The sequence below is a fragment of the Pan troglodytes genome, chromosome X, assembly GCF_028858775.2.
Source record: "Pan troglodytes isolate AG18354 chromosome X, NHGRI_mPanTro3-v2.0_pri, whole genome shotgun sequence".
Lineage (NCBI taxonomy): Eukaryota > Metazoa > Chordata > Mammalia > Primates > Hominidae > Pan > Pan troglodytes.
Genome location: NC_072421.2, coordinates 3,135,804 through 3,279,982, shown reverse-complemented (window position 1 = coordinate 3,279,982; position 144,179 = coordinate 3,135,804). Strand labels below are relative to the sequence as shown.

General features: G+C 44.8%; 2 protein-coding genes and 1 long non-coding RNA gene across 16 annotated transcripts; 1 reads left to right on the top strand and 2 right to left on the bottom strand.

The window, feature by feature from the left end:
- Positions 1-9,242: 9,242 nt before the first annotated feature.
- Positions 9,243-62,568, bottom strand: GYG2 (glycogenin 2). 9 transcript variants are annotated; one of them, XM_024352977.3, is made up of 11 exons: positions 62,411-62,514; positions 61,191-61,325; positions 48,036-48,177; positions 37,958-38,132; positions 36,963-37,125; positions 35,211-35,337; positions 31,814-32,036; positions 30,172-30,372; positions 16,021-16,125; positions 14,633-14,737; positions 9,243-10,868 (listed from the first exon to the last, which is right to left on the bottom strand). In XM_024352977.3, exons 2-11 carry the CDS (start codon positions 61,195-61,197, stop codon positions 10,707-10,709), a joined length of 1,410 nt encoding a protein of 469 aa, XP_024208745.1. In that variant the 5' UTR covers positions 61,198-61,325; positions 62,411-62,514; the 3' UTR covers positions 9,243-10,706. The 9 variants fall into 9 exon arrangements, with proteins under 9 accessions (XP_024208745.1, XP_063660832.1, XP_024208748.1 ...); XM_063804762.1 differs by having other exon boundaries at positions 14,633-14,740; positions 62,411-62,472; XM_024352980.3 differs by having other exon boundaries at positions 14,633-14,740; positions 36,963-37,023; positions 62,411-62,438.
- A 4,477-nt stretch (positions 62,569-67,045) lies between these two features.
- Positions 67,046-75,618, top strand: LOC129138884 (uncharacterized). Its single transcript, XR_008542126.1, has 3 exons — positions 67,046-67,251; positions 71,987-72,087; positions 75,543-75,618. It is a non-coding gene; the product is annotated as an uncharacterized LOC129138884 (long non-coding RNA).
- XG (Xg glycoprotein) lies at positions 74,786-140,183 on the bottom strand. Of its 6 annotated transcripts, none has more exons than XM_054677126.2 (11): positions 137,942-140,181; positions 120,023-120,064; positions 116,538-116,561; positions 109,146-109,208; positions 101,328-101,393; positions 96,426-96,494; positions 93,672-93,722; positions 84,509-84,553; positions 83,040-83,075; positions 79,817-79,933; positions 74,786-76,918 (listed from the first exon to the last, which is right to left on the bottom strand). In XM_054677126.2, exons 1-11 carry the CDS (start codon positions 138,000-138,002, stop codon positions 76,902-76,904), a joined length of 591 nt encoding a protein of 196 aa, XP_054533101.1. In that variant the 5' UTR covers positions 138,003-140,181; the 3' UTR covers positions 74,786-76,901. The 6 variants fall into 6 exon arrangements, with proteins under 6 accessions (XP_054533101.1, XP_024208809.1, XP_016798948.2 ...); XM_024353041.3 differs by having other exon boundaries at positions 101,331-101,393; positions 137,942-139,122; XM_016943459.4 differs by lacking the exon at positions 84,509-84,553 and having other exon boundaries at positions 137,942-140,183.
- Between the last annotated feature and the right edge of the window lie 3,996 nt (positions 140,184-144,179).

Below are 144,179 nucleotides of genomic sequence, written 5' to 3'. Positions count from 1 at the left end.
GGAAATCACCCTGATGCTAGCTGTCAAGATACTTATCAGTTTTTCTGCCCTGATTGGACATGTGTAACTTTAGCCACCTACTCTGGGGCATCAACCAGATCTTCATTCCATAACTCGTGCTTCTCGTCCTAAATTATGTACTAGAAAAAATTGTAATCCTCTTACTATAACTGTCCATGACCCTAATTCAACTCAATAATATTATGGCATGTCATGGAGATTAAGATTTTATATCCCAGGATTTGATGTTGGGACTATGTTCACCATCCAAAAAAAAAAAAAAAAAATCCTGGTCTCATGGAGCCCACCCAAGCCAATCGGGCCTTTAACTGCTCTAGATGACCCTATGTTCCAGAAACCCCCTGACAAAGTTGATTTAACTGTTCCTCCACCATTCTTAGTCATAAAAGATACACTCCAAAAGTTCAAGAAAATCTAGATAGGCACCAACAGGAACAAGAAAATAACATCCCCTGGTATCAAAACATGTTCAACTAGAACCCCTGGCTAACTAATCACTGGGTTAGCTGGACCTCTCCTCATCATACTATTAAGTTTAATTTTGGGGCCTGATATATTAAATTGGTTTCTTAATTTTATAAAACAATGCATAGCTTCTGTCAAACTTATGTATCTTAAGACTCAATATAACCCCTTTGTTATAACTGAGGAATCAACGATTCGATTCCCCAAAAACACAAGTGGGGAATGTAATGCCCAACCTGGTTTTTACTAACTCCCTTTTCCTTTACTCACCTAGCCTGGTTTCCACCTGAATGGACTCTCCCTTAGCTAAGAGAGCCAGCCAGACTCCATCTTGGCTCTTTCACTGGCAGCCCCTTCCTCAAGGACTGAACTCGTGCAAGCTGACTCCCAGCACATGCAAGAATGCAATTAACTGATAAGATACTGTGGCGAGCAATATCCGCAGTTCCCGGGAATTCGTCTGATTAGTAACGCCCAAAGCCCCACATCTATCACCTTGTAATGGTCTTAAAGCCCCTGCACCTGGAACTGTTTACTTTCCTGTAACCATTTATCCTTTTAACTTTTTGCCTACTTTATTTCTGTAAAATTGTTTTCACTAGACCCCCCGCCCTCCCCTTCCTAAACCAAGATATAAAAGTTAATCAAGCCCCTTCCTTGGGGCCGAGAGAATTTTGAGTGTTAGCCGTCTCTCAGTCGCCGGCTAATAAAGGACTCTTAATTCGTCTCAAAGTGTGGCGTTTTTCTAACTCGCTCGGGTACAACACAAGAACCCTCTCTTGGAATCTAGATAGGGACCCGTTTCCAGTAACATTGCCATTTTAATTTTTCACCCCTGGGTTTTGTCCCATCAGGGTCCATCCACTGGGTTATAAAATCTTTACAAGGAGAAATTCCTGTAAAGTCATTTTCCTGCAGAGCCGAGAGTTAGGGCACTGTGAGAAGTGCAGCAGGCCCTGGAGAGCATTCGTGGGAGAAGGGAAACAGCAAGTGGTGCAGGAGGAGAAGGAGAGGAAAGGAAGAACCGCGAATGCGCCTGATTGGTAAGAACAAGATTTGGGGGTGCTTCTCCCATGGGGAAGACTTCTTGGTTTTAGCTTTCAAGAGCTCCTCATTGGAATTGGACAAGATGATGCCGATAAAGAGTAAAACTCTAAAATAGTTGAAGAGATTTATTCTGAGCCAAATGTGAGTGAGCATGGCCTGTGACACTATCAGAGGCACTGGAGGCAGAGCCACTCCATCTTGAATAGGGGCTGGGTAACATGAGGCTGAGACCTGCTGGGCTGCATTCCCAGGAGGTGTGTGAGGCATTCGTAGTCACAGGATGAGACAGACAGGAGGTCCGCACAAAGCCCCCGGTGATAAAACAGGTTGCAGTACAGAAACCGGCGCGATCCCACCCAAACCAAGATGGTGACAAGAGTGACCTCTGGTGGTCTTCACTGCTACACTCCCACCAGCGCTGTGACAGTTTACAAATGCCATGGGAATGTCAGGAAGTCTCCCTATATGGTCTAAAAAGGGAAAGAATGAATAATCCACCCCTTGTTTAGCATATCATCAAGAAATAACCATAAAAATGGGAAAGCAGGAGACCTCGGGGCTGCTCTGTCTATGGAAGAGCCATTCGTGTATTCCTTTTCTTTCTTAAAAAACTTGCTTTCACTTTATGAACTCACTCAGAATTCCTTCCTGCTCGAGCTCCAAAAACCCTCTCTTGGGGTCTGGACCTGGACTCCTTTCCAGTAACACAGCTTTTAACATTAAAGTGTTAATTGACTGCAAATGCCAGGGAAAAGAGATGAAATGGTGAAGTACGAAGTATGACCTTCCGGGAGCCTCCACCAGAAAAGGAAGAAAGTCTCAGACCGGCATTCGCACAATCCCTAAACACACTGCACATGCTCACTTTCCAAGGGTAAGGAGGGCACTGCTTATGTGGGCAGCCCACCCCGAGGGAAGAATCATGGGTAAGAAAGAGGCCAGCATGTAAACTCCCAGGATCAAGGTTAGACTCCCTCGCTCTCGCTCTCTTTGACCTTCAGGCATGCACTTGCATCTCTTCCAGGAGTACCTTCCTTTCCTCCTGTTCTAAGGCTTTTTAAAATAAACTTCCACTCCTGCTTTGAAACTTGCCTTGGTCTCTTTTTCTGCCTTACGCCCTCAGTCAAATTCTTTCTTCCAAGGAGGCAAGTATTGAAATTGCTGCAGACCCCTACAGATTCGCCACTGGTAACTCGGGGTAACTTGGATCTCCCCACTGCTATCAGGCACAGAGTTTCAGTTTTGCAAGATGAAAAAGTTTTGGACACCCATGCACAGCAATGTGATTAGACTTAACTCTACTGAACTCTTAACTCTACTCCCCCCCTTTTTTAAATTTTGGTATTTTTTTGTAGAGACGAGGTTTCATCATGTTGCACAGGCTCATCTCCATCTCCTGAGCTCAAGAGATCCACTCACCGTGGCCTCCCAAAGTGCTGAGATTACAGGCATGAGCCACCGCAGCTGGCCTGAACTGTACTCTTGAAAATGGTTAAGATAATAAATGTAATGTTTTGTGTTTGCACTACAATAAAACATAGAGAGACTCCAGTTTATGTTGCTTCAACTCTTGCCTCCTTTTCCTATATTTTTCTCTTCCGTTTTCTCCTCTCCTCCCTTTTTGTTACCCCCACTTTCCCCTGAACCTTGACATATTGCAAAGCCTTGCAAAATAAACTGTCCTGAGAGTTGCTGAAAAGGGATTGCTCCCATAATACCATGAAAGAGGTATTTAAACCACAGCAACAACAGTCTCCAATGGACACGATGCCAGGTTTTGCAACAGCTGAAGATGAAGAAAAGTGTAATTTGTTTTTTGTTTTTTGTTTTTTTTTTTGAAACAGAGTCTTGCTCTGTTGCGCAGGCTGGAGTGCAGTGGCACGATCTCGGCTTACTGCAACCTCCGCCTCCAAGGTTCAAGCGATTCTCCTGCCTCAGCCTCCTAAATAGCTGGGATTACAGGAGCACACCACCACGCCTGGCTAGGTTTCATATTTTTAGTAGAGATGAGGTTTTGCCATGTTGTCAGGTTGGTCTCGAACTCCTGACCTGAAGTGATCTACCCGCCTCGGCCTTTCAAAGTGCTGGGATTACCAGCGAGAACCACTGCGCCTGGCCAGAAAAGTGAAATTTGGGCCAGTCCTCAAAAACATGTACCCCTCTCTCCTCATCTTACAAAACTCAGATCCTGCTATGCCACAGTGAATCAATTATCTGTGCACAGGGGCCGTCTGGTGAGGATCTGCTGAATAAAAGCCCTTAGCTGTATTCAAGTCATTTCTTTTCCTTGACCACCTGTTCAAGCAGAATTAATGAACAGGCGTCTACCATGTTTACTAATATTTCTAAGTTTTTTTTTTTTTTGAGACAGGGTCTTGCTCTGTTGCTCAGGCTGGACAGTACGTGGTGCCATCACGGCTTGCTGCAGCCTTAACTTCCCGGGCTCAAGCGATCCTCCCACCTCAGCCTCCCAGGTAGCTGGGACTAAAGGCATGCACCACCATGCCTGGCTATATTTATGTATTTTTATAGAGCTGGGGTCTTGCTATGTTGCCCAGGGTGTTCTCAAACTCCTGGGCACAAGTGATCCTCCCACCTCAGCCACCCGAGTAGCTGGGACTACAGGCACATACCACCACACCCGCACACCCGGCTAATTATTTTTGTTGTTGTTGTAGAGACAGGGTCTTGCTATGTTGCGTAGGCTGGCTAAATTTGTAAACATCATACACAGTCATAAACATTTTTTATCTTAATGGTAATTTCTTTTTCTTCTTCTTCTTTTTTTGAGACATAGTCTCGCTGTATCACCCAAGCTGGAGTGCAGTGGCGTGATCTTGGCTCACTGCAGCCTCCACCTCCTGGGCTCAAGCAATATAATTTTTAAAACCCAAGTTATTGGCAGTATCTCTAAAGATCTCAATAAGGCCAGGGACGATGGCTCACACCTGTAATCCCAGCACTTTGGGAGGTAGAGGTGGGCAGATCGCTTGAGTCCAGGAGTTCGAGACCAGCCTGGGCAACATGGCGAAATCTGTCTCTACTGAAAAAAAAAAAAAAAAAATTACCTGCGCATGGTGGTGCAAGTCTGTCGTCCCAGGTACTAGGGGGGCTGAGGCAAGAGGATGACTTGAGCCCGGGAGGTCAAGACTGCTGTGAGCCCTGACGGTGCCGCTGCACTCCAGCCTAAGCAACACGGTAAGACCCTGTCTCAAAAACAAGATTTCAATCAGATGTTGACAATGAGAGCAGCAGCTCATGCTTTCATGCTTAATTGTTCCCACAGACTGTGCTAAGAGCTTTATGTTTATTGTCTCGTTTTATCCTCAGAAAATTCCCATGAGCATGTGGTATTGTAATCCCTCTTTTATAGATAAGGAGAGAAGATGTGGGGCTTAGCGTTCATTTGTTACAAAGATGTTTTTAAACTACTGGCTGCGTTTCCCTGAGGAGGTGTGAAGTCAATTTAGAACATAAAAATTGGCTTGTTCTTAAAAATAAGACCTTGGAGAAATGTCTGGCCCCAGCTGTGAGGGGAGAAAATCTATGATGGTTCTGGAGAATCTCATTTTGCCAGGAAGCAAGGAAGTGATCAAAGACTAATGGGGGCCAGGTGCGGTGGCTCACACCTGGAATCCCAGCACTCTGGGAGGCCAAGGCAGGCAGATCACTTGAGGCCAAGAGTTGGAGACCAGCCTGACCAACATGGCGAAACCCCGTCTCTACTAAAAATACAAAAATCAGCCAGGTGTGGTGGCACGTGCCTATAATCCCAGCTACTCGGGAGGCTGAGGCAGGAGAATCACTTGAACCCGGGAGGTGGAGGTTGCAGTGAGTTGAGATCGTGCCACTGCACTCCAGCCTGGGTGACAGAGCGAGACTCTGTCTCAAACAAAAATAAATAAAAATAAAAAAAGACTAATGGGATCAGTTCATAGACTTAAGAATCCATCTAAAGTGAGGAGAGTCCCACTGGTAAATCTGGTACAATTTGAGCCAGACATGGTGGCTCTTGCCTGTAGTCCCAGCCACCTGGGAGGCTGAGATGGGAGGATCAGTTGAACCCAGGAGGTTGAGACAGCAGTGAGCTATATGATCATGCCACTGCACTCCAGCCTGGGCAACAGAGTAAGACCCTGTGTTGTTTAAAAAAAAAAAAAAGGAACAGTTTAAACATTAAAAAAATAATAAATTGGACTGTTTTACACGTTGAACAATCAAAACATAGTAGTGATAGTCAAGAGGAGTGTGCTAGGGAGGGAAAGAGAAACAGAAAAGCTCTTTTGTGCAGCTGAGTGTTGGGCCATGAATGCTGCAATAATAACAGACTCACAGAGCATCAGCATTTAGCAACTATGCAATGGAATCCAGACAAGCATCCTCAAGGCATGCTACAATCCCGTGTAAAGTATATTCTTGCACAGTACATGTCACATACTAGGTATAGCTGGATTTGCACGAATGTGCTTCCAACAGATATTGTCTGTGCCAATAAAAACTTCATTTTGTTTCTTAGGATGATGGATAGAGCAGGGATAGAAGACATCAAGTTTGTAAACCTATGCAACTCATTTGATCTATTAAAAAAATGGGGGCCAGGCACAGTGGTTCATGCCTGTAATCCTCAGTACTTTGGGAGGCCAAAGCAGGAGGATTGCTTGAGGCCAGGAGTTGGAGACCAGCCTGGGCCACATAGTGAGACTCCTATGAGACCCTGCCTCTACAAAGTTTAAAAAAATTAGCTGGGTGTGGTGGCACATGCCTGTAATCCCAGTTACTTGAGAGGCTGAGGTGGGAGGATCACCTGAGCCCTGGAGTTGGAGGCTGCAGGAAGCGGTGATCGGGCCACTGCACTCCAGCTTGGACAAGAGTGAGACTCCGTGTCAAAAAAATAAAAATAAAAAATAATAAAATAATTAAAATAGATTATTTAATTATTTTATTTTTCTTTCTTTTTTTTTTTTTTCAGACAGAGTCTCACTCTGTTGTCTAGGCTGGAGTGCAGCGGTGTGATCTCAGCTCACTGCAACCTCCACCTCCTGGGTTCAAGTGATTCTCCTGCCTCAGCCTCCTGAGTAGCGGGGATTACAGGCATGCACAACCATGCCTGACGAATTTTTGTATTCTTGGTAGAGACGGGGTTTCACCATGTTGGCCAGGCTGGTCTTGAACTCCTGACCTCAGGCGATCTGCCCGCCTTGGCCTCCCAAAGTACCAGGTACAGGTGTGAGTCACTGTAATCGGCCAAAGATACATAAATAAATAATTTTTAAAATGGTACTGTACACTAAAGAGCAGAGGCCTATGAAACCAGAAAGAATTGCTCTGCTTTTCCTAATTCAAGGGTGGTGGTCAGAAAGAAACCCCTTTCTGCTTCAAACTACAGTTCCACCCCAAAATGCTTTAACACTAGGACCTGTTTCGTGCTTCCAAGCATCAGCCAAAGGTTTTGGCAGGATTCGACCAAGTGGCTTTGAGGAACAAAAATACTATAACTTATTCCTGTGGATCTATAGGCATCAATCCACCCTGCCAATTCGACAGATCTAGAAATCCTTTCCTTCCCACATCATTTCCACTTGCCACAAGATAATAATCTCATAATATTTATTTATTTATTTTTAAATAATTTCAACTTTTATGTTAGGTCTAAGGGGTACACGTGCCGGTTTGTCACTAGGGTATTTTCTTTGGTAGTGAGGTATGGGGTATGCATGAACCCCCCACCCACGTACTCAGCACTGTACCTGTGAACCCTGAAAATCTTGAGACAGGTCTCAGTTAGTTTAGAAAGTTTCTTTTGCCAAGGTTGAGGACACACACCCGCGACACGGCCTCGGGAGGTCCTGGCGACATGTGCCCAAGGTGGCCAGAGCACAGTTTGGTTTTATATATTCTAGGGAGACATGAGACGTCAATCAACATGCCCATTTTTAACGACACTCTCGGTGGCCCCTGACAGCCGCCCAGTGAGATACACAGCATATTGTGCCCATTGAATGAAGATACTTCTGACAATGAGGATTTCTCGTGGAAAAAAGTGTATATTCCCAAACTTATGGTGTATTGATTTGTCCCATGTCACACAGCTGGGTATAAAGAGAGCACTCAATAAGCATATGATGAATGAATGAATGAAACTGACAAAGCAAAGTTCAGAAAATGGGTACCTTTCCTAGAGATCCTGCAAGATTGCAAAGGGTTAGAAGTAAACAGTTCTATGCATTTTACTGTGACCAGCAATTCTGAAAAATCCATCTGATAATTTAAATTTATTGTTGGAACTGACTCCTCCTATCTAGCTGTAATTTTGTACCCTTTAACAAATCTCTCCCCATCACCCCTTCTCCCTACCCTTCCTGACCTCTGGTATCCTCTGTTCTAGTTCTTACTTCTATGAGATCCAGTTTTGGGGTTTTTTTTTTTAAGGTAGTTCTAGTGTTCTATAGCAGTGCTGGTCTATGGCCTATTAGGAACTGGGCCGCACAGCAGGAGGTGAGTAGCGGGCGAGTGAGCAAAGCTTCATCTGTATTGATAGCCGCTCGCCATCGCTCCCATTACCACCCGAGCTCTGCCTCCTGCAGATCGGCGGCAGCGTTAGATTCCCATAGCAGTGCAAACCTTACCGTGAACTGTGCATGTGAGGGATCTAGGTTGCGTGCTCCTTATGAGAATCGAATGCCTGATGATCTGTCTCCTGTCACCCCTGGATGGGACTGTCCAGTTGCAGGAAAACAAGCTCAGGGCTCCCACTGATTCTACATGATGCTGAGTTGTATAATTATTTCATTGCATGTTACAATGTAATCATAACAGAAATAAAGTGCACAATAAGTGTCATGCACCTGAATCATCCCAAAACCATCCCCCCAGCCTGGTTTCTGGAAAAATTGTCTTCCATGAAACTGGTCCCTGGTGCCAAAAAGGTTGGGGATCACTGGTATATAGCACTATAGGATGACTACAGCTCAAAATCATATATTATATAGTTTCAAATATATATATAGAAGGAGAATACTGAATGTTCCCAACACAAAAAATGGTACAGGTTGGAGATGATGGATATGCTAATTCCCGTGACCTGATCAGTAGACATGACGTGTACTGCAACTTTACTACATGCCCCATAAATATGTACAATTATTACATGACAGTTAAAAAACATTTTAAATCAAAAATAAAATAAAGTATGTTTATTGTTTACTTTTAAAATTTTACCTTGCAATTCCAGCTCAAATAATGCTTATTATTATTATTATTATATTTTATTTATTTATTTTTTTGAGACAGATCCTCACTCTGTCGCCCTGGCTGGAGTATGGTGGTGTGATCTCAGCTCTCTGCAACCTCTGCCTCCCCAGCTCAAGCAACTCTTGTGCCTCAGCCTCCCCAGTAGCTGGGACTGCAGACGTGTGCCACCATGCCCGGCTAATATTTTTGTGTTTTTGGTAGAGACGGGGTCTCACCATGTTGCCCAGGCTGGTCTTGAACTCCTGGCCTCACGTGATCCACCTGTTTCAGCCTCCCAAAGTGCTGGCATTACAGGAGTGAGCCACCACGCCCAGCCCGATGCTTACTATTTTAAAAAGCAAAATACAATAGAAAAGGCCGAAAATAAAATAGAAAGGCCCTACCCTTGGTTTAATATAAAATATAAGCCTGATATCGCAGGAAATAGGCAAACACACACTGGAAGGAGGCCACATGGCTGTTTTTTAACATTTTAATTTCAACGTGCCAGCATTTGTCCAAATGAGATGATACAGGCTAGAATGCACGGCGGAATTCCAGACTGGACTCACTCCATAAGCCAACTCATCACTGCCCGTGAACATGAATTCTGGTCCTCAGAGAAGCTGACATTTTTTCCCTGAACATTCCCGTGGTCTCCGTCTGAAAGCCGATGACCATCCAACCCTGACTCACCTGAGACTGTATCCATATGGCTATTTTAAATTAAGCCCTGAAATATCCTACGAGCATCGCCCTCTGAGACTGACGATTATTAACCACCCACACGGAAAAAGAAACAGCCCCTGCATCACCCACATCTTGTACACAAAAAAATGCCACCACTAATGCCCTAAATTCAGGCAGGTTCCTCTATCCAAAGGCTAAACTGCTTCAGGTGACCTAAAAAGTGGCCACGCCTCTCCACGTAAACACAGCTACCTGGTGAGATACACAGCATATTGTGCCCATTGAATGAAGATACTTCTGACAACGAGGCTTTCTCGTGAAATAAAGTTTCCCGTCTCATAAAACTGAGAATTCTCTGGAAAGAGGTGAGTGGAAATGGCTTTGAGGAGGGCAGTGATTCACTAAGTTATTGAGAACGGAGGTAGTGGGGGTAGAGACCAAGCCAAGAGCAGTCAAGGGCGGACCGACTGCACCCTGACTTTTGTTGTCAAGCAGAGAGCATCTCTAGATCCTGTTATCCTGAGCAAACTGTTGCTCTAAATCGTTTAGGGCCAAGCCCTGGATGCTTCTCAACCAGGAAGTGAATCGGTTTAGATCCTCTAAGCCACCCACATTCCCCAAGCCACCTACAATCTTTCTTCCCAACGTCCACGAGTAGAATTTCTGTCAACGCTCTAGGAAGTCCTGTTAGGATTTAAAGCAGAGAGACCACAGCCGAGGTGTTTCTCAGATACGCTTCGCCTAGTCCAAATGAAAGTCAGTCACCACGTCTAAATGTTTCCTTAGCCCTACAGAAATGGGTCTCCATGGCAAAGCCTCAGAGGTGCTAAATACGTATATTAGTGTTGTTAGCTTCGTGATGGGAGGAAATTGGCAGTGAGGTTTCATTCTAAATAGGGTAGGTCTCACAGCACCTGTACAACACAGCTCCAGCGTACTTCAGAGGTCCGTCGGGCAAGAGCGGAGACCACCATCAAGGGTCTACTAGAATGTTATTGCTGCTCGCTTTTGCCGACAGCTTCAAGGGTAGAAGTGACCTCTGAAGGCATTGGTGGAGAAGTTGGGGCGAGGGGCTTTAAGGTGGATTTCTATACTCTACGTTTTTTGTGTGAGGCACTCAAATGGATTAAGCATAAATAGAGGCACAAGGTTCAACAGCGTTTCCCTTTGAAAGGACCAGAGGAGATCTCCACGCAACAGGACCACCCAACAGGACATTGTCTAACTACACACAACGCCCACCAGCTGCCGGATTACTGCAGGAACCGGTCCAGCTTCTCCTGGATGCGAGCAAACGCGTCCTTCCCCATGTAGTCGATACGGCCTTCCTCCCACTTCCTCCTCTCTTCCTCGGGGCTCAATTCCTTCACCTTCTCTTCGATGGAGATCTGGGAAACAGAGACGGCCAGGTCGACCTAGGGAAGACAGTCAGTGGGAGATGGTTTTTGCAGCTGTCCATTATCGAGGGAAAGACTGCTAAAACCCATCCAGTGTAGGGTCCCGCAGAAAGATGCATCTCAGTTCTCAAAAAGAGATTGCGAATCACTAGCGCTTTGTTTTTAATGAGACAGGGTCTCTGTCGTCCAGGCTGGAGTGCAGTGGTGCAGTCACAGCTCACTGCAGCCTTGACCTCCTGGGCTCAAGAGATCCTCCCACCTCTGCCTCCTCAATAGCTGGGACTACAGTGCACATCACCATGCCCAGCTAATTTTTGTATTTTTTGCACAGATGGGGTCTCATTATGTTGCCCAGTGTGGTCTTGAATTCCCGGGCTCAAGCAATCCTCTTGCCTTGGCCTCCCAGTGAGCTGGGATTGCAGGTGTGAGCCTCCACGCCCAGCAGCACTTTTCTTTTGAGCTAAATATACACTAGATTTAGTATAATATGCTTAGAAGATAATTGTTTTTGCTTAAGTGTTTTGAAATTTTATAAAATGTAATTGTATATGTTCTCTTTTTCTGAAGAATTGTTTTCATTTCTAGCCACTAAACCATTTTAAACACACACATGCACACATGCGCATGTGCGCGCGCACACACACACACACACACACTAATTTAATCCTCTCACCCACCAAAACTTCTGTTTTGTATGACAGTGAATAACCAAACTATGTTAAATGAAAAAACAACTCACCTCATGTAAGTAAAGCCTATAAGAATTTGGACTGCTTGGCAAAGGAATTTAAATAATAATTCAGACAGTTTTTTTCAATGGCAGAGTTCCTGCCTTCTTAAGGGTCATATGAAAAAACAGATGAAAATGCAAGTGTGTAACAACACACACACACACACACACACACTTTTGTTTGGCATTCAGATGAGTCAACAAAAAGAATAAATACATTTGCTTTAAACACTTCTTACCAAGAACTAGAAAAAGACTCTTAAAAATTTAAAGATGGTAACAATAATAGACACACACACATCTTTCTATCTATCTATCTTTCTATCTATCATCTATTTATCATCTATCTCATCTACCAACCATCTATTATCTATCATCTATCTCATCTATCTACCTATGTTCTATCTATCCACTCATCCATCCATCCATCCATCCATCCGTCCATCCATTCTATTTATCAATAAATCATCTGTCATCTATCACTCCATCATCTATCTACCTATTTATCTATCTATGATCTCTACCTACCTATCTACTTTCTATCAATCTATCTATCCATTTATCCATCCATCCATCCATCTATCCGTTCTATCACTCTATCATTTATCTATTTATCTAAAATATCTCTCTACCTCTCTACCTATCTATCATCTATCACTCTATCATTCATTTATCTATCATCTCTATCTACTACCTATGTTTTATCTCTTCTATATCTATGTATCTATTATCTAGATGTGAGGATGAATGGATATATAGATGAGATAGATGATAGAAAATAGATAGATAGCCGGGTGTGGTGGTTTATGCCTGTAATCCCACTTTGGGAGGCCGAGGCAGGTGGATCACTTGAGGTCGGGAGTTCGAGACCAGCCCGGCCAACATGGTGAAACCCCATCTCTACTAAAAATACAAAAATTAGCCGGGCTTGGTCGTGGGTGACTGTAGTCCCAGCTACCCGGGAGGCTGAGTCAGGAGAATCACTTGAACCCGGGAGGCGGAGGTTGCAGTGAGCCGAGATCACGCCACTGCACTCCAGACTGGGTGACAGAGTGAGACTCCATCAAAAAAAAAAAAAAGAAAATAGATAAGAGGTAGATAGATAGATACATGATATGTATAGAGATAGATATATAGAAAGATAAATTTGAGTTTTTACACCATAGGCATATACTACTTTCTTCTCTAATTACTTGCCGCAGTGTTTTTAGAAGGTTTTTACATATAAGATTCTGCCTTCTACCCTCATTCTCATATATTATATTTTATTTAAAGACAGCCATCCTATTGATTAAGGTGATAGCAAGAGTTAACAAATAAATTAAAAAGTCCACTTCAGGATACTGCAGCATTTCTCCCCTCTAAGAGCACTTGCATTTAGATCCATTCAGTTCCTGAGAATGAAATGTTTCTGGAATTAACAGGACCTACAGCACCCAACCTTATACTAGTTTTCAAGACAAAACAGCACAGTGATTGTGACATTTCTGCTAACAAGAGATGAGTATCCAAGAAAACAACAAGCTGCTCCAATGTTATGAATTAGGGTATTATACAAGATACTAAATAAAGTTCCCCTAGAGGACAGTGTGGACACACAGGAGGTCAAAGTGCCCCGGTTTAGCAAATCAATGACCGAAATCTTCCTCATCTTTATGAGCCAAGCACTAACTAGGGCTTTCCCTATACCACTCTCCTTTTTATTACCCCTCCTTCCAATTCTGTGAGGTGGGCAACCCAGTCTCCACCTCATGAACACTGAAGCAAAGTAATGAACTCAAGCTGGGCGTGGTGGCTCATGCCTGTAATCCCAGCATTTCAAGAGGCCAAAAAAGGAGGATCACTTGAGGCCAGGTGTTCGAGACCAGCCTGGACAGCATAGTGAAACCCCAACTCCACAAAAAATAAAAATAAAAAATTAGCTGGTTGCAGTGGCCCATGCCTGTAGTTCCATTTCCTTGGAAGGCTGAGGCAGGAAGACTGCTTAGCTATGATCATGCCACTGCACTCCAGCCTGGGCTACACAGCAAGACCCTGTCTCTAAATAATAATAATAATAATAATTTTTAAAAAGAAAAAGTAATGAACTCATCCAGGATCCCAAACCTACCACATGGCTGAGCTGTCCAACGTAGGTCTACCCAACCTCACACTGATGCCCTGTCATTCACTAATAACTACAGATTCAATTCATAGAGCCTCAAATGATGACCACAAGGATGGAACATGCTGAAGGGATACATTCACATGTTTATAAGAAACCTGGACCTCAACCAACAGCTCTAGAAATTAAGTTCAAAATGCTGCATTTGAACATTAACCAAGTAAGAATGAGAAAAACAAGTTCACATTTTCTCCAAGGGTGACTGTCCAGGGAAGGCATTTAGCCAACGGAAACATTTGTGACACAGTAGGTCACACTCTAAACATGCGTTCAATACCAACTTTCAGTCTAGACCTAAACCTAGCTCTAGAGCTGTATTGATTGTTACTTAAAGACCAAATGGCATTATTAGAGCATGCTTAAAGTGCAAGAGAAAACGTTAGCAATTGCTTTCATTAAATGCATCAATGGAGAGAATGTAGTTGAAGATGAACACATCTCTAAGAGGAAGGAACAGAAAGCATGCATCTCTCATTTCATCCTGAAAGAAGAAATTATTTGCATGCCCCATTTGGATTCGAACATTAGCATGCCCCACTCCCTCCAATTTTCAGCTTTTAATCTCTTCATTTCAGAAAATGGATTGCTATGCATTAATTTCCACAGTCCCTCAACTTCCCTCCTGATCCCTTCTGCAGAACAGCTTTTAAAGAGAGAAAAGCGTGATGATCAGACTTGGAGATGGCAAAAGAGAGTCAGCCGATCACCCCAGGCAAATGCCAGAGAGAAGACAGAAGAATCAGAGGCAGGGGAAGAGGGAAGCCGATTCTTATTTTTTGTTAAATGAGGCTGAAAAATTAACAGCTGTTGTGTGCATGCAGTTGACCTCAGTGACGGTGGATGGCCCCCACCGGGAGCCTTGGGCAAGGGGAAGAATTTGGATACCACCTCCAGTGCATCCTGCAGACTGGGGTCCCTGACAGCCTCAGCAGGGAGTTCCTGGCTTGGTTCGAAGGTTTCCTCGGATGAGACACTTTCGACTTTATTTGCTGGCTGCTAAAACATAACCATTCCATCATTAGTCTGCGGTGGACTGCAGGGAACTGTAGCCCTAACCTAAATGATGGAGAACTCTTTATCCTGGGGTAAAATAAAATCAAATTATTGGGTTGAGGCCAGGCGCGGTGGCTCATGCCTGTAATCCCAGCATTTTAGGAGGCCAACGCAGGAGGATTGCCTGAGCCCAGGAGTTCGAGACCAGCCTCGGCAAAATAGCAACACCTCATCTTTATTATAACTTTTTTTTTTGAGACGGAGTCTCACTCTGTCGCCCAGGCTGGAGTGCAGTGACGTGATCTCGGCTCACTGCAAGCTCCACCTCCCGGGTTCACGCCATTCTCCTGCCTCAGCCTCCGGAGTAGCTGGGACTACAGGCGCCCATCACCAGGCCCAGCTAATTTTTTGTATTTTTAGTAGAGACGGGGTTTCACCGTGTTAGCCAGGATGGTCTCGATCTCCTGACCTCATGATCCGCCCGCCTCGGCCTCCCAAAGTGCTGGGATTACAGGCGTGAGCCACCGCGTCCGGCACTATAATTAACTTTTTTAAAAAAACTGATGGACTGTACTCGATCTTCTTTTCTGGGAATGCTAAAAATAGCTCAGCTTCTCTCCCCTCACTTTTTCTGAGCCATCCACCAAGTCTCAGACAAGAGGAGATGCTACAAGTTCTTATGCAATTCATGAAAGTTAAATTTTCAGAGAGAGATTTGACTTGTTTATACCAAATGCCTACAGAAGCATTTTACTAAGATAGTCTCTTTGAGAGTTTAAAAAAAGGGGGGTGTCCATAAAGCCAGTTTTCTGATGATATGTGGCAATAAAAGCCCAGATTCATAAGGGTAAATTTAGAGAAAAAAAGAATTAAAATAAAATCCATAGTCATGGAATATTGATTTTAGACATGGTGCAAGTCCTATCAAAAGTTTAAAAAAATTAATGGAGACATAGATGCTATATAGACGCTGTATCTTTTTCTTATTAATTTTTTTAAGCAAAGTGGAAGAGAATAACAAAATGACGAAAAAGAAAACCCCACAATAAGTTCGAACAGACAGCCAGATTCCTTATCCACCTGGATAATAGAGAAATAGACTAATTATAACACAACTTGTTCCAGGTGGGAGAAACCACTCAAAAAAAAAAAAAAAAAAAAAAAGGGAGGAATTTTTAAAAGCATATGGCGCCCCCACTGGTATGTAATGGGGATAGACACTGTGAGAAAATAACAAGCAATAAGAGAGCTGGCCATGTGTAGGTCATATAGATGAGGAATACCAAGGTGGTTTCAGTCTCTGTGAAGTCTGCAGGCTGAGGGGAAGGCTGGGACAGTGGGTCACACGTTATCACGGCAGGAGTCTCAATTTCAGGACAAGCTATCATCTGTTATAAAGAAAGAGCAAAGGCAAGTTAAGTCAAACCTTCATGCAAATAAATGCAACTTAATTGAAAATACCCACTCCATTTTTTTCTGCCTCTATGGTGCAAATACAACTTGATATGGGATAGGACTGGGGCAAGGTGATATGCTCACCAATACCTGTGTTTGTTTCTTCTTCTTCTCGGGCTAATGTCTAAGTGCATTTTGTGACCTCCTTGCACCTGGACAGGACCATGGAAGTGATTCCCACAAGCAGATTGAGTGAATGTGAGGAGGTGATGTGAGTCACCTCTGGGCTGGGCAACGAGAGGAATAAGATATTCCTATCCTCTCTTCTACCACCAGCCAGGTGAAAAACAAGATCCCTCCACCCTCTCTGAACTGGGCCTCCATAAGAAAATAAAACCAAACAGAGAACAAATCAGGTGACTCTTTTCTCAACTCTCCCAAGGATGGTCCATATCTAACACCATGCTAGATGGGGAGGAGATTACTTAATGCATTACGTACAGTGGCTGCGTTCAGCAACAGCGCCTAATCCTCCCAAGGAGTCTCACTTGAGAAGAGCTGCCCTAGAAGGTGGTGCACAACAATAGGAGCATCCTGGATCCCTGAAAGGCTGCATGGGGTAGAGCATACCTTGGCCACCCCAGCTGGCTGTGATACAAATGAGAAATAAACTTTTACTTATTTGGGGGCTGTTTGTTATAGCAGCTAGCCTACCTTGACAAATACAGGGTCAAGAAGCAAACCTGTGTCCAAACACTGGGGCCCCCATCAGGTCAGGTCACAAAGCAGTTAGCTTAATGAGTGTGAGCAACAGAGATAAGAGAACACTGACATCCTCACTGAAAACACACTGTGGAATTCTTGGGGGTGGATGGGGTTGAGCCTCAACATGAGCCCCTCTTGCCTGCACCAGGCCAACTTCAGAGAATTGTAATCCTTCAAATGCAGACCCGCAGGCCATGATCCCAGAGATTTTGAGTGATGTCAGCTGGGGTGGAGATCAGTCACTCGGATACTCAGCTCCCAAATTTCTGATCCTAGCATTCCCTTTTAGGAGAATGTCCAGTTCATTTTCCTAATCGAGGCATGCACGTATGCATTTCACAGGTGTTTATGGAGAGGTAGGTAGTGAAGATTAAACAGTGGCCTACACAGATATGATCTGCACCTTCATGAAGCTTACTGTCAAAGAAGACAGAAAATCAACAAATAACAAATACAAAATGGCAAGCCATGAGAAATTCTAGGAAAGAAAGTGGTTATCAATTCTAGGAAAGAAAATGTTATCAAGAGACCTCACCTGGTCTAAAGGGGGAGACACTCCTAGGGAAGTAATATCTAAAATGAAGCCTGAAGGCTGAGTAGAAGCCAATGATGTAGAACGACTGGAAATGAAGTAAGAAGAAGAACATGCTGAAAAATGCACGTGAAAGCAGATCAGCATGTGCAATGCCCTAAGGCAGAGGAACAGGAGCACAGAAAGAAATAGAAAAAAGGTATCTATAAAAACTGAACACCCCCAAAAGTCATTATTAGTGAGATTTACTGAAACTTTAAGATGTAAAAGAGAACACTGTAATCATGAACCTTTTTTTAAATTTGACTATTCTAACTCATAATCACGAAAGTGCAATTTATTTTATTTATTTATTTATTTATTTTATTTTATTTTTGAGACAGAGTCACCCAGGCTGGAGTGCAGTGGCATGATCTCGGCTCACTGAACCTTCTGCCTCCTGGGTTCAACTGATTCTCCTATCTCAGCCTCTTGAGTAGCTGGGATTACAGGCATGCATCACCAAACCCAGCTAATTTTTTGTGTGTATTTTTCGTAGAGATGGGGTTTCACCATCTTGGCCAGGCTGGTCTTGAACTCCTGACCTCAAGTGATCTGCCTGCCTCAGCCTCCCAAAGTACTGGGATTACAGGTGAGTCACCATGCCCAGCCTACGAAAGTGCACTTTAAATAACTCACAGAAGAATAGAGTGGAACAGTAGTTGCCAGGGGCTGGGGGCGGAGTGCTTAGAATGAAGACATGTTGGTGAAGGAATGAATATGAAGTTTTAGTTACACAAGATAAATAAGTTCTGGGGATCTAACATACAGCATGGTGACCACAGTTAACAATATAGGATTGTGTACTTAAAATTTGCTATGAGAGTAGATCTTATGTGTTCTCATTACCAAGAACAGCAGCAGGAGGAGGAGAAAGAGGAGGAAGAGGCGGAGGAGGAGGAGAAAACAGCATTTATGCGAGGTGATGAAAATGTTAATTACCTTGATACAATGATTGTTTCACAATGTATACATACAGCAAAGCATCAAATTGTACTCCTTAAATACATACCAATTTTTATTTGTCAGTGGTACCTCAATACAGCTGGAGAGAAATTTTTAAAAATTAACATTAAATAAAATATGGGCTTCTTCTTTCGGATCTCAGCTATGTATGTAAAATCCAAACATAAAATTAAGTTCTAAGAATTATGGTGTAACACAAAATTATAAGTTGTCAAAGACATCAGACAACCATGATAACAGGACTCCTTTTTTAGTAGCTGCTCATGGCTGGCTGCTGAGTGACACTCATAAACTTCTCAGCCCTGATTCCTTTTAATCCCGACAGCCCTATGAGGCAGACAGGTTGAGCCTTCCCTCTTACTGTTGCAAAGTTTAATCTGCAGACAGAGATACTGCCCAACATACGAGAGCTAGCAAGTGAGAGAGCGGGATTTGGGTATGCGCCTCTGTGTCTGCCAAGCCTTGCCCTTGGGCTGTATGCAATGTACATGATTTTCCAGGGTCTGCAAAACACCAAAATGAGTCTTGGGAAAAAATGACGAATGCAATAACTGCATTATCATAAACCATATGAATCCCATAAAAATGAATAATTTCCTTCTTCAACCAGGGCTGGTAGAGGGATGTCCTGGATTTGAATACTGACACATCAAGGAAAAGGACCTGGAGAAATGACTCTCTGAGTCATGGGGCTTTCAGTGAGATGTCACACAGACACTTATTGTGATGGATAAATGAAGCAGCCAGACAGGCAAAGAATAAGTGCTCAAAAAACCATTCCTGGAATTGGATTAGGGAAAATGTCAATCTGTTTCTGTCATCTAATTTCTCCCAACGACAAACACATAAATAAGTTCCACGGGGCCGATCATGAAGTATAATCCTTCCTTGGAAGGGATTTAACTCGGGGTTATATGTTTGATTACAAAGGATGAAATAATGATGCACGTTTTCAGCTTGCCCTCTGCAGATGTGTTAATCTTACGAATTTAAACGACGAAGAGAAGTTCAGTCAGCCCTTGCTAATGTTTCTAATCAAGACCCAGAGGCTTACTTAACAAGTAATATTAACAGCCGAAACATAAACCAACTTTTATGAATAAATATGGCCATTATTTTTACTAGTAACAAGTAGACACTTCCCCCTTGCATATCATGCAGAGAGAAATTTTAAGATGAGAATGCAGCAAGCAATCTCAAAGTCCGCTCTTAAGAACATTTTTGGCAAGCTTGTGAATGCATGAATATAAAATGTGACTTTCACAAATTGCATTTCTTTTTATCCTTAGGTAATAACTATTCTACTGATGTATCCCCTAAAAGCCTGACTGAAGATGGGGTCGCCTTGAAAGAAGGGACTCTGAAACTGGATGCAGGCCAGAGAAGAATTCTCAGGTCATTGGAGAGAGGCTGAGATATGCAGAGATGCTTAGACAGCAGACACAGAATGTTCCAGTACACAATCCAAGGAGATAACATTTACAGCAAAAAAGGAAGCCCTCCTTTGCATTATGGGCTATAAATTTGTGAAAGTTATTACTGCTGGAGGTGGTAAATGCTAAAAATACAAATATATATGTATCAGCTCAGGAACTGAAACGAGATTTTTTCCACTTTCGGCAAATGGTGAAGCTGTTGTTTCACACTAAGTCTTCTGCCAAAAATACCTAAAAAGGCTGCACAAATAATGTATATAGAATTTTATTTACTTATTTATTTATTTATTTGAGATGGAGTCTCGTTCTGTTGCCCAGGCTGGAGTGCAGTGGCGCCATCTCGGCTCACTGCAACATCTCCCTCCCAGGTTCAAGTGATTCTCCTGCCTCAGCCTCCCGAGTAGCTGGGATTACAGGCACGTGCCACCATGCCTAGCTAGTTTTTGTATTTTTAGTAGAGATGGGGGTCTCACCATGTTGGCCAGGCTGGTCTCAAACTCCTGACCTCAGGTGATCTGCCTGCCTTGGCCTCACAAAGTGCTGGCATTACAGGTGTGAGCCACCACACCTGGCCTAGAATTTTTTTTTTTTTTTAAGTACATCAGAGAGCTACTAAGACAGCACAAAATTAAGAGTGAAGATACCAGAGACAAACAGAAGAGGTAAATGTCACATTTGGTACCTTACTTCCACTCAGGGCAAATAAGAGGCTGGGAAGCTGAGAAACTGAGTAGAGTTGCCAGCAGTGCTAGGAGGCTGAGGGGTCCATAAATATTAATAATCAGGACCAATGAGGGACCCTGGTACACACCACAAGCTTTCTTTTGTGACCTCACTGAGAGGAGAACCAGAAATAGACTGGTCATCACAAACACTGAAGCCCAATTTCCCTCCAGCTCAGCCCCAGATAGGGTCTGGGCAAACTACCTCAGGGTATGGACAAATCACATCAAATCACATGAATTAAAAAAAAAAAATCCTCTTTGGGTTATGATAATATGATTCAGAGCTACAAATTGTCTTTGCAATTCTTTTTCATTTACCATGTCTGGCTGTCAATTAAAAAATTAACTATCATACAACAAGAAAAGACCAAATGAGTGAAAATCAAGAGCAAGCAAAATTAAACAACAAAACCAAACCCACCTGAAACCCAGATATGTAATTTATCAGACATGGACTATAATTAAATGTGAGAAATACTTTAAATAAGATGGGGAAAAAGATAAAAATTTTCAAGGAAGTATTGAAACTACATTGATGTTATTTGAACTAAAAATCTGATGTTAATTTGAACTAAAAACATAATAACTGAAACTAGAATGTGGGTTTAACAACAGATTAGACATAGCCAAAGAGATCAGTTAACTAGAAAATAGGTCAGTAGACTGAAGTATGGGGAGAAAGATTGACAGAAAATGCAGATAACTGTGTCATAGATATATGGGACACAGTCAACGGTTCTACTAATGTTAGTAGAGGCCGGGCGTGGTGGCTCATGCCTGTAATGCCAGCACTTTGGGAGGCTGAGGCAGGTGGATCACCTGAGGTCAGGAGTTCGAGACCAGCCTGGCCAACATGCTGAAAACCCGGCTCTACTATAAATACAAAAAATTAGCCAGGTGTAGTGGCGGATGCCTGTAGTCCCAGCTAGTTGGGAGGCTGAGGCAGGAGAATCGCTTGAACCCAGGAGGCGGAGGCTTCAGTGAGCCGAGATCGCACCAGTGCACTCTAGCCTGGACGACAGAGCAAGTCTCTGTCTCAAAAAAATAAATAAATAAATAAAAAAGTAAGACATACTTCAACAAAAAGGTGTATTATAAATAAAATAAGATGCACTACAAAAAGAGTAAAAAAACTTGATAGCTTAAAAAAAAAAAAACTGAAGGACATCTGTAATCTTTTAATTAACTACATTTCCCTACCCCAAATACTAGAAGACAAAACGCTGGAGAAGATACTAATTGCAACTTTTTCCTTAATACATTAATGTATGTGGAAAAAATTAATATTCAGCTTTACTTTAAAAAACACAGATCTGGGGCAGGCACGGTGGCTCACGCCTGTAATTTCAACACTTTGGGAGGCCAAGATGAGCAGATCGCTAGAGCCCAGGAATTCAAGACTAGCCTGGGCAACATGGTGAAACCCATCTCTACAAAAAATACAAAATATCAGCCAGGTGTGGTGGCACCTCCTGTAGTCCCAGCTACCTGGGAGGAGGTGGGAGGATCACTTGAGTCCAGGAGGTCAAGGCTGCAGTGAGCCAAGATTGTGCCACTGCACTCCAGCCTGGGCAACAGAGCGAGACCCTGTCTCAAAAACAACAACAACAACAAAACCAAAACACGTCAACCTTGCCATCATTATATATACCAAAGTAGCTACTGGACTAAAGAGCCCCAGACGCACACTCAGCTTTTATGACATTATTGCGATTTATGAAAATAAACTTTTTTTTAAAATCTGTGTTTCAGCTCCCCTAAATAAAAACCCCAGAGTAACTCAGTAAATGGACAGCAGGTGACAGTGATGTTGCACGACTCATTTCAAAGACCACCGGGAGTATGAATTAATGAAATGGAATTTCTCCTGATATCCATGGAGGATTGGTTCCAGGACCTCCTGGTTATACCAAAATCCACGGATGCTCAAGTCTCTGATACAAGATGGAATTGTGTTTGCATATAAGCAATGCACATCCTCCCATAGACTTTAAACCATCTCTAGGTTAATTACCATACCTATTACAATGCACATGCTATGTTGATACTTGCTATGTCGTATTGTTTAGGGAATAATAATAAGTGAAAAAAGTCTGTGTATGTTCAGTGCAGATGCAATTTTGTTTCCCCAATATTTTCAATCCAAGGTTGGTTGAATCCACAGATATGGAACCCATAGATGCGGAGGGTGAGCTATATATCAGATACCGTATGGACAGCATCCCTCTCTTTTTTTTTTAAGATGTTCAGAAATATTTATTGATTTATCCAAAGTCACATAACTAGTATACAAAACAGCTCAAATTTTCAACTCCTTGTTCAGTGTTATCAAATATTATCTTGGAAAATGTGACCGTAATATAATAATCTCCAAACAATCAACATACCTTTTGTTAAAAAGAGTTTTGTTTTGTTTTGTTTTTACTTTAAATTCTGGGATACATGTGCAGGATGTGCAGGTTTGTTACATGGGTATACGTGTGCCATGGTGGTTTGCTGCACCTACCAACCCGTCACCTAGCTTTTAAGCCCCGCATGCATTAGCTATTTGTCCTGATGCTCTCTCTCCCCTCGCCCCCCAGTCCCTTCCTTTTAAAAGCCTGAAGACTTCATTGCTTTTAGAAAAATACCCTCATCAGAAAATATATAGACCATAACAAATTTTTTTAGGTCAATTTCCCCGACCCACTATTCACCTACATTAGGATGGAGAGGTGGGGAGAATAGGGGGTGAGATCGAAGGATGAAATTATGTGGACACAGGAACTCCAAAATACCTTCTTTTTTTTTTTTTTTTTTTTTTTTTTGAGACGGAGTCTCACTCTATTGCCCAGGCTGGAACGCACTGGCACGATCTCAGCTCACTGCAACCTCCACCTCCCGGGTTCAAGCGATTTCCGGCTAATTTTTGTATTTTTAGCAGAGACAGGGTTTCACCGTGTTGGCCAGGCTGGTCTCAAACTCCTGAGCTCAAGTGAACTGCCTGCCTCAGCCTACCAACATGCTAGGATTACAGGTGTGAGCCACAGTGCCCGGCCCAAAATACCTTTTTGGTTAGAATTCTTTTTATTCTGTCAGGGTTTTTCGTATCTGTGTTGCAGTCAGCCAACATAACGCTCCCCAGTTATTTAAGGTTATGCTTATATTTCTTTTTCTTTTTTTGGGACTGAGTTTTGCTCTGTCACCCAGGCTGGAGTGCAGTGGTGTGATCTCAGCTCACTGCAACCTCCGCCTCCCAGGTTCAAGCCATTTTCCTGCTTCGGCCTCCCGAGTAGCTGGGATTACAGGCGCCCGCCACCAAGCCTGGCTAACTTTTGTATTTTTAGTAGAGACGGGGTTTCATCATGTTGGTCAGGCTGGTCTCGAACTCCTGAGCTCAAGTGATCTGCCAACACTTGGCCTCCCAAAGTGTTGGGATTACAGACGTGAGCCACTGCACCTGGTCTAAATGCATTTTTGACTTAAGATATTTCAGTTTACGATGGGTTTGTTGGGATGTAAACCAATTGTAAATCGAAGAGCATCTGTATTTAAACAGCTTTGATTTCACCTCCATCCCTTTCTCCCATTCCTGAATCTCTCTATTTGAATTTCTCTTCCTTTCTGCTAAATATTTAAGCAGGTCTCGCAGTCGTCTACACGGTGGGTCTCCAATGCCTGGGTGTCCCCTCCTTTCCCTAGGACCTATGCAGGCGTCCCCCCTCCTGCTGTAACTAAACATTTCAGCGTCCAAGTCTGAGGCCAGCATGACCTCTCCCTGCCTCCCCTTCATGCTGTGCCTGGGGCCGCTTGCAGGGCTGACAGATCCCTTCTTCACTTTATCACTTTCCTTCAGATCAAATCCCATCTGAGCTGGATCTGTCTGTTTTCATCTCCCTTGCCGCCCCCTCTGTGATGTGCAGTTTATTCATGTAAGGGCCTGCAGTTGGGCACTGCACTATCATCTTCCATTGATGTTTTTGAAGCCTAAGCGTGGGCATGACAGTGGGGTGGAGGGAGGGGTGAGGCTGGGCAGAGTCCCTGAGATGGGAGATACAGGTTCTGCAATCACTTTTGAGAACTACTTAAATACCCTAAACAAAGTACGCTCAGCCCAGCTGGGGGTCATTTCCCCTCATCTTACCCTTGGCCTTGAGCTCATGCTCAAACAGACAGCAGAAGGGCCACCTACTGTCCCCAGCACTACCCAGACAGGGACAGCTTCTACCTGCAAGGGTGATCTTCATCTCCTCCTGGGTCTTGTTCTGGGCCCTGGAAACCAGCGATTCTCCAATTCTTGAGATTTTTTTCCCACCCTCCTCCTTTCTGCAATATTGCCCCTTGAGGATGGGGTGGGGATTTGGAGCCATGCCAAAAATATCCAAAGGGCACTGCAATCTCTTGCTGTGGATGAAACCAGCTGATGATCCTCTCGTGGCTGCTGGCTGTTGAACATACTTTTTTTAAAAAAAAAAATTTACTTTTTAAAAATTGACACATAATAATTGTACATATTCATGGGGTACACAGGGATGGTTCAATACCTACAATATTCAGTGATCCGGTCAGGGTAATTAGCATATCCATCATGTCAAATATGTACCATTTCTTTCTTTTGGGAACATACAATATCCTCCTTCCAGCTATTTGAAACTATAGATTACTGTTGGCTACAGTCATCCTACAGGGCTATAGAACATGACAACATATTCCTCTTGTCTAGCTGTAATTTTGTATCCTTTAACAAATCTCTCCCTATCTTCTCCTTCCCCCACCTTTCCTAGTCTCTAGTACACTCTCTTCTACTGAGACAGGGTCTTGTTCTGCTGCCCAGGCTGGAGTGCAGCAGCGTGATCTCAGCTCACCGCAGCCTCGACCTCCCAGGTTCAAGCGATCCTCCCACCTCAGCCTTGCGAGTAGCTGGGACCACCGGCAAGTACCGCACACCCAGCTAATTTTTGTATTTTTTTGCAGAGACAGGGTTTTGCTATGTTGCTCAGGCTGGTCTCAAACTCCTGATCTCAAGCAATCATCCTGCCTCAGCCTCCCAAAGTGCAGGGATTACAGGAGTGAGCCACTGTGCCTGGCCTTACTTTTCACTTCTGTGAGATTGAATTTCTTTAGCTTCCACAGATGAGTGAGAACATGTGGTGTTTAACTTTCTGTTTCTGGCTTATTTCACCTACCATAATGTCCTCTATTTCCATCCATGTTGCTGCAAATGATGAATTTCCTTCTTTTTCATGGTTGAATAGTATTCCATGGTATATCTATACATGGCATTTTCTTTATCCATTCATCCTTTGGCAAACACTTGGGTTGAATCTGTATCTTGCCTGTTGTGAATAAACTGCAAAAACATGGACGGGGAGCAGATGTCCCTTCAATATACTAATTTCCTCTCCTTTGGATAAATGCCCAGTGGTGTGATGGCTGGATCATGTGGTAGTTCTATTTGTAGTTTTTTGAGGAACCTTCATACTCTTCTCCATCCTGGCTGTGCTTATTTTTAATCCCCATCAACAGTGGAAAAGAGTTCCCCTTTCTCCACATCTTCACCAGCAGTGGATATTTTTTGTCTTTTTGATAACAGACACCACCTAACTGGGGTGAAATGAACGTGCTTTTGTGTCCTTGCTTATCTCCTTGGGCATCAAGGCAGGATGATCCTCAATTCTGTCATCACGATTCTCTCCATGAGCTTTCCTCAGAAGCCCCAACCCCTCCACGAGAAAGTCTCTCCTAGGTTTGGCTTGACTGGCTCTGATTGAAAGGTGGCTCACGGACGGACAAACACGAAGCTACATATCTATTGTTTAAGTTGCCACCTCATCGACAATTATGAATCCAAAGCAAAAGTAGAAGTGACTTATGTCAAGAAAAATCCACGGCAACAATTCCATCGAGATTAATATGAATTAAACATGACGGGCGCTGTTTTAGAGAAACCAGAGTGCTAAGTGCTGTCACTCTGGAAATGGTTCTGTTTTTGCAGAGATTGGTGTGGCTACAACTTGGGCTGGAGCTGGGACTGGAGCGTCCTGACTGTTTTCCCTTTTGGAGTCTCTGGAAAACCACTGTTTGCCCTGGGAAGCTTGTTTTCAGGGGCTGTGACAATCCGTGGAAATCCCTCCAGGGGCTGAAGGGTGGACAATACACACTTGCTTCTGAAAGAGGGTGGCTGCCCTTACGAATGAGGGAGTGCTCACTGTGGTTCAGAATAAACTGTTAAGAATGCTTTTAATAGCCAGGCATGGTGGCTCACACTTGTAATCCCAGAACTTTGGGAGGCTGAGGCAGGTGGATCACTTGAAGCCAGGAGTTCAAGAACAGCCTGGCCAACATGGTGAAACCCGGTCTTTACTAAAAATACAAAAATTAGCCAGGTGTGGTGGCTCATGCCTGTCCACCTACTCAGGAGGCTGAGGCAGGAGAATTGCTTGGACTCGGGCGGTGGAGGTTGCAGTGAGCTGCTGAGATCACGCCATTGCACTTCAGCCTGAGCGATCGAGTGAGACTCCATCTCAAAAAAAAAAAAAAAAAAAAAAAAGAAAGAAAGAAAAAGAAGAATGCTTTTAAGATCATCTGCAAAAACACAATCCTTTAAAATGATCCTTATTCAGAGAGACCTCAGGCCATAGTTTGCAAAACCACTAATGTACAAGATTCAGTGACGGAATAAGATTAAAATTACACAACCGGAAATCAGAAAGATGGTTTGAAAACCGTTTTCTGAGGACCCAGTAGAGTCTTGTGAAGAAAGTAAATCTTGGAACCCCAATATCAGTAAGCAGGGAAAAGTCCAGCTGGGAGCGGAGCTGCTTAGGGCCTCTGCCTCCCATTCTATTCAGTCCCCCCTCTGCTCACTGAGATAAATGCATATCTGATTGCCTCCTTTGGAAAGGCCAATCAGAAACTAAAAAAAAAAAAAATGCAACCATTTGCCTGTATCTACTTATGACCTGGAAGCCCGTGCCCCACTTTGAGTTGTCCCGCCTTGCCGGACTGAACCAATGTACTTCTTACGCATATTGATACCTCATGCCTCTCTAAAATGTATAAAAGCAAGCTGTGCCCCGACCACCGTGGGCACATGTCGTCAGGACCTCCTGAGGCTGTGTCACGGGTGTGTCCTTAACCTTGGCAAAATACACTTCCTAAATTAATTTTTTCAAAGCATTCGATAATATTTCTTTTTTAGGCTAGGAGTTTGAGCATTCAATTATTTTCAATACACATCAACAGGGGATCGGAGTTCCCCTTTATTGGCCTTAAGGTGCTGTAATGCACATAAAAGCATGAGCCTTGAATGCCACAGCATTCTTGGATACTCTTTGGTTTACAGTCTAAACTTGGTTGCCTACTAAACATTTAATGTAAATGCGATTTTTCCTTAGACATCCTGAAACGAGCATGGCTCAGCACAATTGCAGCCGTTTTGCACATCATGTAAGAGCTCCACCGATGGAATTCTTCACATTCCAGCAGGAACAAGCAGAGGCTCTTGACTTTACTCGCATGAGGCACGTCCTGGGGCCAGACCCAGGCTATGGCATGCTCAGGGCACACCATGAGGAATGAAAAACCAGAAAAGCGCATTTTACACCTCCTCAGTCTTCACCATCTGAACCTAAACATCTTTTCAATGTGTTTGGGTCAATGTGAAATCACCACTCCAACATTCTTCATGCATAAAGTTGCCAGAGCATAATTTACGCCAGAGTACACTGAAGCGTGTGGTGTCTTCCAGAGCAATGTGTGCAAAATCTAAAGGTCACTTGTTTATAAGCAACAAGAAACGGCTCTCCCGGAGCTATCTGAAATATACAGAAAAGAATCACTTTCCTTCAGCCCAGTCCCCAGATCCTTCCCTAAGTATGATCTCAAAATAATTCTGTTGAGAAACTTGTTAGGATGAGTGGTAAAGATTTAAAACAAGAAATCTTGCCGGGCGTGGTGGCTCACGCCTGTCATCCCAGCACTTTGGGAGGCCGAAGCAGGCGGATCACAAGGTCAGGAGTTCGAGACCATCCTGGCTGACACAGTGAAACCCCGTCTCTACTAAAAATACAAAAAATTAGCCGGGCGCGGTGGCAGGCACCTGCAGTCCCAGCTACTCGGGAGGCTGAGGCAGGAGAATGGCGTGAACCCGGGAGGCAGAGCTTGCAGTGAGCCAAGATTGGGCTACTGCATTCCAGCCTGGGCAACAGAGAGAGACTCTGCCTCAAAAAAAAAAAGATTTCTTTTTTTTTTTCTTTGAGACAGTGTCTCGCTCTGTCACCCAGGCGGGAGTGCAGTGGTGAGATTATAGCTCACTACAGCCTTGACCTCCAAGGCTCAAGCATTCCTCCTGCCTCAGCCTCCCAAGTAGCTGGGACTACAGGTGCACACATCCATGCCTGGCTAATTTCTTGACTTTTTTTTGTAGAGATGAGGTCTCAGTGTGTTGCCGGCTGGTCTCGTACTCCTGGGCTCAAGCAATCCTCCCACCTCAGCCTTCCAAAGTGTTAGGATTACAGGTGTTGAGTCACCGTGCCTGGCCCCAGGAAACCTTTAAACACAAGATATTATTCCAAAGTATTCGCCTAGAAATTGGAGCTGGAGAAATGACGGCCTCCATTATTTGTTTTGCAAGTAAGGTGTATTTTCATTTTTCTTCGATGGGGACAAAGTGCTGCAGACTCGGCCTCAGTAGACACCACTGTGCAGGTCAACATTCATTTGAACATTGACCCCCGGCAGGAATTCATCTTCACCTGAACCACTGTTCAAGTCAGGGGTTCGGCTGAAACCTCTCAGGATGCACGGCCAGGCAGTTGGGTTGAAGGGGCACTGACGGAAGCCTCCCTTTTTGAACCTGAAAGAGCTCTGGCTCCCCCAGAATCTGTAAACTGCGAGAGACTGAGCATCTGTCTCCATGTGGCATCAGTTTTTTGAGGCTGCTATACAAGAAACGGCCACAAACTGGGTGGTTTACACCAAGGCAGACTGACCATCTGATAGTTCTGGGGGCCAGAAGTCCAGTGGATTAAAATCAAGGTGTCGGCAGGGTTGGTTCCTTCTTGGGGACCTAGGGGAGAATCCATTTCCTGCCTTCTCCGGCTTCTGGAGGCCACCATATTCCCTGGCTCGTGGCCTCCTCTTCCATCTTCAAAGCCAGCAGCCCAGCGTCTTCCAATCCCCTCTCTCTCTGGCCTCTGCTTCCAGCTTCACACTCCTTCTCTGACCTTCACACTTCCACCTTCTTCTTTGAAGGGAGGTTTGTGATGACTAAGAGCCCACTCCCATAATCCAAGACCATACCTCCCCAGCTCAGGGTCCCTCATTTAATCACAACTGCAAACGCCCTTTTGCCACACAAGGTGACATTCACAGGTCCTAGGGATTGGGGCATAGACATCTTTCTGCAGGTGACCTTGATTCGGTGTGCCATAATGCAAATAAATGCAGAGCCTTGAATGCCACAGCAAGCCAAAGACCAGCCCTTCCCCTCCATCTCCCCTCCCCAGAGAGCCAGGGAAGCCGGCTCTCTCTGCTCTCTCACTGCGAGCCAGCGTCTGACTCTCTATCACACCTGTGAGGAATGCAGGTACTTACATCTTCTGAACGGCGTCCTTCAGGTAGGGACAGGGTCTCATCCACTATCTGGGTCGGCTCCGGAAGGCCCTGAGCAGGCTGGTTAGAACCCAGTGGTGAATTTGCACACGGCACGCCGGCACTGGGTGTTGAATTTTCACACGGCTCTCCAACACCAGAGGCTGAATCCGCACACGGCCCCCCCACATCACTGCGGCAAAGCTGCACAAAAACACACACGTGGAGTGAGTCTTCCCTATGTCTCCTCAATTCACCTGCGGTCCTGGGGGGCGGGTGGGGCCCTGTGTAGCCAGGGCTCCCAGCTCCCATCTGCCAATCATTAAATAATTGTCCTAAATGTTTTCTTTCTCAGGACCGTTTGACACTAAGCCTTAAAATTCCCTCCTATGCAATCCAGTACTTAGTAATCCAGTACTTAGTAATCCAGTACTTAGCAAAACGCCCAGCAGGAAATATGTGACAAGTCAATGTTTGTGAAGTGAATACAAATAAACGTCCATTGCTAGTGTCACTCGGTGAGAGAAATTTTCAGCAGTCATTAAAAAGCAGCCTAGATCCACCCAAATAAAAAACCATACTAAAAATTAAAATAGGGATTCTTTTCAATTTCCCAGGCAATGCATGTGCTGATAGCAGACTCTGTTGCACTAGCAAATGCTCTAGTTAAAAAAAAAAAAAGGCCGGGCTTGGTGGCTCACGCCTGTAATCCCAGCACTTTGGGAGGCTGAGGCGGGTGGATGACTTGAGGTCAGAGCTTCAAGACCAGCCTGGCCAACGTGGCAAAACCTCGTCTCCACTAAAAGCACAAAAATTAGCTGGGCGTGGTGGTAGGCACCTGTAATCCCAGCTCCTTGGGAGGCTGAGGCAGGAGAATTGCTTGAACCCAGAAGGCGGAGGTTGTAGTGAGCCGAGATCACGTCACTGCACTCCAGCCTGGGTAACAGAGTGAGACTCTGTCTCAAAAAACAAACAAACAAACAAAACTCTAGTTTTCTTTACTCCAGTTAAAAAATACTCTGGTACTCTAGCACAAATGCTCTAGTTAAAAAAAAAAAAAAAAAAAAGCTCAAGTTTTTTTTACTTTAGTGAAAAAAGCCATTAGGAATAAGAAGTTTCCTGAGTCCTGATTGCAAGAGGTCTTCTGCAAGGCAGATGCAGCCCACATTCAGCACACTGCAGATACTCCACCATCTAGCACACCTAGGGGCTGTCATTATATTCTTTGCAATCAAATTGGTGTCAATCAAAACTTTACAAAATCCTCTTCAGACACTTCCTCCAACTGCTATCTCAAATGATGGTTTCAAGTGGAAAATGTTGACCCGAATGACGTCGTAATCAGTCATTGTGAACCACTTGTCCATGAGTGTCTCTTACTCTGATGAGGATGGCTAATTTCAATAACCTATTTCTGCACCAGGCCTATACATCAAAACAGGATCTCCAGTCATTAGGCATTCTCTATTTTGAGCTAAAACTTAAAAATTTTTTTAACAGGTGCTTGCTTCTCAGTATTCTTTTCCATGAAATACAGTATTTAGACAAAAAAGGGGCATTTCAAAAAAAAAACCACGCCAGACCTTGGTGACAAGGACGTTCTCCTCGTCCTCAGCTACGGGTTTTAAGGGAATCCCCCACTTACTGTGTGACCAGGAGACGCGCGTGCTTCCCCCGCTTGGACGCTTTTATAAAGGGGCAGCACGTTGTTCTGGTAGACCGTCCACCAGAGATGAAGGAATGCCGCCTGGTGCTGGCTGCTGGACGCTGAGCCTTGCTCCAACACCGAGCCACTCTGTGGATTGTACTTGTAGTTCCAAGGTTTCATGGACCCCAAAAAGTGGACGACCTTTGCACTGGAACCGAATCTGAGAAGGAAACAGAAGGGATTCTGATTTCCACTCAGATGTGATAAAAGACACCCAGAAAGCATCCACCTACCATGCGGCTCCTCAAAGACAGCCTCTGAAGGACTTGTCCCAATGGGTTTCCATTATTGATTATTATTACTGATGATACTACTACTATCAGCATAGTAACCAATATATAATCAATAATAATACACTACTACTTCCAATGCAGTAATCAATATATGACCCATAATAAGCTTACTACTATCAACATAGTCATCAATATATAATCAATAATAATACACTACTACTATCAATGCATGTAATCAATATATGATCAATAACAATATATTACTATCAATGTAGTAATCCTTATGTAATCAATACTATGCTACTATTATCAACATAGTACTCAATATATAATCAATAATAATCTACCACTATCAATGTAGTAATCAATATATAGTCAACAATATACTACTACTAGCATAGTAATCAATATATAACCAATAGTAACATACTACTACTATCAATTCAGTAATCAATATGTGATCAATAATAACAAAATACTATCACTATAGTAATCAATATATAATCAATAATAATATACTAGTACTATCAATGCAGTAATCAATATATGAGCAATACTAGCATACCACTACTATCAAGATAGTAATCAATATATCATCAATAATACTACTCCACTGCTATCAGCATAGTAGTAGTAGTTTCATTTGCAGTTATTTTGCATAAAGATATATTTTTTAAATCACAGTTTTTGCAGTGATTTTATTTTCTATATATCAAAAAACATAATCGTAATCCATTGACATTTTTTCCCAAAACGGGAAAAATAAATCCGTTTTGTAAAAACGTGAAGTACAGCAGCCCAAATCATCATATCCTTAAAACGACAGGGGCAAAAAAAATAGCTTTTACAGTAGCTAATGCAAGCGGCAAGGCAATTGGCTTTTTTTCTCTTTTACAGGATTCTAAATTTTCCCCTTGCCAACTTTTTTGTTGTTCATCATCACCATCCTCCAGGAGCCTTTTTAAACTTTTTTTTCGTGGATCACCTCCTCATGAAATATGAACACAAAAGTCACATGACATATCTATGTTCTGTACATTGCATCTGTGATTATACAGTAAAAAATAACAAGATTTCACTCCCAAGAATCAATTTCTCTTCCTTAGGGACACCGTGTCCTCTGTAGAGAATGCAGACTCTAGAATTATTCATTCCCAAGGTGATTCTCAGATTCTCTATTTTCATTTATAGCCATATCTTCTGGAGCAGTGAATTTCACAGCCTCTGGTCCCCTCACCCTTGACCCTTTTAGGAACCCAAAGAGCTTTGTCCGTGTGGATTCTTTCTTTTTTTTTTCTCCTGAGCTGAGGCTTGCTCTGTTACCCAGGCTGGAGTGCAGTGGCACGATCTCGGCTCACTGCAAACTCCACTTCCCAGGTTCAAGTGAGCCTCCCTCCGCAGCCTCCCGAGTAGCTGAGACTAGCGGTGTGCGACACCACATTCGGCTAATGTTTTGTTTTATTTTTTCGTAGAGACAGGGTTTCGTCATGTTGCGCAGGCTGGTCTCAAACTCCTGAGCTCAAGTGATCCGCCCGCCTCGGCCCCCAAAGGGCTGGAATGACAGGCGTGAGCCACTGTGCCCGGCCATGTCCCTGTGGATTCTCTCTCTCCATATTTAGAATAATCGATATTAAAACTGAGAAATTAGAAAGCGTATTTATCAATCCCTTTAAAAAAAAAATCAAACCATTATGCAGTAACATAAATTTCATAATTTTTCATTAAAAAAATTTCTATATTAAAAAAAATCATTGTGAGAAGAGTGCCATCCATTTTCCCAAGAGGCGACAGCTGGTTCTTCCTAGCTCCATCTGTGTTCAGGGTATTACCTTATCACATGCCATGTAGTGTCTGTAAACTCTCAGCATAGATGCATGAGAAAATGGCAGCAAAAAGGGAAAAAAATCACATCTTCAAATTCTTTTTTTAAAGTAGTTATGACTTTCAAGACACTTGAAAGAGTTGTGGGGTCAGGGTTCCTTGGGCCACACTTTGGGGATCATCGTCGTAGAGCCTTGGCTAGCTATCATTTACAGCAACAAGCAAGCAGGAAACGAGATGGGTGTGTGTGTTTCTGTGTGTATATATACATATATAAAGACGTATATAGATAGATCTATGTATTAATATATAGATAGATGTCTAGATCTACATAGATGGATAGATGCCTATATAGATAGAGATCTAGATCTAGATACATAGATCTATATAGAGAGAGATCTAGATCTAGATACATAGAGAGATATCTAGATCCATGTATATACATAGATATCTAGATAGATCTAGATAGATATACAGATATAGATATATAGATCTATGTATATAGATAGATATCTGGATCTAGATAGATAGATATAGATAGATATCTATATGGATGAAGATCTAAATCTAGATGGATATCTAGATACATAGATATCTAGTTCTAGATAGATAGATATAGGTATCTATATAGTGATGTAGATCTAGATAGATAGATAGATAGATGTTTATAGATAGATATCCAGATCTATCTGAATAGATACATATGATAGATGATAGATTAGACAGATAGATAGATATCTAGGTCTAGATAGATAGATAAATATCTACATAGATATAGAGATTAGATAGATCAATGTATATAGATATCTAGATCTAGATCTAGATACATATATAGATATAGATATATAGATCTATGGATACAGATAGATATCCAGATCTAAATAGATAGATATGGATAGATAGATAGATAGATAGACAGATGTCTAGGCCTATATAGATAGATAACTATATAGACAGATATATATCTATATAGATAGACATAGAGATCTAGATACACAGACACATAGACATAGGTATCTATCTATACAGATAAATAGATATTTAGATCTACCTAGATAGAGGTGATAGATAGATAGATGATAGATAGATAGATAGATGATAGATAGATAGATAGATAGATAGATGATAGATAGATAGATAGATAGATAGATAGATAGATAGATAGATAGATGATAGCTAGATAGAGTTTTTAAATATGCCGACAGCTGGTATGTCTTCCAGGAGGGAAGGTGGATCGGTAGTGGCAGATCTGGCAGGATTCGCCAGGGTGGAGAACTTACTGCTTGAAGGCAGGGCTGTAAGTGTACATCGTGTTACTACTCAAGTTATAGATGAACGGCAGGTGCTTGTGGATGTCTGTGGTCGACCAGTTCCTGAAGAAACTATTCAGTAAGCCTTGGTCTGCCCCTACATAATGAGCAAACACAAAAGCAGGTTAGCAAAGTATGGCTTGGTTCACTCCAAGAACGCGAGATGTGCCTGAAGCTCTCAACATAAACACTTGCCTTCAGGGTTGCTAATTCCATTTCTTCTGTCTGCCAGCTCACACATTCTCTTGGTTCTCAGAAAAGACTGATAACCCAAGCCATTGATAAAAATAAGTGCATATTCCCTCCAAAATTCTCCACCAGGAGTCCCCAGAATGAATGCTAAAATTGCATATGGAGTCCAAAGCACTCCACTGGTCCCCTAATGAATTCTCCCTGGTAGTGACAATGCTTTTCCCATCATTTTTGCCAGTTTCATTAACTTCCCCTTTACCTAGAGGCAATTCTTCACTGCTCCAGTATTTTCTTTTACTTTACAAAAATTTCAGCACATTTCCTCTCTACTGACGCCCATTTCAACAAATACTCGGCTTCAGGTTGCCTCCTTTTAATTCTCCCTATATTCTACCACGAGTCAAGCAACTACACACTGTGCATGTTTTTATAAATAAAGTTTTATTGGAACACAGCCATGCTCTTTTCTTTTTCTCTGAGACAGGGTCTCACTCTGTCACCCTGACTGGAGTGCAGTGGTGCAATCATAGCTCACTGCAGGCTTGAGCTCCTGAGCTCAGCTGCTGCTCCCAACTCAGCCTCCCAGGGCTTGGGGACTACAGGTGCCAGCATCACATCCAGCTTATTTTTGTATTTTTTGTAGAGATGGGGTCTTGCCACGTTGCCTAGGCTGGTCTTGAACTCCTGGTCTCAAGCCATCTGCCCACCCCGGTCTTGAACTCCACGCCTCAAGCAATCTGTCCGCCCTGGCCTCCCAAAGTGCTGGGATTACAGGCATGAGCCACCACGGCCAGCCCATGTTCAATGCCAAGTACAGTCATGCAACACATAAAAGTGCTTCGGTCAAAGACAGACCATACATCTGACGGTGGTCCCATAAGATTTTATACTGTATTTTCACTGGACCTTTGTGATGTTTAGATATGTTTAGAACACAGATACCTCCCATTATGTTACAGTTGCCTACAACATTCAGTGCAGTCCCATGCTATATGGGTTTGCAGCCTAGAAGGAATAGGCTGTACCCTCCAGCCTAGGTATACAGTAGGCTACATCATCCAGGTGTGTGTAGATACACTCTGGGACGTTCATACAATGACAAAATCACTTAACAACACATTTCTCAGACCGCATCCCTGTCGCTGAGCGAGGTGTGACTGTATGGTCAACGGCTGACTTCGTGTTACATCTGCAGAGTTGAGTGTGTGCAACAGAGACCACAAGGCGTGCAACTCTGCAAATGTTACTATCCAGCCCTTTAGAGAACGATTTGCTCACCTATCTCATATGACTGGATTGTCGAACCGTTCTTTCTACTCAGCAAGGATATTTCCAATGGTTCTCTCAACTGCATATTTCCTTATGAGCATCCTGACCTCTTCCTACACCCCTGACTGGCCATATTCTTCAATTCCCACCTCAGTTTTCAAGTGGCCATTCCCAGATATGGGGAAACGGGGTGAGGCTGCGATGCGGGTCCAGGCAGCAGTCCCGTTCTCTTCCCTAAGCGTCCGGGCTGCCCTGACTTACCATCAAAGCTGCCGTGTTCCATGGCGTGCTGCAGCAGGAGTTTATGCGTGTGGAGAGAAGGCTGGAAGACAAATACCCCGCTATTGAAGCAATCTGGCCATCCGGGGTCCGGGGCCGCAGAAAACTCTCCCCTGTCGAACAGCTCATCGACATTGGACAGCACCTGGTGAAGCAAAACACGCAGAACCCGCCGCAATGCTTCTTTTACCAATGCTTCTGTTTTTGAGACAGAGTCTTGCTCTGTCACCCAGGCTGGAGTGCAGTGGTTCAGTCTCGGCTCACTGCGGCCTCCGCCTCCCGGGCTCAAGCGATCCCCCCACGTCAGCCTCTTGAGTAGCTGGGATCACAGGCACCTGTTACCATGCCTGGCTAATTTTTGTATTTTTAGTAAAAACGGTTTCACCATGTTGGCCAGGCTGGTCTCGAACTCCTGGCCTCAAGTGATCCACCCATCTCAGGCTCCCAAAGTGCTGAGATTACAGGCATGAGCCACTGTGCCCAGCCACAAGTTTTTTCCCTCATGATTCTATTTTGTGTGTGTAAAATACTGCGGTTATAATTCATTCCTGGGGTAGGAACATGTCTTCCAATCCCCCGTTCTCTTCAGCAGGGTCTAGCACAATGCTCGGGGGTATGTTATGTCTGATTATAACAGACTGAACATCTGTGTTAGAAATAGAAATGCACATGACCTCACAGGAATCTACCAGTAAGAGGTGACAGCCCGGCCAGCATGGCGAAACCCAGTCTGTACAGAAATACAAAAATTAACCGGGCATGAAGGCGGGTGCCTGTAATCGCAGCCACTCGGGAGGCTGAGGTGGGAGAATCACTTGAACTCAGGAGGCGGAGGTTGCAGTGAGCCGAGATCGTGCCATTGCACTCCAGCTTGGGTGACAGAGCGACTGTGTCACACACACACAAAAGTTGACAGCCTGCTTAAGGCTAGAGATGTGGTCTTGGAGGGTGTCCTATCAAGCAGAGTCTTCACTCACCAGAGTGTCCGCATCCAGGAAGACACACTTGCTGTAGTGAGTGAGAGTCCAACAGTGAAGCTTGGTGAGGGTGAGCCCGAGCTCAGGTCTCTTCAGAAAGGCCAGGTGGATGTAGTCGGCACTATCGATTAGATTCACTTCAATGACTTCATCGAACACCTTCGAGAGGATGACCCTGGAACAGACATGTGCCAAATAGTGGGACAGCGGGTGAATATTCAGCATAGAACTACCTCCTCCTTCAAGAGGGTGCTGTTTTGCTGCTCACAAACATGGAATGCAAAGAGAATCCCCACAGCCCTCACTGCGGTCTCCATGTTCAGAGCACATTTCCACGGATGGCTTAGAGCTGTGCACACCGTCCACTTGTGCCCAAAAGCCTCTGCATGCTTGAATGCAAATGCCAATGGTGTGAAACCCCACTGTACCGGTAGAATTAATATATTACTTTAGTAATGTACCTGAGCTAAATGACGGAAGCTTTAGAGGTGCATAGAAACCACCACAATTTGTATGACATTTTGAAGTGAATTAAGTATCTTTGAACATGCTTCTTTGATAGCCATTGTTATATTTTTCAATCAACACAAAGCACAATGATTACTCTAAGTTCAATATTTTCATATTCATATATTTAAAGTCATGCAAGGCCTGGCGCGGTGGCTTATGCCTGCAATCCCAGCACTTTGGGAAGCCGAGGCAGCCGGATCACTTGAGGTCAGGAGTTCAAGATCAGCCTGGCCAGCATGGCGAAACCCCTTCTCTACTAAAAATACAAAAATTAGCCAGGTGTGGTGGCACCTGTAGTCCCAGCTACTCAGGAGGCCGAAGCAGGAGAATTGCTTGAACCCGGGAGGCGGAGATTGCACTGACCTGAGATCGCACCACTGCACTCCAACCTGGGCGACAGAGCGAGACTCTATCTCAAAACAAACAAACAAAAAAACAAAAACAAACAAACAAAAAACTTAAATTAGCCAGGCGTGGTGGTGGGCACCTGTAATTCCTGCTACTCAAGAGGCTGAGGTAGGAGAATCGCTTGAACCCAGGAGGCAGAGGTTGCAGTGAGCCGAGATGGCACCACTGCCCTCCAGCCTGGGCGACAGAGTGGGACTCTGTCTCAAAAAACAAACAAAAAAATAAAGTCATGCAAGCTGCAACTTCCCTGTCAAAATTACTGGCTGCCAAATTTATACCTGTTTCTTCAGCTGTACCTTTTGTTATTTAGAATTTTTAAATTTCTGTGAAGTAGATTTTGTAGAATGTAATGTGTTCACTGCCTTTGTGAAGCGATATATAATTGCATAATTTCTGTGTGTAAACTGAATGCTTGGGCTTTCAATCTAGTATTCATATATAGTAATAAATATTAATATTATGAAAAAGAAATGCATGCATACTTGAAAAATGTGACAAATTGAACAGAACTGTCTTAAGATGCATGCACTTGGGCCATCTCTTAGGAAGACAGTTTCCCTCTGTAAGCTGCAGAGGCAGAGAAATGTAAATGCTGAGCTGGTAGAAACTAACAGATGTCCATAACAATCTCTATCAATTTTTACTTTCTGTATTCAAAGCTTACATTGTTAGTTGCGTACAAGTTTGAGACTCGAAGCTTGAAAGACTGTCCATTTTATCAACGTGAAATTTGCTCTGTTCCATTTATTTATTTATTTTTGCTTAAATCCCACTTCATCATAGTCTGGAACATATTGGGATGACAGAAAAATTAAGCAAGTGCTAGAAAAGGATGGGGGCATATTGAAAGAATACAGGGGGCCAGCTAGGGGAAGCACCCAATTGCCAAAGCTGAAATAATGTAATCAATAACAAAAAACAACAAGCCCAAAATATGAAATAAATATTCATGAGCCTACACTAATATAAGTTTTCTTTTTGATACAGGGTCTCACTCTGTCACCCAGGCTAGAGTTCAGTGGTGCAATCATAGCTCATTGCAGCCTCAAACTCCTGGGCTCAAGTGGTCCGCCTGCCTCAGCCTCCCAAGTAACTGGGACTACAAGTGCACGCCACCATGCCCGGCTAATTTTTTGTATTTTTTGGTAGAAATGGGGTTTCACAATGTTTACGAAGCTTGTCTCGAACTTCTGGGCTCAAGCAATCTGCCTGCCTCAGTCTCACAAAGTGCTGGGATTACAGGCATGAGCCACCACGCCTGACCTAATATAACTATTGAATAAACAAATATGTGAGAAAGAAAGGGCAGGTTTAATTTAGAAGATAATTCCAAGTAATTGAAATAGAAGGAATGAGGGAAGTAGAAAACCACGATTAGGCAAACACTATAGTAACAACTGTTGCAGACAAGACTCACTGATTTTTAGAGAAGAAATAGGCTGTTTGTATAATGTCTATGCCAAGATATTTTCCATTACTAAAAGAAAAACATAATAATTTCACAGTGGAGAATTCCGACACCACTTAATCCAGGTGATGAAATTTAACATCACCAGGACAGGACATACAGACATCATGCACTCCATAACATGACACACTGAAAACTTACATCAATTCTGATGATTTTTTTGCCAAAAATGCATAACCTCAGTCTAATCATGAGAAAACACTGGACAAAACCAAACTGAAGGCTGGGCACAGGGGCTCATGCCTGTAATTCCAGCACTTTGGGAGGCCTAGGCAGGTGGATCACCTGACATCAGGAGTTCAAGACCAGCCTGGCCAACAAGGTGAAACCCCGTCTCTACTAAAAATACAAAAACTAGCCAGGTGCGGTGGCGGGAAACTAATCCCAGCTACTCTGGAGGCTGAGGCATGAGAATTGCTTGAACCTGGGAGGCAGAGGTTGCAATGAGCTGAGATCGCGCCACTGCACTCCAGCCTGGGCGACAGAGCGAGGCTCTGTCTCAAAACAAAAACAACAACAACAACAACAACAACAAACAACTGAAAAGCAATCTATAAAACAATTGACCATTACTTAGATTGGATAGTGGAACAGAATCATATCACATGCATCCATTTATTTTCAACATTTTGTTTGTTTTTAATTAAGCTGCCTCCTACACTACTGTATGTCTGGATTTTATGTTTATTTTCCCATTCAGAAAGCCTATCTTTTTTTAAAGGAATTTTAATCCATCCATGTTTATTATGATCACGGTTATATTTGGATTGAGTCCTGCAGTTTCACTTTATATTATTTTCCCTTTTTTACATATATCAGATTTTCTATTTCTTCAGTTTTCACTCGCGTCCGTGTGAAGAGACCACCAAACAGGCTTTGTGTGAGCAACAAGGCTGTTTATTTCACCTGGGTGCAGGCGGGCTGAGTCCGAAAAGAGAGTCAGCAAAGGGAGATAGGGGTGGGGCCGTTTTATAAGATTTGGGTAGGTCAAGGAAAATTACAGTCAAAGGGGGTTGTTCTCTGGAGGGCAGAAGTGGGGGTCAAAAGGTGCTCAGTAGGGGAGCTTCTGAGCCAGGATGAGCCAGGAGAAGAAATTTCACAAGATAATGTCATTAGTTAAGGCAGGAACAGGCCATTTTCACTTCTTTTGTGGTGGAATGTCATCAGTTAAGGCAGGAACTGGCCATCTGGATGTGTACATGCAGGTCACAGGGGATATGACGGCTTAGCTTGGGCTCAGAGGCCTGACATCAGTGTAATTCTTTCCCACCCACCTCTGATTGCATGAATCAGGTTTTCTTCAATCCACGCATTTCCCATTAAGGCTCTGAAACTTGTACACATCTTTTCTAGTTTTCTGGTGGTAACCACCTTTCAACTGTCAGCACACGTATTTAAGCTTATATTTTCTATCAAATATAAAGATAATCACTACCTATGTCTTCTTCCCAGACGAAACAAAAACATGAACATATGCTCATTCTCTCTTCTTCTCTGCTCTTTCAATTACCTCCCATGTGAAATGTTAATTCCAGATTATTTTCACAACTGTGCACTAACACATTCAGACTTTGTTTTATACATTTATTTATTCAGCACTGCTTCCTGTGTGCTCTCTTCTATTTATTATTATCATTATCATTATTATTATCATTATTATTATTATTATTATTTTGAGACAGGGTCTTGCTCTGTCACCCAGGCTGGAGTGCAGTGGTGTAATCATAGCTCACTGCAGCTTCAATGTCCTAGGCTCCAGTGATCCTCCCGCCTCAGCCTCCTGAGTAACTGGGACTACAGGTATGTGCCACTGCACTCAGCAATTTTTAAAAATTTTTTAGTAGAGATGAGACCCCACTATGTTGTCCAGGCTGGTCTTGAACTCCTGGACTCAAGCGATCCTCCCACTTCAGCCTCCCAAAATGCTGTGGTTACAGGCATGAGCCACTGCGCTTGGCTACTCTCGCCTTTCTTGGATTACATTCCATTTTGCGGGAGTCAATCAACTAACTTTTTCCTCAAAGGTCTTTGAGGGATAACATTTTTAACGTTTGCAAATTTGAAAAGTCTTTGTTTTGCTTTCAAATTACGGTACTAAAGCTGAATACAGAACTTTCATTTCAAAGTTATCTTGCACCAGAATTTTGAGACATCAATTGTCACAACCAGATTGATACAGAAAGGCATTTAGGATTTTTCTTCATTTTTGCTGCTCTGAAATTTTACCACTTGGTGTCTACATTTGAGCTTTCTTCATCCACTCTGCTCAATATCTGGAACACTTTCAATCTAAACTTTTTCTCAGAGCTGAAATATAATAGGAGTTACTTCTTTCTTTCTTTCTTTTTCTTTCTCTCCTATTTGACAGATATTGAAGCTCTCGGACCTTTTCTGTCTCTTAGCATTTCTCTTGGACTCGACATTTATTTGTAAGATTTCACTGCTCTGTATTTAAGGTAACTATTTCTCTGAAAAAGTACCCTTCCTTCAGCAAATCTCCCTCTGCTTTTGGCCCAGTTATTTATGGAATTTATGGCATCTTCACAGTTGCGTAAAGATCCGGGCTGGGGGGAGGGCAAGAGAAACAGCACTCCACCTCACTACAAATGGCACTGCCATTTATGTCCTTACATCTTTTTGTTCAGCTCTGCTCATTTCCCTAAAATAAACTCCTGGAAGCAGAATTATGTTTCATGAATACAATTAGTTTAAAGCAGGTTTCCCTGCAAGATCACTCCATAACACGCTTGTACCACACAGCCTGGGGGAGGGGCGATCTCCCACCACCCACACCCCTGGTCATTTACGGTCATTGCTCACTGCTCGTCTTCCACTGCCCTGACCACCGCAGAGCGCCATCCCTCAATTCTCCCCATGACTACGAAACATATAATAAAAGGTCCCACAAAACCTCAACCCAACTTGCAACACTGAACCTTCCCACGATTTCTGCCATGTTGTTTCTGAATATTTTAAAGTTCCTCTTGAGTAAACCTTAAGTCTACTTTGACACAGGCAGGAATAAGTAATAATCACATGATGGAAAATGCAGTATCCATCCCCTCAAGCATTTATCCTTTGTGTTACAAGCAACTCAATTACACTCTTTAACAGCATTTTTCTACCCCCTCGCCCCCGCCTGCTTTTAAAATAAAACAGGGAACCTGCTGGATGTGCTATGTGTACCTTTCCACTCACTGGTGCATTTTTGGACCTTAATATAGTCAGGCTTTTTTTTTCCCTTCTTTTTTGACAGAGTCTCGCTCTGTCACCAGGCTGGAGGGCAGTGGCGCGATCTGGGCTCACTGCAACCTCTGCCTCCCAGGTTCAAGCGATTCTCCTCCCTCAGCCTCCCAAGTAGCTGGAATTACAGGCGCCACCACGCCTGGTTAATGTTTTTTGTATTTTTAGTAAAGACGGGGTTTCACCATGTTGGTCAGGCTGGTCTCGAACTCCTGACCTCAAGTGATCCACCCACCTCAGTCTCCCAAAGTGCTGGGATTACAGTCGTGAGGCACCACACCCAGCCAGTTGCTCGTGTTTAATACCTATTTTTGTATTTGTCTGTCTATCTTTGCTTCTGGCGTGCTAGAGACGAGCCCGTGCAAACCCCTAAAGTGTTTTCAGAGTTCTTTGTATGTGATGGACAATAAGAACCTCTCCATTATAATATTTTAAATGTGGCCCTCAGTTTGTCTTATCTTTAACACATAATATCTCTGACACACAGCAGTTCTGGTGTCTCTTCCATCTTGTTTAATTTACAACAGCATTTCCAGCTTTCAGATGAACAAAACATCCACCTTCATCAATATGTGGAGATATTTTTAGTTGTCACAACTGCCAACTCCTGCCGGCATCTGGTGGGCGGAGCCCAGGGACGCTGCTCAACACCCTGCAGTACACAGGACACCCCACCACATGGAATCCTCCAGTCCCAGATAGCAGCAGTGCTGAGAAACTTTCATCTACTTTCTTCTAAGATTTCTCTATGTTTTAAATGTTTACCTCTATATTTATAATCTATGTGGATTTTTATTTATTTATTTATTTATTTTGACAGAGTCCTGCTCTGTCACCCAGGCTGGAGCACAGTGGTGCCATCTCGGCTCATTGCAACCTTAACCTCCCGGGCTCAAGTGATTCTCCTGCCTCAGCCTCACCGAGTAGCTGGGATTACAGGTGCCTGTCACCACACCCAGCTAATTTTTTTTTTTTTTTGAACTTTTAGTAGAGACAGGGTTCACCATGTTGGCCAGGCTGGTCTCGAACTCCTGACCTCAAGTGATCCACCTGCTTCAGCCTCCCAAAGTGTTGGGATTACAGGCATGAGCCACCGTGGCCAGTCTGGAATTCTTTTTGTTATATGTTTAGTTTTTATTTTAAAAGGATCTTATCATTGACTTTCTCTAACATATTAATGTGATGAATGACATTAATAGGTTTTAAAATAATAACCTATCTTTGGTTTCTTAGGGTAAGCACTATTTATTTCTTTACTACAGGGCTAGAGTTGCCTTATTAACATCCTGTATTTGAGGGCTTTCTCAATCCAAATGTAAACACAATCAAACCTGTAAATCAAGTTTGGGTGTCAAGATTATAACAGTTTCTTAAAATAAGTGAACATATTCATCTTTTGCTAGGCTCTGTGACAGTTTATGCAGCAGGGAAGTTAATTCATCATGAGCAATTTAACAGAACTTCCCTTAAAATTGCCCAAAACAGGGACTTTCTACAAGATAAGCCTTTGGTAACATTTTCAGTTTTTCTCATAGTTATTGTCAAACAAAAGGTTTCTATTTCTTCTGATGACAACAACCAACATCTCACCGATTTCCCCAGAAGGATCAAGCGCTTCTTCAATACTCCCAGTGTCACTACTGTAAAGGGTTCTATATAGTATTCGCTTTGAAAACCGCCTCCAAATGACTTCTTTCTAATTTCAATTTTGTACATTTATGTTTTCTCGAATAAAAGATTCAATTTTATTTGTTATTTTTATTTTTAGAGAGAGGAGCTCACTCTGTTGCCCAGTCTGGAGTGCAGTGGTGTGATCATAACTCACTACAGCCTCGAACCTCTGGGCTCAAACAATCCTCCCATCTCAGCCTCCTGAGTAGCTGGGACTACAGGTGCGCACCACCACACCTGGCTAACTCTTTTTATTTTTTGTAGAGATAGGGTCTTGCTATGTCACCCAGGCTGTCTTGTCAAACTCCTGGCCTCATGCAATCCTCCCACCTTGGCCTCCCTGAAGATTTGTTAATCTAATCCTTGAATTTGTTTCTTGTTCTCAATTATTAGTTTTGTCATTTTATCTTTATGAATTTTTTACTGCTGTTTGCTTTTTTAATATTATTATTTTAAAAATATTTGGGGTTGGGCACGGTGAGTCACACCTGTAATCCCGGCACTTTGGGAGGCCGAGGCGGGCAGATCACTTGAGGTCAGGCGTTCGAGACCAGCCTGGGCAAAGTGGTGAAACCTTGTCTTTACTAAAATACAAAAATTAGCTGGGCGTGATGTTGGATGCCTGTAATCCCAGCTACTCGGAAGGCTGAGGCAGGAGAATCACTGGAACCCAGGAGATGGAGGTTGCACTGAGCCAAGATCGTGCCATTGCACTCCAGCTTGGACGACAGAGTGAGACTCTGTCTCAAAAAGAAAAAAAATATATATATATATATGTGTATATATATGTGTGCGTGTATATATATGTATATATATACATATATGTATATATTTTTTTAAATTTAAATCAGTGAAGAAATTATCCAAGTCAAATATATATATGAAATATATATATTTGAAATTATCCAGTTCAAATATATGTGTGTATATATATATTTTAAATTTAAATCAGTGAAATTAACCAGTTCAAATATATATATTTTATATGTATATACATATACATTTGAACATATATATACACATACACATGTATAAATATATATACATACACATGTATAAATATATATACATACACATGCATAAATAAATATACATACACATGCATAAATAAATATACATACACATGCATAAATAAATATATGTACATACACATGCATAAATAAATGTATGTACATACACATGCATATATAAATGTATGTACATACACATGCGTATATAAATATATGTACATACACATGTGTATATATACACATGTGTATAAGCACATACACATGTGTATAAGCACATACACATGTGTATATATACACATGTGTATATAAATATGCATACACATGTGTATATATACATTTGAACATATACATGCATGTATATAAAATATATACATGCATGTATATAAAAATAATAGTTGAACATATATACATACATGTATACATACATGTATATAAATATAAACACATACGTGTATATACACATACATGTACATATAAATATATACACATACATGGATATATACACATACGTATATATAAATATATACACATACATGTATATATATGCATACGTGTACATATACACATACGTGTGCGTATACACATATATACGCATGCGTGTGCGTATACACATATATACGCATGTGTGTGCGTATACACATATATACGCATGCGTGTGTGTATATACATATATATATTTGAACTGGATAATTTCTTCACTGATTTAAATTTTCTGTCTTGTACCACTGTAGTTGCTGTCTTTGCTTTGTATAGGTAGCACTCATATTGCAGTGATTTTCTGAAATAGTACATAATTCAAGCTCTCATTTGTACCCGGATTGAGTTATTTCGTTTAAAACTTCCAGTTTAAAACGTCTGAAGACACACTGGTTGGTTTTTTATTTGTTCTCTTTTTAGTTTAGCTATTAATGTCTGGATTTATTATTTCATTGTCAAAGAATATGACATTCAATTCCTGCTACATCTACCATATTAAATGCCTCCTCGTCCCATTCGTATAAAATCAATTTTTCTAAGTGGTCCATGGTTGATGAAAGAAAAAGATTATTGCTTACATAATGTATGACATTTAAGAGAAGCCTTATGCTTTATTCATTAGACGCATTTATTTAAGTATTTGCTTTATTTGAGAATTAAAGACAAAGAGAATTATAAAAGGAAATTATAAGAAAAGACTCCTTGGCTGGATGCCATGGTTCATGCCTGTAATCCCAGCACTTTGGGAGGCCAACCTGGGTGGACTGAGTGAGTCCAGGAGTTCAAGATCAGCCTAGGCAACGTGGCGAAACCCTGTCTCTACCAAAAATACAAAAAATAAAAATAAAAATAGCCGAGCATGGGGGCACATACTTGTGGTCCCAGCTACTTAGAAGGCTGAGGAGGGAAGATCGCTTGAGCCCGGGAGGGAGAGGTTGCGGTGAGCCAAGATGGTACCACCGCACTCCAGCCTGGGCAACAGAGCGAGACCCTGTCTCAAAAAACAAACAAACAAAAAAGAATTGAATTTTCAGTTTCCATGGTTGGGAGAATGAACTGTAACCAAACCCAGTATTGTTTTTTAAAGTATTGTGAAGCCGATCACACGCCTATATTTTCACATGATTCGAAGGTTCCTTACAAACGTCAGATGCCCATCATGACTGCCGGCCATCCAGGCCTATGAAGAAGGGCGGTCAGTCGTCAGAATAACTCCTAGGACCTCTTAGGGGAGAGGTGACCCTCCTTCTATAGGACCCAGCTGGGCACAAGCCGCATCTCTGAGCCTTACCTGAGCAGGCTGGACACCTGAGGAGTGATCAACACCACCAGCTTCCTCGTCAGCCTGTGTCTCCTCAGTGACTGCCCCAGGACCAGGGCGCCCTGACAGTAGATGTCATTGGTGGCCAGTGTGACAAAAGCCTGATCAGTCACTGTGAAAATCAACAGAAACACCAGAGTTACACTCCTGAGGGACAGCAGGGGTGACGGGGCCATAGTCACCTCCTCTCCTCTCCCAAGATTCATGGCTTGGGCCAGACGTGATGGTTCACACCTGTCATTCCAGCACTTTGGGAGGCTGAGGTGGGTGAATTGCTTGACCTCAGGGGCTCGAGACCAGCCTGGGCAACATGGTGAAACTCTGTCTCTACGAAAAATACAAAAATTAGCTGGGCGTGGTGGCAGGCCTGCAGTTACAGCTACTCGGGGAGGCTGAGGTGGGAGGATACTTGAGCCTGGGAGTTTGAGGCTGCAGTGAGCCGTGATTGCACCACTGTACTCCAGCCTGGGTGACAGAGTGAGACCCTGTCTCAAAAAAAAAAAAAATCACGACTTGCAGTGAATATTCAGTATTCTAATTCGCATACATGCTTCCTTTCATTCTAAACAACACAAAACACAGGAGGAGTATGAAGGAACCTTAAACAAGGGACAAAGTCAACCCAACTGCTATGCCCATTTCCTGATGCTCCAATGCCATGGAAACTCATAGCTACTATCCCTTATTTTATGTTGTGTTTGACTCTTGAAAACTCACCCAAAGTGTTTAGATCTTAGGTGAAAACAAAAGGCAAAAAGTGGAAGTGATGGCTTGATGACCTGAGTTACAGCAAAGATGTAACCCAACTCACTCAAAAGAACTGTGCTTTGGGCTAGGTGCAGTGGCTCATGCCTGTAATCCCAGTGCTAGGGTCGAAGAAGGGGGATCATTTGAGCCCAGGAGTTTGAAACCAGCCTGGGAAGCACAGCAAGACCTCATCTGTACTGGAAAAAAAAAAATTAGCCAGGCGAGGTGGTGCATGCCCGTAGTCCTAGCTACTTGAGAGACTGAGGCAGGAGGATCGCTTGAGCACAGGAGGTCAAGGCTGCAAAGAGCCATGATCACACCACTGAACTCCAGCCTGGGCAACAGAGTGAGTCCCTGTCTCTGAAAAAAAGAAAAAAGAAAAAAGAAAGAAAGGAAAGAAAAGAATCGTGCTCCATAAAGAAGCAGCCAAACATGTTATTTAAATTCTGGACAGACCATTTCTTACAAAGACTTCAAGTTCAACTCAGGGATGTATGAGGTGGTAGAGACAACATAAGGAAAAGTATATTGTTTCATTAGGTAGAATGGATTCAGTTTCCTAATGCCTCAGTATGAGAGGAAGGAACTCTCACAGCAGATATAATTTACAGCAGTTTTAATTCTCTGTGCACAAGACTGATGTGAACTTTGGTAATGACTTTTAAACCACTTGATTCTTGGGCACCCAAGCCCCTGTTGCCAGGAGAAAGACAACAGTCAGGAGGGCAGCCAGCAACGCCGAGAAGTCTCATGCAGTGTGCAGCCCAGTGTACTGTCTATGGAAATTAAAATGCTCAGCATGTAGGCGACCACAGTGCCTTTCCCGGAAGCAGCACTCCAAGCAAAGCCAACCCACAATTCGCACTAAATATAACAAACACAAGCGTCCCAGACGTGTGGCACAGGGCTGCCTCCTTGACCTTTACATTCCAATGGGGTAAATTCCAAAATGTGCCTGTTACAGCTGCTCCTGTAGACTCCTCCTCCCCACCCTTGAACGAAGAAAGAACGAGAATTCCTGACATCTCCATTGGGAGTGAGAATTACAGACAGCAAACTTTACAACTTAATTTTGTAGAACAAAAGATACCTTTCATCAGTCCATATCTATCCATCTACCCATCATCCATCCATCCGTCCATCCATCCATTCATCTATTTATCTATCATCTATCTATCCATCCATCCATCTATCATCTATCATTGGATAATATCTATATTATCCATCTACCTATCATCTATCTATCCATCCATTCATCCATCCATCTACCTATCTATGATCTACCAATTCTCTGCACATCTATTATTTATTATCTTACTATCATCTATCTCTATCTATCCATCCATCCATCTATCCATCTATCTGTCATATATCCATCCATCTATTGTCTATCTATCTATCCCTATCTATCTATCATCTATACATCCATCCATCTATCATCTATCTATCCATCTATTCATCCATCCATCCATCATCTACCAATTCTCTGTACATCTATTATCTATCTTACTATAATCTATCTATCTTTATCATCTATCTATCCATCCTTCTATCTATCTATATCATCTATTCATCTATCTATCATATATCTATCTATCCATCCATCATCTATCTATCCACCTATCATCTATCTATCCGTCCATCTATCCACCTGTCATCTACCAATCCTCTTCACATCTATTATTTATTATCTATCTTACTATCATGTATCTCTATTATCTATCTAGCTATCTAATCCATGTATCTCTATCATCTATTTATCATATATCATCTATATCTATTTATCTATCATCTATATATCTATCATCTATCATCCATCTATCTCCATCATCTCTCTACCTATCATCTTTCTATTAGCCATCCATCTATACCTACCATCTACCTATCATATATGTGTCCTCTATGTATCTACTTATTTATATCTATCAATCTTTCAATCATCTACCTGTCTACCTACAGTCTATAGATTATAAATGATCTCTACCACCATTATCTATAATCTATCTATAGTTTTCTTAGTTACTAGCTTTAAAATGATAATAATGGTGATTACTACTTCTTTAGACATTTCCAAAGGCCTGAGCTCTGATCAAAATTACTTCCCAAGAACAGGCGTAGCTGTCATGGACCCATTCAGCTGTCTGTAAGGCTCTTTTGTCTCTAAGCAGAGGACAGAGTTGGGAGAGGAAGCAGGCATTCGGGACTGGCATCTGCAAAGCCCAGAGCTGGCCAAGGTAAAGGTACTGTGTGAGCTTCACCCACAGACCTCGAAAATCACACAATGCCCAAAACAGAGCCAGAGATCCAATCCCCTACCCCGTCCTCACCAGGGTTTCTCTGACCCATATCTTGAAAGAGTGTGGAAGCAGAAAGAATTACCAAGTAGAACCCCCAGTGCTGAGCCCTAAGTGTGAACATATTTCTAAGCAGCATAATGGGTATCCCCACACCTAAACATACGACCTGCTTAGAGCTTCACCTTTCCATGCAAACTCTCAAAAAATTAACGGGAAATTAACATAACATAAAACAAACCATTTTAAAGTGCACAAGTGACTCGCATTTAGTCCATGCGCAATGTTGTGCAACCACTAACTCCAGGCAATCCAAGGACATTCTCATCACTCCAAAAGGAGGCCCTGTACCCATTACGCAGTCACTCCCCATTCTGGCAACCATGAGTCCGCTTTCTGTCTCTACAATCCTATTTTGGATATTTCCTATAAATGGAATCAAACACTGTGTAGCCTTTTGAAAATGGAATAATTTCATATTTCCTTTTTATTTATCACAGTAAATTTCACATGACATAAAATTCGCCGTTGTAAAGAACACAATTCATCACAATGTTGTACACCCACCACCTCTATCTAATCCTGGGACATTTCATCACCCCATAAAGAGACCCTGCACTCATTAAGGAGTATCTCCCCTTTCTCCCTTCCCTAGCTTGTGACAACCACCAATCACTTTTTATCTCTGTGGATTTGCCTGTTCTGCATATTTCATGTAAATGGAATCAAGCATCATATGGCCTTTTGTGTCCGACTTCTTTCCATCAGCATGATGTTTTCAAGGTCCATCCATTTTTGTCAATTCAATCACGTAATTAAAAGTGTAAACCAGGAACCTTCCAAGCAAAGATGGTGGATGCGGAGCTCCTAGTTTCTCTTCCTTCTTTCTGAGATAAAAGGAGAACAAACTAAAAAGTGTGCTAAGGAAGGCAAGTGTGAACCCCAAGCCAACAAAGAGGCAGGAGAAAACCGTCAGCCAATAAGAGAAACTGGAGAAGTTACTGAAATTCTGCAGAATTCTCAGAGGCCAAATATACCCATCACCAGGGGCAAAATCAGATGATAGGATCTACTCTAAAGGAAACAAAAAGCCCAAGAAAAAAATAATTACCATCACACAGAAGTGGAATTCCCAACCTATAGCATAAGCTTGACAAATTCAGACGAGTCGGCAAGTGGGTACAGCTCAACCGACATTCCTCATTTTTATACATGTACATATAAACCATTACCAGATATTTGAAAAACACCTTCACCACAAAAGAGAAAACTGAAAAGTTATGGAGTGGAATGGGAAGAACCCCAGAAATACCAGACATTTCATGGAATAGAAGTTCAAGGAACAGACAGGCAGACATAAAAATTCTGACTGCACCAATTAGTATTCTTTCAAAAGATCAGGGGGAGAGGGATACATCTATAAACCAAGAATCAAATGCTATAGAAAAGATCACTCCAAGGATAAGAAATAGTTATTAGAAGTTAAAAATATGATTTGCTGAAATGAAAACGAAATAACAGAAGGTTTGGAAAACATCATTGAGGAAATCTCTCAGAAAGTAGAATAAAGGGACAAATGGAAAATTTCAGAAAGCTAGAAGCCTACAGGAGTGATTCAGAAGGTTCACCAACATGAGTTTCAGAATAAGAGAATAGAAAAAAAAAATAGAGAGAAGAAAAGTTTTCAAAGAAATTAAACAGGAAATGTTCTCAACAGCAGAAAGTCAGTCTTTAGATTTAAAAAGCCCAGAGAGTATGCAACAAAAGAGAAAGAAAAAGAAAAAAGAAAGAAAGAGAGAGAGGAAGGGAGGGAAGGAGGAAGGGAGGGGAGGGGAGGGGAGAGGAGAGGAGGGGAGAGAGAGAAAGAAAGAAAGAAAATCAGCAGTCCTTTTCCTGACAATATGTTCCTGGAATTTAAAAACACCAAGGCTAAGGAGAACATTGTGAAAATGCCAAGAAAATGAAAGTAAAATAAAAATACAGGTCAATCCTATTAAGGATGAGACTGAGACTTCTTATCATGAATAGTGGACACTAAAACAAACCACCATATCTAAACTCTGAGTGCAATGGTCCTCAACCTAAAATTGTATACCCAGACCAAATAGCTAAATTTCTATACCCAGGCCAATTAGCACATCTGCTGCACATTTATCTACCACGTACCATTTCTCAGGCAGTTACTTCAGTATGTGTTTCATACTGAGAATGGACTTGTATTCATTTAATTTAAATTTTTTTTTTTTTTTTTTTGCACATGCCTGTAGTCCCAGCTACTTGGGAAGCTGAGATGGCAGGCTTGTTTGACCCAGAAGTTGGAGGCTGCAGTGAGATATAATTGTGCCACTGCACTCCAGCTTGGGTTACAGAGCAGAGCCCTGTCTTTAAAAAGAAAATGTGCGTGTGTGTGTATGTGTGTGTGTGTGTGTGTGTGTGTATTTAATTGCAAAGCAGATGGCAAAGTAAAAAGTAAGGTAAATCAAATCATATATATTATGAAAAGAATCACCAGCAAAGTAATGTCAAACTGAAAACAAAGTGCCATTTACAATTTTTAGCCTTTCATTGGCAATATTAAGATTTCTTCGTGATCTCCAATGTATAGATTATTGAAATCTGAGGAACCATGTTTAAGGACCCTGTGAGTTAAAGAATAGAAAGGAAAAGGAGTGCATCCTTTAGGAACTACGATGACAAAGGTAAGAGAACTCCCGAGGAGGGGCGTTGTTTTGAGATTTCCTCCTGAGCTGACTGTTCTGTCCACCTTCGAGATGCTCAGAGGGATTGGCTCCCCTCTGAACTTCACCACTGACTCTGAGAATGAGGGCTAAATCACACTCCAAAGGCAATGCTTTGGGATTTTCCTCCAGAAACAGATGACTGAGGTTAGACCTTACTATTTAGATGCTTGGTCCTGCAAGAGCAAGCTTTGCAGAATATTTAGCGTGCCAACTCCTACACCCCAGTAAGGAAGAGTCCACTGTTTCCAACCCCACTTACTGACCTGCGCTCTTAAGGAGCAGAGAAGAAGAACAGAGAATGTATAAAATGAAACTTGGCATCATCTGACCTGGGTCATGAGCTCCACCGTGTAGATTCAGATCCCTATTACCCACCTCCTAGGTCTCCCCAAGAGTCCCAGAAGCCTCGTCTGTGCAGAGCATTTATGACATGAATTCTGGGGTAAGGAGAAGTCCACTTGCCTCCAATCCCACATTCTACTCTTGCATAACTAACCTGAGATCTTAACCGAGAGGCACAACAGAAAATGTTGGGGTTGTTCATTACGTTGTGGTGGTGGTGGTTTTTGAGAGAAGGTCTCCATCTGTTGCTCAGGCTGGAGCGCAGTGATATGATTTCAGCTCACTGCAGCCTCGACTTCCTGAGAGCAAGCAATCCTCCCACCTCAGCCTCCTGAGTAGCTGGGACTGCAAGTGCACACCACTACATCCAGCTATTTTTTATATTTTTGGTAGAGACAGGTTATGTTGCCCAAGCTGGTCTCGAACTCCTGGGCTCAGGCGATCTACCCGCCTCAGCCTCCCAAAGTGCTGGGACTACAGGTGTCCTTCTGTGCCTGGCTTTTTTTTTTTTTTTTTGACAGGGTCTTGCTCTGTCTGCCACCAGGGCTGGAGTGCAGCAGCAGCATCACAGCTCACTGAAGCCCGGAACTCCTGGGCTCAAGCTATCCTCCTGCCTTGGCCTCCTGAGTAGCTGGGACTACAGATGCTCACCACCACACCTGGCTAATTTATTTTTAACTTTTCTGTAGAGATGGGGTCTCTTGCTCTGTCACCCAGGCTGGTCTCAAACTCCTGGCCTCAAGCAATCCTCCCATCCTGGCCTCCCAAAGTGCTAGGATTACAGGTGTGAGCCAGCCACCGCACCAGACTAGAAAACATTTAAAATGGGTCTCTGCATCAACCACCCTGAGCCACAGCTTCCCTCCTTTGCATTCTCTGCTCCACCCTGTAGATTCTGGTCCCTGTTATCTGTCTCCTCAGTCCTTAAAAACCACATTTTCTCCCCCAACACACAGTGAAAGCCATCAGCTGCCCTGAAAGCCAACCCAACGCCAGTGGTTTTCTCATTGCCTGCAAATGTAAGCTGGGTCCAGGCTGCTGGTCATCTCATCCCCCACACTCAGTCCCCACGTCCAGCTCAACCCCTCTGGGTCTTCAAGCACATCCTATGATGTGTGCTACTACCATGGGGCTACTACCACTCCCTTAACTCACCTGGAACTCACTCTCCTCCCGGCACATGGTGGCCATGGAAAAAACCACCCATCCCTCAGAGATCTTCCTGCAAACCCTGCTCCCCAAGACGACCCTTCTCATCACAGTCCCTCACCTCCTATGACACAGGACCCTTCATCTCTTGTGCCATCTTATCTGCTGTGCTCATTTTGCTTACTGGTGGGCTCATCGCTGACTCCTTTCCCTAGCAAACCCATGAATGAGCTTCCTGGGGCTGCTGCGAGAAAGTACCACACGCTGGGAGACTTAAACAACACACATTTACTCTCTTGCAGTTCTGAAGGCCAGGATTCCAAAACCAAACTCTAGAGAAGGGTCCTTCCTGCCTCTTCCAGCTCCTGGTGGCTCCAGATGTCCCTGGGCTTGTGGCCACATTACTCCAATCTCTGCCTCCAACTCCACATGGCCTCCTCTGTGTCTGTGTCTCTTCTTCTATCTCTTAGAAGGACACCTGCCATTGGATTTAGGGCCCACCCAAATATTCCAGGATAATCTTATCTTGAGATGCTTAACTAATTACATCTGCAAAGACCCTATTTCCCAATAAGGTCTGTAAACCTAAACTAAAATTCTAGGCCTCGCAACTACCTAATTGGCCAAGGGCATTCCAAAGTTAACCTGAAAAACGAGTTCAGGCCATAATGAGGAGAGGGTCAGACATGCCTCATCATACCCTCCTCCATTTTGGAATTCAGGAAAAGCTGACCACCATAAACATCCACACAGACCTCAAGTCTGATGAGAAACCTTTACAATCTATTCTCTCTGAAGCCTGCTACCTGGAAGCTTCATCTGCGTGATAAAACCTTGGTCTCTACAAACTCTTATCATAACCCAGACATTCTCTTCTATTGATAATAACTCTTTTGACTAATCAGAACATTTAAAAATCTACCTATGACCTGGCACCACCCCCCACAACCCCCTTGCTTCAAGTAGTCTCACCCTTTCAGATCAAAGCAATGTGTATCTTACATGTATTGACTGATGTCTCATGTCTCTGAAATGTGTAAAAGCAAGCTGTACCCCGACCACCTTTGGCCCATGTTGTCGGGACCTCCTGAAGCTGTGTCACGGGCATGTCCTTAACCTTGGCGAAATAAACTTTCTAAATGGATTGAGACCTGTCTCAGATACTTTTGGGTTCACAGGTCCCATTCACAGTTTCTGGGGGGACATGAGTTTTATGGGGGACACTGCTTATCCCAGTCCACAGTGCTATGCCATAAGCTGCACACATAAGGGCATCTGCTTAGAGAAAGAGTGAAGGATTGAAGCTGGAGGCAGAAGACAAAGAAGGTGAAGGGGCAGAAGATGTCTGTGTGGGCCTAATGACGTGCTCTCAGTGCATTACACATTCACTGTGGGTTCACGTCCCAGGCAATTCCCAGGCACGAGAATCTGCTAGGTGCTGGGCCCAGCAGCTAACAAGGTACAAGCTCTGTCCTCAGACACCCACAGCTCCATGAGAAACATTAGCCCTAAGAAATGGGTGTTTCGATACTGCAAGGCAAGTCCTATGGCTGGCAGCAGTTTTTGAAAGGGCACCATCCAAGCTCAGGGATAAATGGCCAGGAAGAACTTATCCATCAAGAAATCAGTGGAGCAACAAACAAGAATGAATATGGCTCCCATTCCTCCAGGAGTGTGTAGATAGGGCATACCTCTGCGCTCTCATTAATTCCCTTTCCAACACAGACATGTGCTTCAAAAACAAGTAAACCGGGGCTTCAACGAGTAATTAAATGTCCGAGGTCACCTCTGACTCCAACACCAACAAAAGCCCTCAAAATAGCTACTGTCTCCTGCCTCCAATAAGAAACTGAACCAAAAATAATAAGGCAAAGAAGGAAGAGGCAGAAAAAATCCACCAGCCAAGGCCAGAGGTGGAGATGATAGGTTGCATGCTGCATCCTGCATTCCTCACAGCGTAGCAACAGCAGCTGGAGAACAAGGACCCACAGGAAGAGATGGGGTCAGAGGGCCCGGATTACAAAGGTGATATGCAGCCTTTTCTATTATCCTGAGGCTTATGAGGAGCTATTTGAGGGTTCCAAAACCTGTAAGAAGGTCTCATCTCCATTGCCAGGGAGGGCCCTCTGGCTGTCTAGAGAAAAGGATGATACAAGTGAATTGGCCCAAAGCAAGGTGCAGAGGACAACACACAGGAATGGCAAAGTGATCAGTGATTGATCGCCACCTGTGCTGGTTTTATAGTTCTTCACGAGGGCATCAGTGACAACTAAGAGAAATGGCAAAGCGATCAGTGACTGATAACCACAGGCTCTGGTTTTTTACCCCTTCATGAGGATCTCAGTGACAACTGAAAGAAATGACAGAGTGATCAATGATTGATAACCATGTGCATGGCCTTTTTCTCTCTTCATCAGGACGTGAGTGACAACTATGCGAACTGGCAAAGTGATCAATGATTGATAACGATGTGCGCTGCTTTTTTTAATCTCTTCATGAGGATCTCAGTGACAACTAAGAGAAATGGCAGAGTGATCATTGATTGATAACCACGTGTGCTGGCTTTATAGCTCTTCATGGGGACCTCAGGGAAAACATGAGGATTAATGGGTGTTATAGACGGATGATAACCCATCCTGAAACGCCTAGGATGAAACCCTACCCCACAGAACCTCTGAATGTGTCTGCATTTGAAGATGGGGTCTTTAAAGAGGTGATTATGGTAAAATGAGGTCACTAGGGTGGGTCCTAATACCGTAGCACTGCTGGCCTCACTACAAGAGGAGATGAGGACACAGACACACACACACAGAAGGATGACCTTGTGGAGATACAGAGAAAGACAACATCTACAAGCCAAGGAGAGAGGCGTCAGGAGGAACCAGCCCTGCCCACACCCAGATCTCAGATTTCCAGCCTCCAGGACTGTGGGAGAGTAAATGTCTGTTGTTTAAGCCGCCCAGTCTGTGGGACTTTGTTATGGCAGCCCCAGCAGAAAAACACAGTAGTATTCAAATAAATGAGTTATCCTATTATGGGCTGAATTGTGCACCTCCAAAATTCATATATGAATATCATAACCTGCAGGACCTCAGAATGTGACTGTATTTGGAGATGGGGTCTTTAAAGAAGAGATTAAGATAAAATTAAGTCACTAGGGTGGGCTCTGATCCAATAGGATTGGTGTCCTTATAAGAAAGGAGATTAGGCCAAGCGTGGTGGCTCACGCCTGTAATCCCAACACTTTGGGAGGCCAAGGCAGGTGGATCACCTGAGGTCAGGAGTTCAAAACCAGCCTGACCAACATGGAGAAACCCCATCTGTACTAAAAATACAAAAATGAGCCGGGCATGGGGGCGGGCACCTGTAATCCCAGCTACTCAGGAGGCTGAGGCAGGAGAATCGCTTGAACCCAAGAGGCGGAAGCTGCAGTGAGCCGAGATTGCACCATTGCACTCCAGCCTGGGTGACAAGAGCAAAATTCCATCTCAAAAAAAAAAAGAGGCGATTAGGACACAGACACACACAAAGGGAAGACCCTGTGAGGACCAAGCCCAGGAGAGAGGCCTCAGGAGGAACCAGCCCTGCCCACACCTACCTTGATCTCAAACACAAAAGAGAATGCAGACAGGGCTGCATTTAGAGTGAGAGTTTTATGGAACTACTGGATACCCTGTTTCTCTCTTTGGTTTAGAGTGGAGGGAATACTGACCACAGTCACACAATGACAAGACAACACCAGTTGGCACACGAGCTCTCTCCAGCAACAAGGGATCCGAGACTCAGACTTTTGCTTTGGAACAAAAATGTGCACCTCCTGAAGGTTAGCCGCTTCCCATCCAGGACACTGTAAAACCCATCTAAAGTGCAAAGACAGACCAGCAGATTGAAATAGAACAGAAGATGAAACATTGATTGACAGGGCTTAGCTTCCACATCGCCTTGCCTTGAAGAAACAACTGGTGATCAAGTCCTGGTGCGGCGCCAGACGCCAGAGAACATCCACAATTATCCAATGCTACTGCATTCAAAGAGGGAGTTTCCACTCCAAGTGCCACTGCGGCGGACACTTTCAGCAACGGCATGGAGTGGAAAAACAGCAAGAAAACCTGTAACTGCACTACAGCCCACAAAAAGGAGACATTGTCACAAAATCAAGTCCAGTCTGGAGATTACAGTGGCTGAGAATTTTATGAATCTGTGACAACAGTTTCTTTCTACCCCTTGCCTGCCCCCCTGCACTCAAGGAATCTTCTGATCACCCCCCAAAATAACCTTAGCAGCTTCCTTCTCAGCCCTTTTCTACTCAAAGGTGGTTTTTGTTTTCTGCAAAGAGTTGAGTCTTCTCTTCTGGCACGAGGCTGACCAAGATGTATGCGAATGTCCGTCTTGAATGCTGCTATTATACAGACCCTAGCAGGCTTGGGGAAATGTGTGGCTTTCACTTTAGAGAGCTCCAAACGCGTCCCTAGAACAGAGAATCTTTTCTGCCATTCCTTGGAACAGACTCTTTCAGTACACCTCATGAAAACAGCCCTTAAGATCCCTGCCCCGACAATTTTCGTCTCTAAGTCCAGAGTGGGAAAAAACAGGAGAGAAGCAGCTCTGTGATTTACCAAATCTCTCCTCTGAATAAAAAAGTCATCTGTTCTGTTTGTGTGTTTTAAATTGCACTCATGGCCAGGCGTGGTGGCTCGTGCCTGTAATCCCAGCACTTTGAGAGGCCAAAGGAGGAGGACTGCTTGAGCCTAGAAGTTCAAGACCAGCCTGGGCAACATAGCAAGACCCTGTCTCTACAAAATTTAAAAAATATACATTTAAAAATAAATACATAAAATGCACTCATAGAATGATCCAGTGTGGTCTGGTACAAGAAGGAGGTGTCTTAACGATTTAATGATAGAAAATAGAACCAGCATCTTTCTTATGGGAAGAGGTTACACTCTGTGTTCACATATCTAGGCCTCTTAAGTCAACCAGTCTATCTGATGGCCACAAAACCCAAGGGCAGGGAGATGGGGCTCACCGGTCCTTGGGGGGGGGGCAGGCCTTTCCTGCCATTCTTGCCAGCCAGCCCTCTGCCTGCAGGAGGATTAACCTGGATTCTTATTTTGTTGTTGTTTTTTAGAGACAGGGTCTCACTCTGTCACCCAAGCTGGAGTGCAGTGGTGCAATCATAGCTCACTGCAGCCTGGAACTCCTGGGCTCAGGACCCTCCCACCTCAGCTTCCCTAGTAGCTGGGACTACAGGCAGGTGCCGCAATGCCCAGCTGATTTTTAAATTTTTTTCCTAGAGATGTGGTCTCCCTCTGTTGCCCAGGATGGTCTCAAACTCCTGGCCTCAAGCAATCCTCCCGCCTCAGCTTCCCAAAGTGCTGGGATTACAGGCCTGAGCCACCAAGCCGGGCCATCCCTGTATCTGTACCGGAAACAGAAATTAAAACCGTGGTCTGAGTTCTAAGAACTCAAGGCAGCCTCTTCCCAGAGCTTTAGGGCCATTTCAGGAGAACAGACTTCTTCCCATCCGCCTTCCAGGCAGTGACAGTCTCAGGCAGTTCAATGCTATTCCCAAGAAACAAGCCCATTGAAAGTTTCAGGACTATATTTTACAAAAGGAAACTGGTGAGATCCCAAGGCCCCCTTCACTTGCTGTAAATCACCCCCTCCCAGCAGCTGAGGCTGGTATCTCCATTCCCTCCAGCCCCAGAGAGACCTGGGCGAGGCAGTAAGGGGGAGACTCGGGGTTTGGGGCAATCCTGCGGTCAAAGTGGGGTTCTCCCCAGTGCAGACCAATCTCTCACCCAAGCCAGTAGGAACAGGCAGGCTGAACTGAAGGAGCTTGAGCTACTCACCCGACATGGTCAGTGGCGCCGCGGGCAGTGGGCGCGGACCTGCAGACCTGCGCCCGGGAGCAGTGGGTGGACTTCCTCGTCACGAACCCGCAGAGCAGAGGCGCCGTCTCCGGGAATCCGCGTGGATTTCCAGGCCTGGGGGCGACAGCGTGGCAGTCTCGACACCCTCGGCTGCAGGCCCCGCCGGTGTCACCCCCGGCCTCCTACCCACTCCATGTCACCTGCGCCCCACGGGGCCCCTGCCTCCCCCGATGCCCCTGCGACCTCCACGGCCCGCACTTCCTCCTTGGCGCTCCAGGTCAGCCTCGTGCCCTCTGGCCAGGGGCCCCTTGACCCCCTGTCCTCCCCACAGTCACCTGCGACCCCGCTGCGTCTTAACACCCATGCGCCCAGCAACGACAACGCCCCCGGGACACCACCCGACCTCAGCGGTGTCAGCAGCTGCCCCGCCGCCCCGCGCACCTGCTTGGAGTTCTGGGCATCCTCTTCCTCCACCCCAGCTGGCGCCCCCCGGTCACCCCTCTCCACTCCCTGGACCACCCCTGCGCTCCCGGACGCCAGTATCTGCACCTCCTCCGAGCTTGGGCTGCCTCTGCCCGCGCCCCCCGGCCAGGTGTCCCCTCCCTCGTCACTCCAGTGCAGCCCCCCGGCCTACCCCTGCGCCTCTCGCCGCCCCTCCTCCCCGACCCGGCCTGCCGCCCATCCTCCCCAAGCGCCCCCGAGCCCTCTCCACGCTCTGCACCTCTCCCTTGCCCCGCGCTCCCGCAGCCTCTGCCTTGGGCCCGCGCCCCCCTCCCCAAGCCTCCCAGCCCTACGCCCCCGCCCCGTCTGTCCTCCGTACTGGGGCAGCCTCCGTCTCCCCGCGCCCCGCCGCGCCTGGACGGCCTGTATTCCCCAGCACTCGGTGCCGTGGCTCGGCGCACTCACCCCTAAGCGCTCCTGGCCTACTCCCGCGCCCCGCACCCCTCCCCTCCTTCGCGCTTGGGCAACCTCTGACCTCCAGCCCCCGGCGCCCCTCGCCCCTCCTTTGCACTCCAGTCCGGCGCCCCTCCCCCAGCCCCCAGCCTCGGCCTCTGGGTTGCGCCCCCGCCCCGCTGTACGCCACCCACCCTCGAGACCTCCTAGGCGTTCGGGCAGCCTCTGCGCCCCCCGGCCCCCCGCCGCGCCCAGGCCTCCTCCACTGCCCACGGTCCCCTGCAGCCCCCTACAGCCCCCCGCACCTCTTCCGCGCTCCGGCTGCCTCGGCCCAGAGCCGGCGCTGGAGGCCCCGAGGGCAGCGATTGGCCTCTGTCCGGAAGCCCGGCCCCGCCTCCGCCCAGCCCCCGCGGGCGCGGGTCCTCTCCTCCTCCCTGCAGCCCCTGCCCGCAAGCCCGCGCGCCGCCTGGTGCCCAGCCCCGGCTGCCGGGAAGAGAGACCCGGGAACCGCCGGGGGCTGCGATCCACGCCCGCGCCCCGCCCCTCGCCCGCCGCGGCCCCTTCGGCAGTCGGCGGTTTCTAGGTTTGGACATTTAACCTTTAATCAGCCAGCCCCAAAGTAAACGTTTGCGATGACTTAAGGCCCTGGGCCCAAGGCCAGCGCGCAGCGAGAGTGGAGGCCGCTCTGGAAGCCTCCCAGAGGGAGAAGGCAGGGCTTATACGCGATCTTGTCGAATGCATGAAAAATGCACGTGCGCGTACTTGCACGCATAAATGAATGAATGAATGAATGAGTGCAGGAAAGAGAGAATAAATGAGTGTTTCAGGCTTCAGCTGTTGAATGCATAGCGAGCGAGTGGCTGTACGCACGCGGTGAGTGCATGTATGCGTGAGTGCATGTATGGGTGAATGCATGTGAGGCGTGAATGAACAAACAACTACTCACGAATGAGCAAGCCAGGAAATGAATGAACCAGTGAATCAATGTTTGCGCCAAGGAGGGAATGAATGCATTCACACATGAATGCATGAGTTGAAGGCATGAATAAGCCAATGCATGTATGAATGAATTTAGAGATAGATGCATGAATGGAGGTGTGACTGTGTGGAAAATATAGGTGAATGCATGCATGCATGCATGAAGGCATGAATCTATGAATGAGTGAATGAATGAGTTGAATGCATGAATGATTGAGTGAACAAGTGAATTCATGCATGCATAGTGCATGAATGGGTGAAAGGTGAATTCATGCATACATGAGTGAGTGCATGAATAAGTGAACAAGTGAACTTATGCATGCATGAGTGACTGCATGAGTGAATAAACAAGCGAATTCATGCCTGCATGAGTGAGTGCATGAATGAGTGAACAAGCGAATTCATACGTGATTGAGTGCATGAATGACTTAAGAAGTGAATTCATGCATGTATAAGTGCATGTATGAGTGAGTAAACAAGTGAATTCACGCATGCATGAGTGCATGAATGAGTGAACAAGTGAGTTCATGCCTGCATGAGTGAGTGTATGAATGAGTAAATAAGCGAATTCGTACAAGCATGAGTGAGTGCATGAATGAGTGAGTGAACAAGTGAGTTCATGCCTGCATGAGTGAGTGAATTCATGCATGCAGGATTGATTGAGCACGTGAAGGCATGCATTTATACAGGAATGAATGTGTGTGTGAGTGAATGAAGAGAATACATGACAAGTGAATACGTGGCCGAATGACTGAGTGAATAAATATGTATGAGTACAGGAATGAGCTGAACAAATTAGCATGTGTGTTAATGCACACACACGAGTGAATGAGTGAAGACTGCATACACTTCAGGAATTAATGTATTATGTATGAGTGAATGAATGAATTGAATGCATGGACAAGTTAATGGATGCATGAATGAATAAGTGAAAGTGTGAATGCATGCATGCATGCATGAGTGAATTAAGTGAATGAATCAATGAATGTGTGAATGCAAGCATGTATGAGTTCATGAGTTGAATGAGTGATGATTGTGTGAGTGCATGCTTGTATGAGTTGAATGAGTGATGATGGTGTGAGTGCATGCATGTATGAGTTGAATGAGTGATGATGGTGTGAGTGCATGCATGTATGAGTTGAATGAGTGATGATGGTGTGAGTGCATGCATGTATGAGTTGAATGAGTGATGATGGTGTGAGTGCATGCATGTATGAGTGCATGAGTCGAATGAGTGAACTTACTTGGAGAAGAGCCTTCACGCGTCCATCTGAAAGAGACAGCAAAGGAACCCAGATTCTTGCCGAAACTGTCAATGGCAATCAACGCAAGCTACAGTCAGGCCTTCCTGATCTAGATGAATACCTAGGATGATCGATGGTCTGTGGATACCAGGCACTGTGCTGAGGGCTGTTCCTGCATCAGCTCAGCCTTGGGGACAGGTATCGGTGGTGTTTTTAGCTCTACTTCATAGATGGGGCCAGAGCTGTAAATAAACAGTGGAGGCTATCTCTGACCTCCAGCAGGCTACAGGCAAGAATTTAACTCATGACTACTGGGGCTTTATAAGATATCTGCAGGGCATATTAAGCATCAAGAAGGCATCTTTATTTATTTTTATATGTTATTACAACATGTTTTTTTTTCTGCATTCGTTTGTTTTAAACAGGTTGACATATCCAATTTTACTGATTTATTTTATTTGTGTAAATTTATGGGGTAAAGTGCAATTTTGTTACATAGATATACTGAGTTGTGGTGAAGTCTGGGTTTCCAGGGTAAGCATCACCTGAATAGTGTACATGGTACCTATTAAGTAATTTCTCATTCTCCACCATCCTCTCACTCTCTCACCCTTTTGTATCTCCAGTGTCTATTAATCCACTCTCTATGTCCATGTGGACATATTATTTAGCTCCCACTTATGAGTGAGAACACGTGGTAATTGATGTTCTTTTTCTCAGTTATTTGACTTAAGATAATGGCCTCCAGTTTCATCCATGTTGCTGCAAAAGATAGAATTTCATTCTTTTGCATGGCTGAATATGATTCCATTGTACACATAAATCACATTTTCTGTATCCAATCACCTGTCGATGAGCACCTGGGTTGACTCCGTATCTTTGCTATTGTGAATGGTGCTGTAATAAACATATGAGTGCAGGTGTGTTTTTGATATAATGACTTGTTTTCCTTTGGGTGAATACCTTGTAGTGGAATTGTTAGATCAACTGGTAGATAAAATTTTAGTTCTTTGAGAAATCTCTGTATCATTTTCCATAGGGGGTCCACTTTCAAATCCTTCCAGCCCCTGAGGCATTGGGGAAATCCTTAGGAGCCAAGAAGTGCCCCGGCGGAGCCCCCTTTGCCAGTACGACCTCAGTTTTCTATCCTCTGGATGCCAGCCCCAGAGAAGAGAAATGCCAGGATGAAGCTGGCCCCTCCAAGGAAGTCTCAGTTCTTGTGCAAGGAAGGGGAGACTCTCCCAGCTTCTATGCTTTCTCCTTGTTGGCTCCAATAGTCGCCAGATGTCTGCACAGCCTTGTGCTGCCAACTCGTTCCATGGGGCCTGTGTTGGCTTCTCATTGCTCCAGCAGGGAAAGACTCAGACAGCTCCTGCCTCCTGGACCGTTCAGAATGATGTGACTGTCAACCTGATCCCTTTCCCAAGGTTAGATGGAAGTTAGTACTGGAGTTTTTCACCAAGGCGTTTGTGGCATTCAGGGCTGGATTCTCTGAGGTGGGCCCATCCTGTGCACTGTAGGGTGTTGAGCAGCATCCCTGGGCTCCATCTGCCGGGTGCCATTGGCACACTTTCCAGTAGTGACAATTAAAACTGACCTCAAACATTGCACAGTGTCCCCTGGTAGGAGCAGGGGCAGAATCATTCTTAGGCTGTAAGCCACTGTTTAGATAGATGATAAATAAATACATAGATAATGGATAGATAAATAGATCAGTAGATGCATGATAGATGATACATAGGTAGATGATAGATGAGATAGGATGAATGGACAGATAGATGATAGATAGGATGGAGAGATAGATAGGTGATAAATAGATGATAGATAGATATAGAGATACATAGATACATACATATATGGAGATAGATGATAAATAGATAAGAGATTGATGATGATGATGATGATGATGAAGAAGAAGATAGACAGGAAGACAGATATTAGATAAATGGTAGATAATAAATAATGATGATGGATGATGGATGGCTAGATGTGTAGATATAATAGATAAATGATACATAGGTAATAGATAAATGATGATAGATGAATCGGTGGATAGATGGATACATAGATAGACAATAGATAGAGTCTTTCTCAACTTTATCACTAATAACATTTAAGTTGAATGACTGTGGGGGCATCCTGTGCACTGCAGGGTGTTGAGCAGCGTCCCTGGGCCCCACCCACCAAGTGTCAGGAGCACTGCTCTTCTCTCTGGAACAGGGGTCTCCAAAATAGAATCTCAGGCTGCGTTTTGCTGAGAACCCTCACCCCATCTTTTGATTTTGAATTCGGGGTGAGATGTGCAGGCTCAGTCCTGGTCCGGCAGCATCAGCATCACCTGGGAAACTGTGTCATGCACATTCTTAGGCATCCGAACTCTGAAATCAGAACCCTGCGTCTCGGGGCTTCCCCCGACCCCGCTATGTGAACCAGGCCTCCAGGAGTTCCTAATGCGCAGGCTTGAGAGGCACTGCTTGCATTTCTGAGATTTGAGGGTGTTGGGGAGGGGTAGCTGGAGCCAGGAGGGCCGGAGACAGTGGAGCATGGATTTGGCAGAGATAGAAAAGGGTTGAGGCAGCCAGAGAGAAAGAGACGTTGGCGAAATTGCAGGCATGTTTAAACAGCATGTTTAGGGCATGGAGGAGGCCTCGGTCTCCCAACACAAACAAGGGTAGGTGTTGCACCATTCTCTGCCCCATAAATCACCCCACCCCTCCTCACCCGCCTGTTTCTCCCGTTCCACTGAGAATTGGTGCTCCGAAAGCAGAGTATAAGGCACTAAGTCACAAGGCAACCCTCATGATCCCCAGGCAAAAGGGTAGCTCTGTTTTTAAACCCGGAGGAGGCATCTTCCCCTGGGGGTTGCCGGGCTTCTGTTCTTGTGTGTGTTGGTCTCCAGGAAGCCATGGAGAGCTTGGCAGCAGGTAAGCTTTGTCATGGGTGCATTCAGAGTAAACCTTTCTCTCCTCCCTGTTGCCGGGAATAGGTGTGTGCCAATTTTCCTAGGGAGGCATTTGAAGAAAACGTCAAGACATTTATATGCCTGGGACAACTTTATTGGAGAGTTAGTTACAAGACCTTTTTAAAATTACATGTGTGCTGGGAAAGGAAGGATTGAAACCCGGCAGGCAGCTGGGCATGGTGGCTCATGCCTGCCATCCCAGCACTTTGGGAGGTAAAGGCAGGAGGATCACGTGAGCTCAGGAGTTCAAGAACAGCCTGGCCAATATAGTGAGATCCCTCTGACTTTACAAAAAATTTTTAAAAAATTAGCCGAGAGTGTTGGCACACTCCTGTTGTCCCAGCTACTCAGGAGGCTAAAGTGGGAGGATCGCCTGAGCTCAGGAATTCAAGACCGGCCTGGCCAATATAGTGAGATTCCCCTCATCTTTACAAAAAATAAAAATAAAAAAATTAGCTGAGAGTGTTGGCACACGCCTGTAGTCCCAGCTACTCAGGAGGCTAAGGTGGGAGGATTGCTTGAGCCTGCGAGTTCAAGGCTGCAGTGAGCCATGATCGGCACTCCAGCCTGGGTGACAGAGCAAGACTCTGTCTCAAACAACAACAACAAAAAATCAAACTCAGAAGGCACAGAACAGATGTTTGTGCCAAGCTACTTGATTGCACGACATGATTGTGACAAAGGTTCTAAGAATTGAAGACAAATACAGAATGAGAGAACACATTTGCAATACACAGAACATGCATTTACATGTATGTGTGTGGGTCACAACTACAATTACATCTCAATATTTTATATTTTGGTAAAGAGTAACATAATAATATATAATATATAAAGAACTACATTGGCAAACAACTTGACACAAAATAAGCAAATGATTTGCAGCACATGCTACTGGCTACCCAGTCAACCATCATTTTTCCTTATTGTTGGTGGAGCCTGTATTTTTTCCCAGGGTTCCTTCATGCTTTCTCATGCTTTTTTTTTTTTTTTTTTTTTTTTGAGAGGGAGTCTCACTCTGTTGCCCAGGATGGAGTGAAATGGCACGATCTTGGCTCACTGCAACCTCCACCTCCCAGGTTCAAGCGATTCTCCTGCCTCAGCCTCCCAAGTAGCTGGGATTACAGGCGCCCACCACCATGCCTGGCTAATTTTGTATTTTTAGTAGAGACGAGGTTTCACCATGTTGGCCAGGTTGGTCTTGAACTCCTGACCTTAGGTGATCCTCCTGACTCAGCCTCTCAAAGTGTTGGAATTACAAGTGTGAGCTGCCATGCCTGGCCTACACCTGATTACTTTTAGTTAGGGGCTGTGTGTAAATCAGGGATGAGGAATTGGGGTTGATCCCTGAAAGAATGTCTTTGCTCTTAAAAGAGAAAATCTGGGAGGAAATGATCCTAATTGGGCCTCCAGATATTAGTGGATGAGGCTGTGATGGCTGGGGGTACAGCAGCCATCTTCTGCCATGAGTGAAATGGGCCGATGACTTATGAAACACAGGACTGCAAGACACAGAGAACCTGGCTACTGGAGGACATTGTTAAGCCCTCAAACTGACCCAGCCCAGAGGTCCTGAATCTAAGTACATCTTGTTACAGATGCTGTCTTTATTGCTTCAACCATTTTGAGTCGGCAGAGATAGAAAAGGATTGAGGTGGTCAGACAGGGAGGGAGACTGATAAAACTGCAGAGATTTCAGGGGGAAAGTGCCATCATTTATAACATCAAGCAGAAATTGTGAAACATGTTGGTCACAGGATTCCTTTGCCTTCTTTTTTTGTTTTGTTTTGAGACAGAGTCTCTCTCTGTCTTGCCCAGGCTGGAGTGTAGTGGCGTGATCTCAGCTCACTGCAGCCTCCACCTCCCGGGTTCAAGCAATTTTCCTATCTCAGCCTCCCGAGTAGCTGGGACTACAGGCACGTGCCACCACACACGGCTAATTTTTGTATTTTTAGTAGAGACGGGTTTTCACCATGTTGGCCAGGCTGGTCTCGAACTCCTGACTTCAGGTGATCTGCCCGCCTCGGCCTCCCAAAGTGCTGGGATTACAGGCATGAGCCGTCGCACCCTGCCTCTTTTGCCCTCTTAACAACGATTAAGGGCCTAGAGGAACTTTTGTTTTTGTGCATTGTAAATGTCTACATGTTCTGTAATTAAATTATATTGCATTAAATTTAATGCTGTAATAAATTAAAATTAATATTTCTATATTTTCTAAAATTAAAATGAAGTTTTTGACTATTTAATAATTTTAAAGATAAATCCACTACATTTTACATAAATAACGTAATTTTATGAAAAATGGGATATATTTTTTCAAACAGAAAAATTTTCATAGGGGAAGAGTGTACTATTTTACATGTTTACAAACATGAGGAGACGATGAGTTTCTCAGATCAACATTCCTTATGTTGTTCAGGTTAAAGTAGATGAAGAAAATCTAGCCTCACAAAGATACATAGTTAGAAAAAGTATTTTAGTAATCTTTTCAAATAACTGTGAATGTTCTCCTTTGATGACAAAACTTGATCATCAATAGCTTCTCAAAGATAAGGTAGTGTGGAATCTGAAATCCTATCACTGAATTTTTAAAGTCTACACATTTAAAACCCACAGGTTTATCTTAAGCTTCAGACAAACCTTTTATCCATTCATGATTCTGCCACTTCACACATGGGTCATTTGTAGAATATTGGTTCATTGAGTTATGGAGGTCTTCCAGATGTTTCATTTCATAATATGTATATTTTTTAAAAACACACACATTTGTTAATATCCCTATCCATCTCATCCCAAAAGTCTTTAGCTAGAATACCAAAAGAAAATATCTCCTCTTTAATATTATTAAAGTTGTGGCCTGCACGAGGGCTTCATTCATTCATTTTCCCGTGTGTTTAATAAGTCTTTAGGGCCAGGCGTGGTGGCTCAAGTCTGTAATCCCAGCAATTTGGGAGGCCAAGGTGGGAAAATCACTAGAGCCCAGGAGTTCGAGACCAGCCTGGGAAGCACAGTGAGACCCCGTCTCTACAAAAACAATAAATAAATTAGCCAGGCATGGTAGGACATGCCTGTTGTCCCAGCTACACAGGAAGCTGAGGTGACAAGATCGTTGGAGCCCAGGAGTTTGAGGCTGCAGTGAACCGGGATCACACTGCAGCGCTCCAGCCTGGGCGGCTGGACATTGTCTCAATAAATTAATAAATAAGTCTTTAATGAGCATCTACTACATGCCAGTCATGTTTCTGGAAACTGGGGACAAATCCATGCCTTTGTAGCAGTTGCATTCTAGTGGGGCCGGAGCCGGGAGAGAAACAATAAAAGGTGATACGTTATCATATGTTGGAAGTTGATAAGAGATAGACAGAAAAGATTAGAACAGAGGATGTGGGTGAGGAAGTGCTCGTAGTGGGTGGGGACCTGCGATTGAAATGATCTCACCTCCCTGCGGCCTCCCTTTGGTCTGCAGCCTCCCTTTGGTCTACAGCCAATGGTGGACAGTGTCAGATTTTGCCCCCAGCCTTCCCACCAGCTCTGCTATGGGATCAAACATTCTATGCTTGTTAGGTCCAAGCACTGTTTTCACTTTTGGTTGGGGAAAAATTGGCAGCTTCTCTTTCCATATGTCATGTCTACATCCCAGCTATTCATAAACAAGCAGTCATGTTTCATGAATACCTGTCTAGCAAGGGGCAGATGAATAGGACGGGGAGCAGGGAGGAGACAGCTGTGAAGCAAAAATGTGACAATGGCTGGCAGGAACCCAGGGAATGCATTGCATTTATATTTGGAACTATGGGGGAAGATGCAGCTTAGATGGAGGCCATTCCAAGTCACCCAAGTGCTCAATGTTCAGAACCAGAATAGCAGGTGGCGTGAAACTCTCTCATGGGCTGAGGCTGGGCAAGCTAGTTCCATTCTCTGACAAGTCTGGTCTTCCGGACTCGGCCCCTGGAAAGCTGCCTTTCTTCCTCATTACCCCTTCTCCTCTCCCCTTACCATGGGATCTTGTGAGCCTTTCTTCAACAGACACAGGCTCCTCCCTGCAGCTTTGTATGAAGTTCATAACTGGGCTCAGATCAAAGTTGTGGTGGAAGCCTTTAGAATTCTGAAGGAAGCAAAAAAGGCATTGAATGACACCCCCAAGACCAACTTTTATGTTTAATGAAAAAAATGTTGCAGCCAGTGGTAACATTTTTTTGAATGTACAATTTAGAAATGTCCACTGGGTGTCGCATGGCCCTGCTGGGAAACTAAATGCTACAAGATAGTGAAGCGTACACACTTTTTACCGTGATAAGCTAGTTTCATAGCTATGCACAAACTGACCATCGCTGAACTAATAACTGAGCACTATTTGAGAGACTATCTTTGTACACCTCTCAAATTCTGCAGTTACTGTTTTGACCTTTAAGTACCAGTCCCTGACGGGCACATGGTAGGGGTTATAATACGCTATACCTCCCCAGTCATCCCTGGAACTCTAATTCTATCTTTATAAACAACTCATTATCACTGACATCCTTTTTTTTTTGACAGGGTCTTGCTCTGTCACCTGGGCTTCAGTGCAATTGTGCAATCAGAGCTCACTGCTGCTTCAACCTCCCAGGCTCAAGCAATTCTCCTGTCTCAGCCTCCGAAGTAGCTAGGACCATAGGCATGTACTACCACGCCCAGCTAATTTTTTAATTTTTTTGTAGAGACAGAGTCTCGATATGTCGCCAAGCTTGGTCTCAAACTCCAAGGCTCAAGTGCTCAAGTGATCCACCCACCTCGACCTCCCAAAGTGCTGGGATTACAGGTATGAGCCACCACATCCAACCAACATCCATTTTTATGTGTACATGTGTAAAGTATGTACATTATTTTAAAAGGCTGGGCGCAGTGGCTCACGCCTGTAATCCCAGCACTTTGGGAGGCTGAGGCGGGCAGATCACCTGAGGTCAGGAGTTCAAGACCAGCCTGGCCAACATGGCAAAACCCCGTCTCTACTAAAAATACAAAAATTAGCTGGGCATGATGGTGGGTGCCTGTAATCCCAGCTGCTCAGGAGGCTGAGGCAGGGAGAATCGCCTGAACCCGGGAGGCGGAGGTTGCAGTGAGCCGAGGTCGTGCCACTGCACTCCAGCCTGGGCGACAGAGTGAGCCTCCATCTCAAAAATAAATAAATAAGTAAATAAATTACTTTAAAAGCTTATTTTTCTACTAAAATAAAATGATTCAGCAAATAGTATTGTTATTATCTATTACTCCTACTGGCAGTAGGTCTCCCTAATTAGAACATTATTTATTAGCTTTCTAGATTGCTATATTTTGATTGATTGATCATTCTCTGGGTGAAATAATAAATTATTCTCCATTTTCCAGATGTAAAAGGATTACTTCTAAAATCACATTAAATGGAGAAGAATTTAACTAAAGTAATCAATATTAAAAAGATTGTAGGCTTTTGCAATGTTCAAAATATCTATTTTTTTTCTTTTTTAGAGACAAGGTCTCACTCTGTTCCTCAGGCTGGAATGCAGTGGCACAATCATAGCTCACTGCAGCCTTGAACTCCTGGGCTCAAGTGATCTTCCTGCCTCAACCTCCTAAGTAGCTAGGACTACAGGCACACACCACTGCATCCAGCTAATTTTTACAAAATTTTTGTATAGATGGGGTCTTGCTCTGTTGCCCAGGCTGGTCTCCAACCTCTGGCCTCAAGTGATCCCCCCATCTTGGCCTCCCAAAGTGCTGGGATTACAGACATGAGCCACTGCACCCAGCCTGAAAAATCTAATTTTTAAGAGATCTTTGGGTATATATGAATTTTAGTGTGGTCACCCATTTGTAAAATTTTTAGTATTTTAATTATTAAATTTAGTGACAATTAATATCCAAACACTCCCTCTTTTTTATTTTGAATATTTTGTGAAATTGTTGTACAGTTTATTTTAAAAGAACTTTCATACTACAGACCTAAGGATAATATATTGAAAAAATAAAATTTCTGAAGCTATAAGGCCTCCTTAATACAATATATTGTTTTTATTTTACAGGAGATACACACACACGTATATAATATATGTATTTTTCCTTTTGCACGAAAATGTTGTGATTAAAGCTTGAACGTCATTAGAATCACAAGATAACACAAGTGTCCTCCTTAGCTAAACTAATGAGCCTATTTCCATTTGGATTTGTGCACCCCAATAATTTTTTTCTCTGCAGCCTCAAGGTCTCATTTGCATAGAAAGGTTATGAAATGAAATAAAATCCATGGTCCTCACCACACAACATGACTTCTGCACAGAAAACATACAGTAGGAAAAGTCTGAACTCTTTAGCAAGCCCTCAAAGGCAAAAAGTGGCATCCGTGGAGTCAAGAAGCAAGTATCACCTTGACTCAAATGCCTCATATAACTGCAGAATCCCTCACTTTATCCATTTGAAGGAAAATTGTCAACCCTGTGGTTTGGATCAATGAAGCCAAGCAAACAGGACAGCTGCCACTTTTGCATAGTACTCTTAGAAGATGTATTTCAGATCTGTCAGATGGCATTAAAAAATCTCCTCTAGGTCTCAGTCCGATGTCAGAATGATAAATTTCAGAAAAACCAAGCTGCCCACTTCTGACTGTTTTGAACTTCATAGTAGAAGATATCAGAATCTTGCCATCTGCTATTTCTACCAAAGCAGGGAAGCTTTCCAAAACTGGTGCTTCATCACAAGTTTATGGGCGAAAAGAATCAAATTTATTTCCTTCCTTCCTTCCTTCCTTCCCTCCTGCCTCCCTCCCTCCCTCCCTCCCTCTCCTTCCTTCCTTCCTTTCTTCCTTCCTCCCTCCCTCCCTCCCTCTCCTTCCTTCCTTCCTTTCTTCCTTCCTCCCTCTCTCCCTCCCTCCCTCCCTCTCTGTCTCTCCCTCCCTCCCTTCCTTCCTTCCTTCTTTCTTTGAGAGTCTCACTCTGTTGCCCAAGCTGGAGTGCAGTGGTGCTATCGCAGCTCACTATGGTCTTGAATTTCTGTGTTCAAGTGATCCTCCCACGTAGCTGGGACTACAGGTGTGCACTACGACGCCCAGCTAATTTTTAAATCGTTACTAGAGATGGGGTCTCACTATGTTGCCCAGGCTGGTCTTGAACTCCTAGGCTCAAGCAATCCCCTCACCTAGGCCTCCCAAAGTGCTGGGATTACAGGTGTGAGCCACTACGCCCAGCCTAATTTTTTGGAAAACTATACCCAAGCCACTAGTTTTTCAAGGTTAGTTATTACCTTCAAATGACGCTTAACTGACATTTCTGACCATCTAAATGAACTTCATTGAAAAAAAAAAAAAATCAAGGGCTGTATGAATTGACTCTCCAAAAACTTAACTACTCATAGCATACTGGTTGACTGAAAGCCTTACTGATAACAGTTGAACACGTATTTTGTATATGTATTACATACCATATTATTACAATAAAGTAAGCTAGAGGAAAGAAAATGTTATGAAGAAAATCATAAGGAAGATAAAATTAATGAATTTACTATTTATTAAGTGGAAGCGGATCACCATAAAGGTCTTCATCCTTATCATCTTCCCATTGAGTAGATGGAGGGTTGGTCCTGCTGTCTCAGTAATGGCAGAGCCAGAAGCAAACTCACATACAGGTGGACCTAGGCAGTTCAGCCCTGTGTTGTTCAAGGGTCAGCTGTACAGTCAAGGTTATCCTTCTCTAAATTACATGGAGATGACGTTTTATCAAGGCTTTTCTCATCTGTTCAATTCTCGCCTTCTCAGCATGAAAACAGAATGCCCAGCAGGTGGTCCTCATGACCCCTCAAAGAGAGGTTCCCCCAAGCAATCATGATTCAAATATTTTCATCTTAAGTAGCTTGAACGTTAGCCTTGTCACCCAGGTGAATTTAGTCTCATGATTAGGTAACTATGTATTTCATATGTTCATAGTCTATCTTGAGCTTTAAAAGAGATTTATGGCATCATATTCACAGCTACGAAGGTTCATAATTTTGGGGCCACTTCTACAGTCATTTCATACAATTTATTTGTGACATATAGAAAAAAACTATTCAATAATCAAATCCAGTTATTTTTCTTTTACATTTATTTAAAATGATTAAAAATAGTTTATGACAGTTTTAGAAAATGGAATGGATTAAAGGCTAAAAATGTTTAGATTCCATTTAAGTAGGTATGTGTGTGTGTGTGTGTGTAAGTAAAAACACAGTTTTCACAAGAATTTAATTAAGCTCATGCTGAAACTCTTATAGGGAAAATAGTAATTGAGCATCAGACATCACCACTCCTGAAAAAAACCTTCTACAAGAATTGAAAAGTGTTGCAGGACCTAATGCTGAAATAGGAAATATGGACTATCTTCAAATTGCACAAATGATGCATGAATCCACATTTGAGACCCGCAACTCCGAGATACCTAATGTGAATGATTAAAGATATTTTACAAACCGGGGAGCCCTTTCGAGTGCTTTCCACTTTCAACCTTCTCTCTTTGAAGACCCCAATTCATAATGGTGAGCATAAAACATGCATACTGGGAATTTTTATGGGCCCCATATATACATTCCAGACTGTACATGAATATCTTGATCTTTGGTTCTGATATTTATGGCAAAGTCTAAATGTTATATGAACATTAACCTTAGTTTACTGAAACTATACCAATATGCCCAAACCATCCTTTTTTCTCTCCCCACAAGTATTTCTAAAAGAGAAGCAAAAAGCTAGTATACTTCTTGGATGCCTAAGGATTTAAGATTTCCTACTCTGATGAATAGAAAAAGTATAAACCAAGGAATGCAATGTTGGTGCCTTAGGAACTAGTACTTACAGAGTATCAAAGACTAAAAATACTACAAAAAGGCTCAATGCCTAATAATCACTATTTCTGTCTCCTATGCGCCAAAACATATCACAACCATATGATTTCCTAGGAAAAAGTATCCCAAGATTTCCCCCAGATGGTTTTAACATCAGTCGTTTTGCACTTAACATTTCAAAATGCAGCCTTATTTTCTTCAGGTAATAATAATTTTATGTGCAGATATATCAAAGCTGAAAGGATGATCAAACCCTGCTTGTGGGTGTCGGAAATAATGCATCCCCACTTCATTGGCAATAATGAATGCTCAATGATTTTTTATATCACTGAAGAATTTAGCACAGGTTCAGCATCTTTGGAACCTCAATAATATTCTTCATCTCCCAGAAGCTGGTAACATCCCCTCCCCACCAAGATACCCTACCTCCCTACTGCTTACTGCTTTGTGCCATCGACATGGTTAAGCGTGTGTGTGTTATTGCACCATGAGGTAGCTGAAGATCTCACAACAGAGAGCCACAGTCTCTTTGTGCAAATGAATAGCCAAACCAACATTGCAAGCAATCCTTTTTTAGAATGCAGGGTCTAGCTGCCTAACTTATCTTTATAACCACATCACATCCAATGAGTTGGGAATGCTTAGTGAGGCAGCTCATGTACTTTACACAGAAGAAAACACACTTTAGGTCATCAAATTGTGTCAAGAATAAAAGGAAATTTCCACAACAGTGATAAACACGGTTCTTGTTCTAGTTGTTTTTCTCAAAGTAATCAGGGGATCTTAACATCTTCAGACATTTTCTGGTTCTGAAAGGAAGATTGGAAACAAATGTCATTGTGGGGGCAAAAAAAAAGTCTATTAAACAAAGAAAAAGAAAACCAAGATCCAATTCTATGCTATTACAAGAGACTCTTGCTCTAGATTTAGGAGAAGGAAGATTAGAACAGAAAAAAATGAAGCAGAAATGAAGTTGCACATCTTAAATATATACAATGTTTGTCTATCATACTTTAATAAAGCTAGAAGAATGAAAAATCTATTTAAAAAAAAAGAAAACCAAGATCAGACTATGTGCTGTCTACGTGACACTTGCTTTACATTCGGCAGAAGGAAATAGATTAGAACAAATAAATGATGCAGAAATGAAGTCGTACATCTTAAATATATACAATGTTTATTTGTCAACTATACCTCAATAAAGCAGGAAAAATTAAAAATAGAAAATATTTAAAAACTGTTAAAATCATATCTGGAAACAAATATTAGTTTTCAAAACATTGTTTTTTACATTTTGCCATTTGTTAAGGATTTTGATGATCTTAAATGAATTGAGTAACTTTCTTTTTGGTTAAAACTAATATTTGTAGGAACTTCTTTTTTAGAATATGGCCTTGTTGGTCTTTATAACTTCTGAAGTGATGTTGTCATTTGCTCCGCTTTATAAAATAAAAGCAAAGTATGATTCTTAAAAGTCCACATCAAGTGACAGACATCTGCTTCTATCTGTGTAGCTCTGTTACTACAACTCTTTCTCTACAAAGTGTGCAAGCTTCAGTGTATGGCCTCAGCAGGTACACAGTTCCACAGGTTGTGCACTGCACCACATCACCATGGATATGGTTAGTATACCATGTACGTCATCCTTTAGGAGATAGAGAAAATTAATGACCTAACTAAGGAGAGGTGGACAGCTGGGTACCATTAGCAGCAGCCTGGAACTTTAGAGTCAAGTTCGCAGAGCTCTGAGCCCCATTTGATACCAAACCCATACGTATTTGCTGTCATGCACATATTTCCTAGATAGTATAAAGGCTTTACAGCCAGCGAGGTGATATAGGCCCAGGATCCACATAAATGTCACTGCTCACCCTTGAAGACATCTCCCTAACATCAGCTCACTCTGTCTATATCCTCCTTTCTGATCTCAGGAACTTTAAGGGAGGGGAAGATAAACTTGGTGCTTGGGAATACCTGGTTAGGGTATCATCGAAGTACAATGGAGAAAGTAGACAAAAATACTTACCAGGCAGCCAAAAGGCATGAAAGAGCTTCAAGACATTGAAGCAAACGTGCTTTAGCAAAAACGTGCTTCCTTCCACCTCAGATAAATGGGGCAGGCATCATCCACGTTTTTAAAACTACACCTATTTCAGAAACTCAACTGGCCCCCATTCCAATGATTTTCCTTTTAAAATATTGCACTAAAATATATTTGCCTTGATTATTGAGTTTGTGGGGGACCCCTGTACCCCGCCCTTACATTTTGTGCTTGTGGAGATGGGTGCCTCTCTCTGCTTACTCAGTTTCAGCCCTTGGTTAACAAAGGCTTACAAATCACTGCCACGAAGGCTACTGAAGTTAACACGTGGTGTTCGTTAATGATGGCTGCCATGTTGGGTGAAAGAGTGTTGTCACTGAACCCAAGAATCTGCTCTCAGGTTGCCAGGAAAATAAGGCAGTTTTTCAGTAACTCAGTTTCCTCCTAAAATTTCAGGACGGGGCGTAATGTAGACGGAGGCTCACCCCCAACGGAGGTTCATTAGCTAACGGTTGATACTGCCCATTCACCAGCAGAGGGAGCGCATGGGAAGGTTTTAGGATTTTTGAGGCCAAATGCAAATCCTAAAGCAAACACCGTAGGAATGGGCACCCCTTTCTGGTTTCCTTCGCGGACACAAAGAAGGTATGAGTTAGAGGGCCCTGGGCAAACTCCAGACAGATTCTGACGTGGGTGGCCTGAGGTTTAAACCAAGCCTCCAGAGACACCCAGTTAAAGATCTGAGTCACTCTTTAGGCTATAAAACAATCCCTGACTGTTGTTTCAGAGATTTCTTTAGGGCATCCCCTGCTCTCAAATCCCAAGTGATTCTTCAAACCCGGGAGTGTGGAGCCGGCATTGAACCAGGAAGCCACAGCAGATCTTTCTTCTCCCCTACGGTCTGAGCGCACCTTCGGAATTTCAGAGAGGCTTATAATTGAGTGTTTCGGGAGTTTTCTTTGCGGGTGGGCTTCTGTGCAAAACATTCACATTCAACCCAGATGTTTTTCCTGACCCACCTGTGACGACAATTTCACTGAATACAAAACAGAACAGAACTATATTTGGCTAGTTAAACCAACCGTCATGCTTATAGTCTTGCAATGTAGGTTGGTAATGTTTTTGTTTCTTTTTCTTTGCTTTTTTTCTCCCTCTCTTTTACATTAGACAGATAACGTGCCAGCCTCATTGTAACAAGGTTTAGAGGAAGGTACAGCTCACACCTGACCATGAAAACCCAATTGTTGGCCAGGCACGGTGGCTCACGCCTGTAATCTCAGAACTTTGGGAGGCCAAGGCGGGCAGATCACTCGAGGTCAGGAGTTCAAGACCAGCCTGGCCAACATGGTGAAACCCCATCTCTACTAAAAATACAAAAATTAGCCAGGCGTGGTGGTGCATGCCTGTAGTCCCGCTGTTCGGGAGGCTGAGGCAAGAGAATCTCTTGAACCCGGGAGGTAGAGGTTGCAGTCCAGCCTCAGCAACACAGTGTAACTCTGTCTCAAAAAGAATAAAAATAAATTTTAAAAAAATCACATTATTAGGCAAGTTATGTATATTGAACTTAACCAGAAATAACCTTGCTAGTGACAGACATCTGAAAGTAATTTTTTTTTTTTAAATCAGGCTTAGTAACAAGCAAAACAATGTTTAGAGCCAAACTTACCATGGGTCCTGAAACAATTTCTCCTATTGTTTAGTTTGAAATAACTGGCTGCTGCTCCCAGCAGTGTCACCACCACCACGGATACGATGGGAGACACGATTTTTGCTACCATGTTGCCTACAGGAGTGGAGAAAAAGCAAGCTCATCTGAGAAAAAAACATGGCTGCAGGAAAACTGCTTAAATATTAGGTTGGTCCAAAAGTTATTGCGGTTTTTGCCATTGAAAGTAATGACAAAAACTGCAATAACTTTTGCATCTATCTAGTAACTTCTCCATCACATCCCTTCCCACCCTTGTATTCACAGAAAAAAGAGAGAAACTTAATTTAAAAAAAAGAAAAAAAAACCTTAGGAAGTAATTCTGTTTTCACAAAGAGCCAAGCTTGTCAACCACATTTTACCACTGAAGACATCCAAGGCCAGGATTTGCACAGACGAGGCACTTGGCATTTTTGTTTGTTTGTTGAAGTCAATTCATGTATGCCTTTTAATTAATTTTATTTATTTATTTATTTCTTATTATTTTTTGAGACGGAATGTTGCTCTGTCGCCCAGTCTGGAATACAGTGGCGTGATCTCAGTTCACTGCAACCTCCTTCTCCCGGGTTCAAGCGATTCTCCTGCCTCAGCCTCCCGAATAGCTGGGACTACAGGTGTACGCCACCATGCCCAACTAATTTTTGCATTTTTAGTAGAGATGGGGTTTCACCATGTTGGCCAGGCTGGTCTCGAACTCTTGACCTCAGGTGATCCACTCGCCTCAGCCTCCCAAAGTTTTGGGATTACAGAGGGGAGCCACCGCGCCTGGCCTGATTTATTTTTTTAGAGATGGGGTCTCACTATGCCGCCTAAGCTGGTCCTGAACTCCTGGGCTCAAGTGATCCTCCTGCCTCAGCCTCCTGAGTAGTTGGGATGACAGGCACATGTCAAAACTATTTTGTGCCTTTTTAGATGTAGAATGCCCACTCATGCAAAAATATTGTTCCACTAAAAACTGCCAGATAGGCTTGCTTTCAAAGGCATGCTGGAACTCTAGACCCAAGCACACACTAGACACAAGCATCCTCAATGCCTCGATGGCAAATTGCTCCAGAGCTTTGGCACTCCTGCACAAAGAACAAGAAGGAGCTTGATGTGACAAAAATCAACACTTCCAAAGGGAAAAAAGGAAGAAATCACCGTTTCCATTTGAAATAGCCACCCTTTCCATGCATGGCTTTCTTCAGACAGGGTTGAACACCTGGGCCAATACGTGGCATGGCATAGGTGAGGGACACAAGACTGCTCCACGAATGAGGCTGCCATGCTGGGGGGAAGAGTGTTGTCACTGAACGCAAGAACCTGCTCTACGGCTGATGCTGCCACCCGCCACACCCTGCCTCCTGGGAGAGACAGCCCTCTATTCTTCCCCTCCCTACATGAACACGCTCCACAGTATGATTTCACAGTGTTCCCCATCCAGAGGTGGAGCTGCATCTTCATTCTGAAAATCCAGGCTTTAGCCAACAGAATGTCACACAAGTGAAGGCATGGTGGCTCTAAGCCCAGGCACGCTTCTCTTCATGCTCTTGGTACCCTGTCTGGTCACCATGTGATGAAGCCTGGCCTGGCTTCCTGGAGGGATGTGAGAGCCCACATGAAGCTGAGATGAGCCATTCCACCTAAAGTCCCAGATACATAAGAAGACCCAGGAAACATGGTCAAAGCGCTGGCCACACCTACAGTTGACTGCACACAAGAGAGGGAGTTCAGAAGACACCAGGAGGACCACTAGAATGGTGTCAGCCCAAATTGCTGACTCACATAATCACGAACATAATAAATGGTTGTTATTTCCAGCTACTAAGTTTTGGGGTTTTTTGTGACACAGCATAGCTGACTGATCCATACCTTTTCCTCTCTCTCATCTCTTACAAATCAATCAAGTACAATCAATTGTCATTACCAAGTGGTCATCCAAGCTGACTGCTTCTCTTTGCCTCCTTTGCCCAGGCTTTAATTCAGCCTGTCATCATTTCCAGGGAGTACTGAACTGGTCTGAAAGGGTGTCTCCCTGGGTCTTAGTGAGCCCCCTCAGGTCCATTCTTCACCTACATATCAACAGGGGCAGGCTCCTTCCCATGAAGGTTCTATGAAGTGCAGACTCCACCTCTGCTAACCTGGAGGTCTTTCCTGGTCACCATTGCATCCTTCCCTGGTTCCCGTTGCATTCCACATCCTGGCTACGCAATTTCCGGTGTCCCCACGTGTGTATCCAGCTCTACCTAGTGCACCATCTTCCCTGACACCTCACTCTTCTCCTGGGCACCTCCCACCCATATTTTGGGGGATTGGCTTGGATATTGTTCTCTCCAGGAAACCCTACCTCCCTCACCTAACCTAGTCTAGGAGTATCCCTTCTGCCTTGCTACAGGATCCCATATGTTCCAGGAAATTATTCATCAGATTTGACTGCAATTACTTGTTTATTTGCCTTGCCCTTTCCATCTCTGGACCTCACTTTACACCACAGAGGGAAAAAGGTGAAACCATAAATTTTTCTAAGGATGCCAACATACCCCACAAATATTGATACTAGTACTCTGCATGATCATTGAAAGGTAGGGGTCACCTTCAATCACTTTCTCCTCCCCCATAACTGAAAACTCACAAGAGCCTTGGGGTTGGGTGCGTTTACTCTCAACTTAAACTCAAGCAGGTGTCAGCCCAAATCTCTAAGAATATGACCCTTAGGGAATGGGGAACCTGTTCTCCCAACAATACAGGACACAAAGTCAGCCTTGTGGGCTTCAAGTTCTCCCTCCTTTGACCTGAGACGGGATTGACAGTGCACTCTGATGGCTTCTTTGGGCAGAGTGTTCATAACTTCCTTTCTCCTGTCCTTCTTGGGTTTCAAGTTAGTGCTGGTCAAAGAAAGGGGAGTAATGGTGGTACTGGGAGAAATGTAATAGTCTCAGCACTCATTCACAGCCTTGCTTTGAGAGCTAAGGGGCATCTTCTGCAGTGAAAACCAATGCTTGCCTCTCCTTTCTCTGAACTCTGATTGGTCCTGTGCTGAAGGTCAGATATTTTTATTCAGAAGCTACTTTATATACATACAAAGTATGAGTGCTCCATGAAAGTCATGAGGTTGGGAAACAGAAGCCCACACAGCTCCTCCCAGCACTGATCTAGGAGAGTGTGCTCTTATTAAAGGTTGGGACCGGGTGAGTCAATCAGTTACCTTCTGGATTGCCATACGTTGAATGGTGATCTCCACCTGTAAGCGGAAAAGGATGTTCGTGTTTATTCAGCAGAGCTTATGGAGGGCCTTATATTGCCGGGCACTGTTGAGGATGCGACTGTGAACACAGCACACAGATCCCTGTTTTCAGGGAATTTACATTCTTGTGGGGGGAGGGGGACAGCCAAGCAGCATAAGGAGGAGGAATGTGAATGTGTATGCCATGTCTAATGGTCATTAGCAGAATGGGGATAATACCAGGGAGAGGGAGATGCAGCTTTAATTTCAGGATTGGAGAGTCTACATACATGTGCATGCAAAACACGCACAGGCTGACAACCCCATGGACACACATGCACACACACGCCATTCATACACAAGCACATGCAACACACACTGACATGCACAAATGTGTGTGCACATGCATACACACATGCAGCATGCAACAAACGTGCAACACAAGGCAGACAAGCATGCATACACACGTGCACACACACATGCATTTACACACATGTGCAACATGTAAATACAAATGCAACACAGAAGCACAATGCACTCAATGTGCACATCCACACACATGCACATCCCACACATCCCCACATACACACACATGCACATACCACACACACAGGCAACAAAAGCACATATAAAGCACAATTCGCCTAAACATACACATGTACACGTGTGCACACACACCGATGTGCGCACGTTAACACCTGTATGCATAAACACATGCATGTACACACAAATATGCACACACAAACACATTCATGTGTGTATGTGCATACCTGTACACACGCATGTATACACACAATCCACATGCACAGATGCACATGATATATTCGTGCAGTATGCACATACCACACGAGCACACCCAGGTGCACACTCCTGCATCTATCCACATGCATACATGTGCTTGCACACCCCTAAATGTATGCATGTGAATGGACACACATGGGAAACATGCAATGCACATGCAACCCAAGCACAAACATGCACACATGCAAAATCCACAAGTACATGCCAACACATCTGTGCACATACACAAACATGCATGTGCTCAATCCACATGTGTGCACACAGACACTTGCACACATGCACATGAAATCCACATGCACTTATGCACATGATTACAAAAATCCACATGCACATGTACACATGCATGCACACACAATACAAGCATACCTGTGTGTGAACACATATGTATACACACACACATGTGCACACACATGCAGCCAGTAACACCTGTAAGTGGGCCATAGTTCCTTTGAAGAAATGAAGTCCTCAGGGCATGCACAACATCTCCCCCCAGCATGGATGACCAAGGAAAATGCAAATGAGAGACTCAAACGGCCAGTTAGTTGTGCACTGGATGAAAGCCTCAGCTTCCCATCAGTGCAGACAGTGTGTTAGTTATTTGCAAATGGACAGTTTTGCCTCACATATTCTGTAAGACATAATTCCTTTACCATAAGTATTTCCATAACGAGAGTTGGGTCTATAGCCCCCTCTTCCTGCAGGATAGAAAAGAGACCATGAAATGCTAGATATTGCTCAGGAAGTCTGCATGATCTTACAGAAGCAAGCAGGTCAGCAAACCTGAAGCAAGATGCTCTTAAAAGCTGCAGAGATTCCAATGCTCTCCCAAGGCCAGGGAAGGTGCACAGGCGCCATCTGGCCCCTGTTTACTGTTTACACTGGTGGCTGAAGGTGCATTAGATGTACATCCCTGAGGGTCTGGAGGCCTGACATAGATGGGCAAAGGTGTTTTCTTCGGCATAAAAAAAAATGCCAGCAAATGTTGGTTAAAAAAAAAGAGAATAGGATGAAAACGCAGGCCATAAATAGTAATTTATTTAAAATTTAAAAAAAAAAGAGTTCCTCCAGGTTGGGTGTGGTGGCTCCCACCTGTAATCCTACCACTTTGGGAGGCCAAGGCGGTAAGACCACTTGAGCTCATTTGGAGCCCAGCCTGAGAAACATAGTGAGACCCCGTTTCTACTTAAAAAAAAAAAAAAAAAAATAGCTGGGTGTGGTGATGTGCACCTGTAGTCTCAGCTACTACTCGGGAGACTGAGGCAAAAGATTGCTTGAGCCCAGGAGGTGGAGGCTGCAATGATCTATGATCACGTCCCTGCACTCCAGGCTGGGCTACAGAGGGAGATTTTGTCTCAGAAAAACAACAAAAAAAGTTTTTCTATATTTTTCTAATGTGTTAAGAGCAATTTTTAAAAATACAGATTCGAGATTTTTAAAACTAATGCTTTGTGCTGATTTTGAAGTGGAATGACTTATGTGGATAGTGGGTTCTATGGGCTGAACTATATCCCCCTCCAAATTCACAGGTCGCAGTCCTAACCTCCAGGGCATCAGACTGTGACTGTATTGGAACACAACGTCTTTAGAGAGGTGATTAAAATAAAACGAGATCACTAGGGTGGGCCCTAATCCAATAGGACTACAGACCTTATAAGAGGAGATGAGGACACAGACACACACACAGAGGGACGACCCTGTGAGGACACAGGGAGATGATGATGTCGACGAGCCAAGGAGAGAGGCTTCAGGAGGAACCAGCCCTGCTCACACCTTGATCTCAGACTTCCAGCCTCCAGGACTGTGGGAGAAGAAATCCCTTTTGCTTCAGCCCTCCTGACTCTTGTAATTTACAATGGCAGCCTTAGCAGACTAAAACACTGGGTATTAGAGAAACTTGTCCACCAGTATTTAAAAACGACGAGCGCAACATTTTCTCCCCAGTCTCCGCAGGGAGGCCAGACTTTGGGCTTCCCTCCGCGGCCAGCCAAGGTCAGCCCTCACCCCTCAGTGCTCTGCGTGAAGCCAGAACAAGCCTAACACGCTCTGCCTCCTTTGGGGATTCGGGGAGAAGCCGCGTGACTCATCCCATGGCGGCGGCTTGCATCCCAGCCGGCACCTCCATGCTGATGCTAATCCGAGCGCTGACTCACAGCCTCGCTCTGCCGGGGCTGGAGAGCAGGGGTCCAGGCAGGAAGGGAAGCAGAGGCATCCTCGAAAACAAGCGTCATGCTCCCAAAACTGGGCTGTGCCTCATGCACGCCTGATGCTCTTGGCCCAGCTGCTGCTTCCACCGGGCCCTGGCCCTGCCAAGGACCACAGGGCTATCTGCTATTTTCTGGCAGTTTTGCCCCAGGGATACAGCAGCACCCTGACCAGTAAGCTTTGATCCATTCGGGAGCCAGATAATGGTCCCCCAAAAATGGCACAGCGCAGACCTCCCGAGACTAACTTCACAGGAAAACAGGAAACGATCAGGGCTCTCAGGGGAGCCGCTTGCTGAATCACTTCTTTCTACCTGATGAGTATGCCAGAGAACAAAAGAACGTGTCCTGAATAGCTCCTTACAGAGAGAAGTTTCAGAGAATCGTGCATGGGGTGAAAAGGCTCATTCGTAGGCTGTAGGGGTGTGGGGACGGCTCGCTTTATATAACACGCTCCAAGGTGGGCCGGATGTGGTGGTGCAGGCCTGTGATCCCAGCACTTATGGAGGCCAAGGTAGGAGGATCGCTTGAGCCCAGTTCAAGACCAGCCTGGGCAACGTGGCGAAACCACCTTTGCAAAAATTGTAACTAAGGAAATGATGACAGTGAAAGAGGCCAGACCTAACCGACTCTATCTTGCTTCTAACCCTTAAGCTGTCCTTGTTCATTCCTGGGCATAGGCCGAACTAACTTTGGGAAGGAATTCAGTTCATGGTTTGACTCTGAAACAAAACTGATCATAGCCTTTTCCTGAAAACACCTCCTTCTTGCCTGGGGACCAGTTGGACTTTGTAGGACTAACAAATTAGCTACAAGATTAAAAATTATAGTTTAGGGCTGGGCGCAGTGGCTCAAGCCTATAATCCCAGCACTTTGGGAGGCCGATGAGGGTGGATCGCCTCAGGTCAGGAGTTCGAGACCGGCCGGAACAATATGGTGAAACCCCGTCTCTGGTAAAAATACAAAAATTAGCCGGGCATGGTGACATGTGCCTGTAGTCCCAGTTACTGGGGAGGCTGAGGCAGGAGAATTGCTTGAACCAGGGAGGCAGAGGATGCAGTGAGCCAAGATCACACCACTGCACTCAAGCCTGGGCAACAGAGTGATACTCTGTCTCGAAAAACACAAAAGAAGAAGAAAAGAAAAGAAAAATTATGGTTTAGGGGTCGTGCAGCCTCTGGCTCAAGAGTCTGAACCTCTGCAAATTGCTCCTGGGGGTAACATCACCATTGTAAAATGTAAGCACGGTGTTTGAGATATTTTGCAGCCCCTGAACTGGATGGATCAGCTGACACCACCCAGCCCGGTAATCTGGCTCAACCAGTTCCGCCATCCACCCAGGAACAGAAAACAGCAAGAAAACCTCACTTCAACCCCCTATGGTTCCCTCTGCAACCTGACCAATCAGCCCTCCCCATTTCCCAAGCCCCTACCCGCCAAATTATCTTTTAAAACTCTGGACCCTGAATGCCTGGGGAGACTGATTTGAGTAATAATAAAACTCTGGTCTCGGGCACAGCTGGCTCTGCATGAACTACTCTTTCTCCATTACAATTCCTCCGTCTTGATAAATCGGCCCTGTTTAGGCAGGGGGCAAGGTAAACCCATTGGGCAGTTACAACGGTGAGACCCCATCTCTACAAAAAATTTCTTAAAAATTTAGCTGGGTATGATGGTGTGTGCCTGTAGCCCCAGCTCCTCGGGAGGCTGAGGTGGGAGGATCGCTTGAGCCCAGGAGTTTGAGGCTGCAGTGAGCTATGATTGCACCACTGCACTCCAGCCTGGGCAACAGAGTGAGACTCTGTCTCTAAATAAATAAATAATAAAACAATAAAAAACTACTCCCAGTGGCTTTCTGTAAAAATATTAAATTTGGTCTTTGCCTGACATTTTCAGTTAAATTGAAACCGCCTTTGCAACAATTATAACAGTGAGAAAATTACAACAGTGAAAGAGATCTGACCTAACCGACTGCATCGTGCCTGTAGCCCTCGAACAGCTCTAGTTCATTCCTGAACACAGACTCAGATAACCATAGGAGGAAGTTCCAGCTTAACATTCAAACAAAGATAACAGCCCTTTTCTGAAACAAACTCCCTTCTTCCCCGGGGATCAGACTGCCTTTGAAAGACTAACAAATTAGTCACAAGATTAGAAATTATATTAACAGGTTAGGAGCCATGCAGCCGGAGGCCACAAGATTCCAAACCTCTTCAGTTGCTCCTAGGGATGGCATCACTATTGTAAAACCTAAGGTTGAAGTTGAGATATTTTTTAAACCCTTCATTGAGATGCACCAGCCGGCGCCACCCAGACTGGTAATGCGGCTCAGCGAGCTCTACCGTCCCACACAAGAACAGAAGACAACAAAAAGAACCCATGTCCATCCTCTGTCATTCCACCTCCAACCAACCACTCAGCACTCCCCACGCCCGGGTCTCCTACCAGCCAAATTACACGTTAAAAAGCCCAGTGTCCAAATTTTGGGGGAAGCTGATTTGAGTCATAAAACTCCAGTCTTGGCTAGGTGCAGTGGCTCATGCCCGTAATCCCAGCTCTTTGGGAGGCTGAGGTCGGAGAAACACTTGAGGCCAGGAGTTGAAGACCAGCCTGAGCAATATAGTGAGACCCCATCTCTACAAAAATTTTTTTAAAATTAGGCAGGTGTGGTGGCACACACCTGTGGTCCTAGCTACACAGGAGGCTGAGGCGGGAGGATCGCTTGAGCCCAAGAGGTTGAGGCTGCAGTGAGCTATGATTTCACCACTGCAGTCCAGCCTGGGTAACAGAATGAAACCCTGTTTAAAGAAAAAAAAGCAAAACCTCCAGTTGATATAGGAGTTAAGAAGGAATTGGTTAATTACTTAGGCACATAGCAAGGGTATGGGAGTCCTTGGTAAGGCTTTTCTTTTTAATGAAAAGCAGCCCCAAATCATTTTCTAACAAAGAGCAGCCTGTAAAGTTGAGCTGTGGCCGGGCGCGGTGGCTCATGCCTGTAATCCCAGCACTTTGGGAGGCCGAGACGGGTGGATCACGAGGTCAGGAGATCGAGATCATCCTGGATAACACAGTGAAACCCCGTCTCTACTAAAAATACAAAAAAATTAGCCGGGCATGGTGGCGGGCGCCTGTAGTCCCAGCTACTCGGGAGGCTGAGGCAGAAGAATGGTGTGAACCCGGGAGGCGGAGCTTGCAGTGAGCTGAGATGATGCCACTGCACTCCAGCCTGGGCGACAGAGCGAGACTCCGTCTCAAAAAAAAATAAAAAAATAAAAAAATAAAGTTGAGCTGCAGACATAGACAAGCCAGCTAGGAGCTTACATGGGTGAATGCCGGCAGGAACTAGGGCCTAGACACGTTCAAGATGGCAGCTTCATCTTCCCTCCTCTTTGTCAGCCCCATGTACAGTAAGTAGCAGACAAGATGGCACTGACCAACTGGAAAGCCCATTTACGTAACAAAATTAGGGTGGGGCCACCAGCCTTCCCCACGCACTATGTAGAAGTCATACCTGATCGAACCAGTCTGTAAGCCCTATGTAAATCAGACACCACCTCCTCCAGCCTGCCTATAAAAGCTGCTGCGGTCCACAACCTCCCAACTTTTTCAGATGCTTCTCTTTCTCTCTCTCTCTTTCTCTCTCTCCCTCTCTCTCTTGCAAGGAGCTGCTCTCCTCTCTCCTTTCTTCTATTAAACTTTCAACTCCTTAACCCAACCACATGTGTCTGTGTCCTGAATTCTTTCTCAGCGTGCAACAATGAACCCCAGGTATGTACCCCAGACAGCATAGCTGCTTCACATGCTCCCGTTCAGTCAGCTCTGTGTGAATTAAACTCTTTCTCTATTGCGATTCCCGTCTTAATAAATCAGGTCTACCTAGGTAGTAGGTAAGGGGAACCCCTTAGCTAGTTACAGAAAGATGGTGGAAGGAACTCATAGTACGTTGAGTTGAAGGTGGTCAATTCTTTTTTAGTGTTCTTTTTTTTTTTTTTTTTTTTTTTGAGACAGGGTCTCACTCCATGGCCCAGGCTGGAAGGTAGTGGTGCTATCACGGTTCACTGCAGCCTCAAACTTCCAGGGTCACTTCCACCTCCCGAGTAGCTGGGACCACAGGCGCACACTTCCATGCCCAGCTAATTTTTGTATTTTCTTGTAGAGACAGGGTTTCACTATTTTGCCCAGGCTGGTCTTGAACTCCTGAACTCAAGGGATCCACCCACCTTGGCCTCCTAAAGTGCTGGGATTACAGGCGTGGGCCACCATGCCCGGCCAAAAGTAGACAGTTCTTGACCCCAGGTAATGAGCACTTTGTCATGAGCCCCCTCCCATCCTGAAGCTTGTCTGTGTCATAGGGAGTGAGTTCTGAGGATGGGCTACCTATAGGGCCACAGCTATTGCTCCTTTGAAGTGGACAGTCGAGCGTCATGCATTGCTTTCATTTTGTTAAAATGGATCTGATGACAACACTCGCTTCCGAGGTAACGAAGATGACGGACATCAAAATATTTTACTCCAAAATATATTGCTTTGCCTTATTTTGAAATTGCCGCTCCAGGGCCAGCAGACTGAGGTGGGGAAATTGGCATCTGTAGAGGATCTTTGCTGTTGCAGCCAGGCCTTCCCTTTCTAAGCTTTTCCTGGATGTAGGAGAGAGAAACGGAGACTCTGACACTTTTACAGGTCTGAAAAGAAACATTTACCATGGTCGTCTCTGAGCGCTGCTACCTGGGAACCTTCATCTGCATAACAAGGACCCCCTTGCTAAGCAGGCCTCTTCCTGTCTGCCTCTCATCACCTGGCTTGCCACCCGTTAAACCTGCTTTACCAACGTCACCTATTTGGGGCCATGCTCTGAGCCCACATTCTTCCTGCAAAGAACAACAAATAGCAAACTCAAATAGTAAAGACATGGAATCAGCCTAGGTTCCCATCAATGGTAGACTGGATAAGGGAAATGTGGCCCATATACAATGTGGCCCATATACACAGCCATAAAAAAGAACAAGATCATGTCCTTTGCAGCAACACGGATCGAGCTGGTGGCCATTCTCCTGAGCAAACTAATGCAGGAACAGAAAACCAAATACCATGTGTTCTCATTTACAAGTGGGAGCTAAACACGGAGTACGCATTGTGAAAGGAAATTAAATTTTGTGATCCTGAACTCATTTAGTCAAAGGGAAAAGTCAAGCTGGGAACTGGGTCACACAAACCTGCCTCCCCCTTTTGGTTCCTAAATAAAATGGCTACAAGATGAAAAGCTACACGTCTCCCCCATATTTTGCCCACAAGGAAAATCCTAGTGAGCTGTGAAGATTTCACCATGACAATATGCAAATCGATAGCTTTGCAGTCACCCCCGCCCAGCAGACACAAATCATATGTGATTGCTCCCCTGCCCCATTTTGTCCAGATTATCTTATGCAACATGCAGATTCCCTGCATTTTCCCTCTGCCCCATTTGTCTATGCCGTCTTATGTAAAAAAACACGGATTCACTGAGCCAGACAAAAGCATGAATAACTCTTTTTCCCTACCCCCCTCTTCCATGAAAATTATATACTTCTCAATTTCCCCCACCCTTTCCCCTTTAAATTTGCAGCCTTCAAAATCATCTTCGGAGAAGACCACAGACCTGTCTCCTGGGGCGCGTCCTTAACCTTAACTTTGGCAAATAAATCTTTTACACTCGTCTCGTCATTTTTCTCGATTGACAACATGGACACAAAGAAGGGAACACCAGACACCAGGGCCTACTTGAGGGCGGAGGGTGGGAGGAGAGTGAGGATGGAAAAACTACCTATCAGATACTATGCTTATTACCTGGGTGATGACATAATGTGTACACCAAACCCCGGTGACAAACAATTTACCTATATAACAACCCTACACAAGGACCCCTGAACCTAACATCAAAGTTAAAAAAGATGGTCTATAAGCTTTTGCATCCCATTGGTGGTTGAGTCTTGGTTCTGAAGGTTTGCATGTATATCCACTCAATAAATTTATACGCTTTTTCTCCTGTTAATTAAGCTGCCTCATGTCAGTGATTCAGAGAAAACTTAGGGGGCCAACAGCCTTGGCTCTCACAAAGCCTAATGAGACCGTATCTTAAAAAAAGAAAGAAAAAGAAAAAAAAGTACTTCCCACATTACCAGAGCTCTTGGCACATATTAGTTTTAACCAAAAAGATGGTTACTCAAGGCCGGGCATGGTGGCTCACGTCTGTAATCCCAGCACTATGGGAGGCTGAAGAGGGCGGATCACCTGAGGTCAGGAGTTCAAGACCAGCCTGACCAACATGGTGAAACCCCATCTGTACTAAAAATACAAAAATTAGCCAGGTGTAGTGGCTCATGCCTGTAATCCCAGCACTTTGGGAGGCTGAGGCAGATGGATCACCTGAGGTCAAGAGTTCAAGACCAATCTGACCAACATGGTGAAACCCTGTCTCTACTAAAAAAACAAAAATGAGCCCGGTGTAGTGGCACATGCTTGTAATCCCAGCTACTTGGGAGGCTGAGGCAGGAGAATCACTTGAACCCGGGAGGCCAAGGTTGCAGTGAGCAGAGATCACACCACTGCACTCCAGCCTGGGCAACAAGTGAAACTCTGTCTCAAAAAAAAAAAAAAAAAAGAAAAGAAAAGATGGTTACTCAATTCATTGAAGGTGTACAAAACTCTTAACAAAGGGAAAATGTTAAAATGGAGATGATGGTTTAAAATCAACCTACAGTGTGTTTTGCTTCAGTCGTTTTCCAAACCAGAGAGGATCTGAGGGTTTCAAGGTCCCCTGGTCTCCATGAGAAAAACTCAACCAAGCCAAGAGCCTGTTTATGGCTTCTGTAGAACACGGCTTTCACTCTGGGCATAACCGCCGACCAAAAGAGTTCTCTTGCTTTTTTTCTTTTTTCTTTTCTTTTCTTTTTCTTTGAGACAGGATCTCAGTCTGTCACCCAAGCTGGAGTGCAGTGGCACGATCTTATCTCTGTCTGCTCACTGAAGCCTCGACCTCCTGGGCTCAAGTGATCCTCCCACCTCTGCCTCCTGAGTAGCTGGAACTACAGGCACATGCCACCATGCCTGGCTAATTTTTACATATATGTATTTTTTGTAGAGACAGGGTTTTTCCATGTTGTCCAGGCTGGTCTCAAACTCCTGGGCTCAAGCAATCCTCCCACCTCAGCCTCCCAAAGTGCTGGGATGACAGGCATGAGCCACCGCGCCCAGCCATTGAAAGTGTTTTCTATTCTGTTTGAAGTAAGCGAGCTGCGCCCCTAAAGAATTTCCAGTTTGTTGGATGCTCTCTCTCTCTCATTAGTTGTATAGTTCTTTGCTCTGTTTACTTTTACCTAAAGGGGTGTGTGTGTGTGTGTGTGTGTGTGTGCATGTGTGTATGCGTGTGTGTATGTGTGGCTGCACCCACCCTCCTGGGGAACAGAAGCGGAACGGCCCAGCACAGACAGATTCTCAGAAGACAGGCACCAGCACACAGCACCCTACTCACCAAAGACTCCAGGTAGAAGGCCCAGGGCAGAGTGCAACCAGGAGCCCTAGAAAGACGACCCCTCCCACCCTCCACCCACCACCGCATGCCCAGATGTAGGGGTACCGTGCGTGTTGTCGGAGTTGCCATAACTGGAGTAGCCACCACCGCCACCTCCTGTTAGACAGAGAAGGTAGAGTTGAGGGATGTTCAGGTGTCCGAGCGTGGGGTTTCCTGCAGGTGTTGGTCTGTCCAGCTCATTGGGAATGGCAACAAGTCGTGTGAACGTGTCACTGCCAAGAGAGCTCCAAAGAGTGACCAGCAGGGGAGAGTCAAGGGTGGCCCCACCAAAGCTTCCTCTTCCCCGTGGGAAAACTCATGCCAACACTGAGCTCTAGCTATCAAAACACTTTGCCGTCACGGGACTAACATTTACCCTGGGGACTCCAAATTCACGCAGGCGCACCCGCTTCCTGCCGAGAAACTGATATGAGATCAGCCACCCCGACGCCGGATTAGAAGGACCTTCCAGCAGATGGTCTCAATCGTAAATGTTCTCAGTTTCTCCTTTCAAAAATAACTAGTAATTTTTAGTTTATTCCTGATTGTTATTGTAATAAATTCTAAGACAGCGCTCTTTATTTATTGCAAGTAAACACGGCAGAAAAGATGACTGGATGCAATCTGGTTGTCCGAAAGATGCAGGTCCAGCTTTGCAAAATACCTGGGACAAGTCCTTTATGTCTTCTAAAATAAAATTGCAGAACTAAACAGGCCAGAAACCTCACATGCTTGAAAATAAAGCCTCAAACATCACACTCTTCGGCCCAATGTTGTATGCATCTGTCTCCTATAGTCTGTACTTGTATTTCTATATGAAAGATTATTGATAGACATTCACCTCCAATTAGAGAAAACTTTATATTAGAAGTGTTTATATATGTCTGTGTGTATAAAGATAAATGTACATATATAAAGGTGTATATATATACACACACACACACACACACATACCTAAATGTATATACATATATACATGAAGGGACCTATATACACATATATAAAACAGTATGCATACATATGTAAAGGTATACACCTATATATAACAGTATAGAAACATATGTAAGCTATATATGCATATATATGGAAAGACATTTACAAATATGTGTTTATACAAATAATGCATATATACACATAAAATATATATTTATATAAGATATTTATACATATATAAAGGTTATATATAGATATATAAACATATTTATGAAGATATTTATACACATAAAGACATATACATATGCATATATAAAAGTGTATATATAAATGTACACATACATATATAAAAGCATATATAGGTATATATGTACATATAAAGATATATAAGTAAAGGTATACAATTATATATGTATAAATGTATATATTTATATAACATATACATAAAATATAAAAATGTATATAAAATGTACATGTATATAAAGATATATTAAAGATATATATAAAGATACATTAGAAGATATACATATAGACCAGGTACAGTGGCTCACGCCTGTAATCCCAACGCTTTGAGAGGCTGAGGCAGGTGGATCATGAGGTCAGGAGTTCAGGACCAGCCTGGCCAAAATGGTGAAACCCCGTCTCTACTAAAAATACAAAAGTTAGCCAGGCGTGCTGGCAGGCGCCTGTAATCCCAGCTACTCAGGAGGCTGAGGCAGAGCATCACTTGAACCCGGGAGGCAGAGGTTGCAGTGAGCCAAAATCGTGCCACTGCTCTCCAGCCTGGGCGACAGAGCGAGACTCTGTCTCAAAAATAAATAAATAAATAAAAAAGATATGTATATACATATTTAAAGACATTTATATACCTATATAAAGATATATACACATGTATATATAAAGTTGTGTGTACATATATAACACATATAAAAGTATATACACATAAAGGTATATGTGTACATATATAAAGGCATTTATACACACATATAAAGATATACACATATGTATATATAAAAGTGTATATATAAATATATACATATATAAATAAAAGCACATACATGTAAAGGTATATATGTACATATATAAAGATGTATATAAATAAAGGCATATATTTAATTATATATGTAAAGATATATATTTATATAACATACACATAAAATATAAAAATGTATATAAAATGTATATGTATTTAAAGGTATACATGAAGATATATTTTTAAAAAGATATATTAAAAGATATACATATAAATACATAAATATATATAAAAAGCATATATCTGCATATAAATATAAAGATATATATACACATATAAAACATGTACCTATGTAAAGATATATATAAGGACATATATAAGGTCAGGATATACATCTATAAAAACATAGAAAGGTATCCACGTACTGTATATATAAAAAAGCATGTATATACACACATGAAAAAAACCGTATACCTACATATGTAAATGTATTTATATATATTTAAAAGCATATATACACACAAATATAAAGATACATAAACATTTATATACACACAAATGAAGATTGATAAGCATGCAGATATATAAAGGTGTGTCTGGACATGTACACCCACACTTACACATATACAAGTCTAAACAGAAATGACCACAAGTGTTTCAGTGGACCCTCCAGTTCTGCCTGTTCATTTTGTTTCCATCCAGTCCACCAGCCTGGAGAGGCGGACAGATGCCCAGACCGCAAACCCCACTGATGCGGCCACGGGGCCTTCTCTGTCATCCCCTGCACCAGCTTATCGTCTACTCGTCACCAACTTTGCCCCAACCTCAGCTCTCTCATCCCCAACTTCAGGCCTCTCATCCCACCCTCTCTGTGCAAATTCAATGTGTCGCATCTGGGGAGGCTCGGCACCTACCTGCAGGCGGCCGCGGCCTGGGCCTGGGCGGGTAGCGTCCGTCATCACGGTCCACATCATTGAAGTAACCTGTGGGGCAGAGCACGTGGCATTGCTAATGAGACCTCTCCAAAGTTCCCCTTCACACCAGGTCTGCGCTGGGGGCACTGGGACAGGTTTTGGAGAAGAGCGTTCCGACGCCAACTGGCTCTTTGCAGGACGCCCACAGGCACCAGGAATTAAACTACCTTGTGGGCTGGCCGCCTTGCCTGCAAGGAGGCGTGTGCAGGGCCCAGAACGTCTGCAGTGTGGCCTCATATTGCTGATGTTTGCCCCTCTTCTGCTCAAAGCCCTCCCAGGGCCAACCGTGAGCTGGGGTGAAGCTCAGGCTGTCGTGTCTGCCTGCTGCCTGGATCCCTCTCTCAGGGTGCCCCGTCTCCAAATCTCCTGCCCTTCCCTCCCTCCCTGGATGTTCCCTGTTGCTCCTGCCTCTGGATCTTTGCATGCCCCTTTCCCTCTGCTTCCTCCTGGCCGTCCTTCCTGGATGAGCCAACATCACCTCTCACCATGTCCTCGTCCAGCTCTCCTCCTGCCCCACCTCCCACCTAGGCCCATCCCCTGCTCAGAATCCTCCAACATCATCTCATATCCGGCCCCTCCCTAGTCCTTAAGCAAGCCCGGAAGGAGACTCCAGGCTTTTCCTTCTCCCCAGATGGCTCCTCTTGCCCCATCAACCAGGCACCTCCCCCAGGCTTCTCTATCACCATACGCATGCTCCTAACCCCACCCCTCACGTTGGCAGTGGCCGATTCCCCAGGGAGAATTGCAGCTTCTCAGGTCCCCACAATCCACTCTCCTTTTCTCTTTCAAGTTCCTGCTCAACTATCTTGTCTGAAACCAGCACCATCCCCCTGTCTCTCTCTTGGCTCCCCAGAGCACAGCCACTACCCACCCCAGTAGATTTGTTTCATCCATTCGTTCCTGCTCCTTACTGCCCTGACACATGAGACCTACCTGCTTCCTCCCAAAAAACAAAGAGGTACCTGCAAGACAGAGAAGATCCCAGAGCCCTGAGAATCCACCCTGAGAGAGCTTTCTCAATAACCCAAGGCTGCTTTGCAAGCCTCATTTCCTAAGACGTCCTTTGCTGCCCTGACAAAGTTCCGACTGCTGCGTTCACCTGTGCCTCTGCCCTCTGATGGTGTCTGTCATAGACTGAGCTACTTCAGGCTTAAATGAGATCCAAGGAGACCTTCCTTCTATGGTTCTAGACCCCGAATTAAGCCTTGGAGTCTGCCTTTCCTCTCCAAGATTGGTCTATAGATAAGTAATTAGGTCTTTGGTCTTGATCTATAAGAAATCCATGCTAATGTGCACCATTGTCACTCTAGGGGGTAGGAAACATGCTGATTGGGTTTATTAAACGTGTGAAATGCAAGCCGGGTGCAACCCAGCACTTTGGGAGGTGGAGGCGGGAGGATTGCTTGAGGCCAGGAGTTGGAGACCAGTCTGGGCAACATAGTGAGACCCCCTGTCTCTACAAAAAATACAAAAAATTATCTGGGCTTGGTGGTGTGCGCCTGTAGTCCCATCTGCCAGGAGGATCACTTGAGCCCAGGAACTGGAGGCTGCAGTTAGCTATGATCGCACCACTGCATTCCAGCCTGAGTGACACAGAGAGACCCTGTTTCAAAAAAAAAACAAGTATAAAATACAAAAGGCAGAGTGGTTGTTCTGCTTTGCTTTAACATGGACCATTCCCTCAGCACAGACTCTCCAGAGCTTTGGGACTGCCGGTAAGTGAGTGCCCCTAACCTGATCCCGCAGTTGCATACATCTGTGAAGTTGAAGTCGAGGTAGCATGCACAGAGGCTCTGGGGAGTTCAAGAGTCATTGCACTTGGCTTAAGAGGCTGTTTCCTAGGGCTGGGCTCAGTGGCTCACATCTGTAATCCCAGCACTTTGAGAGGTCAAGGCAGGAGGGTCACTTAAGGCCAGGAGTTTGTGATCAGCCTTGGCAACAGAGGGAAACCCTGTCCCAACACACACACATACACACACACACACACACACACACACACACACACAAAGAAAAAGAAAAAGAAAGAAAAAGAAAAAGAAAAAAAAAAAATTAGCCAGGTGGAGTGCTGTGTGTCTGTAGTCCCAGCTATTCAGGAGGCTAAAGTCGGAGGATTGCTTGAGCCCAGGAGGTGGAGGCTGCAGTGAGCTGTGATCCCGCCACTGCATTTCAGCCTAGGCAACCAAGCAAGTCCCTGCCTCAAAGAAAAAATAATAAAAAAGGGATGTTTCCTAAAACAGCTTTTTTATTTTTACTGTTTTTGAGATGGAGTCTCGTTCTGTCGCCCAGGCTGGAGTGCAATGGCATGATCTCGGCTCACTGCAACTCCAACTGAACTCTGCCTCCCAGGTTCAAGTGATTCTCCTGCCTCAGCCTCTCAAGTGGTTGTGATTACAGGTACATGCCACCATGCCTGGCTAATTTTTGTATTTTAATGGAGATGGGGTTTCACCATGTTGGCCAGGCTGGTCTCGAACTCCTGACCTCAAGTGGTCTTCCCACTTCGGCCTCCCAAAGTGCTGGGATTACCTGAATGAGCCACCACGCCTGGCCTCTAAAACAGCTTTGAACAGGGAACCTCTGACATAAAGATCCCTTGTTCACGTCTTGGTGGACGAATGCTATGAATCACAAGACCAGAGCCTTTTGAGGAGGAAGAACTGTAGAGCTTTCCAGGAAATGGAGTTGACGCTATACACCCTGATGAAGGGATGTAGCGGTAAGTCTTTCATTCATGAATCCAGCTGTTTGCCTGTTGGGACTCAAGCATTAATGACTTCACTGACCTTCACCTAGGACTCATTGTGTGCCAGGCACAGCTTTCCAGACTAGGGAATGCAGCAGTGAATGAAAGGCAAAAATCCATGCCCATGTAGAGTTCTCATTCTAATTCACAGGAATCAACTAAACACAATTGCACGGCGTTGCATGTAAGAACATATCAAGCAGTATGGAGTACGGGAATGCAGAGGAAGGAACCACCTACTGGGGGAACATAGTCTAGGATACAACGCTGTGGTTTTGAAGACTTGCAGGAGGTGGGTGAGTGGGCAAAAGTGTGTTCGTTTTTCCAGGGAAGAAACACAATTCTTCAGTTGCAAGACCCAAGGGAAAAGGCACTGGGACATACCCAAAGCCTGTTTCCTTGGATTTCACGAAGAGTGCCTTGAACCCTAGGAATATGACAACATCCAAGCAACGTCCTGAAACAATCACAATCAGGGGAACTCCCAATGGTTAAAGCAGGTGGAGAGAGGAAGACACCCAGTGTATCTTAGCTTCCCCAATCTGCACACATTGGCCCCACCAATGGAATCGCCGAGACTCTTCCAACTTTACAGACCAGCGTCTCTTTCCTGAGTGTCTCACGTTCGTGAGACACAATTGCCAAGGCGGAGATGGGAAGTGCTGTAGGAACACAGGCAAAGTGGCCGCAGATAACTCTTGCAGAGGGAAGAATAAGTGAGTAGAACACAGACCAACAAAAAAAAAAACAAGAAAAAATTGCCTTCCTCCATCATAACTTGAAATGTCTTAGTGTGCATGGTATTTTTCAGTCAATGTCATCAAAAACATTTAAATTTATTTACTATCAACTAAATGTAATCCCCAGGTGCTGGTGGATAGTAGAACTGAACTCCTCGCAAAACAATGTCTGTGCATTTCAAAAGCAATTGGTCTTTCACCATGGAGATGAGAATTTTTAAGTCATTAAATAATACTTGTATCCAACCACCCCCGCCACCTTTTTTTGAGACAGTCTCACTCTATCACCTAGATAGATTGTGCATTGGCACAATCTTGGCTCAAGGCAACCTCCGCCTCCTGGGTTCAAGTGATTCTCCTGCCTCAGCCTCCCCAGTAGCTGAGATGACAGGCACGCGTCACTCTGCCCAGCTAATTTTGTATTTTTAGTAGAAACAGGGGTTCACCATGTTGGCCGCTGGTTTCAAACTCCTGACCTCAGGTGATCTGCCTGAGGAGACCTCGGCCTCCCAAAGTGCTGGGATTACAGGCATGAAGCACTTCTTTTTTTTTTTTTTTTTTTCCTTTTGAGACAGGGTCTCGCTCTCTCTCCCAGGCTGGAGTGCTGCGGCGTGATCTTAGCTCACAGCAGCCTTCGCTTTGCGGGTTCAAGCGAGTCTCCTGCTTCATCCTCCTGAGTAGCTGGATTACAGGCATGTACCACCACACCCGGCGAATATTTGTATTTTTAGTAGAGACAGGGTTTCATCATATTGCTCAGGCTGGTGTCAAACTCCTGACCTCAAGTGATCCGCCCACCTCGGCTTCCCAAAGTGCTGGGATTACAGGCATGAGCCACTGTGCCTGGCCCCAAACACTTCTAAAATGGACTTTAATACTGATTACCAGGCTGGGCCACAATAGCTGGTGCCTGTAATCCCAGCATTTTGGGAGGCTGAGGCAGAGGATTGCTTGAGGCCGGGAGTTCAAGAAGAGCCTGAACAACACAGCAAGATCCTGTCTCTGCAAAAAATTTGAAATATAGCCAATATAGGTGGTGAAATATAGGTGGTGCACATCTGTAGTCCTAACTACTTGAAAGGCTGAGGGAGGAAGATTGCTTGAGCCCAGGAGTTCGAGGCTGCGATTACATCACTTCACTCTGGCCAGGGCAACAGAGCGAGACCCTGTCTCCAAAATAAATAATAAAATAAAATAGTAAAATAACATAGAATCAGATAAAATAAAGTAAAATAACATAGAATCAAATAAAATGGTAAAATAAAGTAAAATAACATAGAATCAAATAAAATAGTAAAATAAAATAAAATAAAATGAAATAAAATAAAATAAAATAAAAATAAATAAATAAATACTCATTACCTCCACTGTTGCCGGAATTGCCAGGCTGGGGTTGAGGGCGTGGCTTTGGCCTTGGGTAGATATCTGTTGGAAAACAACAGTATGATTTCAGAAAAATAATGACATCTTTCAGGTAGATACCATCTATAAATAAGAATGCCAAAGTACAGAAAAGATGTTACTGCCCATTGCTTTTACGGAGCTTATTAATCATGTAGACAACATTCATAATACCACCTCAGAGCTTACAATGAAAAAACAAAAACTTTTATTTTTGTACCCTAAACGTACACCACCGGTGCTTTCGCAAGAAGTCCAGGGCTCTCTGAAATTAACAGGGCAGAAAGTGCGTTGTTGACCTTTCCCTGTTTGGGGCTACTACAGATGCCAGCACTATTTACAGAAGTCAGTCACTTCTATAAATGTGAGGATGAAACATCTGATCTTTTGATAGTGCGTTGTATTTCCATCTTGCTTGAGTTACACCCTTTCATTTGAATTTGCGTTGTTGTTGTTTTGAGACAGGGTCTTGCTCTGTTGCCCAGGCTGCAGTGCAGTGGTGCGATCATAGCTCCCCGCAGCCTCGAGTTCCGAGGCTCAAACAATCCTCCCACCTCAGCCGTCCATGTAGCTCAGTCTACAGGTGCATACCACCATAGTTGGCTAATTTTTAAAATTTGTGTAGAGACAAGGTCTTGCTATGTTGCCCAGGTTGGTCTCAAATTCCTGTTCTTAAGCAATCGTCCTGTCTTGCCTTCCCAAAGAGCTGGAATCATCATAGGCATGAGCCACGCTGAGCCTGGCTTCATTTGAATTTCTTAAAACTTTTTGCAACGACTTTTGCATGTTCCTCAAGTTTACCATGAGCTTTCTGCCCTAGGACTTTTTTTTTTTTAAGACGGAGTTTCGCTTTTGTCGCCCAGGCTGGAGTGCAGTGGCGTGATCTCAGCTCACGGCAACCTCTGCCTCCTGGGTTCAAACAATTCTCCTGCCTCAGCCTCCCGAGTAGCTGAGATTACAGGTGTGTGCCACCACGCCTGGCCAATTTTTGTATTTTTAGTAGAGATGGGATTTCACTATGTTGCCCAGGCTGGTCTCGAACTTCTGACCTCAGGTGATCTGCCCACCTTGGCCTCCCAAAGTGTTGGGATTACAGGCATGAGCCACCGTGCCCAGCCCTGCCCCAGGACTTTTGCAGGTGGCATTCCTTCTGTCATGACCCCTCCTGTTCCCTGTCCATCACTTTACACTCTCCCTAAATATTTGAAGAATCCATTTGTCATCTGGAAAAGCATTAATTAGCTCGTCCCTCCTGTCTCAGCTTAAATGTCCTTGGACCCTATTCAAGCAGCCGAAATGAAATAATCAGTGCAAGCTCTTTGCACAACATGAGTCTGTATCTTCAGCACCTTTTTGTCGCTGGACTAGAAACTTTATTTTCTGTACCCATTTTATATTCCTGGTACCTGGCAAGTGCTTATCCACATTGGTTCAAGAGTGAAATTACTTTAATTCACAAAAAAGGCAAGGATGCTGTTCTCAAAGTCCTTCCTCAGGACAGACGTCTCAGAACACTGCAAATCTGGGCTGAGAATGACTAGTTTTTCACTTCCCAGAATAGTCTCTCTCTCTTTCCCTTTCTCTCTCTCTTGAGACAGGGTGTTGCTCTGTTGCCCAGGCTGGAGTGCAGTGGTGAATCATAGCTCACTGCAGCCTCCACCTCCTGGGCTCAAGTGATCCTCCTACCTCAGCCTCCTGAGTATAGCTAGGACTACAGGCATGGACCACCATGCCCTGCCTAGACTCTCTTTTTTTTTTTTTTGAGAAGGAGTTTTGCTGTTGTTGCCCAGGCTGGAGTGCAGTGGCACGATCTCGGCTCCCTGCAACCTCCGCCTCCTGGGTTCAAGCGATTCTCTGGCATCAGCCTCCCAAGTAGCTGGGATTACAGGTATACACCAGCATGCCCAGCTAATTTTTGTATTTTTAGTAGAGACAGGGTTTCACCATGTTGGCCAGGCTGGTCTTGAAATCCTGACTTCAGGTGATCCACCCACGTCGGCCTCTGAAAGGGCTGGGATTACAGGCACGAGCCACCACGCCCAGCCTAGACTCTCTTTTGAGGTCTCTAAAATGATACAACTGTGGGGGATTATGGAAACTTGGGGGCCAAACAGAGGAGTGGGGACTGGACACAAGGGAGCTTTGGTTTCCAGGCCAGAAGGCACTGCCCGGAGCACGAGCTGCATATTCGTGGCTTGGTTCAGGAAGTCTCTGGGTACCTCACTGTAAGGTCAGTCCTCCCTCAAAACGCCTTCATCTGTGAGCTTCCCTCCTCCATTCACACACAGAACCTCCAACTGCATTGATTCCTGGGCTTACTCCTGAGGCCTCTCTCCTTGGCTTGTAGACACCATCTTCTCCCTGTGTCCTCACAGGGTCGTCCCTCTGTGTGTGTCTGTGTCCTCATCTCCTCTTCTTATGAGATGTCTTAGTCCATTTCAGGCTGCTATCACAGAATACCAAGACTGGGTGGCTTATAAACAACAGACATTGATTCTCCCACAGTCCTGGAGGCTGGAAGTCTGAGATCCAGGTGTGGGCTGGGCTGATTCCTCCTGAGGCCTCTCTCCTGGGCTTGCAGATGCCATCTTCTCCCTGTGTCCTCACAGGGTCGTCCCTCTGTGTGTGTCTGCGTCCTCATCTCCCCTTCTTATGAGGTGTCTTAGTCCATTTCAGGCTGCTATCACAGAATACCAAGACTGGGTGGCTTATAAACAACAGACATTGATTCTCCCACAGTCCTGGAGGCTGGAGGTCTGAGATCCAGGTATGGGCAGGGCTGGTTCCTCCTGAGGCCTCTCTCCTGGGCTTGGAGACGCCGTCTTCTACCTGTGTCCTCACAGGGTTGTCCCTATGTGTGTGTGTGTGTGTCCTCATCTCCTTTTCTTATGAGGTGTCTTAGTCCATCTCAGGCTGCTGTCACAGAATACCATAGACTGGGTGGCTTGTAAACAACAGACATTGATTCTCCCACAGTCCTGGAGGCTGGGAGTGTGAGATCAAGATATAGACTGGGCTGGTTCCTCCTAAGGCCTCTCTCCTGGGCTTGTAGATGCCGTCTTCTCCCTGTGTCTTCATATAATCTTTCCTCTGTGTGTGTCTAAGTCCTCATCTCTTCTTATTAGGATACTAGTCCTATTGGATCAGGACCCACCCTAGCGACCTCATTTTACATTTATCTCCTTCTTAAAGGCCCCCTCTCCACAGACAGTCACATTCTGAGGAAACTGGGGGTTAGGACTTCATCCTATGAATTTGAGGGGAGACATAATTCATCCCATAACAGCTTGCATCAGAAAGAATCCATGCCTTTCTTGTTACTTTCAAGACAACATGGGGACAGGCACAGTGGCTCACACCTGTAATCCCAGCATTTTGGGAAGCCAAGGCGGGCAGATCACCTGAGGTCAGGAGTTTGAGACCAGCCTGGCCAACATGGTGAAACCCTGTCTCTGCTAAAAGTACAAAAATTAGCCGGGTGTGGTGTTGCACGCCTGTAATCCCAGTTACTCGGGAGGCTAAGGCAGGAGAATTGCTTGAACCCAGGAGGCGGAGGTTGCAGTGAGCCAAGATCATGCCATCGTGCCATTGCACTCCAGCCTGAGCAATAGAGTGAGACTCTGTCTGAAAAAAAAAAAAAAAAAAAAAAGACAACATGGATAGGAGCTGCTGGCGTCAGAGAAAAGAATCGGTGAGCAATGCTGACATCTCTCAAAGGGACAAGCACAGACATAGGAAGCAGAGTCAACAGCTGGCCTGAGAAATGCCACAGGAGCTCATGGAAGCCAAGAAAAATGTGCTGAATTTCAAAGGACACAGAGAGAATTTTGGGTTCCTCCAGATCAAATTCTAAGGGAAAGAGACCACTGGGCTCCAAGCATGCCTGGAGCCATCCGGAGAAAGCTGGCTGGTGTGTGGTAAATACTTATAAATCCCCCAGCCACCTATCAAGTCAATGGAGGGAGAATGAGAAAGAGAACATGGAAAGGCCTAGGACATTCCATCTCTGGGGTCTTCCCAATGTTGCCCATCAACAATTGCCTTCGTTGTCTGAGGGATTGTTCCAGAACACCCCATCTTGGAGGGACGTTACACATTGTTTTCTAGGGCTCTTCCTCGTTCTCAAGATACACACTTGGGAATCTAGGCTAGCCTGGGCTCATTTGGGCTAGCCTGGGCAAGAACACTGGTTAAGGGGAATTTCTGCTCATATACCACACTATCCATAATTAACTTCCAACCAGCTTCATTTTTCCTTTTCCTTGGGTGTGTACGTTAAATTTGCTCATTTCCTGTGTTAAATACTCCATGTTCTCACGTTCAATTGTGAAAGGAAAATAAATCTTGGGACCCCAAAATCATTAAGCCAAGGGAAAAGTCAAGCTGGAAAAAAAAAGTTAGTCAGAACTGCCTCCCATTTTCTTTCCAAATAAGATAGCTACAAACAAATTTTTTTAAGTTTTTTAAAAGCTACATACTGTCCTCACAATCTGAGGAAAGTAAACTGTTTTGTTTACCCTAAAACAGTTCTGTGGAATTTCACCCTGGCAATGTACACCGACAGCTCATCTTCACAGGTGTGGGACAGAAAGTCATCCCCTCTGCTCCCCTGAGACAAATGCATGTCTGATTGCTTCCTCTGCCTTATTGTTGATGAAAAATGCAGATTCACTGGGCCAGACTGAGGCATAAGTACTATTCCTTTGCCCTGTCTCACATGTAAATTGAGTTTTCAGTAAAAGGCCGATCAAGGACTTAGAAGAATGCAACTAGTTGTCTCGTATCTTCCTGTGACCTGGAAGCCCCTGCTTCCAGTTGTCCCGCATTTCCAGATCAAACCAATGTACTTCTTATACATATTGATTGATATCTCCTGTCTCCCTAAAATGTGTAAAACCAAGCTGTGTCCTGACAACTTTGAGCACTTGTCATCAGGACCTCCTGAGGCTGTGTCACGGGCACGTCCTTAACCTTGGCAAAATAAACTTTGTAAACTGATTGAGACCTGTCTCAGATATTTTGGATTCACACAGTATTGATTAATAATTCAGGACTGCCATGTTAAAGGCATCAGCGTGGCTGGATTTAAGCACAACATGAAAAACCAAAGTCGGAAAGGAAGCCTCCTCTTTGTTGGGACAAGCATCAGGAGATTGAGGCTTGAGTCATGCGGGGTCACCTCCCCAGCCTGAGCCTCTCTTCCCCCACTCCTTCTCCTATTGGGGTTCATGAATCACTTTGCTGTGGGAGGGGCTGAGTGTTCACACTCTGAAGATGGCCCATCTTAAAGGATCTCGCATTTTAAGTTTTTTTTTTTTCTTATTCTTTTTTTTTTTTTTTTTGAAACGGAGTCTCGCTCTGTTGCCCAGCCTGGAGTGCAGTGGCGCCATCTCAGCTTGCTACAACCTCTGCCTCCCAGGTTCAAGCGATTCTCATGCCTCAGCCTCTCGAGTTGCTGGGACTACAGGCCACGACTGATTTTTGTATTTTTAGTAGAGATGGGGTTTCACCATGTTGGCCAGGCTGGCCTTGAACTCCTGACCTCAGGTGATCCACCAGCCTCGGTCTACCAAAGTACTGGGATTACAGACGTGACCCACCATGCCCAGCCACGCATTTTAAGTCCTGATGAATTCTCTGGGAGGGAAGCCCACGGCAGTCTGTTTAACTGGGCGTTTCCCAAGTATGTTTCAGCAAGAAACACGTTCCCTGTGGAATTCCCATGAGTGCCTTGCAACATAGCCATGATCCGCAGGACAATGGTTTTTAAAAGACTAGGAGGAAATAGCAGGAGAAAAAGGTGGGTGGTGTTTGGGATTTTCATCATGAAAGAGGGGGAAAAAAGAAAGACTAGCTGGCTTAACTAATGCAGTTAAGGGTGAGGTGGTGTTTTGGGGTTTTGTTTGGTTTGGTTTGGTTTGGTTTGGTTTGGTTTTTCGAGACAGAGTCTCATTCTGTTCCCCGGCTGGAGTGCAGTGGCGCAATCTTGGCTCACTGTAACCTCCCTCTCCTGGGTTCAAGCAATTCTCGTGTCTTAGCCTCCCAAGTAGCTGGGATTATAGGCGCATGCCACCATGCCCAGCTAATTTTTGTATTTTTGGTAGAGACAGGGTTTCGCCATGTTGGCCAGGCTGGTCTCGAGCTCCTGACTTCAGGTGATCTGCCCGCCTCGGACTCCCAAAGTGCTGGGATTCCAGGCGTGAGCCCCCACGCCCGGCCTGAGGTGTAGTTTTTCAAGTGGGTGTCACCTCCCTTGGGTCTTGCTCTCTGTTTTTAATGATTCCTTGTAAGAGGAGATAATTTCTGTCCATCTGGATGTGCGTGTCTGCAATGAATGGACACGCTGTTAAGCTGTGACAGTTTAAAGCCAGAGCAAACTACCAGGAAGCTTCCAGAACCCCTCTTGATTTAGCCAGCTTCACGCTGCTCTGCCTGGCAAACATTTAAGTTTTTAAGGTTGTTGAACTGCTGATAACTTTAATGGCCAGAATCTATCTTTTCCTTTCTTCTTTCCCCTTTTCTCTTTCTCTTTCTCTCTCCATGCCCACCTCCCCCACTCTTCTCTCTCTCGTTCACTCTCTTTCTTTTTTTGAATTGCATATTTTTCAATGATGAGTGTAATAAATCTGTGGAAAAAACTGTCTGCCAAATGTTAGAAAAAATGGAGAAACCAACTCTAAAACACATAAAGTGCACAGCACACGTGGGGGTTTGGGAATGGTTAAGCCAAAGGAATTTGGAGCACTGAAAACAAGTGAGAAAAAGGACTTGTCTCTCAGCCTGATTAGCTTTCTGTGATGATAATGCAAAGTGTCCTTTGAGTATCAAACTGCCTTTGCAAAAATTATGACTGAGGAAATGATGACAGTGAAAGAGGTCAGACCTAACCAACTCCATCTTGCTTCTAACCTTTAAGCTGTCCTTGTTCTTTCCTGGGTGTGGGCCAAACTAGCCTTGGGAAGGAATTCAGTTCATGGTTTCACTCTGAAACAAAATTAAGAATGCCCCTTTCCCAAAAAGACCCCCTTCTTGCCTGGGAACCAGTCTGCCTTTGCAGGACCAAAAAATTAGCTACAAGATTAGAAATTACACTTTAGGGCTCGTGCAGCCTCTGGCTGCAAGAGTCTGAACCTCCCCAAGTTTCTCCTGGGGGTAACATCACTATTGTAAAACCTAAGATCAGTGCTTGAGATATTTTGCAGCCCCTGCACTGGATGGATCAGCTGGCACCACCCAGCCCGGTAATCTGGCTCAACCAGGTCTGCCATCCACCCAGGAACAGAAAACAGCAAGAAAACCTCACTTCAACCCCCTATGGTTCCCTCTCCAACCTGACCAATCAGCCCTCCCCACTTCTCAAGCCCCTACCTGCCAACTTATCCTTAACAACCCTGATCCCCAGATGTTCCAGAGACTGAATGATTAATAATAAAACTCTAGCCTCCCTTAGAGCCAGCTCTGCGTGAATTACTCTTTCTCCATTGCAATTCCCCTATCTTGATAAATCAGCCCTGTCTAGGCAGCCAACAAAGTGAACCAGTTGGGTGGTGACAAGTACACCTTAGTGGTTTCTAGATGTCAAAGCAAAGGGAAAATAAGATTGTTTCTGTCCATTGGACTTTCTTGCTCCCCCCAGTGAGGAATGAAACTACATTCCCAGTAAGGGAGCTATTACACACATATTTCAAATGCAACCAGGCTAAACCTGCTAGTAAATAAAAAGGCAAACATCATCAAACCAGATTGAGAAAGAGTTTCAGGCCTGCAGATTCTTACTTCCACCGCTGTCGGGATTCTCGGGCTGTGGGTAGTAAGGTGGTTTTGGCTTTGGGTAGATATCTGTGGAGGAAACAACATTGCACTGTTAGAAAAGAAAATTGTCCTTGCCTTAGGAGCAGCCTGCAGAAACAAGCACATTAGCGTGACTATCGACCTTGCAGTTTGTTCTCATTTGCTGCCCACGGTGTGTTTATAGATTGCCATTGTCTGGTTAAAAATCACTTTGCAGATAGAAGTAAAACCTTGAAACCTGAAACTTAAAAAAAAAGGTTTCCGTTTTGTTACTAGAAGTTCGTTTTCATGGCAAGAAGCCAGTGTAGCTGTCTGCCATGACGGAAGCAAGTAATATAAAAAAGAAACCTAGGAAGAATTGTCATGGAATAAATTTACCGACAGTCCAGTGCCTGTGATGAAGATAACACCAAACCTTCTGTTCCCGGACCCAACTGGGCTGCTATTTCTCACAGCCCAATAATGAAACACCGATGAACTGGGGAGGAAGAGAGTTTTTATTTCTGCAACCTGTTACAGGGAGAAGGCCTGGAAATTATCACCAGACTAACTCAAAATTATAGTTTTCCAGAGCTTATATACCTTCCAAGCTATGTGGATATATGTGTGTGCATTTATCTAAAGACATAACTGATTAACTTCTTTTAATCTATAACTAAGGTCTGAGTCCTGAGGATCTTCCTCAGGAGCCTCAGTGAATTGACTTAATCTAATGGGTCCAGGTGCTGGGGTGATTACCCTCATGTTGTCTCCTGCTAAATCCAGGAGGTTTGCAGAGTTCCTTCAAAGCCCCAATAAGCTTGTTTGTGGAGGCCTGGGGAGTTTCTGCAGACCCCCAGTAAAAGTTGTTTAATCCTAAATGGGTCCTGTTAAGAATTCCTTCATTATTTTGTCATGCTTTAAGGCCCGGGAAAGTCCTGGGAAAAACTCTCGGTGGGCTTTTGTTACATTCCAGCCTTTGTATAGGGGCACTGGCTTTTAATATTTAACCACTCAGTCAATACTGAAACAGGTGTTGTGGGGGCCTGTGTTAGTGAGACCTGGCCGGCGACACTTCCACTCTCAGTTTCCAAGTGCTCTCACTCATACACTGTGAAAGGAACATAAATCTCGGGGCCCCCAAGTCACTAAGCTAAAGGGAAAAGTCCAGCTGGGAACTGCTTAGGGCCAACCTGCCTCCCATTCTATTCAAAGTCCCCCCTCTGCTCCCTGAGGCAGATTCGTATCTGATCGCCTCCTTTGGAAAGGCTAATCAGAAACTCAAAAGAAGGCAACTGTTTTGTCTCTCACCTGTTTGTGACCTGAAAACCCTCTCCCTGCTTCCAGTCTTCCTGCCTTTGCTTCAAGTAGTCCGTCCACCTTTCCAGACGGAACCAATATACTTCTTTTTTTTTTTTTTGAGACAGAGTCTTGCTCTGTCGCCCAAGCTGGAGTGCAGTTGCATGATCTCCGCTCCCTGCAACCTCCGCCTCCTGGGTTCAAGCGATTCTCCTGCCTCAGTCTCACAGCCTCAGGCACACACCACCATGCCCAGCTAACTTTTGTATTTTTAGTAGAAACAGGGTTTCACCATATTGGCCAGGCTGGTCTCAAACTCCTGACCTTGTGATCCACCCACCTCGGCCTCCCAAAGTGCCGGGATTACAGGTGTGAGCCACCTCGCCTGGCCTAATTGAGTTTTTTTTTTTTTTTTTTTTTAGAAAATTGGTTTAAATTAAATAGTGGCTTAAATTGGCTTTCAATGAATATGTGTGACCCTGAGCATTTCTAACACACATCAGCTGGTCAATTGCATAATTCCCTCCTCTTTGAATTTTTCTTGTCAGCAAATGGAATCATCATATCCCTCTTCTTTTAGTCGCCTCATAGTCTCTCTCCTCCATTTTCTTTTTCTTTTCTTTCCTTTTCTTTTTTTCACCATCCGTCTGTTTTGGTAGGAGCTATCTATACACAGTTTGTGCTCTATAACCAGAATTTCTGCATCTATAGATCCAACCAGTCTTGTATTGAAAATATTTCAAAAAATAAAATATAGCAATCCAATCAAAAGTAATACAAATAAAAAATAATATAGTATAACAACTATTTGCATAGCATTTACACCGTATCAGGAGTTATGAGTAACCTAGAGATAATTTAAAGTATACCAGAGGCTGGACACCGTGGCTCATCCCTGTAATCCCAGCACTTTGGGAGGCCAAGGTGGGCAGATTATGTGAGGTCAGGAGTTCGAAACCAGCCTGGACAACATGGTTAAAACCCGTCTCTACTAAAAATACAAAAATTAGCTGGGAGTGGTGGCGCATACCTGTAATCCCAGCTACTTGGGAGGTTGAGTCAGGAGAATCTCTTGAACCCGGGAGGTGGAGGTTACAGTGAGGCAAGATCATGCCACTGCACTCCAGCCTGGGCAACAGAGTGAGATTCTGTCTCCCAATAAATAAATAAAAATATACAGGAACATATACTTGCATTATATGCAAGTACTGCACGTTTTATATGAGAGACTTCAGCAGCTGTGGATTTTGGCATCTGCGGGGAAGAGGGCATCTTAAAAGTAATCCCCCATGAATTCTGAAGGATGACTGCATTGTGCATATTAAACTCTCCCTGGTGGTATGAGCAGTAAGGAGCCTCTTCTAGTTGACAGCTCATCTTTTGACTTTTTTCAGAGCCTGAAGTTGGAACATGATTATTATTATTTTTTTTAAAATGTAGACATAGTCTAACCCATTTTTAAAGGTTATGCTTCTTTTTTTTTTTTTATACTCTCACTCTGTAGCCTCAGCTGGAGTGCAATGGCAGGATCTCGGCTCACCGCAACCTCCACCTCTTGAGCTCAAGTGATTCTTATGCCTCAGCCTCCTGAGTAGCTGGGACTATGGGCGTGGTTATGCTTTTTGTATTGTATCTAAGAAAAACCTCCTAACTCTGAGGTTATAAGACATTTCCCTCTATTTTTCAAAAAAAAAAAAAAGTTTTCTTTTATATTCAGGTTTGTAATCCACCTGTAGTTCATTTTTAAGTATTACATGAGGCCGGGTGTGGTGGTACACACCTGTAATCCCAGCACTTTGGGACACCGAGGTGGACAGATCACCTGAGGTCAGGAGTTCGAGACCAGCCTGGCCAACTTGGTGAAACCCCGTCTCTACTAAAAAAATGCAAAAATTAGCCAGGCGTGGTGGCACATGCCTGTAGTCCCAGCTGAGGCACGAGAATTACTTGAACCCGGGAGGAGAAGTTTGCGGGGAGGTGAGATCACACCACTGCACTGCAGCCTGGGTGACAGAGCGAGACTCCGTCTCAAAAAAAAAAAAAAGTATTGCATGAGGTTGAGATTTGATCACGTATCATCCACAAGAACAGCCAATTGTCTCACTCCTGCCTATGTGGAATTTGGTTTCTTCTCTCATTGTTTTATAGCTGCGACCTCTCTCATATGCCAAGACACAATTCAGTCTGTTTCAAACCCTTCTGAACCTACGCATTGCTCAGTTTCTCTGTCTCTGAGCTACGGTTTTCATTTCTTTCTTCTTTTTTCTTTTCTTTTCTTTTCTTTTGAGACAGGGTCTTGCTCTGTCACGCAGGCTGGCGTGCAGTGGCGTGATCATGCCTCACTGCAGCCTCAACCTCTAGGGCACAGGTGATCCTCCCACCTCAGCCTCCTGAGTAACTGGGACCAGAGGTGCATGCCACCATGTCCAGCTAATTTTTAAAAAATTTTTTGTAAAGATGGGGTCTCACTATGTTGCCCAGGCTAGTCTCAAACTCCTGGGCTCAAGAAATCAGCCAGTCTCGGCCTCCCAAAGTTCTGGGATTACAGGCGTGAGCCACCACGCTCAGCTCCACATCTTTATTCTTAATAACATTTCCATCTACAGATCCTGGTATTTCGGGGGAAATGCTTTTTAAAATCTCACACTTAGATCTTTAAATTTCCACTTTTAACTTAACCTGAGGTGCAGGCTGGGTCAAGATTCCATTATCATTCAGCGAATCATTCTTTTAGTGGGAAGAATCTCTATTTGGGCCTCAAAGTTGTTTGCACCTCGAAGGTTATTTTGTCTGATTTTGCTAGCCCAACTTGGCTTTCTTCTATTGGTGATTTGCTTTGCGCATTTTTTTCCAGCTATTTTCACCTTCTCTTTGGCATTTTGTTGCAAATGCTTCTCTCATAAATAGCATGAAACATTTTATTTGTATTTTTAGTAGAGATGGGGTTTCACCGTGTTAGCCAGGATGGTCTCGATCTCCTGACCTCGTGATCCACCCGCCTCGGCCTCCCACAGTGCTGGGATTACAGGCGTGAGCCACCGCGCCCAGCCCAAACATTTTAAATCGCATCATCTAGTCTCCGGCTTTTTACAGATTTATTAAATCACTGAACATCTAACATAACTAAGGATTCACTATTCCTACTCTTTTATTTTACTTTTCTTCTTTTTTAATTCCTTCCTTCTTAACTTCCATTTAGTATTCAGGTTTTTAATTTATTATTATTTTTTATTTTTGAGACAAAGCCTGGCTCTGCCACCCAGGCGGAAGTGCAGTGGCGCAATCTCAGCTCACTGCAACCTCCACCTCTGGGGCTCAAGTGATCCTCCCACCTCAGCCTCCTGAGTAGCTGGGACTACAGGCATTCACCACAACACTTGGCTAATTTTGGTATTTAATTTTACTCTTCATTTTTTTGTATTTAATTTTATTCTTCATTCTTCATTTTCATCCACTAGTTCAGGAGTTATATGTTCAATTTCTATTTTTAGCAGGAACACTTAACCTTCAAATGTCAAAATCCAGCAATATCTAACTACTTTTACTCAGTTCTTCCTTCCTTATCCTCTCTGTGAAGGTAGCCTAATCTTCAGAAGTTAAGTTTCACTTTGTTGTTAACACCAGTTATTATTATTTTTTTAAACAGCTAACAATCACTTAGTTTTACCGGCTTGTTTTCAATGTCTTTGGCTGGCATTGCTATTCGCATCCTGCTGTGCTATTCAGGGTGTGAATTTCTTCTTATGGCAGAGCATCATTTGGAAGATTTTTCAGCAAAAATTGCAGAGCTCCTTGTTGGAAATCTTTCTGCTATCATCACTCTCCAACAGCAATTTAGTTGCATTTTCAATTCTTGCTTGATAGTGAACATTTCTTGAACAACCTATAAACACCCGTCCATTGACTTCCTGACATCTCTCATGGCAGTCAAGGAGTCTGCTGGAAGTCTGGGAGTTATTTCTCTTTTTGTTGTTGTTGTTGTTGTTGTTGTTGTTGAGACAGAGTCTCGCTCTGTCGCCCAGGCTGGAGTGCAGTGGGAGATCTCGGCTCACTGCAAGCTCTGCCTCCCGGGTTCATGCCATTCTCCTGCCTCAGCCTCCCAAGTAGCTGAGACTACAGGCGCCCACCACCATGCCCAGCTAATTTTTTTTCTATTTTTTAGTAGAGACGGGGTTTCACCTGTAATGCCCAACCTCGTTTTTACTAACCTGTTTTTAGACTCTCCCTTTTCCTTTACTCACCTAGCCTGGTTTCCACCTGAATGGACTCTCCCTTAGCTAAGAGAAGCAGACAGACTGCATCTTGGCTCTTTCACTGGCAGCCCCTTCCTCAAGGACTGAACTCGTGCAAGCTGACTCCCAGCACATGCAAGAATGCAATTAACTGATAAGATACTGTGGCGAGCTATATCCACAGTTCCCGGGAATTCGTCTGATTAGTGACGCCCAAAGCCCCGAGTCTATCACCTTGTAATAGTCTTAAAGCCCCTGCACCTGGAACTGTTTACTTTCCTGCAACCATTTATCCTTTTAACTTTTTGCCTACTTTACTTTTGTAAAATTGTTTTCACTAGACGCCCCCCCATTCCTAAACCAAGATATAAAAGTTAATCAAGCCCCTTCCTCAGGGCCGAGAGAATATTAAGCATTAGCCGTCTCTCGGTCGCTGGCTAATAAAGGACTCTTAATTCGTCTCAAAGTGTGGCGTTTTTCTAACTCGCTCAGGTACAACATACCGTGTTAGCCAGGATGGTCTCGATCTCCTGACCTTGTGATCCACCCGCCTTGGCCTCCCAAAGTGCTGGGATTACACGCGTGAGCCACTGCACCCGGCCCCGGGAATTCTTTCTTTTTCTTTTCTTTTCTTTTCTTTTTTTTTTTTTTGAGACGGAATCTCACTCTGTCACCCAGGTTGGAGTGCAGTGGCATGATCTCGGCTCACTGCAACCTCCACCTCCCGGGTTCAAGTGATTCTCCTGCCTCAGCCTCCCAAGTAGCTGGGATTACAGACATGTGCCATCATGCCCAGCTAATTTTTTTATATTTAGTAGAGACCGGGTTTCACCATGTTGGCCAGGTTGGTCTCGAACCCCTGACCTCAGATGATCTGCCCACCTCGGCCTTTCAAAGCGCTGGGATTACAGGTGTGAGCCACCGCCCCCAGCCAAAGGTTACCTTTTTAATTGTAAATAAATAAATAAATTGAAGTCAAATTTACATATAATTAACCATTTAAAAGTGAATAATTCAGGGGCATTTAGAATATTCACAGTGTTGTGCAGCCATCACCTCTGTGTACTTCCAGAATGCTTTCGTTCCCCCAAAAAGAAACCTGGAATTTATCAAGCAGTCACTCTCTCTTTCCCCTCCAGCCCCTGGCAGTCACGACATTGCTTCTGGTTCTAGGGATTCACCTATTCTTGAAATTTCATCTTCATAAAAATATACACTATGTGATCATTTGTGTCTGGCTTCTTTCTCTTTGCAAAATGTTTTTGAGGCTCAACCACTTTGTAGCAATTTTCAGTGCTTCATTCCTCTTCAAGGCTAAATAATATTCCATTGTGTGAATGGACCACATTTTGTTTATCCACTCCTTCCACTGATTAACATGTGAGTTATTTCTACCTTTTAGCTATAATGAATAGTGCTGCTCTGAACATTTGTGTACACATTTTTCTTGGAACCCGTGTTTTCAATTATTTTGAGTACATACCTAGGAGTGGAATTGCTGGTTCATAGAGTAATCCTGTATTTAACTTTTTGAGGATCCACCAAAGCATTTGTTCACAGTGGCTGTACCATTTTAGACTCCCACCAGCACTGTACAAACATTCCAGTTTCATCACATCCTTGCCAACACTTGTTATTTTCCATTTTAGATTTTAGCCATCTCAGTGGGTACGAAGTGGTGCTTCACTGTGGTTGTGATTTGCATTTCCCTAATCACCACATTTCGCTTTCAATATCTGCTATCTGGTACAGTTGTTGCATCTCTTTCATATACCCCACAGTTCTGTAAAACATCCTCAACCATCCCCTCCGTAAGCATCAGTTCAAGGACGTTGCCTCAGTTTTTCCCAGCCAAAGAGACACTCACCTGAGTTTGGCTTCTTGGTGGGTTCTGTGAACAAAGAGAGAAAATAAATGCAATATGCATTGAAGATTCATCGGAAGCATGAAGAAAGGCCATGAACGCCCTGATGAAAGGTGAAAAGGGAGTGACAAAGCCATACAAAGTAAATGATATAGACACAAATTCCATGTTGAATTGAGAAAAAAGGCAAGAAAACACCCTTAAAATCCATTCAAAAACAATCCACCCTTGAGGCTGTGAGGATGCCCACAGGATGGCCAAAGTAGCTGAGAACATCCAAGACAAGTAAGTGAGCCACCTGCCCGTAGAGCCACCACAGGGCTGGATGGTGGAGGGTGAGGCAGGGGGAGGCAAAAGAAAAGAAGGAGAAAGACTTGCAGCTTCCAGAATGATGGCTTATCTCCCTTTCTTTCATTCATTCATTTATTCATTCAGCAAATATGTATTGCATGGATGTGGATATCAGGTCAGGAGTGCTCAGGGTGCAGCCTGTGACTGCCCTGCTTAGTGAACCTGGGTGTGCAGTGTGGATGGGCAGACGAGGGCAGGAGGAGGTTTGAGGAAGATGGCTCAAAGGAGGTGGAGTCGGCCATGGCTGGGAAAATTGGAGCTTCAGGGCTGTGCCATGGCCAGACTTCTTCCAAACGGAGGAAACACCGTATTTGAAAGCATGGTTTACATAACAGCCTAGCATTGCCTTGGTAGGAGGCGGCTGGAACACAGGGGTTTGTGTGTGGTGGGGACATTCACTGGGGATGCAGAGACTGCAAGAAGGAGAGCTTGAACCTCCAAACGGGGCATGTGGTTTCGCATGTCCTGTATTTTAATAGGTTTCTCATCACCTTTTCTCCTTCCTGCCACCTCCCTCTCCCTTCCTGCCCTCCCTTCTTCCTTCCTTCTCTCCTTCCTTCCTTCTCTTTCTTCCTTCCTTCCCTCCATCGTTCCCTCTTCTTCCTTGTCTTCCCTCCTTGTTTCCATCCTTTTTCCTCCCTCCCTCCCTCTTTTCCTCCGTCCTTTCATTGTTTCCTTCTTTTCTTTCTTCTCTTCCTTTTCCCTTTCTCCCTCCTCCTACCCTCCCTCCCTCTCTCCCATCCTTCCTTTCTCCGTCTTCTTTTTAAAATGTAAAATTATAACGATTTTTTAAAATAGTGATACACACTCACAGAGTTTCTTAAAGACCAGGCAGTATAGACAGTGAAAAGTGAATTCCCCACAGTCGCCATGCAGGTGACTGTGCTTCCTCTGCACTGGGACTTCCTTCCCATAAGGAAGGGCTGTGTGTGAACAGGCACATGCCTGCCCATTCATGGGGGGCTCTTGGTAGCAAAACGATGCATTCAAAGATGTGTTTGCAGGCACTGGCAGTCCTCTAGGTGAGCAATGAAAAGGTAGTACCAGGTGAGTGGAAAAGAAGTTTATTTATGTGATTTTTAAAAAATTAATGTGAAACTCACATATAAAATTTGACATTTTAAAGTGTGCAATTCAATGGTGTTTCATATATTCACAATATTGTACAATCACCACCTGTATCTAGTTCCAGAACAGTTTCATCCCCCCAAAAGGAGACCCCATAGCCACGAGCAGTCCCTCCCTTTTGTCCCCTCTTCCAGCCCAACAATCACTAATCCACTTTCTGTCTCTCTGAATCTGCCTATTCTGGACATTTCATATTAATGGGATCCTACACCCTGTGGCCTTTTGTGCCTGGCTTCTTTCACTGAGCACATTTTCAAGGCTCATGTAGCATGCATCAGAACCCCCTTCCTTTTTAACAGCCAAATCATATTCTGTTGCCTGGAGGGACCACATTCTGTTCATTCATTCATCCCCTGATGGACAGTTGGGTTGTTTCCACCTTTGGCTTATTGTGAATATTGCTGCTGCAAACATGGGTACACAAATAACTGTTTGAGTCCCTGCTCCCAATTCTCTTGGGTATCTGTCTAGAAGTGGAACTCCTGGGTCACATGTCAGTGATCTTTCAGATCAATAACATGTCTTGTTCTGTATCTGAGCCTACCAGCCAGCCCCTCCTTCACTATTGCACAGGGTTCTCTTGCAGATATGCCTCATTCTTTATCCAGACCAAATGCTGGTGCTACACACTCGGTCTGAATTTTGGAGATAATCCCCCAATGCTTCCAAAGTGGTTGCAACCACACACCTGCCTCCAACCCCCACCCCTCAATCTGCCTTGACAGGGTAGGATTCAACCTTCACCTTTTCTAACTTCATGGGAGAAATGGCATCTCCATGTTGGGGTGAGTCATTACATTTTCCTGTTGCACTGACAACAATTTTGTATCTGCTTTGTAGGATAATTATTAGCAAAAACATCACTGTGTGCAGAAAACTGGGAGAGAGATGAGTTCCTATCATCTTGTTGTTGGCTTTTTAGGATCAGATCTGGTTATCATTCTCTCTTCCTCCAACAAACACCATTATGTAACTGCACTGGTCAACCAGTTGTTCCCAATGCTAAAGCCCAATGGATTCTTCCTCTGTGTACACAAAAGTTTATTTTTCTTTCAAAATAAATGTTTGGTTCCATTGTGCCTGCATTAGAAACCAAATCTTTCCCTTTCTCCCACCCACCGCGGTCTGAATACACCTGAATCTCAATTAGACTATCTGCCTCAAGCAGGACTTTCTGCAGGGCCCAGGACACATATTTTCAGCATTCTGGTCAGCCAGAAAGGTTCTAGCTGAACTTGGACTGATGAAAACACAGAATGGGAAGATTCCAGGTCCTCAGTGCCCTGGAGAAGAAAAACTCACAGCCCCGTCAGTGAAGGTAACCAGAGAAGTTGAGGGGAGAACGGAATGAAGTGTGCTCTGGGAGGGGAGATTGGAGGCCACGGATTGGGATCGGGGTGTGGGACAATGAGGGATATGAACTGAAGTGTAAGAAAAGCAGAAACTGGGCCAGGCATGTTGAGGCACGTCTGTAATCCCAGTGTTTTGAGAGACCAAGGTAGAAGGATTTCTTGAGCCCAGGGGTTCAAGACCAGCCTGGGCAACATAGTGAGAATCCGTTTCTACAAAAAAGAAAAAAGAAAAAAATTAGCTTGGCATGGGGGCACACACCTGTTGTTCCAGCTACTTGGGAGGCTGAGGTGGGAGGATCACTTGAGCCAGGAAGTCGAGGCTATGTGGTAAGCTATGATTGCACCACTGCACTCCAGTCTGGGCATCAGAACGAGACTCCCATCTCAATAAAATAAAGTAAAATAAAGTAATAAAATACTAGCATATTCCTAAACCACAGGTTTAGAAGCACAGACCTACCAAGAAATGAGTCTGAGACTTTTAGAGAGTGTGTAAAGGTTTGTCTCAAGGTGTCTGCAATCTCCTGCAAAGAACAGAGATCTCAACACCAAGAAATTCCCAACACTGGCCCAATCCAACCCCAAAGTAACTATACAGCTGATGCTGTTAGATCCAAGCTGAAAAGGGAAGGCTCCCCTTGAAATATCGGCACTTACCAGGGTCATCAAGGGCGTCTGCCAAATCAAAGTCTCTCTGACCTATTGGGAGCAAACAGGGCATAAGTCACCCCATGATGGAAAGGCCAGAATCCCCCTTGTTCCTCACCTCATGCTGCTCCCCTCCTCCTGCAAGCCTAGGGTCGCCCAGAGCACTAAAACTAACCTGACCATGAGCTACGTGGGAGATGCAACCACCACCTCCACCTAGTCCCAGGGCATACTCATCACCCAAAAGAAGACCCCTGTCCCCATTCAGCAGTTAGTTCCCCTCCCGCCTCCCCAGCCCCTGACAACCACTATCCACTTTCTGTCTCCATGAATTGTCTGTTCTGCAAATTTCATATAAATAGAATTCTACAATATGTGGTATTTTGTGCCTGGCTTCTTTCATTGAGCATGATGCTCTTGAGTTGCGTTCACGTTGCAACCTGTGTCAGAGCTTCATTCCTGCTCATGGCCAGGAAACTTTGAAGGAAGCCTCTCTCCAAGCACATAGACTTCTCTCCTGGACTGTCCCACTCACAGCTTAGGACAGGCATATCCCCCCGCCGCGCCCCCCCCCCCCCTCCACACACACACAGAGTCTAGGTTGAGAGGGGCTGCCCTAGAAGAAGGTGAAGCACAACAATGTGAGGGTCCTGGATGCCTGAGAGACTATATGGAGCATAGGACACCTTTGCCACCTCACCTGGCTGCAACACAAACAAGAGATAAACTTTTAATTCTTTGGGGGCTGTTTGTTACAGCAGCTAGCCTACACTGACAAATACAGGGTCAGGAAGCAACCTGTGTGGACAAGCTGAGGTTCCTACCTGATCCAAAAGCAGTTAATCTAATGAATGTGTCTGCAGCAGAGAGAAGAGAACATTCACATCTTTGGGACACATCATTAAAAACACACTGCAGAATTTGTGAGGGTGAAGGGTCCCTCTTGCTGACATATATGCACACCTTGATCTTGTTCCTCACTTGCCCCTGCCAGTACTAGCCTTGTAGAGAAAACACCACCAGAGAATTTATCAGGAAGTAGAGGATGCAGCCAGGAGCACATTGAATCAGCACTTACTATGCATTGAGTTCTGTTGCAGTAATGCCAGGCACCCAAGAGTCTCATATGCCCACCCAAGGATGTTGGTATGACCAGCATGCATATTTCCCAAAGGAAGAAACTGAGGTTCTAGGAAGTTCAGGGCAAGGCAGGAGCAGAGTCAGAATCTACAGAATTGTCCAGGGGGGACAATCTCTCACTCAAACACTAAGCCCTGGAGGAGGCTAAGCCTGGGGGAACCAGGTGAGCCCTAGGTGCTGGGTCTCCCCCGCTCTGATGTCTGTCTCCCTCCCAAAAATCGGTCTGCCTGGGTGACGCTTGCTCTGGGGGAAGCTTCAAGGGCTCCAACATAGATTCGTATAGGCTGTGGCATGGCTCCAGTCAGATGCCACCCGGGCAGGCTTTGCAGCTCCTTGTGGAGGCAATTAGGGCCTCTCCGGAGCAGAAGACGCATCCCCAGACAGGAATCCCTAAGTCAGGACAAAGTCACAAACCTTGGAGGGAAGGGGAACTCTGAGCCCAGGGTGCACACAGCAGCTGCCCCTGGGCCCAGACTGGAGGCTGGGAGCTGGCGGTGCCATCACAGGTCAAATCCCACACGGCCGTTTCTCTTAAACTCTGGGAGCCCCCACGTCCCTCTCAGATGACATTCTCTGTTACCGGCGATCACTACAGGCTCGCCTTTAAGAACAACCCAGCCAATCTTTGCTCCCTCCAGCTCTCTTCTTATTTTTTTTTATTGTTGTTTTCTTTCTGTTTGTTTTGTTTTTAGATGGCGTCTCTCTCTGTCGCCTAGGCTGGAGTGCAGTGGCACAATCTCAGCCCACTGCAACTCCCACCTCCTGGGTTCAAACAATTCTTGTGCCTCAGCCGCCTGAGTAACTGGGATCACAGGTGCATGCCATCACGCCCAGCTAACTTTTGTATTTTCAGTAGAGACAGGGTTTCACCATGTTGGCCAGGCTGGTCTCGAACTCCTGACCTCAAGTGATCCACCTGCCTCGGCCTCCCAAAATGCTGGGATTACAGGCGTGAGCCACCGCACCTGGCCTCCTCCAGCGCTCTTGATCATCATGGTCCAAGCTGCTCAGACTGGGCTGGGGGACAGGAACCGTGTCAGCCTCTTGGATCTGTGCAACATCTCCCCTCCAAGGCTGCCAGCAGTTCCAGTCGAGACACCTGTCCAGGACGCCAAAGTGAAGCGTCCCGGCTATGCACACACCCTGAGAATTTACATTCCAATCTGTGTTCACCATTGACCAATATCTTTCACTGTGTTATGTCTCCGCCCATCCCAGCAATCCCAGGCATCCCCTCAGCAACCACTTAATCTCCTCCAATCTGTGCACCCGGCCACTCCCTGCTGTTGCCCTAAATAACCGAAGGCCTCGGTGTTATCTCTCCCCTCCCGGCCCCTCCTCTCTGAAATGCTGTTGCATAAAACAGGCAGGTGGCACGGGAGGGCTGCAGACAGGAGGCCAGGTTGCAGCGGAGGCTCCTTCAGCTTTGAGATGCTCCGGATGACCCTGAGAGATGACAGGAATTGGGGTTGGGGAGGGTCACAGAGGAAGCGGAGCCTGGGGGTTTTAGGCTTTGCTTGGTTTCAGGGGTTGCACTGCAGCCAGAAGTTGCTGCATGCGTGACTCACACACACGAGGCCGTTGTTGGTCACACCCAGACTTCGTTACATAAACCAGGCAGACTCCGGCCAGCATCACACGGCCTGGGCACTGAGACAGTGTCCAGTCCTGCATGCCAGGCAGGAAATCTACCTCCCAGGCAGGGCCCCCTGTCCGCTCTCCTCTCCAGGGAAGTTGCAGCAAAGCCACGGCTGGGGCCCTCACGGGCCTGGAGTAAGACCCCTGGGCTGGGAGATGTCCCAGGTAGACAGCGCTAACTGTGGGGTCTCTGTCTCCAAGGTCGGGTTGCACGTGACGCTATTGCTTTCACGGGGTTTATTTTCCACTGGGAACATAAGACGGGGCAGGAACAGGAGATCTGTTTCCGATTTGCTTTGCTTATAGTTAGTGAACTGAGCGGCTTTTAATCAAATCCCTGTGGTCTGGGATCCCTAAACCCCCAAGAAGAAAGCAGCCTCATTTTGTGCTGGGACTATGACAACGGTCCTCGCTTGCTGGCATCCTGGAGATGTCGATTAAGTGGCTCCTGTTGGTGGACGGGTGGGCCGAGCGCTACACATGAGCCCCCGGTAAAGCTGTGCTCGGGACCCTTCGGAGCAAAGCCATGTGATACAGCACTTTGAAGCATTCTTCCGTAGCCTGCAGTCACCAAACCCCTCTGGGGCCCAAATTCCACCCCTGCCGGATTCAAAGATGCTTCTTATTGGAGTTCCCCTGCCTCCCACCCAAATTCTTTATGTTGATTCAGACCTGCACGTGGTTCAGGCTTACGAAACAATACCGCCAAGTGCAGGCCTCAGCAGCAGCCTCAGAAGCAGAAGTTTCTCTCGAAACTTCTCCAGCCCCCCGTCTCTGAGTCCCATTCTCCCCTAAGGCACCGAAGGAACTAGAATCCCTCTTCCCCAAGACGGGTCCCAGAAACAAGAACGCCTTTCCCCCCGAAGCCAGCCATAAAACCTAAAAACAGGAATCTAACTTTCCCTCTATCCTATCTGTATAAAGAGTGGCACAGGCTGGGCGCGGTGGCTCACACCTGTAATCCCAGCACTTTGGGAGGCCGAGGCAGGCGGATCACGAGGTCAGGAGATCGAGACCATCCTGGCCAACATGGTGAAACCCCGTCTCTACTAAAAATACAAAACTTAGCTGAGCGTGGTGGTGCGTGCCTGTAATCCCAGCTACTCGGGAGGCTGAGGCAGGAGAATTGCTTGAACCTGGGAGGTGGAGATTGCAGTGAGCCAAGACTGTGCCACTGCACTCCAGCCTGGCAACAGAGTGAGACTCCGTCTCAAAAAAAAAAAAAAAAAAAAAGAGAGAGAGAGAGGCCAAGAAGAATCTAGACACACAGGCCTGGCTGGGTTTCCCCACTCAGGCCATTAGCATTGGATCAGGCCCTTTTTGTCCAACCCTATTTCTACACAGCTGTCCAGACTTGGATGAACCAAAGCATAAATATAGACAATCTCCCCTTGTAACTTGGGGTCTTCATTCTGAATGCTCCCGTGTATACACATTAAATACATTTGTATGTCTTTTCTCCAGTTAATAAATCTGCTTCATGTCCATGATTTTCAGTAATGCTTCAGGGGCCACGACCCCAGAAAGTCAATATAACAAACAGCAATTTTGCAAAGCAAAGAACAGTACCATTGCTCGAATAATAATAATGCAATGTCGAGGCCACTGCCCACTGAACATTAGCTGCCACCAGCACAGCTGCCACGCAGCACAGGAGAGCAATGGACCCACAGCAAAACCTCTGCTCCCCACTGAATTATTTACCTCGCTTTAAAGAAGAAAATCAGCTCCCAGCAGGCTCTGAGCAGAAAATGAAAAGGAACACACAGAGACTATCTAAATCCCTGACGCCAATTACAGCTATTGCCAGCAGAATTTATACACCACGGAACTGAATTAGAGCCAACTGCAATCATTACGGGACGTGCAACCACATTAGCAAATTCAGACAGGCTCTTCTGTTTCATTATTCAATCCAATGTCCTTTGATCTGCGTGCCCTGGAGAAACAAAGCCCTTTCAAGCAATTCTTTTCTTCCTTCCTTCCATCCTTCCTTCCTTCCTTCCTTCCTTCCTTCCTTCCTTCCTTCCTTCCCTCCCTCCCTCTTTCTCTCTTTCTCTCATACAGAACCTCACTATGTTGCCCAGGCTGCAGTGCAATGGTGCAATCTCTGTTCACTGCAACCTCCGCCTCCCAGGTTCAATTGATTCTCCTGCCTGCCTCAGCCTCCTGAGTAGCTGGGATTACAGGCGCCCCCTACTATGCCCAACTAATTTTTTTAATTTTTAGTAGAGATGGGGTTTCACCATGTTGGCCAGCCTGGTCTCAAACTCCTGACCTCGTGATTCAGCCACCTTGGCCTCCCAAAGTGCGGAGATTACAGGCGTGAGCCGCCGTGCCTAGCCTTTTTTTTTTTTTTTTTTTTTTTTTCATAAAGAATCTCACTATGTTGCCCAGGCTGCAGTGCAATGGCGCACTCTCGGCTCACTACAACCCCTGCCTCCCTGGTTCGAGCACTTCTAGTGCCTCAGTCTCCTGAGTAGCTGGGACTACAGGTGCATGCCACTATGCCCAGGTAATTTTTGTATTTTTAGTAGAGACGGGGTTTCACCATGTTGGCCAGGATGGTCTTGAACTCCTGGCATCAAGAGATTCACCCGCCTCGGCCTCCCAAAGTGCTGTAATTACAGGCATGAGCCACCGCCCCCGGCCTATTTTTTATTTCTTTACATCGGATTGTACTGGTTTCCTCTGAAGTGTGGGTTCATTTAAATCAACTTTCTTGGGTCAGCTGCTGCAGATGAAGCCACTTAGTGGGTACTAAGCCCATAGAGCCCTCCTCAGCTTGAGGAAGCCCACAGAGGGGAAAGTTCCGAGGTTTTACAAAGCTGGCACAGGGACCCCGAGAAGGACAAATCTTGACTTCCTTCAGGCAAATCCTAAGGTTTCTCTTTGACTCCAGTTCAGCAATTAAAAAATACCTATGTGTATATATAGAAAGCATATGATAATGGTTCTTGTGACTGAACTTGTGACCAGAAAGAGGTCTGGAATCAGACCCCAGGAGAGGGTTCTTGGACCTTGCACAAGAAAGAATTTGCGGAGAGTCCATAAAATGAAAGCAAGTTTATTAGAAAAGCAGAGGAATGAAGAATGGCTCCTCCATAGACGGAGCAGCCCCGAGGGCCACTGGTTGCCCATTTGTATGGTTCTTTCTTGAGGATATGCTAAACAAGGAGTGGCTTATTCATGCCTCCTCTTTTTAGACCATATAGGGTAACTTCTGACATTGCCATGGCATTTGTAATTGTGATGGGGCTGGTGGGAAGATACCAGTGAGGACCACCCAAGGTCACTCTCGTCGCCATCTTGGATTTGGTAAGATTTGGCCGACTTCTTTACGGCAAGCTGTTTCATCAGCAAGGTCTTTATGACTTGTGTCTCGTGTCAACCTCCTATCTCATCCTGTGCCTTAGAATGCCTTGACCATCAGGGAATGCAGCCCAGCGGCTCTCGGCCTCATTTTACACAGCCCCTACTCAAGCTGGAGTTGCTCTGGTTCGAACACCTCCCACTAACTCAACTGAGGTCCACCGGCCCTGTGCAGTAAAGCCGAACACTGCCATTGGGATTGCAGCGTGAGGAAGTGAGGCATTTATTCCGGGCTATTTAGAGGGCATCAAGCAACCTCCTTGATGCCTTAAGACCCAACCTCCTGGGTGGCCAGTAGGTGAGGGTTTTCAATGGCAAGGAGGCAGAGGTTACAGGCAAAGCCATAATACATGCAGGCTATACATTGCTTTGATCTAAAAAGGCGGGATACCTGGAAGCAGGGGCTTAATGTGGATTCAAAGTTTCTCTGATTTGTCATCGGTTAAAGAGGCGAAGTTTGAGCATTTGGGGTCAGCAGAAATCAATCTTAGTTCTGGCCATTGGTGTGACTTCCTCCAGCACCTCCCCGCACCCCCTTCCACCCCCCTCCCACCGCCACACGCCCCTGGGAAGGAATTTAGAACAAACATTTCTAATGAGAATTCAGGCCTCAGTTTCTCTTACCCAACGTCTATGAGCCAGCAGATGGCATTTTTTATTTGGTGGGGGTCTGGGTTCCTGAAAATCAATTCAGGGCCATATAGTAAGATGTTATCTTGGCTGGGCATGGTGGCTCACACCCGCAATCCCAGCACTTTGGGAGGCCAGGGCAGGCAGATTACCTGAGGTCAGGAGTTCCAGACCAGACTGGCCAATATGGGGAAGCCCTGTGTCTACTAAAAATACAAAAATGTGGGCGTGGTGGTGTGCACGTGTAGTCCCAGCTACTTGGGAGGCTGATGCGTGAGAATCACTTGAACCCAGGAGGTGCTGGAGGTTGCACTGAGCCAAGATTGCACCACTACACTGCAACCTGGGTGACAGAGCAAGACTCCATCTCAAAAAAGGATGTTATCTTTACTCTTTACAGGAAACTAAACATATTGAGGCTCTAACTTCCTTGGCTATTGTTCTACACTACAATCACCTTCTTGCTTATCAAGCTGCTCCATGCACTTCTCAAGGCCAGCGAGGTGCCTGGAATTTCCCTTGAAGGAACTCAAGGTTTTCCTTTATTTCCATGCTAGGGAGAGTGCCTGGCAGGCCCCTAAGAGGGGTGTCCTTGCTCCATCTCACTCTCTCCCAGGACGGCATGATTCACAGAGTAAAAAAAATTCAATCATATGACTAGGTTAGGACTGTAGGTTGCAACAGAAAGTGACAAGGAAGGCTGCTGCCCCAATGGGGAAATCTTATTCCTGGTGGGCCTTGTTTGCCGAGGGCTGGGTTCCAGTTTATCCCCATGGATAAAATGAAATCCATTCTGTTCTCTACTTGGTTATGAAGTTTATGTTTCCAGCAGGACAGGAAATCAAACACAGCTGGAGTCTCCTCCTCCACACCTCAACATGAATATCCAGGGACTCCTTAATGCTCAAGCTCACTGGGGCTGCAGATGCCAGAGCTGAGCAGGCCGCCCTGGTGCATGATCTGCTCCTCGGAACCCATGAACCCTCCACGGTCTCAGCATCCGAGCAGCCCAGCCTCTCCCCAGAAGGTCAACCAACCGGCCCCGTTCTTGACTTCCCAGTGACCGTATTATGCAGTTGCAGATTGAAGCTCTATTAGAGCAAACATTGGTAATGAGAATTCAGGCCTCAGTGTCTGTCTGTAACACAACAGACGGTGTCTGCAGAGATCGAAGTATTTTGTCGTCAAAGAGGAAGGAATGATCATTCATCATAAAAAGCAAGACATCTTTGGTGCAAGGAAAACTCGAGGAAAATACCGCAGACCATGCAATGAGGCACTGGTTGATGGTGTGTTGTAAACCCATCTTCCCAGAGTGGCATGCATATGGATCCCTCAGGACATGGGTGACACACAGACTATGCTTCAGCAGGTCTGTCTGGGCCCAAGACACAGTGTTTCTCATCAGCTCCCAGGGGATGTCAAGGCTGCAGATCCATGGATCTCACTTTGCAGGACAGAGACTTGGTAATGGCTTCCCAGAGTTGTTACAATGAAATCCCAAAGACTGGGCAGCTTAAACAACAACCTTGATTCTCCCATAGTCCTGGAAGCTGGAAGTCTGAGATCAAGGTGTGGGCAGGGCCGGTTCCTCCTGAGTCCTCTCTCCTGGGCTTGTAGATGCCGTCTTCTCCTTGAGTCCCCACGTGGTCATCCCTCTGTGTGTGTCTGTGTCCTCATCTCCTCTTCTTATGAGGTGTCTTAGTCCATTTCAGGCTGCTGTCACAGCATACCATAGACTGGGTGGCTTATAAGCAACAGACATTGATTCTCCCACAGTCCTGGAGGCTGGACGTCTTGAGATCAGGATATGGGCAAGGCTGTTTCCTCCTGAGGCCTCTGTCCTGGGCTTGTAGACGCCGTCTTCTCCCTGTGTCCCCACGTGGTCGTCCCTCTATGTGCGTGTCTGTGTCCTCATCTGCTCTTCTTATGAGATGTCTTAGTCCATTGCAGGCTGCTATCACAGAATACCATAGGCTGGGTGGCTTACAAACCACAGACTTTTATTCTCCCACAGTCCTGGAGGCTGGAATTCTGAGATCAAGGCATGGGCAGAGCTGGTTCCTCCTGAGGCCTCTCTTCTTGACTTGTAGACACCCTCTTCTCCCTGTGTCTTTACAGGGTCATCTCTCTGTGTGTGTCCGTGTCCTTATCTACTCTTTTTATAAGGACCCCAGTCCTATTGTATCAGGGCACAACCTCCTGAGCTCATTGTACCCTTCTCACCTCTTTAAAGACCCCATCACCAAACACAGTCATGTTCTGAGGTCCTAGGGATTAGGCCTTCAATATATAAATTTTGGAGACGCACAATTCAACCCTTACAGCGGTAACTCATTCATTGGAATACAAATGTGTTTGTCCACTGTGGCTGCTGCCATAGCAAAGTCCCACAGACCAGGCTGTTTAAACAGTGGACATTGATTCTCCCACAGGCCTGGAAGCTGGAAGTCTGAGATCAAGGTGTGGGCAGGGCTGGTTCCTCCTGAGAACTCTCTCCTCGGCTTGCGGATGCCATCTTTTCCCTGAGTCCTCACAGGGTCATCCCTCTGTGCATGTCTGTGTCTTCATCTTGTCTTTTTATAAGGTCTGCAGTCCTGTTGGATCAGGGCCCGACCTAGTGACCTCATTTTGCCTGAATCACCTCTTTTTTTTTTTTTTTTTTCTGTCGCCCAGGCTGGAGTGCGGTAGTGTGATCTCGGTTCACTGCAACCTCCACCTCCCAGGTTCAAGCGATTCTCCTGCCTCAGCCTCCCAAGTAGCTGGGACTACAGGCACGCCCAGCTAATTTTTTTTTTTTTTTTGTATTTTTAGTAGAGATGGGGTTTCACCGTGTTAGCCAGGATGATCTCCATCTCCTGACCTCATGATCTCCCGCCTCAGCCTCCCAAAGTGCTGGGATTACAGGCACGAGCCACCGCACCCAGCCTGAATCACCTCTTTAAAGACCCCATCTCCAAACACAGTCACAATTGGAGGTCCTGCAGGTTAGGACTTCCATCTGTAAAATTGAGGAGGGTACAATTTGGCTCACAACAGATTTAAACCATGGAACATGGTCAATTACAATGGGGATGCCATTGGACAGCCTGGTTCAGTGGAGATAACCAGGGTTTGGGAATCTGGAGAGACAGTTTCATCTCAGCAACATCACGCGCCTGGCCTATGCCCTCAATAATACTCTTCCTTAATTTTTTTTTTTCTGAGACAGAGTCTCGCTCTGTTGCCCAGGCTGGAGTGCAGTGGTGCAATCTCGGCTCACTGCAGTGCAATGGCACAATCTCAGCTCACTGCAACCTCTGCCTCCCAGGTTCAAGAAATTCTCTCACCTCAGCCTCCCGAGTAGCTGGGATTACAGGCACACGCCTCCATGCCTGGATCAGCCCAGAATCCAGCCACATGCAGATTCCAGATCAGCCCAGAATCTGGCCACATGCAGATTCTGAAGCATTCCCAGAGGTTGGGATTCACAGACTACAGCAGAGTTTCCCAGTCTCAGCACCGTGGCTGCACACATCACTCACAGGTTTAGGTGCCTCTGGCCCCTGATCCATCGGGGGAATCCCCAGGAGCTTAGCCGTGTCTGGCAGAGCCCCACCTGCAGGCAGAACCCCACTTTTCTACCCCCTGTCTGCCAATGAGAAAGAGGAAAATGGCTGGAATGAGGGGGGCCCTCACAGGAAGGGTCAGTTGTTATCCAAGAAAGGGGAGACATTTCTTGGACTCCGTGCCTGTCTGCTAATTGGCTCCAATATTTGCCAGATGTCTTCACACTCAGGTGCCAAACAGCCATAGACTTTTTCTGCACAGCCCCTTCCTACTCCAACAAGGAAACTATGGAATGCTTAGCTTCTGGGTTATATGTGCCATGGCTCTATGCCCTATGGGGAAAAGATCCTACAAGTGCATTCTGACAGTAAGATCCATTTAGAAATGCCCCAGACAACTATACCATACCTCCTATACTGTACAGGACAACTATACCTCCAGACAACTATACCTCCTACAGTGTACAGGAGCATGACATTTCCAACCTGTCCCCTTTCGCAGGGTTAGAAGTTACAACTAACAGCAGGTTCTCCACTACAGCACTAATGACACTTGGGGCTGCATAACTCTCTGTCATGGGTGCTGTCCTGTGCACTGTAAGGTGTTGAACAACATGCCTTGTCTCCACCCACCGGATGCGAGAACACCCATCCCAGTGCAACTACCAAAATTGTTTCCAGACATTGCCAAGTGTTACTTGAGGAACACAATTATCCCTGAGTAGCAGAAGAATGTCATAGATAGATGATGGACTGCTAGATAAATAGATAGATTGACAGAGGGATGGATAGATAGATACATAGATAGATACATAGATACATAGATAGGTAATAGAGATGAGAATTGGATAGAGAAGTAGGTAGAAAGATAGATAAATAGATAGATAGACAGACAGACAGATACATAGATAATAGAGATGAGAGTTGGATACAGAAGTAGGTATAATGATAGATAGATAGATAGATAGATAGATAGATAGATAGATAGATAGATAATAGAAGACAGAAAATCATTGACAGATAGATTAGGTAGATGATAGGTGTATATAATAGAGACAGATAGGTCGATGGATAATGGTAGATGATAGATCTAGAGATAGGCAGACAGACAGACAGGATCTCTCATGCTAAGGCAAGATTCCTCAGCCTCAGTCCTACTGACATATGAGGTTGGATCATTCTTTTCTGTGGGGCGTCCTGTGCACTGCAGGGTGTTGAGCAGCATCTCTGGGCTCCACCCACTAGATGCCAGCAGCATCCCTGCTATCAGTGTGGCAACTCAAAGCCTCAAGATATCGACAAGTGTCCCTGTGGATAAACATGATCCCTGGTTGAGAATGGCTGGATGGCAGCATCTGTATCTGGGGGTGTCACCTTGGGCCTGCATAGAGTGAATGACACATCACCGAATTGGAGAGCACAGAGCTGCCTCCCCACTGTGGCAGTGATCCATGAGACTCCACGCAAAGGTAACCACATGGTTGCACACAGAGTCATCATCTCTTAAAAGAAGTACATAGCTCCGCTTGGGCATCACCTGGGGTGCTTCTTAAAATGCAGGTCTCCCAGCTCCCAAATGCCTGACCCACACCTGCTGAATAAAGACCTCAGTGGGTGGGGACGGGGTGGTGCTTTTAATACCTCCTCCCTTCAAGGTGATGACCTGCACATCAAAGACAGAGAATCACTGCACTAAATGGCTACATGCTCAAGGTGACAATGGCAGGGAAATGACCCATTTGTGGTTCCCTTTCCACACCTAAAAATTTGCTAGATCCTTTGCAGGGAAGGAGGGGGCAGGGAGAGAGGGGGCACCAGAATGGAAGCAAGTCAAGAAAAATATAACTGAGACGTAGGATGAGGCTGGCGTGGTTTGGGGTTCTGTACGCTGGCATGGTATGGCTTCTCACCTTAGGCGATCATCATAACGTTTTTCTCTTTTTTTTTTTTTTTTTTTTTTTTTGAGATGGAGTCTTACTCTGTCACCCAGGCTGGAGTGCAGTGGTGTGATCTCAGCTGATTGCAACCTCCACCTCCTGCGTCCAAGCGATTCTCCTGTCTCAGCCTCCTGAATAGCTGGGATTACAGACACCCCCCACCATGCCTGGCTAATTTTTGTATTTTTAGTAGAAACAGCATTCTGCTATGTTGGCCAGGCTGGTCTCAAACTCCTGACCTCAAGTGATCTGCCCAACTCGGCCTCCCAAACTGCTGGGATTACAAACATGAGCCACTGTGCCCAGCCCACAACTTCCCCATATCCCAATTTTTAGAAGTAAACTAAACAGCCTGTGACAACTTAATGCAGCAAGTAATGAAAAATACTTGCCACAATCCTCACTTACCTTTACTCAACAGGAAGTACTCAGAAATATGATTTGCTACTGTTCAGAGCTCTGAGTGATCTTTTTCATAAGTCTTTTTTAGTCTTTACATAGAAACACAGCTCTATACAAATGCACACACATTTTAAGTCATGTTGATACGGACAGGAGGCAGGAAGATACTAGATAGAAGAGGGCAGTTCCCCAGCAAAGGCCCCGCCCTCAAGCCTGGAAACCTGTAGTCCTAAATGGAAACAGGCATTCCTATTTTTGTGCCCAAATGTTGCCTTTTGACCCACCATGCCTGCCTGTCCTGTACCCATATAACCCCAAACCCCAGACCCCATGTACAGACAGACAGATGAGCAGAAAAGGCGAGGAACCAAAGAGCAGCACAGCAGAGAAGGAGAGAAGAGAAGGAACATCTGAACACTGAGAGGTGTTCAGCTGGGGATGGTTGGAGAAGAGATTAGCCGCAGGACAACCAAACTCCAGGGGAAGATCATCTTCCCACTCCATCCCCTTTCCAACTCCCCAACCATCCCGCTAAGAGTCATCTCCATCTGGCAACAAAGTCTTCCGCATTTACCATCCTTCAGCTGGTTCGTGTGACCTGATTCTTCCTGGATGCTGGACAAGAACCCGGGTACCAAGACGGCACTGAGCTGGCTAACGCTTAAGCCATGTGCGGATGGCAGAGCTAAAAGAGCACTGTAAAACGCCCACTGGGGCTTCGGGGGTCGCAGACACCCATCCCTAGATGCTACCGTGGGGCCCAGAGCTCAAAAACACTCACACTAGCTGCTGCACCTGCCCGTCTGCAAGTTCTGCCTCCCATAAGAGGTTTCAGTGTGCGGCGGTCAAACAGATCAAACACACCCCTGTCGCACATCCTGTGAGGGGGGGGGTCAGGGAACTCTCAGGTTTCAAATCTGATAAGGGAATATTGTACAATAGACTTGGAAGAGACTGTCTTAGCTGGTGTATATCCTGGACATATATCCTTTTCTTTTAATTTATTTTTAATTGATGCATAACAGATGTACATAGCTTCAGGGTACATGTAATAATTTAATACATTTATATAATTTGTAAAGATCAAATCAGCCTACTTGGGATATCCATCCACCTTAAATATTTGTCTTTCCTTCATATTAGAACCATTCCGACTCTTCTATTTTGAAATCTACAATAGATTATTGTAAACTAAAGTCACCCTACTGATTATCTAAACACTAGTGCTTATTTCTTCTATCGAACTCTGTCATTTTCTTTTTTTTTCCCTCAATAAATGACATTTCATACGCTGCCCTTTGGGGTTTCCACTTCTGGTTCTCAGCTTCTTCTCAGCTGTTAGAAGACCTGATTTTGTCTCGTGCTCCTTCATGCCCCTCTGGATTGGACGGCAAATACTAATTAAATACAGTGGAAATGTGAGGCTGCTAAAACATCAACCTCTATTAGGAATATGGCCGTCTTGCTATTATCTTGTTTTGTATTGATAATTTAGTAATCATCATAATGATTTACAGCATATTAACCGTGAACAATATTCTGTCTTCTTTATTTTATTTTAAGTTCCAGGATACGTGTGCAGGACGTGCAGGTTTGTAACATAGGTAAACATGTGCCATGGTGGTTTGCTGCACCTATCAACCCGTCACAGAGGCATTAAGCCCCACATGCATTAGCTATTGATCCTGAACAATAATCTGTTTTCTTAAGTACTTCGTAGCAATCATCGCACCAGCCTTGCAGAATGTTTTTGGGATCTTGGGAATGTGCTCCATTTCCAGCTGGTGATGGCTGGGGATGAAACAGGGTCGCCTGTGCATTTAACTAATTTTTACCCAGGACATACCCAGCTGCTGCATGTACATCATGTTATTCACACAGAAGGGCCCTGATCCAGACCTCACTTTCCTTCCAGTCCCTCCTGTAACCTCCCTAAGGGGCGCTACTTGTGTCAGAGGCACTGGAACAAGAGCGACTCCATCTTGAATAGGGGCTGAGCAATAGAAGGCTGAAACCTACTGGGCTGCATTCCCAGATGATTAAGGCATTCTGAGTCACAGGATGAGACTGAAGGTCTGCACAAGATACAGGTCATAAAGACCTAGCTGATAAAACAGGTGGTAGTAAAGAAGCCGGCCAGAACCCACCAAAACCCAGATGGTGATGAGAGTGGCCTCTGGTTGTCCTCGGTGTTACACTCCCACCAGCACCATGACAATTACAAATGCCACGGCAATGTCAGGAACTCTGCATGGTCTAAAAAGGGGAGGCATGAATAATCCAAGCCTTGCTTAGCATATCACTAAGAAATAACTATACAAATGGGCAAGCAGTAGCTCTAAGAGCTGCTCTGCGGAGTAGCCATTCTTTTATTCCTTTACTTTCCTAATAAACTTGTTTTCAGTTTATAGACTAGCCCTGAATTCTTTATCGAGCGAGATCCAAGAACCCTGTCTTGGGGTCTGGATCCGGACCCCTTTCCTGTAACACTTGGAGGAGGGATGATTCTGATTTTCAGAAGACAAGGCTTGGGATAGAGCGGGATGCTCACTGGAGTCTTCCGAGAGAGAGCTACAAGACAGCTCAGATTCTGCTGCCGGCTGCCCCCGTCCAAATCCTCAGTGCCTCAGTTTACCCATATCTGTGATGGTTAATACTGAATGTCAACTTGATTGGATTGAAGGATACAAAGTATTGATCCTGGGTGTGTCTGTGAGGGTGTTGCCAAAGGAGATTAACATTTGAGTCAGTGGACTGGAAGGGGCGGACCCACCCTCAATCTGGATGGGCACCATCTAATCAGCTGCCGCTGTGGCTAGAATATAAGCAGGCAGAAAAATGTGAAAAGAGACACTGGCCTAGTCTTCTGGCCTACATCTTTCTCCCAAGGTGGATGCTGGAACATCAGACTCCAAGTTCTTCAGTTTTGGAACCTGGACTGGCTCTCCTTGCTCCTCAGCCTGCAGACGGCCTGTTGTGAGACCTTGTGATCATGTGAGTTAATACTTAATAAACTCCTCTCTCTATGTATATTTCTATTGCATTAGTTCTGTCCCTCTAGAGAACCCTGACTAATACACCATCTGTAAAATGACATCAGGCACGACACTCCCGTCATAGGGTTGAGGGACAATCAACTAAGTTAATCCATGCCTAGTGCATAGGAAGTGCTGCTGTCATTCAAAGAATTTAGCGCAGGACAGGGTGTGGTGGCTGATGCCTGTAATCTCAAGATTTGGGGAGGCCAAGGCGGGAGGATCGTTTGAGCTGAGATGTTCAAGTCCAGCCTGGACAACATAGTGAGATCCCATCTCTACAAAAAGTTTTAAAAACTAGTCAGGCATAGCGGCAAATGCCTGTAGTCCCAGCTACTCTGGAGGCTGAGGTGGGAGGTTTGTTCGAACCCCTGGGGTGAAGACTGCAGTGAGCTATGATGGAACCACTGCACTCCAGTCTAGGTGACACAGTGGGCCCCTCCCTCAAAAAAATTAAAACACATTAAAAAAAAGAAAACATTTTATGTCACAAGTGCATTTAATACAACTACCCTACCAAACGCCATAGCTTAGCCTTACCAGCCTTCAAAGTGCTCAGAACACCAGCCAACAGATGGACAAATCATCTAGCACAATGTCGACTTTATAATGAGGTGTTGCATACGTCACATAATTTATTGAATATTGTACTGAAAATGAAAAACAGAATGGCTGTATGGGGCTGGGCACGGTGTCTCACATTTATAATCCCAGCACTTTGGGAGGCCGGTGGATCACCAGAGGTCAAGATTCAAGACCAGCCTGGCCAACACGGTGAAACCCAGTCTGTACTAAAAATAGAAAAATTAGCTGGGTGTGGTGGTGGGCGCCTATAATCCCAGCTACTTGAGATGCTGAGGCAGGAGAATTGCTTGAAAGTAGGAGGTGGAGGTTGCAGTGAGCTGAGATTGTGCCACTGCACTCCAGCCTGGGCAACAGAATGAAACGACACGACATCTCAAAAAAAAAAAAAAAAAGAAAAGTTGTATGGGTACTCAAAGTACAGTTTTCGTTTCTACTGAATGCATACCAATTTTACACCGTTGTAAAGTTGAAAAATCTTAAATTGAAGCATCATGTCAAACCATGGTAAGTTGGGAACTGTCTGTATCCGCACTTTGTAGAAGTTGATTTGCCCAAGGGGATATGGTTAACCTTTGGCTCTTACTGTGAATGATACAAACTCCTGGAAGTACTTTTCTGGGGAGGTGGGTTTGCTGTTGAGCATCTCCCCGTAAACAGAAGCTAATGAATGCATGGCCGCATTGTCCACTTACTAGGTGAGATCTGAAGACAGCACAGAATAATAAAAAATTCTCACTGCAGATCCTAGACTATGTCCACCAGGATCTATCCATCCCGACACCGCCTCCGCCCATAAACAACCAACTCCAATCTTAATGACGTCCATGTCTTTAAATAGGATAAACAGGAAATGCTGCCACAGGGACATCTGAATGATGTGTTTTAACTCCTAACAGAAATACTTCTCTCTCTTAAGATGCGCCCAGGCGTTCCCTTCTCTGAAATCGCCACATTAAAATGACCAAAGAAACTTACTCAACCGTTGTTCAAATCCTGTATTTTATGAGTTCATTGGAGTTTCTCAAAGAGGTCCTTGTACGGAACTGAAAAATCTAATCTTGGAGTCTGGGACAGCCAGCCTGCAAGTTTATATCGAAGTTTTTGATGTGAACAATTCAGGTGGTTTTAATTTGCAAGAATGAATGACAGTGTTTAGGAAAAGGTTTAAAAATCTGAACAAATGCAACCCTTCCGGCAAACGAATCTCTGGTAATCTGCCCCACGGGATGAAGTAGTTTCAACTCTACTTTTACTGTATGGAAATGGTCAGAACTAATTTTTAAAATCAGAAAGAAATGACTGACATTCCACACACACCCAGTCATGCTTGAATCACGGAGTTAAATAGGTCATTTTTTAAACGCGTGGGACACATGGATCAAAACAGGAAAATATGGCGAATATCTAGATGGTATCAGCTAACATCCTGCCCTTCTGGATCTAATTCCCAGATTCCAAATGGGAGCAGCCCGTCTTCTCCCTCCCCTCTCAGCCACCCATTGCTCTTAGTCTCCTTTCTAATCCCATTGGGCAAATTATCCCCATTCACTTCATAGCAACTCCTTTGGAAAGAGTTTCTTAAAGCAAGAATAGAAAAATCCATGCCCAGGCAGATCTCCCTCAAAGCAAAATGACTCTTACCTCGGGCGTGCATTAGAAAACACAGGAAAGCAAGACAGGGAAGTCCCCACCAGCTCTCCATGGTTTGCTTCAGGATGCAAGAACCTCAGTGGACTCCCCAGCCAAGCGGATTGTGAGACTCGGCCTCTCCACCCTCCTGTTGTTGACTTCTGGTCTCCCAGCTTGGAAGGAAGGGAGGCGATGTCTTCAAGTGGAAAATATGAGCCGAACTGCCAGAAACAAATGGGCTCCAAGCTCAGATCCCAAACTCCACAGCTGAAAACCTGTGGGACCAGTGTAGGCACACTCAGTCGTGTGTCGGAGCCAGCCTCCCCGGGCTGCCCCAACCAATCTGCAGCAGCGCAGAGGATGGGGAAACTGGGGTGGTTCCCAAGCACCAATGGGCATCTCAGGCTTCTGGAAGCCGGCACACTTGCTTGGCAACTCTGCTCGCTGCGGGTGTGGGAGCTGTAGCAAGTTCAAAGTCACCAACCCAGAAACCAGAGAAGACACTGGCCGCCTGTAATCTTCCTCCTGCAGGACGTGATTGTACAGTGATACCCGCTGTGCGGTTAATGTACACATCAGTGCAAAGACCTCAGTTGAAGTCTTGCCTTTTATACCTAACAAACTCAGTGACTTCCAAGAGGCATTTTTTATCCTCAGCCTTCAGTTGTCTCTGTAGGTGGCAGAACTAATATTTCAGCAGAGACGGTGGTTCAGGAAAAGCAGATGACATGTGGCTTTTTGTGTCTTTCATTTAAATCTGAGACATTTTATATAACTACCAAAATTTACATCTTCTGTTTGAAATCTCCTTGGAGAAGAAACATGACTGGATAGCTGAGTTCGATGATGACTCCTGCGTTCACAATGGTTTTAATTATATTCTTCCCTGCAGATCTGTGACTGTGTCTAATTTATCCATATACAACTCGTGGGTTAACCCTTACACTCTACCTACCATGAAGCAGTAGGCAAGCACTTAAAAAGTTACCATTGGCAAACAGCTTTGAAGTCCTCTGGTAAATAGATTAACTGCAGGAGAAAGGGGAAAATCAGTCTTAGTTATGAGGGCAGCTTCTAAATTCCCAGAGAAGCAGGATTCATGGCAAACAGACCCAAAAGGAGAAATAAACCTTGGACTTTTCTCTCTGCAAATTTGAGCACCTGGAGTGTTAAGTCTGTTCATGTTGTTGACCTGGTGTTTGGGAGTTGTCTTCTATGAAATATCTTCCTTTTTTTTTTTTTTTGAGACAGAGTCTCACTCTGTTGCCCAGGCTGGAGTGCAGTGGTGTGATCTCAACTCACTACAACCTCCGCCTCTCAGGTTCAAGCGATTCTCCTGCCTCAGCCACCCGAGTAGCTAGGATTACAGGCACCTGACACCACGCCCGGCTAATTTCTGTATTTTTAGTAGATACAGGGTTTCACTGCATTGGCCAGGCTGGTCTTGAACTCTTGACCTCAAGTGATCCACCTGCCTCGGCTTCCCAAAGTGCTGGGATTACAGGTGTGAGCCATCGCGCCTGGACTGCAACATCTTTATAAAGGTAAGTTACTTGGATGGATTAAGTTCCTGTGCACACAGATGTGTGTGTGTGTGTGCACGTGTCTGTGTGTGTGTGTGCGCATGTGTGCGTGTGCATGTGTGTGCATGTGTGTGTGTGCACGTGTCTGTGTGTGCGTGTGTGCATGTGTGTGTGCATGTGTGTGTGTGTGCACGTGTCTGTGTGTGTGTGCGTGTGTGTGTGTGTGCGCACGTGTCTGTGTGTGTGTGCGTGTGTGCATGTGTGTGCATGTGTGTGTGTGTGTGTGCGCATATGGGGGAAATGCTCTAAGGCAGTTAGCTTGTGCAGTCCTAAGCTCTGAGTGGCAGAGTCCAGGAAGCAGTTGATGCATTTAGAAAGATATTTCCTTCAAAGTCCCCTGACCCTAAAGAGGACTGACACCGTGACATCTGCTACAAAGCGGATGGACGTCAAAAACTGGATGCTGAGTTAGAGAAAACAGACACAGAAGAACGCATTGTGTAGGATTCCATTTCTCTGAAATGTCCAGAACAGGCAAATCTGCAGAGACAGAAAGCACATTGCCGGTTGCCAGGGGCTGCAAAGACGTGGGAATGGATATATTGTGAGTTGCATTTTTTCTCCCGCAAACTTCATATATTGAAGCCCAACCCTTCAGTACTTCAGAATGTGACTTTCTTTGGAAATAAGATCTTTGCAGATGTATTACTTTGGTGCAAAAGTAATTGCAATTTTCACCATTACTTTTTTTTTTTTTTTTTTTTTTTTTTTTTTTTGAGACACAGGCTTGCTCTGTCACCCAGGCTGGAATGCAGTGGCGTGATGTCAGCTCACTGCAACTTCTGCCTCCTGAGTTCAAGTGATTCTTCTGCCTCAGCCTCCTGAGTAGCTAGAATTACAGGCGTGCACCACCACACCTGGTTAATTTTTGCATTTTTAGTAGAGACGGGGTTTCACCATGTTGGCCAGGCTGGTCTCGAACTCCTGACCTTGTGATCCGCCCACCTCGGCCTCTCAAAGTGCTGAGATTACAGGCGTGAGGTAGCGTGCCCAGCCCCTCGCTATTACTTTTAAAGGTGAAAACTGCAATTACTTTTGCACCAACCTAATCATTAGTTAAGATGAGGTCATACTGCAATATGATTGGTATTTTAAAAGAAGAGAGAAATCTGGACACTGACATGCACACGGGGAGAAGGCCTTGGGAACATGAAGTGGGAGATTGGGGTGATGCACCTACAAGCCAAGGGATATTGGCAGCAAACCACTGGACGCAATGGGAGGGGCATGGAATCCATTCTACCTCACAGCGTCAGAAGAAATCAGCCCTGCTGGCTGGGCCCGGTGGCTCACGTCTGTAATCCCAGCACTTTGGGTGGCTGAGGTGAGCGGATCACTGGAGATTAGTAGTTCGAGACCAGCCTGGCCAACATGGTGAAACCCCGTTTCTACTAAAAATACAAAAATTAACTAGGCATGGTGGTGCGCGCCTGTAATCCCAGCTACTTGGGAAGCTGAGGCAGGAGAATTGCTTGAACCCAGGAGGCAGAGGTTGCAGTGAGCCAAGATTGTGCCACCGCACTACAGACTGGGCAACAGAAACAGAGTGAGACTCAGAAAGAGAGAGAGAGCGAGAGAGAGAGAAGAAAGAGAAAGAAGAAAGAAAGGAAGAAAGAAAGAGAAACAAAGAAGAAGGAGGAGGAGGAAAGGAAGGAAGGAAGGGAGGGAGGGAGGGAGGGAGGGAAAGGGGAAAGGTAAGGAAAGGAAGAAAGAGAAAGGAAGGAAGGAGGGAAGGCAGGAAGGGAGGGAGGGAGGGAAGGAGGGATTGAGGGAGGAAGGGAGGGAAGAAGGGACGGAGGGAGGAATCCACCCTGTTTGCTCCTTGATTTCAGACCTCTATGCTCCAGAACTGTGACAGCTTAACTGTCTGTTTTTTAAGCCCCCTCCCTAGTTTGAAGCATGTTTTTATGACAGCCCCAGGAAGCCAATATAAAAAACAGCTGCTAATGAGATTTCTTTTGGGGGCAGTGAAAATATCTTGGAACTAGGTAGAAGTGGTGGCCACAAAACACTGTGAAAGCAGCAAGCAACCTGAATTGTTCACTTTAAAATGGTGAATTCTCCTGTCATCCCAGCACTTTGGGAGGCTGAGGCAGGTGGATCACCTAAGGTCAGGAGCTCAAGACCAGCCTGGCCAACATGATGAAACCCATCTCTACTAAAAATACAAAAATTAGCCAGATGTGGTGGTGACTGCCTGTAATCCCAACTACTTGGCAGGCTGAGGCACGAGAATTGCCTGAACCCGGGAAGCAGAGGTTGCAGTGAGATGAGATCACGCCAGCCTGGGTGACAGAGACTCCGCGTCAAAAAAAAAAAAAAAAAAAAAGGTTAATTCTATGATTTGTGAATTTCACCTTAATAAAAAAAATGTTTCCCAAAAGGTAGTGAGGAATTAGGTTAAATGGTTAAATTCAGGAAATCCTCTCAGATGTAATGAAGGTGCAAAATAATTGCTATGATTTCCACCATGCCTAACATGTGCCAGTGTTGTAAGTATTTTACATGCTTCTTAAGGCAAGAGTAGACAAGCTTTTCTGCAGAAGGTCAGATAGTAAAGGCATTTATCTTTGCAAACCATATGGATTCTGCTGCAATATGTAACCAATGTCTGTGCACCAAGTGGACTTTATGAACATAAAAACTTGAGTGTCACATAATTTTCATGCATCACAAAATATTATTGTTCTTTGGAGTTTTAAAAATTATTCAGACATGTAAAAACCATTCTTGGCTGGGCACCGTGGCTCATGTCTGTAATTCCAGGACTTTGAGAGCCAGAGGCAGGCGGATCACTTGAGGCCAGGAGTTCGAGACCAGCCTGGCCAACATGGTGAAACCCTGTCTCTACTGAAAATACAAAAAGTAGCCGGGCGTAGTGGTGCATGCCTGTAGTCCCAGCTGCTCAGGTGGCTGAGGCAGGAGAATCGCTTGAACCCAGGGGCGGAGGTTGCAGTGAGCCGAGATCATGCCACTGGACTCCAGCCTGGGCGACGGAGTAAGACTCCGTCTCAAAACAACAATAACGACAATAATACAAAAAAATTCTTACCTCGAAAGCTGTACAAAAACACACTGTGGGCAGATTTGGCTCCCGGGTTCTAGTTTGCCGACATCAAAGCTGTGTGTTGTGGGAGTCCTGTGAAACACAGTTTTATCACCTCTGCTTCACTAAAGTATGGTCAGGGCAGGCCGTGTGCCCGGCGGTAATACACGGAGGCTCCAGATCAGAGCACGTTAGGGGAAAAGCACTGTACTTCACCGCTCGAAGCCTCAGCTGATCAAATGCTGGGAGCTCACAGACACGGCAGAATTTACAAAGCCAACTTTAATTTTCACATCCTCGATAACCTTAAAAAGCGTGAATGCATCTCCTTTTCAATGTTCATGGGATGCTCCTGAAAATTCACAATTGCACTACAAAGAAAGCTTTAGCAAACTGTTTTTTTAAAGTAGAAACAAGACAGAAGACATTCTGTTGCTGTAAAATTGGAAATAAGAATATTCTAGGCCACACATGATGGCTCACAACTGCGATCCCAGCACTTTAGGAGGCCGAGGCGGATGGATCACCTGAGGTCAGGAGTTTGAGACCAGCCTGGCCAACATGGTGAAACCACATTTCTACTACAAATACAAAAATTAGCCGGGTGTGGTGGCATGTGCCTGTAATCCCAGCTACTTGGGAGGCTGAGGCAGGAGAATCACTTGAACCGGAAAGGTGGAGGTTGTAGTGAGCGTAGATCAGGCCACTGCACTCCAGCCTGGGGGACAGAGTAAGACTCTGTCTCAAAAACAAAATAAAAAGTAATAAAAAATAAAAGAATAAAGATATTCTTATTCTGTGTCACACGAACTTCCTGACTTTGTGATTCACCCTGGCACACATACAGACATGGATACAACAGGTTTTTAAGATATAAAATCAAGAAAAAAATCAATCTATTCCTTTCTTAGGAGCGTTGGTCAGGAATGGGCAGGAATTAGGTAGAAAGGTGTGTGCACGTTTCACTGCTTGTAGACACTGCCTGTGATGGTTCATACTGACTGTTAACCTGATTGGATTGATTGACACAAAGTATTGATCCTGGGTGTGTCTGTGAGGGTGTTGCCAAAGGAGATTACCATTTGAGTCAGTGGGCTGGGAAAGGCAGGCCCCCCGCCCTTAATCTGGGTGGGCATAATCTAATCAGCTGCCATCAAGGCTAGAATATAAAGCAGGCAAAAAAATGCAAGAAGAGACCCTGGCCTAGCCTCCCAGCCTACATCTCTGTCCCGGGCTGGATGCTTCCTGCCCTCAAACATTGGACTCCAAGTTCTTCAGTTTTGGGACTGGGACTGGCTCTCCTTGCTCCTCAGCCTGCAGATGGCCTATTGTGGGACCTTGTGATCGTGTGAGTTAATACTTAATAAACTCCCCTTTGTGTGTATATATATATATTCCATTAGTTATGTCCCTCTAGAGAACGCTGACTAATATACAGCCAAATCACCCCCCAAGGAGACGGTGCAAATTCACAGCAGCAAAATTGAAAATGGATAATGAAACCAGGAAAGCAAACAAAGCAACAATATCACCCGGACGTTTTAAAAAACTTTTCATGTTGAGTTGACAGGAAACAAAAGCTGAAAATGCTAAATACTAGAAAATGACCATGATACAAACT

Coding starts and splice junctions, on each gene's coding strand:
- GYG2 (XM_063804762.1), bottom strand. Junction 38,133..48,035: donor CAGGTGTCCAGCCTGCTCAG/GTAAGGCTCAGA, acceptor TGTCTGTTCCAG/GGTCATCCTCTCGAAGGTGT. Junction 37,126..37,957: donor TCCTGGATGCGGACACTCTG/GTGAGTGAAGAC, acceptor TTGCTTCACCAG/GTGCTGTCCAATGTCGATGA.
- XG (XM_054677126.2), bottom strand. CDS start 138,002: ATGGAGAGCTGGTGGGGACTTCCCTGTCTTGCTTTCCTGTGTTTTCTA. Junction 96,495..101,327: donor TTCCGGCAACAGTGGAGGTA/ATGAGTATTTAT, acceptor TCTGCCCCACAG/GTTACTTCAATGATGTGGAC. Junction 93,723..96,425: donor CAGGCCGCGGCCGCCTGCAG/GTAGGTGCCGAG, acceptor TCTGTCTAACAG/GAGGTGGCGGTGGTGGCTAC.